The sequence below is a fragment of the Excalfactoria chinensis genome, chromosome Z, assembly GCF_039878825.1.
Source record: "Excalfactoria chinensis isolate bCotChi1 chromosome Z, bCotChi1.hap2, whole genome shotgun sequence".
Taxonomy (NCBI): domain Eukaryota; kingdom Metazoa; phylum Chordata; class Aves; order Galliformes; family Phasianidae; genus Excalfactoria; species Excalfactoria chinensis.
The window spans coordinates 44406564-44547471 of NC_092857.1; the positions used below are offsets into that span (position 1 = coordinate 44406564).

At 42.8% G+C, this 140908-nt stretch overlaps 2 protein-coding genes across 2 annotated transcripts; both read right to left on the bottom strand.

Moving 5' to 3' along the window:
* Positions 1-11705: 11705 nt before the first annotated feature.
* LOC140264161 (neuronal acetylcholine receptor subunit alpha-7-like) lies at positions 11706-76419 on the bottom strand. The gene is made up of 10 exons (XM_072359706.1): positions 75891-76419; positions 59127-59266; positions 39374-39418; positions 37895-38004; positions 35266-35345; positions 32713-32880; positions 30308-30502; positions 29034-29120; positions 18272-18381; positions 11706-12763 (listed from the first exon to the last, which is right to left on the bottom strand). The coding sequence occupies exons 1-10, from the start codon at positions 75967-75969 to the stop codon at positions 12242-12244; spliced, it is 1536 nt and encodes a 511-aa protein (XP_072215807.1). The 5' UTR covers positions 75970-76419; the 3' UTR covers positions 11706-12241.
* Positions 76420-89315: 12896 nt separating this feature from the next.
* SLC49A3 (solute carrier family 49 member 3) lies at positions 89316-106303 on the bottom strand. Its single transcript, XM_072359576.1, has 10 exons — positions 106003-106303; positions 101584-101742; positions 100431-100650; positions 96500-96576; positions 96246-96383; positions 95612-95728; positions 94503-94655; positions 93270-93427; positions 92459-92571; positions 89316-91423 (listed from the first exon to the last, which is right to left on the bottom strand). Exons 1-10 carry the CDS (start codon positions 106120-106122, stop codon positions 91269-91271), a joined length of 1410 nt encoding a protein of 469 aa, XP_072215677.1. The 5' UTR covers positions 106123-106303; the 3' UTR covers positions 89316-91268.
* Between the last annotated feature and the right edge of the window lie 34605 nt (positions 106304-140908).

A 140908-nucleotide genomic window follows, 5' to 3' on the forward strand; every position in this document is an offset into this window, starting at 1 on the left:
CGTTGTGCTTTTTCCCTTTTAAAATAATCTTCTATTTATTAAAGTTCAGTAACATGTCCATAATACTCCATTTTATTGATATTGCTTTTTTCCATAAAGCAAATATTTTAAAAGATACCTGATCAAATATAGTACTTAAGGTTCTATTTCTGCTCATTCTTGTATTTATTTTATTGCTTCTATTCCCTATACACTGAGAAATAATTGTGCAATTCAGATTAAGAAAATAACATTGTCCAGGGCTGTTTTGTCAAGCTGAAGATTAAAACATTTGCTAAAATGAAAACACATGCATTCCTTCTAAGCAAAATACTTCATGTTTTGCATGCAGTAAAATCTTGCATACAGTTGATTTTATTTTGACAGTAACGTTACAGTTCCTTTGACAGTCTTTACCGCTATGCTAGAGAGAGCATGTGCACAAATATTTGATTCTTCTGATTGTGTTTTCTGTGCAGAATGAGTTGCTGCCTTAAATTCAAATATTAAAATCTAGCTTGTTTGTTTCCTCTTCTTTTTACTCTGTCTCTCTCCTTTCAAATATGACTACCAATCTTGTTGCTTTGGCATTCTGCAGTCCCACCTCCTAGAGTTTCCTAAAGAAAAAGGAGAACGTTTTTCTCTTAAGCAGTGCACAAGGATTTCAGAGAGGTTCTCCTTCCCTGAGAACACAAATTCTGTCAATTTGCTTTTATGGAAAATGCCAGACCTTCAAAAACTAAGAGCTGCTAATATCTGAAAAAGCAATGCTTCTCTGGTAAAGAGAACTCATAAGCAAAGCTACATTATTATCTCTTAAGAAGACCCTGGAGACAAACTCTGCAAAGCACCTGCATATTCATTCACTGCAAGCCACATAAAGCCTTGTTTTTCATTCAGCATCTAACAGAATGAAAACTCATTAATTTCATCAAATTTAGGGGACGTAATGTTCCTTTAACCTTTTTATAATTGCTTCTTTATTAACTGTTCCTTTTTGTTTACATCAGAAATATTTGCACTTTGAAGAAAAGTAAGAGCACAAAATAATACTTGTCTTTTTCTTTCTTACTCCCTTCAGAACATCTCTCCTAATTTGTCAAGCCAAACAAAAATGCGTTTTTGATTTCCTTGATGGATTGTTTTGCACTTACAGTGACAGATGTAACACTGGTTTTAAAATCTTTTTATGTCTGCTTTCAATTTATCTCTTAGTATTAAACTGGTTTTATGCATGTCATTTCAAATCCTTTTTTATTGGTATCAGAAACTATGACAAAATTAGTCGCACAGTTTTAGTGACAACACTGAAGACAAAAGTTTGAGGTTACAGGAGAAAAATATGAGGACAATTGCTTGTCTTGCTTCTGCAGTGGTCTGTTTACATAGCAAACTGAACACTTGTGGGTATAGATGGGCGAAATTAGCGGTCCATTCAGATGGATAATTATGCAGAGAAAGGATTTAGAGCACACCTCTGCAGCTGCAGCAAGGACTGTTGTGGAATCTGTAAACAAATGCTTGTGTTTGATCTTGAAGCTTCAATATTGTCATCATTTTTACAGCCTGAGATGTTTTCTGGTATTACTATTTTATCTTTTTTGTTATTATTATTACAGCAAATAATGATGATATTCCAGCACTACCACTTCTGCACAAACAAACAAACAAACAAAAACAGTGGCTCCCATATTCTTGAAAACGGGAGAGTTGGAAATGTGAAATGCTATTTCTTTAATGTTTAGTAGGAACCTGTCAATACTGTAGCTGAAATTACCTGTGGAGGGCAAGCTACTGATAGTCTTTGTGTGATAGTTTTGTGTAATAGTCTTGCAGTGGTTTTATTTATTTATTTATTGCTGGCACATTGAAAGATGACTACAAACTAGATACAGAGTTATCTATGAATATGCCAAGGGAAGGATAAAGGTGTTTCAATTGGGTGAACATAGAAGCATGCATTCAAAATCTGGTACTGTATTTCTCTTTCATGAATTCGAGTAATTTCATATTGACTTTGCATTGGGGTTGACCTCATTCTATGAATTTAAGCAACACACTAAAATTAAGTTTTCATACATCATTATGTAGAAAAATGTTGTTTTCTAGGGTGAGCAATATTGGTGGTGTTGTTTAATCCCTGCATTCAAAGCCTTCTGGCAGAGTTGCAGAGAGGCACTTTATTCAAACTGTTTTCTTTAGTAATCTCTCATTGTACATCTTGCTTGTAGCTCATTTGAGTATTACTTCATAAAGCATTGTCTGCAAACAGCTAAACAGACCTAATTATATTACTTAATCTTTTCTTCATGTCAGAGAGTAGAAGAGGAATAAATAAGGCTGCTTTCTTTTGATGGTGGCAGATTATTAATTTGTCTCATTTGCATTGTGGGTTTTCATTTTTAGTGATACAACTTGAAGCAGATCCTGGGATTTCTAATTTCTTAATGGTAGGTGTTCTGTCTACAGAATATTTAGTAGATGTGTCGTGTTCCATACTCACGGCCAAGTATTCCAGAATGATGGTATGAGGAATACTGCTCCAGCTAGTCCTGAAGGGTATAGGGCAGATATAATACTTCGTTAATAGTTTTACAAAGTAAAGGTTCTTGGCTACCTGAGCACATTGCTAGCTCATGTTCAGCCAACCATCGAGTAGCACAACCAGGTTTCTGTTGCCAGGCAGCTTTCCAGCAACTGTACTGCTGCATAGGGTTATTGTGACCCAACTGCAGTGCCCAGCACTTAGCCTTGTTGAATGTCATAAGACTGGACATGACTCATAGCCTATCTAGATCGCTCTGCAAAGCCTTCCTACCATAAGCAATTCATCAATCCCACCCAACTGTGGTGGTTTCATATCAGTAAGTAGTTTAGCTTCATCACATCACTCTATCACTTCCCCTCCTCAACAGAACAGGGAGAGCAAATGCAATGGAAAAGGGCTCATGAGATAAGGACGGGGAAATCATTCACCAATAACAGCCAGAGGCAAAAAAAGACTCAGTGTAGAGAGATTAATGTGCTTTATTGCCAATTAATAACAGACAAGAGCAGCAAAAACTAAAATCAAACTAAAACCACCTTTCTCCTCCCCACCCTTTTGTACCTCATTCCCCGAAGCAGCATACCGGTACGCTACGCGCGGTCCCTACCGCTCATCCCCTGTCAGTCCGTGCTCTGTCCTGACTCCTTAGCGCAGCGTCCACCCTGCGGGCCGTGGCGGGGCGCTGCTGGAGCGGGTGCAGGGCGCCGCTGTGACACGGGGCTGCTGGGTGCTGTGAGCGCTGCCCTCTGCAGTCCCTTGTACCAAAACGTGGTCGCAGGGGCCCGGCACAGTATTGCCTGAGGCTTACTGAGAATGTACCGAATTCTCCCGTACAGATAACTGATAAAAATGTTACGGAAAAGTGGCCCCTATTCTTGAGCCCTCCGGCACACTGACAGTTGCTATCCATCAACTCTATTGAACTGCATTCATCACTATGGCTCCAAGTCCAGCCATACAGTCATTTTATCCAGTAAACTGTGCACCTGCTTAAGACATGAGCAGGTAGTTTCTTCAGGAGGATTCTGTGGGAAACTGGTGTCAAAGGCTTTACTAAAATCCAGGGAGTCAACATCTGAAGCCTTTCCCTCATCTGCTAAGCTGATCATCTAATCATAGGAGGAGATCAGTTTAATCACGCCGGACCTGCTTTACAAAAACACATGGTGCTTGGGGTGATCTGCTCTGTAACCTCCCTCTCTACTCAGGTCAAACTCCAAAGCCTGAGATTCCTGAGATCCTCCTTCCTGCCCGTCTTGTAGACTGGAGTCACATTTGCCAACTGAAACTTCTCCAGTAAGCCAGAACTGAGAGTGGTACTGTGAGCACTTCCAGCAGCACCACGGGCTGTCTCCACAACCTTATGAGTACTCAAATGAGGTAGTAGCTCACTTGCAGCTTCCCATTATGTGGGGATGAATGACCAAGATGCAAGCTGATTCTTGCCAGGCTTAGTGAACCTTTGGAAAGCTGCATTCTTTATATATAATTTGTTTAATCTAAGTATTCTCACATGCTGCACGTAACAGGCAACCACTATTTTTATATTGTTTCCCAAAGCAACAAGATTAGTATTTATGTTCCAAAGTGTAAAAAGAGGGAGGAAATATTCTGGGTTTTTGTTGTTGTTGTTGCTTTGTTTTTTCCTCAAGTGATGATGCATGTAAATGCAATATATGTGAAAGTCAAACCTGTAAAATATTTTTAACTGCTGCTTTTAGGAATATGAAAATATCAAAAGCTGATATGAATGTGGCACTGCCTGCAAAAAACTTACCAAGCTATGTGCAGTTGCAAACATCTTCCTGCAGATATTTTCTTCTGTCGAAGTCCATACACCTTCAGATCCTTTAAAGACAATCCTTGTTTTACATCGGTAATATGTAATATTTAAAGCTGGTAATTAACAAGAAAACATAATATGTATTTCATGTGTATATGTATATATTTGTAGCAAGTTTTTCCACTTGGATGGTGCTTTCCAGTGTTTTTAGAATACACTGAAAACATTCCACTCTGATGATTCAGAAGTCTTCAGAATGCATGAAAATTGCCTACTTAGTTGTTCAGGTTTGTAGGTTTTTCTTTAAAACATTTCTAATTAAGCCAAATGAATTATGCTTTGTAGCTTAAAGGGCAAATTGGATTTAACAATCACAGTTTGTTAAGCAGAAATAACAAGGAGTGGCTGCACCGCTTATTAGATTTGGCTTCTTCTACATAGGTATGAAACAGACCATTCTTGGATGCTTTCTTCAACCCATCTCCTGTCAAATCATGTACTGAATGACCTCTTATTCATAAATTACATGTTGTGTACTAACATATGTATTATCCACGGCTTTGCAAAAATAAATCCGTTCTCAGGGGCTAGTGGTTTTTTGTTTCCTGATTTCACAAAGAAACATTCCAAAGCAATACTCGGAAGCTGTTCATATTGAGTTCTCAATATCAAATTAGTTAAATCTTTTAATTTATTTATTTATTTATTTATTTATTTATTTATTTATTTATTTTTCCAAAAGCAGCTCTATTAATCCTCTAAAATCTGCTTAGATGGGACATTTAGAACAGCTGATAATGTGATAATGTTTACAGACACTCTGGAAAAGGGAGTTTAACACATCCAGTACAAGCTAAAGGCTGAAGAAACAAGAAGGCAAAAAATATTGTAGTTTATGCTTGAGGGTTTGGGGTTTTGCCACAGATTCCCAGCATAGGCTCAGTAAGTCATTTGATGTCTTGAAATCTTCATTTCTTTTCAGTAGAACAGTAATGAAATGCTTCCTGTTTATCTTCCTATATCTTGTTTATCTAATTTGAAGGCACTTCAGAATGACCATACAAAACCAAGCACACGGGAAACTAGTTTTGGTTGTTTTATCCGAATGCTTCTGAATACACAGATAATGACAACCCACAAATTTAGAAAGACACATGAATGTTTCCTCTATTTTTCTGAACAGCCTGATCTGCAGATCCCTCTGTGACCACTTAGTTGCTGCTTTCTACAAATCCAGTGCCTTGCTTCTCAATCCTACATCCATCAAAGCATGCACCAGTCCTTTTGTGAAGTTGGTGCCAACTTCATCTTTTGAACTAATTGTATTTACTTACATTACAGCACTGTTAGGGGGAAAAGCTTCATTTTTTTTTGTCTCCTGTTATTGCAATTGGCATTATTTTCTCTACTGTGTAATTAATTGTGTCTATTGCTATTGTTATTATTGTTGTTAATTATAACAATAGTCTTTAATAGCAATAAACTGGAGCCCTAGCACTATATAGGAGGGTGCACCTCTGAGAAAACAAGGAAGATAAAGGAGATGATATTTAAGACACGTTGTTTCTCCAGCCTTGAAACTAAAACTTAATAACAGACAGTACTAAGATCATTAAGTCAAAGTATTAAAATTTTAACAAGTTTCCTTATATTTAAAGTCTCACCTATGAATGCTAATGGCAAAATTAGGAACATACTGAGGAGAATAAACTTCTTTATGGAAGACACAATGAAAATCATGCTTAGAATGGTCAACATAAAATATTAATAAACACTCTTATCCAACTTTGGGCATTTAATTTGCATTTTAGTGGCATTCCTGGCCTACAATTCAGTGCAGAGGAACAGATGATGTGTAGAAATAAAAAGAAATAAAATAAAATAAAATGTCTTTTATAGTAATACCTTACATTGATTTTTGTGTGTGCGTGTGTATGCAGTTGTTCTTTTGCCAGATAGTTGAGAAAAGTAGATATCTGGTGTAGAACAGCAGAAGTAGAGCGAGCCATTTAATTAAGAGGCTATCAACCCAAATACTGCATGGAAATATTTCCTATGAGCGGGGGAAGAAAAAGAAAGAAAAGAATAGAAGAGCAGATTCTTTGGGGGGGGAAATGCTTGGAAGGATTCCAGTTTCTCTGTTTTCTCCCCCTTGCTCACTGTAAAGAGTTGAATACTTCAGCTATAATAACCTCCAAGTTACAGCCATAGCCAGCACCACCGCAATTTGAAAAAGCAGTGAAGTTGTTGTTTGGTATCAGCATGTTGTCAGAACTCTCTGGTATGGCAGCATCACATATCTTTTTGCCATTCTGTATCATGAAGGCTCACTGATAAAAAGAGTGATGACTGAGTCACTCTTTAATCAGCTCACTTCTGACAGAAATGTACTTGAGGTGATGCCAGTTTAACATAAAGAAATAGTAAATATTGATATATAAAAAGCCAAAGTTTCTCATATGCACAAGAAACAATTGCTGCACTTTGATTGTTAAAGCGAGGGACAACACCTGATCAAAACTCATGGTTAGTGCATGGAAGTTGTTGCATAAATCATTGCTTAGCAGTAAATTTGAATATCTTCAAAAAGGTGTTTTGACTAGTGAATATAAAATACTTCAAAGTAATCATAACAGATTTTTTATCTATGACAACATCTACTAAGTATGAACAAATGCAAGACAGCAGAAACGTTTGGGAGTAACAATACAAAAGCTACTTCAAGAAGTAAGACCTCTGATAAGTAATTGAAAACTACATCTGTGGTACAATGTCAATTTCACGGCTCCCCAGTTTAAGAAAGGGGAACTACTGAAGAGAGCCCAGCAGAGGGCCACAAAGATGGCCAGGGGCCTGGAGCGTCTCCTGTGTGAGGAAAGGCTGAGAGACCTGGGAATGTTCTGCTTGGAGAGGGCTGAGAGGAGATCTTAACAGTGCTTGTCAGCATCTACAGAGCAGCTGTCAAGTGGATGGAGCCAGGCTATTTTCAGTGGTGTGCAGTGGCAGAACAAGGGGCAATGGGCGCAAAATGGAGGACGAGATGTTCCATCTGAACACAAGGATAACATTATTTACTGAGAGGGCAGTGGAACAGGCTGCCCAGAGAGTCTGTGCAGTCTGCTTCTCTGGAGATACTCAGAACATGCCCAGATCCTTTCCTGTGCAACCTGCTGTAGAGAATCACCCAACCCTCCTGAGAATACAGGGGGTTGGACTGGATGACCTCCAGAGATTCCTTCCACCCCTATGATTCTGTGTTTCTGTAATTCAGTGATTAAGTGTGTATTACAAACTGTGCTGTTGATAGTCACTTTCAGATTGCTCCCCTAGTGATGTTAATGGCTAGAGGTGTAAAAGGTACCTGGCTACATGGAAATGACAGAACAGTTGGGTGGGGAAAACCGATTTGTCAGCTCCTCCTGCTCTGCTGTTTTTCGAGACACAGAGAGAAACCTGCAATGATCAGCTGCTCACAGCTCAGGTAAGCATCAGGAGAGATTTCAGTGCATGGCTAATTCAGTTTATAAAGCACCTGCTTTGGTGATATCTTTTTCCTTGGTAAGAAAAGCCTTCTTGCATTTGACAAAAGAGTATTCACAAAGAAAAATACATGAAAAGTGCAGTTAACTCCATTTCAACTCTCTTTTCAGATGAGTTCTTCCTACATTTTCCATGCTCCATCCAGAAGATTCTCTTCCATGGACCTACAGTTGGACTGGATGACCTCAGCAGCCTTTTCCAGCCTTGGCAATTGCTATGATTCCAAGGGAGGAGAGAATGGGAGCACACCTGTAGTGCCAGAGAGTGCACGGGGCATTCTGTGGTGCAGCAGTAAAAGCCCCAGTGCTGTGTTCAGGCAAGACAGTGAAACAGTTCCCACTGAATTCAGTCAGATGAATTCAGTGATGAGTGCTACACCTCTTCAGTTACATCAGTGGAAATCAAAGCTGCTTCAATGCAGTGCAGTTTCACCACTGCAGTTGTAACTGCTTGCTAAGTGTACAAACTGCTATGAGATTCACAAATACCAGGTTATGAAAGTGTTAACATCTCCTTCTAGCAAATACATGAAAATAAGAGCTAAGGGAATAAGTAATAAAAGCTGTTTTGCAGGAGAAGGATGCTATTTTGCCTAGTGGAAGAGAAGATATGTATTTTTGCTATGATGCCTCATCATAGAAATCTATTTAAGTAGATGATCTTTCTAATCACCTAAGTCTTCCAAATCCTTTTAGAAATGCTACCTTCTTTTCCCAGGCAGACACTTCTGAGCAGCCAATATGCAAACAAGTCAGATACAGTGAATCTTACACCACATTTTCCTCATAAACGCCTGCTGCTCTTTGCCTATGGACTATTACTGGCCTTGCTGTAATTTTGAAGCAGTTTAATTTGTTTCTGTTTTGTGATAGGTCTGAAATACTGTAATTTTACTTGACCTACTATTCAGTGTTTTCTATTTAGAACATGAAAAAAAAAAAATGTTGATTTTAGAACACCTTTAGGAAATAGAATTCTCATGCAGTTATTTTTTGAGACAAAAAACAAACAAACAAACAAAAAAACACCTCAAAACCAGTAACAACTTATGTGAGGTCCATAACCACTGTATAAGCTATGAAGAAAGAAGTGCATTCTAAGAGTAGAGAGATCCACTGCTGACATAACTAAATATAATCCCATTAGTTTCTGTGTGGTTGAGAGACATAGCCTGAGAGATCTGGTTTGATTACTTTGTTGTCATATTATGCTTGATATGGCTGCGTTACTCAACAGATCAGGTGAGGTGATCCTTCCCTCTTCTCATCATTGCTGAAGGCACATCTGGGGTATTGTGTTCAGTTCTGGGACCTGCAGTACAGGGGAGAGCTGTGCACACGAGAAAGAGTGAATATCAAGTTCTTGATATTCACTAACAGAAGCTGTACAGCCTTATTTCTCGTGATAGAAGGTATAACATAGCAGATTTTTCAGGGTGCTTACCAATATTCTAAGGTAGAAAACCACATTAGTTTATTTTTTTCAGATATACACATAAATATATGTATATAAGCCTGCGATAAGACAGCTAAGACATTTGAGGAAACCTGGTAGTTTATGGGTTGAAGTGAAAATTATGCACTAATGATATCTATTATTTTCTATGTTTCATGAATAGATTGGGGCAGATTCTCATCTTCTTATATTGAATACCTTCACACCAGAAATCTTCCACACCTTCTGTGAGAGAAACTGCAGAAGAACCTTGAGCAGGGTCCTGTCACCATGTTTCCTGTTTAGGTTAAGATGATCATCATCTTTTATGTTTCATTTGTGTAAGTGCCTGGACCTTGTCAGAAGTACTAAGGGTACTTTCTTGTCGCTACTTATCCAATTTTTCCTACTGTTAGAATTATGTAATACTTTGTCAGGTACACCGTGGCACTACCTAGCGATGCCATGAAGGGCTCTAGATCTCTATAAACAGGTGATGCATCAACTTCTCGAACTGCACTTCAGCCTTCAGGAAAATCTTAAACACACCGATACCCCATTGCTCTGTATGCACAGCAACTATTTGTTGCACCATTTTAAACTAGGTCATACTACACATTCTGTGCTGATAGACTCCAGAAGGTCAAGTGGCTGCTAGACATCAAAAAGATCTTCCTTACTTTCTCATCTGAACAAGTAAGCAGAAAGCAGTACCTGTCCAGTATAAGGATTTATAAACATCATACAACAGACAGAAATTTAATTTTAGGGTATTTTTTATATAGGTTGGCCATAGGCCAATGTTAGATAGTACTCTATAAACTGAGATTTTTATTTGCACTGGAGTTTACCAGATAAAAGTGATTAAAATTAATTTTCCACTGCTGTTTTCAGACAGCTTCTGACCTCTTTCTAATTCTAAGTTACACACATTCAGTTAGAAGTTGATTTATCCAACAAAACTGTGTTTCATGTAAGGAACTTGCTTTGCTTTAGAACACTAAGCTATTCTGACTGTGTGCTTTAACATTAGCTTTTATCTTTTTCTCCTGTCAGAGGAGATTACTTTCAAAAATGGAGATTTTCAAGAAAAATATCAGTGGTCCTCGAGCGAGCGTTCCAAAGGTCTTTTAGGATTCTGCATCATCAGCTGCAGAAGTAAATGAATATTTAGGCTTTTTATTTATCCATTGTCCCTGTGAGTAAAGCAGTAATTTACTTTGAGCGCTTCAGCTGCAGTACAGAGCAGAGCCTGATATGAGACTAACTCAAAACCCCAGACCAATACTGCAGTTCAGTTATTTCTGTTAGGCAAACTTCTCTTCAATTCCACTCTGCAAGGCCACTTTCATTAGTAGAAGCAGTAAGATGGACAGGAAGAAGAAGGAAAGATCATGGCCATTTTGTCCTGGCGGCCCAGGAAGAGCTGCTTAGAGAAATAAAGTTCTCCTGTGAAGGAGAACAAGATCTGAGAAATACAAAAAAAATTTTTAAAGAGGCTTTTACTGTAAGTCATTGTTACCCCTCTGAGCAGCATCCAGTACTAAAGAAATTGCAAGGATACAAAAGCTATGTAAAATGGAAACCAGGCCAGCTTCACTATCACCTTTTAAATGGAAATATTTACCCCTGATTTGCTTCCTTTTCTTCAACGTGGGTGGTGGGAGGGACCCTTCACACAGGCACAGAAGATGTTAATTTTGGAGAACCAACACTCAGAAGAAAAGGAAGATGAAAATCAGCAAAAGACAACAGTAAGTTGCTTTTTACTTCAGTGAAATTTCAGAAAAGTGCTGTTATCCCAGAGACAGAAGGTGTATACATCAGACCGTATCCTTCTGCAGGTCTGTGGGGATCAGGTGACGAATCAAAATCACACCAAGAAAGGTACAGCTGCCACTCAGAGTAGTGAGTGGAAGTATTAAGAGGAGCGCTATATTGCAGTTATCTTCCAGGCAAGTGACATACTAGCACTTTAAATAATAATAGTAATAATAGGTACTAAACATTGCTGTAAGGAAACTTAGCAAAAATAATAATAATAAAAATTAAATCTTTTACACGACCCTTTGAAAAGGGACAATAGGAAAAGAATTTGTAAAAAAAATGTTGTTTAAGAGAGGTGTAGATAATGGGGAATAAATGTGGAATCTGACCCCAAAGGGCATCAGAGGGAAATTTTCTATAGATAATACGAAGCTAACATTTTGCACGAATTACATGGATTTAATCACTCTAGGTTGGCAACTGTGACCCAGGAGATCAGAAATTCAGGTATTAAGGAGCAGTGGTGAGTGGCGTAGAAGGTACCACTAATGATTGTCATTGTGGAGAACAAATTTGCTTTCCATCCTCAACAGCCAACATTTCCTACACTAGAAGCAAACTAACAAAAGAAGTAATATGAGACACTGCACTATTAGGAGCTAACATCATAATGGTTTATTTTCTTATATGCAGTTATGCAGCATCATAAAACTGCAGAGAGATGCCTGTCAAATCTGAGAAGTAAATGTCACAGCCACATTAAACAAATAGGATAAAACATAAAGATACCAAAAACAACAAAATGCTGCTTCTAGTCATTAATCTATCATTTAAATTATTACAATACTTTAAAGTTCACAAAGATACAACAACACATTTACATTGGTGTTAATTTCTAATAAATACATTGTGGATTTGGATTCTTTTCTATTTTTTATAGCAGATGATAACATAATTATGTGTGGAAGTTTTCTAGGAAATAAGTAAGAGGTCAGTATGTATACTATTTAGTAACTACTATTACTAACATCAGAAATAATTATGTCCTGAAGTTAATTTTATCCCCTTCTGTGTATGTCAGCACATAAAAGTACACTTCTCTCTGTTTTGAGTTAAATTACCTAGCAATAGTACTGATGATATTCACTTTTAAGTTACTTTTCATCTCATTGTATTCATATCTGAAATCCTTATGTAAAGTCCTTTGAAACAGCTTCTATGAAGTTGGGAGCAGACATGAGTATAGTACATGTGCAAATTATGGCAAAAAGGGTAAATGCAACCAGGCATAATCTGTCTATGATGGCAGCTGCAAACTTCCACTCACTGCAGATCTCTTCACCCTCATCTTGCTTCCTGAAGCGCATTGCAATGAACTGAACTTCCTCCAATATCTTCACAATCACTGGGATGGTATCCATTAAAGCTTTTCTTTGAACATGCTCGTTATCTTCTTGCAAGGGGCAAATAATCTTTCCACTCTTGCTACCCAGATCATTGTTCTGGGGGCAGCATGGATTTTCCATTGTGTGGTAGTTATAAATCATGTTGCCGTTGCTGGGCTGGTGCCCAGGTAGGACATTCATCTCTGTATTTTTCAGGCTCGGATGATGCTTGGAATAGCTGTATTTACAAGAGAGGGGCTTTATATTTTCCCCGGGTTTTTTCATACGTAAAAACCAAGCACACCAATTCAGCAGAATGACACGGACCTGAAAGAAAGGGAAAATTGCATAAGGAAAGGGAAGCTTTGTCCATTTTAGCAGTTTTTGAAACATTTATTCACTATTACAGTCAATATATATTTTCTGCTGGAACGACAGCCCGCTTCACGAGCTATCTGCTTTCAAATGTAGTGGGTTTGTGTCTGTCTTCTCCCTGAGACAAACCCTTTATGGATACATCTTGAACAATCAGATGTTCAAAGTCCACTTAAGGTGCAAGGCATAAGGGATGTAAAATTTTACATTACAAAACTATTTTTGAAGTCCTACAGTTTGCAAATAATCCTGGACCCCTGCAAATGTGCATGACGCTGGCTGCATTCTTTTTCAACTGCTTCTCAGATAGCATGGAAGGACCAACACTTATGGACCTGAGGAACAAAGGTTTGGATTCTGCTGGAAAAAATAAATCCACAACAGTTTAATAGTTGTTTTTAGCATACTCCCCCACCCCTGTTGTTTAAATTCAAACAAACAACCTTGTTTTTTTCACTTGAGAAATCAAAATACTCCTGTGAAGAGTTCCACCTCATAATACATACTTGGCCTTCAGATGTCCTGCCTGAAACATGAGCCCACTGCAACTCTGTGGTTAACACATCACTTGCTGAGAAAGAATGCAAACTTCATCAGCAAATCTTGCAACTGTGAAGTCCTTCAAGGGTGTACATACATACATGTGTACATACATATTGCTTGCAAGGTGCTTGTGAGAGTCACTCCAGAAAGGCAGAAGGTCTCCTTTATGACTTTGTCATGGCTGCAAATCAGTCTGCTGTTCAGTGAAGAACAGAAGCAAGTGCTTGTTTCAGGGAGAGCAGAACTACCTCTCATTCTGCTCCAGTCACTTCAGCTGCACAGCAGTCAACACCACCCTTTACTTCTATGGTGGCTTCAGATACAGGTTGAGTCATCCCATGTCTGCACAGTGCGGATACAGGGATGTGAAAATTGCAGCTAACACTTTGAGCTGCAACTGTAATGACAAGCACAATTCCAGAAAAGAGAATGCATTAATTACCACAAGAGGGAATAACAATAATAAAGAGCCAAAGCAATGGTCAGTGAAAGATGTTCACAGTGAGAGTTCTTCTGGTTTGCAGACATGCCATTTTCTATGAGTCTTTCTGTATCTCTCCTCCTAATGAATCATTTATTCTTCATCCTGAAGGGCTACTTCCTGTTTCCAATTATTCTGCTTTTCTTGAGGGCTTTAAATCTTTCATTATTTCCTACACAGTCACCAAACAGTGAAACAGATAACTGTAATGCAGCAGCTTAAAAAAAATCCACACTGGCATTAATTAAACTTACTTAACTACAGTGTCATCTAACATACTGTGGACGCAAGGTGAAACATCATGGAGCAAAACAAGGTGTTCATGGGTAACAATATTTTAACCATGTTAAAATACTGGGCTAGGCAAACTTTCTGAGTCAAAAATGTTAATATGTCTGTTAGCTCTGGAAGGAGATGTTAGGTGAAAAACCTTTATTCCACAGGAACATACTTTTCAGTATGTTCAGACAAACTACAGAAGAGGGCACATGAGAACATAATGAGGTTCCACAAGGCCAGGTGCAGGGTGCGGTTGTGTCAGGACAATCCCAGGTATTTATACAAACTGGGGGAAGAACCCCTTGAGAGCAGCCCTGAAGAGAAGGACTTGGGGTCCTGGTGAACAAGAAGTTGCACATGAGTTAGCAGTGTGTGCTTGCAGCCAGGAAGGCCAACTGTGTTCTGGGCTGCTCTAAAAAAAGGGTGTCAAGCAGAGAGAGGGAGGTGATTGTCCCCCTCTACTCAGCTCTTGTGAGACTCCATCTGCAGTACTGCATCCAGGCCTGCAGCCCCCAGCACTAGAAGGATATAGAGCTCTTGGAACAATTCCAAAGCAGGGCAGCTAAGATGATCAGAGGGCTGGAGCACTTCTCCTATGAGGAAAGGTTGAGGGAACTGGGCTTGTTTAGCTTGGAGAAGAGAAGGCTGCAGGGAGACCTTATTGTGACCTTCCAGTACTTGAAGGGAGTGTATAAACAGGAGGGGGAAAGGCTGTTTACAAGGGTGGATAGTGATAGGACAAGGGGAAATGGTTTTAAACTGAGATGGGAGGATTAGCTTAGAGATTAGGAGGAAATTTTTCACACAGAGGGTGGTGAAGCACTGGAACAGGTTGCCCAAGGAGGCTGTGGATGCCCCATCCCTGGTGGTCTTCAAGACCAAGCTGGATGTGCTTCTGGGCAGCCTGGTCTGGTGGTTGGTGACCCTGCATATAGCAGGGGGTGGAATCTGGATGATCATTGTGGACCTTTTCAACCCAGATGCAGCACTATGGCTGTCAGAAAACAGCCCTGGTCGGATGTATATGCATTCTCATCTGCACAGTCATTTCTGGGTTTCTGTGAAGGAAGGACATAGGTGAGGCCACCTCAAAGTTAAACAGCCTATTGCTGTTGTGACCAATGGGGTCCTCCACTAAGCATGACACTGTTTGGCTTTAGATGTATTCTCAGTTCCAATCACAGAAAATCCAGAAAATTGATCTCCAGCTGCATACACTTCTTGTGAGGAGTGAAGTAAGCTCCTGAGCAAATTTATGCCTGCTGGTTCAATAGCATCAGCTGATTCAGATGTAATTATATCCAAGGAAAACCTGAAACTCAGTAAACTGGATTTAAGTTCAGCAAAAAGCTGGAGAGCTCCTGCCTTTCCCCACAGTCCCCTTTCTGCTCTCTGCTTGATCTTCCTGTATTTCTCATGTACAGTGCAGTATCTTTGGTTGTCAGCAGGGGTATATTGGTGGAGCAGTAACTCATGCATGTTATTATCTACTCTCAAATTGCCAATGAGCTGGACTCTCATTAGTGTGCTGCTCCCACAGTGAGTGGAGTAGCAGAGACAGCAGTTACCAGTTCTCAACCGACTAACAAAGAAATACCTAACAGAAATGCTAACATTCCTGTCTCCTCCCTTTTCTGGTCCAAAAGCCAAACATAGGGTTCTTGAGAGATGAGACACAAGCAGGGAAACAAAACTGCTCAATTGAGAAAAGTTTATAAATTAGGTGTGTAGGCAATGCAGTCAGTTAAACTCTCTAGTTTTGGTGTTGCTCCCACACAAACATAGTGACTTCTCCCGGAACTTTCCCCAGCAGCTACTTGCATTTGAACAGGAAGTAGAAATAATCCCATAACAACATACAGTCTGTGGAGAATAATTGGATGGTAAGGATACTTGCTGAGACTGGAACTGCAGAGAAAAAAAATCAGGTGAGTTATTTCCTAGATTCTGCAGATTGTTATCTTAAAATCCTGTATTTTATTGAGGAAAAAAAGTCTGTAAAGATGTATCTAAAATAAAAATGTAATCTGCCTGAAAATTGGTGCACAGGAAAAAATAAAAATAGAAAATGTTCTGTGAATCTTGATGACTGAGCCATGGCCTTTTATTTGGTGGAGGAAAAACACCCACGTTTGTGGCGTCAAACTCACCCCTACAAATCTGGCATTCACTTTTTTTTTCTTGAGATCCCACAGCCCTGTCAGCTTTCCTGGCCAACAGCTTTCACAGTCTACCATCTGACCTTCCCTATAGCCCCTTCTAGACTTTTTACTTCACTGTTGTGGTGGTGTTTTTTTGTTTGTTTGTTCTGTTTGGGGTTTTTTTGTGCTTTTTTTAATGTATGCCAGTTCAGGAGTCAGGGCACTGAGTCAGGTTCCTCAGGAGTGAGAACTCATTGTACTCGGTCTTTTCATCCAACAGACAGTGGACCTCAGCAGCTTTGTGGCAAGAATCCAGAGTATACATCCAGATCTTCTTTCTCTGCAGTTTTTATCTTTGCAATTTTAGATCCTGATGTTGACAAGCATGGACCAAAAGGTAGTCCCAAAACTTAGCAGCAGGTCACTGGTGGGTAAACGAGTCCTAGACAATATACTTCAATGCATAAGTCTAAAACCACCTGCCCCTTTCCTCTTGCCTTTCCCCTCTGTTCCCACTGGCCTTTACATAATGCCACCAATTTCCTGTCATGGGTGTTCCTACTCACCCTCTTGGCCTGAGGGGATCTTCTGCTCTACTGAGACAGAGCAAGAACTGGCTTGCTGGATCTATGATTGTATTTAGTGTGAGCCATTGAGTCTAGGCTCCTCAAGAAGCAGAAGAAATGGTAGAATTCCTTGTGGGAGCTACTACGCTGCTGCATATTTGTCCATGTATTCACGTGCTCTAGTCTTGAAATTAAGAAGTAATTTTTAGTAAGCTTAACAGGTATTGGTCTTCCTTCTTATTTTATTTTTTTTATTTTTAATTTTGCTCTGATGCTGCAGTTTATTTTTAGAGAAGCTAAATTAGAAAGCATTTCTGTTCTCAGGCTGACGTTGGTAATCATGTGAAGTTTAACATCATGTCAGGGTAATTGTCTTGTGTGACAACTGTGGCGAATGAGATACTACAGAACACTGTAGAAACAGACGCTTGTGAAGCCAGGATATGCAGATGACTATTTGTATCTGCTTATACCTTCATTGCTTTTTTTTTTTTTTTTTTTTTTTTTAACAGCAAAGCATATTCTATAAGCATATCCTGCTTATTCTAAACCCTTTCTTCGTAAATGGAGAGAGAAAAAAGCATTGTTTTAACTTGAAAATATAAAGTAAATGCATCTCCCTGAAAGACATCTGGGAGAGGTGCCAGACCTCACTGGAGTAACAGTCTTCTGCTGTGGAGAAAAGAGTGTCCACGTGTTAACTGCACTGAGAAGTAATCAGACAGAAGTAGACAAAATTGATTTTCCTCCCAGACCAGTGGATGCAGCCTCAGCAGATGGCAGTTTCTGAGTCAGTGATGTCAGTGCAGTCAGACTGAGCCCAACAGTATTGCCTTTCTGCTGATGGTGCATTAGGAACCAGCTCCATGCTGTGAGAAGTGTAGCCAGGTTCAGTATTAAGCACAGAGGCAATGAAGTTCCTGGTTTTCCAGTGTCTCTGGGAGCCGGCTAATAACTGGTACACTTGTAAGATGGGATAAACAAATATGCTTCCCCTCTTTCCTTTTTTTCTAGGAGATCATGGCTCTGCCATTAAATACAAAAGATACTGCTGCTCCCTTCTCTGTAAGGGAACAGAGCAGACAAACTGCCCAGCAGAGTCTAGTAAATGTTTGTGAGGCGTCTGCTGGATAAGAAATTAAAGATGTTGCCCACAGGGCCAGACCTTGCAAAGCAAGTGCAGAAAAAGCTTACTCTGCAATGTATCAACCAACCCCTGCTTAAGGTTTGAATAGAAAACCCAAACAACAGTTGCTATCTCTAAGAGAAACTCCCATTTAGTATGTTTGTTCTCTCTCTCTAGTATCAAATGTTGCAGCCTAAAACATACTGTGCATAGCTGACACACTTGAGGTTAATGGGGAATAACTTCTGTCCCTTGTCAGCCTGCCACAACTTTCATGTCTTTTTTTTCAAATGCTGTTCAATATTTAATACCAAATCTACTCACCCATCTGGGCATCTTTCCTGCTTGTGGGTCATGATGGTGAAATTGCAGAACCAGCACCGTTACGACCACAGACAGACCAACAATGACCATGATGCTAGCAAAATACTGAGCTGCAAGTAGAAAGAGGATTTGGTCAGGAGAGGAGAAAAACAAAAGGCAAATAACATTCCTTGTCCTGGAGCTACATTTAAGAAGTGCTGAATCTCATCCAAACATTCTCTTCTCTGATATTCCACACCTGGTGTCAGTGAACCCCCAGAAAGGGTGGTTGTGGCACCACCAACTTCTGCTCCCTCATCTTGTTGCTGCCCAGAAGGGTGCACTACTCAGCACCCTCCTCAGTCCTTAAGGCTGCCCCTCTTGGTTTCTGTGAGAACACCCTTGCTGGGGTGCTAAATTTAAACCTACTGCACAGGAAAGAATTCAAGATCTTAAACCCCAGAACTGAGATGTGAAACTGTATCTCCTTGATGCATCTCATCCCCTGCCTGCATCCTCTCATGTCAGAGGTGGGGTTGGTGCACCAGGGTGTGCAGAACAATTATCCATAGGCCTAATGGCATTTTGAAGGCAGTTGTTGAAGACAGCTGAAACAAAATACCAAGGACTGTTATGTCTAGCTGTTAGAAAGAGGTGTAGGAAACCAGTGTGAACTGCAGCCTCCACCATCTCAACTTGGCTCACAGAAAATGTCAGTAATCTAATAAAGACTTCAAGGCAAATTTTGTTTTTGTCCATCTTCATTTCTTAATACTGTTCCTCTTTGCCTCAGCAGCAAAAATCTTATTCATCATCTTCTACATAATAATGAGATTCTTCCCCAAAACCAACACTACAATTGCTTCAAGAGAAAGACTTGGCTCTCCATGATACAGCACAATTAACAGCTGAATTAGCAGGATGCTCCTGTGGGTAATGTGAACTGAGAGGTTGCTGTTGCACCTACTTATGAAAGAACACAGCCAATAGCCAGGTAGAAGCACTGCAAACCATGAAGTCAGGCTTGAGAGATGCTGGCTGATCTGACTCCTGCATGCTCCATGCAAGAGAAACCTAGAAGTGCTGATATCACTGGTCTAACTACTGCTATAAATCACTAAATGCTGCAGGTAAATTCCATGCACATTAGTGTCTTCAATTAGACTTTCAGGCCTGAAATGTTCAATTTAGAAGGCTTTGGTTTGTATTTTTTATAGAACCTTACATACTTTGTTGCATATGTTATATAATTTGTTGAAGTATTATATACTTTGTTGAATCTGAAAAGAGCTTTGTATTACCTCACACTCCTAAGATTCCAGGCAATGGGAACTCACAGTTCTCTGAGTGTAGTAACTTGGGAACTGAGGTCAGAAAATTCTGTAGATATCTTCGAGAAAGCAGGGGAAACAGTTCTTTCAGGAACAGACTGGGATCTGCAGCATTCCCTGTAGACAGCAGCCTTCTCTCACCCTATCCTAGTCCCACACAAGCAGGAATCAGCGAACTCTATTCCTAGATCTTCACTGAACTGAGTACTGCCACAGAAAATTGGAGATGCTCATCCATGACATGTAGTGCAGGAAAAAAGCAGTGTCATAGCAACTGAGCCACAGTCCAGGCACTAGACATTTTTCCCCCAATATTTTAGGATCCATCCATAAGCATACAGCAGTTATGTACATAGGGCTTTGAAGCCACTGGTCTCAGAAAGTCCTGTTCCCAAGTGTGTCTGTTGGAGGTAAATGTGAATCTGATTTCACACATGCACACACACACGCACACACACACCAAAAAAACAAAACAAAACAAAACAAAAAAACCAAACTCATCCCATTTCATTTATACAGCAGAAGGGAAATGTTCAGCATCTCTCACTGAGCATCCTTTTGAATTCTGTTTAGGAGTTCCTGGTTGCTGAGGTCTTCCCTCACATATAAAGGCCACCTGGGAGGCTTTAACAAATCACTTCACTGTGTGCAGTGTCAGCTCTCAGATTAAGAAAAAACAGTCCCAGACCAGTGTGTGTCTGAAAGAGTATGGGATCTGACGCTGCATGCCAGCTGCACACCTGGGAAGCTTCTGACCCAGTACAAAAGGCAGCTGGCTTTTTTATTTACTCTCTCTGCCCTTTACAGCTGCCATAGTCCAGGAGAAGTGAGAAGACTTGTTTTCAGTCCCATGTGTACATCATGTACACAGTGACATTCCACAGGAATCCCGAGGTCTGCTCTGGACACCATTAAATGCTCTTTGTACAGTTTCAAAGCTGTTCTCTTCAGCCACCTGGTGTGAAAAGAAGAGTTGTTCCAGATTCTCGATTGACCCCTCTCAAACATGAAATATGTGCTCTTCTGCAGCTGACTTTCTTCCTTTTGCCAAAGGAGACATGATGTAACATGCTACCTGGACAGCTGTTTTAACATCTGGAGTTGTCAGTCTCTGTCTCATCACTGTCAGAAGTAGATCAGGTGCTGCTGTCATAGCAAATACAGATCTCATACAGCACAGAGATCCAGAAGCTCTTCAAAAAAATAAAAATAAAAATAAAAATAATCAGTGACAACTACTTGTTCCTGCAGACATGCTCTGACATTGCCTAGATCAAAATAATGGCACTGACTTGCAGTTCAGAAATAAAGGAGCTTCCAGCACCATTTATGGACCTTTTGTGACATTATCCTATGGCAGAGAAGCAACGTGGTTTATTTTAGAAATGATTTGTACCATCAGCTGCTTGATTGGAACCGGATAAATTTTAAGGGATGATTAGGAACAGGATAAATAAAACAGAAACCCTGAGGGGCAGTATGATTCCAGATGGATGCTTTGCTTTATTGATTTTATCACTGAACACTAACTGAGAAAGCAGTATATTATCCAGATTTATTTACACAGCTAATCATAGGAAAAGCAGAGCTTTTCCATTGTGACCAACTGCAGTGTTGCTGATACTGTGGTATAGTGGGGGATGAAGGTGAGTGTCATGATCAAGTATTTATAATTGTGAGACTGGGTACTTCCCACTGCTGTTCCTTCTTTTCTGGAAGCATCACTTTTTGCATCTGACATTCCGGACTGTGTCAGAGCTGCTCTAAATCAAGTCATTTCAATCATTTTGTTCTGAGGGCCTTTGGTGAACACTCATGAAATGACAGAAATGACCCAGTGCATTCTCAGTATGAGATATACACTGTTGTTCCCTCAGAAAATGCTCCAGGTTCATGAACTGAATCTGTGGAGAGTGCAGGAAGCCTCATATTCCCGCACAAGGAATTCCAGCTATCCTTTTTTCCTATGGCAGGAAGCAGGTCTCGTGCTGGGCAGACACCATCACACTCTGCAGCAGGTAATAGTTGCTCATCAGCAGTTTCTCTAAGAGCAGGGGGGAGAACAGGAGGTTGAGGACAGACTCCCTTAGTGTCCTACTTTTGTAAACAGATAGCAAAGAGACAAGGAAGATAAATTATCTGAAACTGGAATACACTGTGCATTCCATTAAGTCTCACCAGTAGAAGAAAGCAAAAAAACATTGCCACAGTCCAGCTGGTCTTTCACAGACATAAAATGTACTTAAAGACGGAGAATTCAGGGTTAGATCTTGTGTTTCCTTTTTGGTTATGGCAGCTGCAGGAGCATGGGGAAGTATTTTTAATCTGTTCTCAACCCAAAGGCTATTGAAGTATAGAACCAGATGTTTGAGAAATACTTTTTTTTCTGTTTTAAATGAAGTGCATCCAAAATACTTAACTTTGGGAAAAGCACCATAGAACGCTGTAAAGAACTGACTGCTTTCTGTTGGATGGAAGATTCTGAGAGAAAAGCCACCATCAGCAAATCTCCCATCAGGACCATGAAAGGGAGGGGAGAAAAACACTCAAAAAAAACCCACCAAAAAACAAAGACATAGAAAAATAAAATGTCAGCAACTGAGGACATGCAAGCAGATGACAGAAAATGTGATGAATTAATCTTATTTTCTCTTTTTAGTAAGAAACACTGATGTCTTATGCTCACAGCTTAAAACAATCTGTAACTCCTGGAGGTGGCAAAAGCACCACATTGCTTCCTTGTCTTAGCAATTTACCATCTCCTTTGCTATATGACTAACTGCAAGAAATCACCTCAAGCATCTGCTGTGAACATATAGTGTACGACCTTCATTTGTATTATAATAACATAATGAACAGCAAGGAGGGGAGAAGACTGAAGACAAATCAGTGTAGTAGACCCCTGAGCAGCAAATTAAGTTTTGTGGATTTAGAATAAGCAAGCAGATGAAGGAGACAGAGGAGAATACAGTGATGTTACTTAGACTGAAGCTAACTGGAGTTTTGTTTTTGTTTCTTTTTTTGTGTAGTATTTGATAAATCCAGGCAATGTGTCATGCATCATGACCACAGGAAATGACCATTCCTTTCATCCACCCCCCACACACACACTGTCCACTTTCAACCAGCCTCTCTGCACAAACAGCACAAATGCACTTTCTGCAATGTGATTCCTATTCTGGAGAGTGCTGGAAAGAAATAATCATAAAATCACGGAATCATTAAGGCTGGAAAGAAAGCACTAGGATCATCTAATCTAACCATCTGCACACCCCCACCATGCCCACTGACCACATTCCCCAGTGCCACATCCACACAGCTCTTGAACACCTCCAGGGACAGTGATTTTACCACCAACCTGGGCAGCACCACTCTTTCTGAGGAGAAATGCTTCCTAACACTTTTCTGAGGTTTGCAGTGTTTTGAAGATATTGAGAAAAAAAAAAAAAATCTGAAATTACTGAGGACCTCTGTTTAAGAGGATGCCATGAATTCCCAGAGATGAAAGGTCTTAATGGGAAAAATAAACTACTTGACTGGTTTCAGGAGTCTGAACACTTCGTTTGAGAATTTGGCTTTTGGACAATATCTGATCTGAGTTCTGCAGACTGCTGGCTGGGCTGGAAGAGGGCAGCCAGCTCACGGCTTACTGCAGCTTTGGTTTCAAGCTGATGCCACCCATTAGCTGTTTCTCCGCATGACTGTACTCTGCCACCTGGGGTCTGACCTCAGAGTCTGGTGGTTTTTTGTGAGCTTTGTACTGACAGGAGGGTAAGCAGCCATGTGAGCAAAAAGAGGGACACCAGCACAGTAAAACAGGTGGGTGCCAAGTGGGTGTAGATGGGTGAAGGAGATACTTTCTGAAGTAGGTGATTTATGTGATGATGGAAGAAGCCAGTGTCACAGAGGAAGAGGGTTGCTTTTTAGTGGGAAATACATCTTAATGAAGCAAGCCAGAGATATGGAGGCTGTAAGTAGGGAGTCATAGTCCTATTTAAAAAAGAGAATTCAGGCATATGTGTACCGCCTGAAGAAGAAATTGATCCTTTCCTCAGATATGGTCATAAAATACTATCAAAAATGGACTTGATTATCCAGCCCTATTAACTGGCATATCATGGTCTTTAAAGACTTTTAAGACAAATAAACAGAGAAACATCACAAAAAGTTTACATCCAAAAGCTTCAAATGTAGTTCTTGAAGAAATTACCTAATCCTTGAGTTTCAGCAAACAGGTCCTGACTTTGTATGGAAGTTTTAATTGAAATAAAAGTATCTGCTTAATTTCGGCTTGGTCACTGAACTGGAAAATAAGCACAGTGCAATGCACATCCATCCCTTCTTATATAATGCACTAGGCTAGATGCCATGGTCATCAGTGGAAAAGGTTGGAAGATGTGCGAAATTCTCTTGAGATGACTGGCTTTTATCAAGTGAGACACATCTGTACACAAATGCATAGGTTTTTAGTAGCAGAAAGAGCAATTGTCATACCTGAGCTGTACCCCACAGGCTTCAGGATTTTAGCCAGTGACCAGTGCACTTGGGGCACTAATTTCAAGTGTGCATCATATCTGGAGCTCTCTACATTTGTTTACATAATCCTTCCTCAAGTAATGAAATCCATCTCTCTATGTATCTAGATTCTTTTAAAAATATTTCGAGAGGAATTAAGAGCAAGTCAAAGCATGTGTGCGGCCAGACACAGTGCCCATGAGGAATGATGAACCTATACCAGGGAGGGTAAGTTTAGGACACAGCTACTGCTGTATAGTTGCTGTATAGTCATGGTCTGTAAGTCTTTTAAGAAGCTATACTCCAGAGCTTTCAGTGCCAGGAGGGAGCTCCAGGGTACCGAATTGAAACAAGCCTTGTGCATACAATCTACTTGTGTTGGACTCTGGCCAAACCATTGTGTTTGTAGATGCCATGGGACTTTGCTGCTTTTAATCCAAAAGGCTGAGCTGGTTTCTGTTGCTATGGGTAGCAAATTTTTTATTATTTTTTTTTTATTTTTAAAGGAACAGAGTCATCCTAGCTCTTGTTCCCAAAGTTGGCGTCACAGATGAATTTGGAGAAGGGCAGTGTTTGAGCTTTGAATGATATTGGTACCTTACTTGGCATATATACATGCTGCTGAAAACTGGGTTTTGGAAATAGCTTTTGCCCCTAAGCATGAAGGCTATTTTGGAAAAGGATGAAAGCAGCTGTGCATGCAAACCCCAGAGACAGCTGGGAAAGAGCAGAGTTCAAATGTCATCAGCCATCTACTTAGCTGGAACACCTCTGTCAGAGAAAGGGTCTGTCTTGTGGAAAAGAAAGCTCCAGCACACCTCACTCTGCAGTGCAGTGGAGCATCAGGGTCCAGATTTTGGAGGATTCTAAGCAGGCTGCTGCTGATTCCTATCTCAGCTTTTGTCACCTGCTCTTGGCAGAAAATAAGTCAGTTTATTTTTAATGTGCATTAACACATTATCAATTAACTGTTTAGAAATGTGAGGCCATTGTGAGGGGAAGTTGCAAATGATGGATTAAGAGAGCCTCTGGGCAGCTTTACACACTGACAGAGAATGCAAAAGGGCACACCAAGGAAGCAGAGAGACGCTTGGCAGAGTGGCAGAAAAAAGCAAATATCTTGCCCTTGTGATTATTTAGGCTGAGTGGTGCTTTGTTTATCCTAACTGTAAGCTGAGGACAAGGTAATATGGCCTCAGCTAAAAAGAATCATTATATAATTTCCACATTTCCTTGCAAATATACCAGACCCTAGAAGTGAATTATTTTCTAGGTGTCAAATTAGAGCAGTATTTCTTTTCCTCAACAGAGGCACTCTGAACAGCATCTGCAAGAATTTCTTACATTACTACCTATCATTAGTTAGCTAGTTAAAGCTGAGGTCAAACAACGGAGAAAAATAAGATGGATAGCATTTCTTTGGTCAAGTGTTTTTACAGTAGTGAAAGTCAGAAGCATTCAGCTATGTCCAGGCAGCAGTAGAATCAAGGTTTATACAAAAACAAAATGTAAGAATACAATGCAGATTATTTTTTTCCAGGTGTGTGGAGTCATCTTTTCAGTGTCTCCTCCTACATGCATGAATACCAGAAACAGTGACTTTTCTGTAGACAAGCAGTGAATTCTTCTTCTTCAAGATCAAATTATTTGCATCCTTTTCAAGCATTCTCTGAGTTCTGTATCTGCAATTTGATAATAATTATGCTGATTCCACAGGAACTGACCAAATTGTCCAAACAACCCTCACATTTATCCCTAGAGGGCTTATAGCCAAACCAAAAACAGCACTGAAGAAACATGATCGTTATGTGGTAAATACAATTTAGAAATTAAATGTCCCTGTTGTTATCTACTACAAAACCACTATGCACTGTTGGAGTGGGGATAGGATTTTCAGATCTCAGGATCATGCTATTTGACTCAGCCCAGTTTAGTTCTTGCTGCATAAAGGGTATTTGGGTACAGAGGCCAGAAGGGTGAACAGTCTTTCCTTGTTTGTTTGGAGTGGAGCTAAAAGTGGGGCTTTAAACCTGGAATACTATGGAATGGAGGAACCCACACTTCATTTGAGAAGTCATAGGAGGAAAATAGTGCAGAGTGGCCAGAATATGTAAGATGAAAAATGGAAACATGGTGAAACTGCTTGGAAAGTCTTACCTCCACAGTAGATGCACAAATGCATGAAGGGGAATAGATCATGTAAGAGAAAGCTCAGAAGGATAAAACAATACTAGAAAATAGCAAGAGGTTACTGGAAAGCAGCCTTCAACTGTAATAAAGGCTCCTGCAATTACTCAGAGAAATAAGGAAATGCATCAGAAGACCAGCATGGAACTCATGATGGCACTCTAGTGCAAAAGGTCAACATACCTTGCAGGGCAAGGAGCAGGGACAGGCTGCAAAGGCCAGATATGGAATCAGTATTTGGGCATTCACATCTGGTGTTAGGAATGCTAAAGATAAGCAGCTGAAGCTGATAAGGGAGTCAAGAGCATCAGGAAGACTTTCTACCATTACACAAGCAGTAATAAAATGGATTATGTCAACAAAGCACCGGGCTCAGTGAGGCCCTCTGAAAAGGGGTTGCATCGCTACAGCTGTTTCAGGCTGGAGCACTGAGGTACCTGATAACACCACGTTGCTTTCAGGAAAGGGATGGCAGGGACAGGTTCTTCACAAAAGTGTCTAGCAAGATGGTGAGAGCAGGCATAAACTGAAACAATATGCTCAGACTTCTCTCTCCTGAGTGCAGCTGCACAGTGGAATAGGTTGCCCAGAAAGGCCGCGGTGTCATCTCTGTCTTTGGAGGCTCCAAAACACAACTAGAAAAACCTGCACAGCCTCATCTAACCCCAGACTTGAACACGCTCAAAGCAAGGCGTGGACTAGCAACATCACATAGTCCTTTCCAATCTGAATTGTCCTGTCACCCTATGAAATAAGAAGCTTCTGTTGCATAGGAATGGCAATCTTTGAGATCATCATGCTTGAGTGAACTCCAGTATGTCAACATTAGTTTTCTTTTGGGCTATAACAAGGAAGAGTCAGATAACTGTAGACATGGGACTGTTTTAGGAGTCCCTTACCTGGATACCTGAAGTCGCTCTCCAGGATGTTACAAAACATTTATGTACTAGGATTATTCTTTTACTGTGTTCCACAATACAAAATTTGTCCAATGAACAGATGAAAGAAACAGACTGTGTTTGACCTATGTGACAAATTTAAGAGGTGCATTTCCAATACACTTGGTATGCTCTAAATTATTTAGGTATTTTTAAAAAAACTTACAGCAATACAAGCTACCAACAAGGCTTATTTTGTATACGAGCTGTGAGAAGAGATTTCTTTATCATCTCCTAGATTCTGTGCTCTAAAAGGGATAAAAAGGTGTGAGTGATCCTAATAATTGAGGTAACATTCACATGGAGCAAGGGATTTGACCAAATGGATATCCCCACCACCACTACCATTACCCTCACCTCCTATCATTATGTGATGCTTCTTATGTCTATGCTGGATTAAGTAGTAATTAGCCTACTATTCTAGCACCTACATCCATAGTAATGCATACATTTCTATAGCTTTTTTTCACATATACCTTATTTTCTCTGGTAGGGAATTGTAACATTAGAAATTGTAACATTAGAAAACTAGTGCACAGAGCTGCATCCCTTCACTATCTCTCAGTGTCTTCTATCCACCTTTGTGGATTCCTGGGTATACATAAAGACAAGGGTTTTGTTAGATTTTTTGGAAGCTCCTGTGTGACTCAGTGGCTAGAATCTCACTCAGTAAGATGCTCAAGTTATTTGTAAGCTTTCAGGAACTCTTTCCTGTGGGTATTATTACCCTTACTCTCCCTTTGTCACCTTGTTTCCCGACATGTAGGTCTGTGTTTTTCCTCCATGAAGTTAAATATTAAGATGTCTGAGTAAATATTCTTTTGCTTTTTTATGATACAACTTGTGCTAGGCTTTAATTTTACAATCAAGAATCATAGAATGGCTTGGGTTGGAAGGGACCCAAAAGGATCATCAAGTTCCAACCCTCCTGCCACAGGCAAGGCCACCAGCCTCCAGAAATGCATCTTCTGTCAGCACCTAGATATATTGTTGGACATTTCATTTATTTCAGTTGCCTGGAATGTGCACTTTAGTCATGATTTGCATGAATATATTGACCTTAGCTCAAGAGATGACGTTTTAATAGTTTCTGAGTTTTCATGTGCTGTTCACACTTCTTTGTTTTACAAACCAGAAAAGGTTTGTTTTCCCTACCCTGTTGAGGTCAGGAAATGATGTTTTACCCACTTTCCACTGGGGAAACTGAAGCTTCATGTGCTTGAGACAGAGGATTATCCTATGAAAACAAAAATAAAGATGACCATATGTTCTAACCAAACTGTTCTCATGATAGAAATGACTCAAATGGCCATGTGAGAGGGGGAGGAGGGAGCAGGAAAAATTTCTCTTCAGCCATCTGCAAAGACATCTTCCAAAGCTTTCTGTTGGCATAGCTTCATCTAAAGAGCTGTCAGGTTAACGCAGTGAACACCAATTCAATGAACCCAGAGCTAAGGCTGAGTACTGTTCCAGCATCTCACTTGTTCCTATGCACTGGCTGTGCTGTCCTTTGTGATTTGCCTACCCAAACCTCCAAGCTACACAGATTTGGTGTCTCTTTAATTATTACAATTACCAGACTATCTGATATTTCCAGAGTCACTTTGTATCCCTTCTGCCAGGATTTGGGTTTGTCGCTGTTGTTTGATTTTTTTTCTGCATCCACACAAATAGTAAAACCCAAATGGAGGTTTATTCCTAACACTGCTGAAACCCAAAACTATAGTAAAAAAGAGTCAGAGCTCCAACAGGCTTTGAACAGCTCTTAAGAAACATTGTACTTTTTGCACAGAGCAGAGAAAATCAACCTACCTATTAGTGGGACTGAATCAGAAGTTGCAGGCATGATCTCAGCCACAAGCAGCATGAATACAGTCAGGGAAAGCAGAACAGTGATACCTGCAGGGAGTGAACATGGAGAGGAAAGATGAGGAACATGATTGCTACAGCCCCTCCTTTGATATCTTTGCTGTTAAATATAACTTTGTCCTCCTCTAAAGCTAAGCCAAATCCACAAATTCGTGCTTGACAGGGCAGGTGAGAACTTCTACGTAGTGAGAGCATCTTTGGATATATCTTTATCTTTTCTCTTTCCATTTCTCAATTGCACCCAAACCTTTGCTTCTCTCCAAGTAAGGGACACTGTTTACTGCTCAGTGAAATGGAACTTGCAAAATGGATAAAATATACTGTTCTTGCCAAACAGAGCTTACACAAAGCCCAGACAACCGTTCAAGATGAAGAGAGACTTGTTTTGACTATTACATGTTATATAAAGCTCTCTATAGAGCTGTAGCCTGTTACAAAAGTAACTCTGTGTTATCTTGTTCTCTCTGGAAAGCCTGCTTGCAAAATCTAACTGCCCTGTGCTGAGAAACTGCCTTGTATTTCATGTGTTTAATGCAAGAATGTTACACTCTCTTTTTGTGCTTTAAGTCAAATAATTCTTCTCCTTGCTTGCACCCCATTTTTCACAGTCAGCAGTCACATCCCCCATAGCCCATGTTTTGCTTCTTGAAATTCTGTCTGTTCAGTGCTCTGATGTTTCTGCAAACCATGTGCTTCCAGTACTACTTCATTGTCTTTATTGTGATCAGATTTGTGCACAACTGATGATTTCAACTTTCTCTTGGAAGCACCCCTCCTGCCTATATTAATACGCACGACAGAAAATCTCATTTACCTCTTCCTTGGCTGCCATTACTTTGCATTCATGGGGAACTCATAGCTTGGAGGTTTGAGAGCTAAACTTGAAAGGTGAAAATTCAACCCTCAGCCATTTCTCATGACCCTTCACTGTTTGTTTCTTACTATGTCCTATCCAAAAAAGGGAGTTAATCAGCTGTGAAATGCACTGAGATGTGCTGAGGAACAGCATGACACTACTGCTTCTTCTGCCAGTGACAAGTTCTGCTTCATCCCATTCACTGTGTGAATGCTATACACAATCACTTTCTTCTGTTTCTGCAACTAAACAAGTGCTTCTGTTGCTTCTCCAGGGAGATCCTTATTAATCAAAAACTGTGAGGTATTATCTGCCATTTTATGGAAGTACACAAGGAATAAGTGAATTATTTAGCACTTACCTAAAGAAATCTTCTCTCCTGAATCAGCAGGCAAAAGGAAAACAAGCAGTGCCAAGCCAGATATGAGAACACAAGGAATCAGTAGGTTCAAGCCATAGTAGAGAGTACGTCGGCGCATGGTGATGGTGTATGTCACATCTGGGTATGGTTCTTTACAACATTCATAGTACAACTCATTCCTCTTTCCTGGGACACCTGCAGAGAGGGAGGAGATCAGAACAGTGGGCAGTGGCACAGGACTGCCCAACACTCACTTGGAAGGGGCCAAACCCCAACCGTTTAAAAGCATTGGCATTTTTGCCAAGATAAGCTCTCATTGGCACTGAACGGACCTCAAGAGATAGTCTCCCACTCTGCCATAAGCAGATCGAGCCCGTGCTACCACCCTGTTGCTTCTGTGTTTTCTCCCTTAGGATTTAGACAAGTGATGGGATGAGGAAAAAGAAACAAGATATCTCCTGTGCTGGCTACAAACTGCTTCTTTCCTCAAATTGCAGCTAGTGTGGGGTAAAGGCCAGTTGGCATGACCTTCAGACATACAAGGCCCAAACCCAGCAGGGATCTTGTCTGGCTCCTAAAGCTGTAAGCAGGAAGGAGAAAGCATTCCCCCACCTCTCCATGGGGTCCCTGACTGTTCCATGCATCCTGTCGCAACTGAGAAGGGAGAAAAAAAAGATACCTAAATCATCTGCAAGGTGAAAGTCATCTTCTAACACGAGTAGCCAATAACACACATTTGACTGAATAGATTTAATGAGACCAGGGACAATATGATTCAGCTAAACGTTGTTTGAAAGCTTAAATGCATCATTACAGGGTTAAATCAGCCAAGGCTGTCTCTTAAGATCTCACTGTCTTCAGGAACATCTGAAATGACAGTGCAAGTTGCCTGCTGTTCCTAATCCACCTTCTGTGTTTTCTAGTATTTATGCTCATACTTTCTGGATCATTACAACTTGGTTCAGCCAATGAAGCTCATCTGATCCAGTTCAAAACCAGCCTCAGCAACCCAGCCTCAAAACAGGAAAATCTGCAAACAGAGATCAGAATCTAGCACAGCTAAACCTAACTTTGGGCTTCCCACACCTAGGGAATGATTGCTAACTTTTGATGTCATGCACGCTAGCCCATACATCAGACAGGACAAATGTCATCAGTTTTCAAAAGCAGTCAAATCAAGATTATATTCTACCACATATTAAGGTTAAGATACGTCATTGTGCAATACAGCTATACCATAGGGTTGGCAATGGTGACCTACTTGCAGTAAACTGTCCAAGAGTCTGTATGGCAAGAACTGCAGCAGGACAGATGTCATGGCCAGCTGGAAGAGCTTAGCACCTTGTATGTTTCATGCCACCACTGCTTACCTCTTTCTCTGTGTTACTGTACACATGACAGAAGGTACAGTGATATGTAAATGTTGACAGAAGAGTAGCAAGTCTTCATAAAGGGTATGACTGTGGGTTAGCTGGGTATTACCTAACACTTTCACCAAATGAGCTGATTAAGGACCAGTTCTGTCCAATGGCAAGTAAAAGAGACCAGTCACTTTGTCAGATATGAGTATTTACTGAACAAAAATGACCACTGTATCAAAGCACTGGAAGGTTAGAAATGCTTTGGAATGAACTGACTTCAGGAGGAAAGGTCCTTCATTGCTCCTGAATACTGATTATGTTTCTTATTTTATTCTCAGCTGTCCTGGGTTAGTTATTTCCTTGATCAAATATCTGCATTAGAAAATAAAATGGCTGCAGGCTACCATTAAAGCAGTCTAAACTCTGTCCATTTCCATAGCATGGCTTCTGATTTACACCTACTTAAACGAGTTCAAAATAACTCACTAGGAGCTAGCTAAAAGTAACTAATTCTAGACATAAGTTTTTCTTTTATAAATACAACTTGAAACACAGAATAGGAGACATACTAAGCTGCAGCTATTTCCAGATATTACAAACTGTTAGACACTTTGATGGTTTTCAGGGTGAACAGGATAATCTCTGTAAAAGCTGATTCTGGTTTTGCTGAAATTCCATTTTTTACACCAACCAATTCTTGACTGATGTGTTTGAGTAGATGTGACAGCAGTGTTCAGTGTGTATACATAAGACACATCTAAGTACAGTTCTGACAAACTGCTCAGATGCATCAGCAGCACTAGATTTCATTTATGCACTTAAATTTAGGCAACTGATTCAGAACACAGTGTTTTCAGACACATTTCAAAGAATGCGTTTGAAGTTGTTTTTCATCTGTGATTTTCTTTCTTTCATGCTGCCTTCTATGTGAAAACCTTTCATATCTTTATTTCAAACATCACGATAGAATTAGTAATTTCTATGTATTTGGATTCTGCTTTTGAAAATTCGAATACTGAAAAAAAATTAGGCAAGTCAAATTACCCACTAAGTCCCACTCTCCATTTGAGATGTAGTTGGAAATATCGGCCTCAAGCATCTGCAGGTCAATCAGCCAACCACTGTGAGTCCAAGAGCCAAACTTCAAATCACACTTCTGCACATCAAAAGGGAACCAGCGAACATCAATGTAACATGTGCTCTTCAAAATGCCTGTGGATAAAAATCAACAAGAATCAAATGTGTGCAGGGTTCTCCTCCACCCTTAAATTTTAAGCAGACTGTGAGCAACTTTCTTCTCCAAAAGATTGTATGACATAGTCATGGTGTAAGAAAACAGCAAGCACAGGTGGAAGATGCTAGCCTAAGTGCCTTCCTGGGACACTGGTCAAGATCCCTCCCTCCCTTCTTCACTGCATCCTTGAGGTAGGTTGTCCAGAACACTGTGACCACATGAGAGCTGCTTTCCTTGTCTCTTTATTTGGCTGGCCCAAGGACCACATCCAGATTTTACACTGCATGTGTCTAATCCACTGTCTTTATTTCATATTAAGTAATGGAAGATGCTAGGATTTGTTGCATACTGTTGCATACTGTAAAACTGTTTGATTTCACTTTATTTATCTACTTATTCAGCTGAGAGAAGAGACAAAACTAGGGAATACTCCAAACTTTATTCTTGAGGCCCCAAGATGCAGTTGCAGGATTTTCCCAGCTGCCCAGGAGAAAAGAGAGCTTAGAGCAAGGGGAAGATGAGCTATCTACACAGCCCATATCACAAGCAGCTGGTGGCAAAGCAGAGGTCATCCCTACAAACCTTCACTTCCACGGGCCTGAGGCTATGCAGCTTTCAGTTTAGGTCTCCAGCTTCCCTGAGCAGGCTGGATCAAAGGCATTGTGCGATGGAGAAGCAGCTTCTGATTTGATAGAAAGTTACCCCCCCTGCTACACTGAGACAACCTTCTTGCAGATATTGTTTCTGCGGGCTCCATAAAATACCAGCTTATGTGAATCCTAGCTCTGAGTCACCTGACCAATTTGCTATTGCTGTAAGTGCTCAGGTTGTGCCTTTTGAAGAAAAAATCCCCCAAACTGAGATCACGTATTATTTTCTTTCCATTGCTGTAAAAGCTGGGGGAACTGTGGATTAATTGTGCAGTGTGTGTGCTTCCCTGCACAAAAACTAATGCTCTGTAGCAGCTGGATTCCCTCCATTTGCTCTGTTACCTTCTGATAGATCTGCCTCCCACTGTCATGGTCATTTTTGGGTTGCACATTTTTATTTTTTTTTTCTTTCTCCCAGATTCTCCTGAATCTTGGCTCTGCTAGCTTCCTTCACAACAGACAGCTGTCCCCTCCTTGTCCACTCTCTCTGTTCCTCCACTGAGCCATGTGTAGCAGAGCTTGTTTCTCTAATGGAGAGAATCAGTGAGCACAGCCTGCTTGCAGAGTCATGGGAAATAAAACTTTAATGAAGCCTTGGAAACACCATCTTTTTGCCTCTTCTGTGTTTTCCAATGTCCTGATTAATCTAGCTGCTTCTGTGAGTACTTGTTGCATTGAGTAGGCTGATTATCAACATTTGCTTTCTAAAATGGATTGGGCAAAGCAGTTTAGCAGCAGTTAAACTCATATAAGAAATTATTTTCTGTGATTTGCATGAGACTTTTCCTTTACTCCTTACTCTCTCTTTTCTATTTCCAATTCTTCACCTTGTGAAGTAGCTCACTGCAGATGTATTCTGCATGTGTGGCATATCTTCTGCTCTCTTAGTTGAAAATAAACTAATAGATCTGCCTATAAATGCACGTTCTCCATTGCCTACCTGTACCAAACCAGGAGGGACAGGGAAGGCTCTGTTTTGGTGCATGGCTCATTTTATTCCTGTCAACTGTTGCTCTCTGACGAGCAAACATGCCCATGGGTCTGTCCATGAAAAAAAAACAAATGATGGCTCCTATGGATGTGCTTGGCATCAGTATTCCAGCACTATGGCACAAAGACTGGACATTTCTTGTCCATCAGAGGCTGCGATGAGGGGGATAGCTTGTGTGTTTGCTATAAGTTCTGGCTGCTTGGATGCTGAATCAGCATTACAAATGGCCCTATGGACACTGAATCAGCAACAGCGATGGAAAGTAAAATGTCTTTTGGGTTTGGCTCAGCAGGAATGGTCTCAGTTCATCTTTCCACCTGGAGATGGAGGTTCAGCCTCACAGGGTGAAATGCACTGCAGAGAGATTGCTGGTCTTGGTTACATCCTATGGTCACATTTCTCTTCAGTCTCAAGAAAAGACTAATTGGTTTGCATAAAAAACTTTCCTCTGTGAATATATGATGAGGTACCCAACACTTTGCTTTAGATAATACCCCAGATTAGCCTCTGAATGATCAAACTACTCAGCAGATTTATGAAGTGGAAATATGCTACCAGTCATGGAGCTAAATTACTTAGTGGATCTGTCTCATAATTAAGTTATATATTTTGCAAAATTGCAGTGGACTGCATCTAAATGCCTTGATTTCATTTATGAGTGAAAACTGTTTGTAATTATTCAAAGCCGTACATTGAGCAAACAAACACAGTCTGCATCCTACCTGGAGGAATATATTGACAGGATCCAGAGTAATTCACCAGCACATTTGTGTGAAATGTTGCATCGAATCTTTCATCCGCACTACAGCACAGCACAAACAAAACAAAGGAAAGAAAAAGCAAGCTGATGTTTAAGATGTTGCAACTTCCAACAGAAAAAATAATAATAATAATAATAAAAATAAAAATAAAAAATATTTTGTGAGAATTTGGTGCACAGAATATCTGAATTAAAGTCTGGCTTATGCCTGGGCAAAGAGCTCAGTACCTTGTTTTCTAATAGACACACCTGGCTTGCACCCAGACATGCTGATTGTTTTCTGTAATGTCCTCAGAGAAGCAAGAGGCAGGGCTGTTAGATGTTTTGGGGCAAAGGCAGAAAGGAAAGGAGCAGAAGTATTACAGTTTTTGAAGTTCTAATGCAGTTTCAAAGTTTGAGTTGTTGGCAGGATGAGGCTTTTCTAGGGCTGCTGTCAAAAGCAGGCAGCACACAGTGTAACTCAAGTAATTTTTTACCTAAATATCTGTTGTAAAAGCAAGGATGCCCTGAGGCAATATTTCTTCTGTCTCTTTGGATGCATAGGGGCCAAAAGTTTGCTTTGGGCAATGGAAGAAGGTGTTGGAGAGAATCTGTTTCAGATTTGGGGCATGTAGGAGGGTATTGATCAAGACTTTAAGAGCAGAAACCTGGTGAAAGGGACCAAGAAAGGATAATTCATTTAGGATTTCAGTGATTCCGAGAAAAAGAAGGGAATAATGATCCAAGCAAGAATGCTGTTCAGAGAAGGTGGTATGCTGGACTGTTCCGGTTTAAATACAGAAGAATTCCCATGTTGGTCCCTTGCCTATCATAGCTACTTGCAGGTCCATGTCTCACACACCATGTCTTGCCACCAATCATGGAAAATTTCAGTCTCCATTCATCCTTTGGCCTTCTCCTTGTTCATGTCTGAGAAAGATGGACACAGTGCCAGAAAGCTGAAAGTAACTTTCTGGCATGGGTGTTCCTAAAAAAAGGGCAAACAACTACTGAAGAGGACCACAAACCTAACATTTCTGCAACCTGCTCTCATGTCAAAGCACCCTTTGACAGAACAATGTCCTCTGCATCAGGATCTTCTGCATCAGGGCTTGAAAATCAAGGACTGAATGCTGGAAACATGGGAGCAGGAATGGCTGACTCAGGAAGAACATAAAAACCAGCAGAAATCAATGGGGGTAAAAGTGAAAAGACAAGTGTGCAAAATGAGTGAGAATACAAAAGGCCACAAGTAAGACTTTCATTAATAGAAGAAAACAAGGAAAAGACAAAAGGTGAGACAGACTCACTGCTTGCTGTGAAAGGAAAGGAAACAACAGAGTACAGGGAGATGCATTACCCTGTACCTTCTGTGCTTCACTCTTCAGGGATTGTGGTTCACCAAAACTAACTTTCCCACAGTGGTCAGAGTCCAAGGCAGAAGAGGAAAGAAAAGCATTAAAGTAGAAAAGTCAGGCTCCAGTTGGCAGCACTGATGAAATTTACTCTTGAGTACTGAAGGTGGCCTAAATGCTCTCTGAAGCATTAACAATTATTTGTGAGAGTTTGGAGACTGCAGGAAAGGGCTCAGTGAATTAGAGAAGTTCAAAGAGAAATCTGATGTATTTTTTCTTTTTTTACTAAAAAAGGTGAAATTATAGACACATCATCCTAACTTCAAAAATAATGAGGTAAAAAAAGTTGGCATGGATTTGTCAAGGGCCAACTGCATGAAATCAACCTAATTTTCTTACTGAATAATTCAATAAGAGGAAGTAGAAGATATATCTGAACTTCAGAAAGCCCTCCCTGAGACATATTCTTATAAACAAACTAGAATAATGTGGACCAGATAATATGAATCATTTTTTGGAGACTGGAAATTAATAAAGAGACTGTAAGTAGTAAAGCTGTAGAAATGAATAGCACCTAAACAATTTTCAGGTCACTCCAAACCTCCTTCAGATGTCTTATAGTAGGTGCTTGGAAGGGAAAACAGCAGAAACCAGATGGAAATTTAAACCAGATAACTAGAAAGGATTATGTTTAAAACCAACAGAGAAGGACGGGTCAGTGAAAAAATAAGACATTAAAGCAAAAGCAGAACCCCTTCCTCCTAGAAGGCAATAAAGAAAGGTCTCTGTAGAGAACTTCCACTCAATCCAACAGTGCAGAAGTGCTGACTAGAGTGCTGGAGTCCATAATGGAAAAGAAAAAAAGGATTCTATGGGGTTTAAAGGAGCTAAGGAATGATGAAAGGGTATTTATAAAATGTGGGTAATGGAGAATATGCAAAGAAATGGATTATTTACTTCAAGCAGGAAGATTATGGCACAAGCAATTTTCCAGCAGATGTATGGTATTTTTATGGAGAGTATGGATTGTTTTCACATTCACTGGGAAAAGAGGAAAAAGACATCTACAAAACTACAGAAAGCATGACTTAGAGTGACTACTAGAAAATCTATTAACTTGCATTTGTTTGCTTTTATTTTTGTTATTTTTTTCAAGAGTAGCAGACAAAACTGTGGAATATCAGTGCAGCATTGTTGTTCACCAGCATCTAGTGCTCTAGTTCCAGGCTCCCACTGCCTATTGCACACCTTGCTTACCTGTTATAGAGAAGAATATCAGGTACCCAAATCTGGTCGGATGGAAATCGCAAGTTCTGCACACCCGGGTATTCATACTGATCCCAAGACAAGTAAATATCAACCCAGTACTGTTGGAAAATACATACATCAGATTATACAAGCTGGTAAAAGTCTTTTAAGTTATTTTAGAATATTATGGGAGCAGAATGGATATTATCAGTAGTGATAGCAGTGGAATGATAATAGTTTAATGCTAGGCTTTAATTATTAAGAAAGGTTGGCATATAGAGAGAGGAATTTGCAGGTTGATGACTCAGTGTTGCTAGCTGCTGTATTTAATTTAGTGCCAAGCCACTCCACTCTGAGACATGAAGCCAGGCATCTCAGACAATTTTGGCTCAGGCACAACTTTTATGCTGAAAGTAACTTACAGAAAAACCCTATGGTAGGGCTGCAAGAGTGTTACTGGTTCTATAGCTGAAGACACTCACTGTGAAGAACAAGATACATGCAGGCTCTGCTGTGTTGATAACATAATCCCATATGTTGGTTTGGTTTAGTTATTGCAATTGGAAAAACTCATTCAAATCCCAGCAGATATCATCTGTAGAATAAACAACCTATTTAGTTTCACCCATTAACTTGACATAGTATTTAGCTGCTCAAGTCAAAGCAGAATTAGCTCAATCATTCAAGTCTCCCACAGGTTTTTCCCTGCAGAGCGGCATCTTTGCTGAACACAAGCCATTAACGAGATCAGTTTATGCTCCATAAAAATAGATCATATCTCTCACCACACACAGCCAGCAGAAGATGTGGTAGGAAGTTCCCTGCACCAAAGCCCTAAGTGAAGATAAGTTTTGCATATCCTGCATGACCAGTTCAGGTCACTCTTCAGTAGGAGCAATTTGCAGGAGAGGGAGGAAGATCAAATTTTTAAAGTAGAAGGGAAGGCAGGGTTCCAAGGAAGCTGTCCCACCAATGAGTTTGGGCACTGCAGATGGCACGCCAATCAACAGCTGAATGTAGTTCTCTGCATTTGGGGTGCATGCTAGAGTGTCCTGCACTTTCAAGGGATACCCTAGTTCCCAATTATAGACAGACATGAAGATTTCTCCATAAGCCATGAGAGCGGGACAGCCAGGTCTAATGAGGTGCCTGGCTCCTTCACTACAAGTGCCAAGCTCTACTGTTGGAAGGGAACTGAGCCTCTTGAAGAGTCTCCAGCTATGGTGGGAGCCTTGCTTTGGGCTCTCTGTTACAAGATTGTTATGCTCATTGGCCTAACAGTGTGGTTACTATTACTTCCCAATGTTTGCTCAGAGTGTGAATGCAGTCTCCTGTTGTTTTCACTGCTAATAGGAGCACTAGAAAAATGTCAGAGAACACATACAGACAAGTTAAAAGGCAGTAATCTTGCTTTCCAGCTAAGAAATCACATTCGGTAATTTGCTATTAGGAAGGTTTTTATATTCTTTATTCACACACGTTACTTACCATCTGCAGCCAAGCATTTGTAATCAACACCTGATTCTTCTCATCCTTAGAGAAGGAAAAGAGAGGAAAAAAAATGAGACTCATGGATTACAGGTGGAAGATCTCCTTTCAAAATCCACATTGGGTTAAATAAACATGAACTTTTTGGAGTAGCTTGTGAGCTCAGTGCAAAATTATTCAACTGCATAACATGACTGAGACAATAATGGCTCTTCTCTACCTTTAGAAACTACAGACCATACAGACCATAACTGATCAACATCAGAAGTTAAGAAAACAGGCAGTGGCTGCTTACTAAATACATACAATTTTCCTTTTGTCTAGTAGGGCAAAACAAGATATTTCTGGTAAAATACAACATGTGGTAACTTGAGTGAGTTTATATCACATTTACTGCCTCTGCAAAACAGTCTAAGTGCTCTTTCTTTGGAGTCCTGTCAGTCTATTGCTTAGCTCAGGCTGAATTGGAAGGACTGGCTAGTGGAAATGCTAGTACATGAGAGCAAGCCACAGACATCTGAAAGGGAACTCATGAGGTGCCCACACAGAGCATGAGATCTGTATGTTCAGACACCAGCATGTAGAGGCTACAGGGAAGCAGCTCTGACTCATGACAGAAATGAAGTAGCCTCCTTAGGGGGCTACAGGTTGCCCACCTTGCTGCAGCCAGCCTGCAGGTATAGGATCCTATGGTCTCATCACCACAGCAGATATGGAGAAGCAGGGCTGCCAAGTTCCTGTAGTGTAGAAATTCAGATCCACACCTCTACTTTGCTCAGATCTAGATACCCCCACAGGTGCCCTGCACTTACCAAGAGCTGAGAATGAGATACACAGTATTGTTGGTCCACAGTATGCCCAGTTGTTTCCAGCTTGGATTCAGCTGGATCCTCAAGCTTGGGTTTGATGCTGTAGCTTGAGTATAAGCCTGACTGATGCAACCATTTTCCAAGGAAACCACATTCCTGGCCAAAAGGCATACCAGAAAGCAGTGTTTTTCCCCTCTGCTTCATCTCAGCTCTCTTGGGCAAGCATTGGAAGGCCAAGAGCTATGGCCTGGCCCAGGTGACTCCAATGCTTTCAATGTGCTATCCCAGTCTGTCACACCCTACAGTGCACTAACTTGTTTCCCCTTTCTACAGTTAATAATCATAGATTATGCTGAGTTGGAAGGAAACTGCAAGGATCACAGAGTCCAACCCCACTGACCCCACGCAGGACCACCCAAAATCCAAACCCTATGTCTGAGTGTGGTGTCTAAATGTTCCTTGAACTCCCTTAGCTCAGGGCTGTGCCTACTGCCTTGGGCATCCTGTTTCATTCCCACCACCTTCTGGCACAGACCTTTTTCCCTGACCTCCACCCACCCCTCCCCTGCTGCAGCTCCATGCTGTTCTCTTGGGCCCTGTCACTGTCACACACAGCAGAGCTCAGCATTGCCCTCTGCTCCCTGTGAGGAGCTGCAGCTGCCATGAGGGCTCCCCTCAGCTCCTCTGCTCTGTGCTGAGTCCATCCAGGGATCGAAGCTGCTTTTCATATATCCTGCCCTCTAGATCCTTCATCACCTTTTGTAACCCTCCTTTGGACACTCTCTTACAAGTTTAGGTCCTTTTTGTTCTGTGGCATCCAGTGCTGGAGGTGAGGCCACACAGTAGAAAGCAGAGGGGGCAGCCCTTCCCCCCATCCGGTTGCAGGGCTGGTCCTGCTGCACCATAGGGTGCAGAATCTGGCACTTGCTCTACTTAAAATTTATACAGTTGTTTATTGCCCAGCCCTCTAATTTGTCAAAATCTCTCCGCAAGGCCTCTCTACCCTCAAAAGAGTTAATGTCATCTCTAAACTTCCTTACTATACCTTACAGTCCCATACCCAAGTCATTGGATTAAAGAGAACTGACCCTAAAATTGAGTCCTGTTGAGCCCCATTAGTGACTGGTAGCCAGCTTGACGTAATTGCATTTACTACAATTCTTTGAGCCCAATCTGCCAGCCAATCGTTCACCCACTCCTTTTTGCCTACCTTTACCTTGGGCATTTTTCTCAGAAGGATAGTGTAAGAAGCAGTATCAAAAGCTTTGCTGAAATCCAAAAAGTTTACATCAGCTGGCTTTCCCTGGTCAACTGAGTGAGTAACTTTGTTGTAAAAGGAGATTAAGTTCATTAAACAGGATGCTGGAAATGTGAAGTATGCTTTGGGTTCCTGAGATACTACTCCTCTTCAAGTTGTGCCCAGGCAGCTTCAGTTTGGATATTAGGAAAGATATCTTCTGTGGAAGAGTGGTCAAGCACTGGAATGAGCTGCCCACAGAAGTGGTTGAGCCACCATCCCCGGAGGTGCTCAAGAAACATTTAGACGTGATACCAAGGGTTTAGTGGGGAAATACTAGTGGCGCACAAATGGTTCAACTAGATGACCTTATATGTCTTTTCCAACCTTGGTGATTCTATGATTCTATAAATTTATTTGTATTCAATTTTCTGTTTGTTTTTGTTTCTCCTGCTCTTCCAAAGCCAAGATATCAAACACAGAACTTACACAGAGACCAGAGAAATTAGCTGCATTACAAGGAAGACATGGAAATCTCTAATGGAAAGAGAGATGTTCCAGCATTAGCAAAGCTGCTGTGAAACTGCAGGAAATCACCAGTGGGATGCAATAGGAAACACTCATGATCACGGTTCAGTAAGAACAGACAGACAGAGAACTTCACCAAGATGCAAGATGATGTGGTGGCCTAGTCAACTGCTAAAGGAAATCTATTGGTTTTGGTTTTCATTTAATTGAGTCCAAAAATGTCTGGTCTCCATAATCATAAGGTAAACCACAGTCCTTAAGCAGCCTGGGGATTTTGGATCATGCTGATACTTAACTATAATATTTTGGCAATACCTAGTGGTTAACACAGGCAGTGAAACCACCTTATTCACTTTAGAAAAAAATACGTCTGCTAACATCAAGCTACTTTCTGTCCTTCTTTCCCACTCCTGCCCCAGAGATGCAAAGAAACTAGTGAAGAAGCATCAGAAAAGATGCAAGCTACTCAGAAGCAGACCGTCTCACATTAAGCTGCATCTATAGATGTGTTTTCTCCAGTGACACCTCTGAGTTTACCTCCTGTGTGTCCCACACATAAGCCATTTTGTGGCTGCAGGCTTGCAAGGCACATGGAGAAGCCTTTTTCTGTTTTTCTCTGGGGCAAAAGATACTCGATTACCGGCACTGCTGAATCCCTGGCATAAACTTATTTGTTTGAATCATGTTTCCCTACCCTCTTACTTGTCCTGTTGGAAATGCAGAAACATCCCATCCTAGAGAGGATGAAATAATTGATCTGTAGGACATCCAAAGGCTTTGGCACCGTGGGCAGAGATATCTTCTGCCAGATGTCCCAGGAAAAGGAAACTTCAAACATGACACAGGCCTTTGCCATAATCATCCATGCACAACTGTACATCACCTCCGCTGCCAATCCCCTTGCCTCTCCTTGAGATCACTCTAACCTGCTTCTGCTGCTGAAAGATATCACACACAAATCAGCTTAGGTTTTTATATCCTGTTGTACTGGTAATAAATTGATTCAGCAGAGCTATTTGTTTTGACAGATGCTGGAAACAACAGCAACTCAAGAACAATGAGGATATGTCCAAAGATTCTCAGAGGATCTTTTTTCTTGACTGATACCCTCTTAGACATTCCTGTGTCTTCTGGGCATGGTGAATATAATCATAGAATCATAGAATCATAGAATTACCCAGGTTGGAAAAGACCTTGAAGATCATCAAGTCCAACCGCAGCCTAACCAGTACCCCATCTCTAAAAACCCACTGCTAAATCATATCCCTGAGTACCACATCCAAACAGCTCTTAAACACATCCAGGGATGGCGATTCAACCACCTCTCTGGGGAGCCTATTCCAGTACCTAACCACCCTTTCTGTAAAGAAGTTCTTCCTAATATCCAACTTAAACTTGCCCTGGCACAACTTGAGGCCATTTCCCCTCGTCCTGTCACTTGTCACTAGTGAGAAGAGAACTGCCCCACTCACTGTAAGAACCTTTCAGGTACTGGAAGAGGGCAATAAAGTCTCCCCTCAGCTTCCTTTTCCCCAGACTAAACAGCCCCAGCTTCCTTAGCCTCTCCTTGTAGGGCTGATTCTCCAAGCCCTTCACGAGCCTCGTTGCCCTTCTCTGGACCTGCTCCAGTACTTCCATATCTTTCTTGTGCTGAGGTGCCCAAAACTGGACACAGTACTCGAGGTGAGGCCTCACCAATGCCAAGTACAGGGGCAGGATGACTTCCTTAGTCCTGCTCACCACACCATTCTTGATACAAGCCAGGATGCCATTGGCCCTCTTGGCCACCCGGGCACACTGTCGGCTCATGTTCAGCCGTGCATCAATCAGTACCCCCAGGTCCATTTCCTCCACACAGTCCTCCAGCCACTCCGCCCCAAGCCTATAGCGCTGCCTGGGGTTGTTGTGGCCGAAGTGCAGGACTCGGCATTTGGCCTTGTTAAACCTCATCCCATTGGCTTCAGCCCACCTCTCCAGCCTGTCTAGATCCCTCTGTAGGGCCTCGCTACCCCCAGGCAGATCCACACTCCCAGCAAATTTAGTGTCATCTGCGAACTTACTGAGGGTGCACTCAATGCCCTCATCCAGGTCATCAATAAAGATATTTGTGTGTGCCCCCGGTGGCGCAGTGGTATAAAGTGCTGCTTGCAACACTGGAGGCCTGGGGTTCGAATCCCCTCTGTGGCGCAAGTGGTAGAAATGCTGCTCTGCTACACAGAGAGGCTTGAATTCCGGGAGTTGGACTCGATGATCTCTAAGGTCCCTTCCAACTCGCACAATACTGTGATACTGTGATATTGAAGAGGACAGGCCCCAGCACCGATCTCTGGGGAACACCACTCCTGACCAGTTGCTAGCTGGATTTAACTCCATTTACCACCACTCTCTGAGCCCGGCCCTCCAGCCAGCTCCTTACCCAGCCGAGAGTGTACCCATCCAAGCCACGGGCTGACAGCTTCTGCAGGAGAATACTGTGGGAGACAGTGTCAAAGGCTTTGCTGAAGTCTAGGTAGACCACATCAACAGCCTTTCGCTCATCCAGCAGATGGGTCACTAGATCATAGAAGGAGATCAGCTTGGTCAAACAGGACCTGCCCTTCATGAACCCATGCTGGCTAGGCCTGATCACCCGGCCATCCCTCACACGCTTCATGATCTCCCTCAAGACTATCTGTTCCATAACCTTCCCTGGAACCGAGGTCAGGCTAACAGGCCTGTAGTTCCCCGGATCCTCCTTACAACCTTTCTTGTAAATGGGAGTCACATTGGCAAGCCTCCAGTCTTCTGGGATCTCACCAGTCAACAATAATGATTGTCTGAGTTGCTTATTAATACCTAGCTATATTTTGTGTGGCTAATGAATCAATAATTGCTTTATAATTCCAACTGCCAGTGCATGAAATCAACCAGGGGTCAGGAAACTAGAATGACTGAGTGGAAATCTGTTGGAGGATTCAAGCTAAGGGATTAAAAGGAAATCTATAGGCAGTAGAAGCAGGGACACATGGCCTGGGAAGAGTTTAAGTATGCTGTCTAGATGCAAATGAACCTGGAAAAGGATGTGGAAAAACAATGAAAATGGATATTAGCCAGAAAAAAAGTTCAAGGAGTATGTGTCCCCTTTGAAAACTGAGAAAGGAGAACTGGCAACAACAGATATGGAGGAAGATGAGGTACTCAGCAGGTTCTTTGCCTCAGTCTTCACTGGCAAACAGGCTTCCCACGTGTCTCACGTCCCTGAACCTCTAAGCAGGGTCTGGATGAGCCCTCCCACTGAAAGTGAAGAGTAAGTTCAAGGTCATATGATAAAGCTGAATATGTACAAGTCTGTGTGGTCCAATGACATGCATCCCAGGGTCCTGAAGGAACAGGATGATGTAGTTGCCAAGCCATTCTCCATTATATTCAAAAAGCCATGGCTGTCAGGCAAACCAGAGAGTGGAAAAAGGGAAACATCACAAAGACCCGAGGGACTACAGGCTAGAGATCCTCATGCCTGTGGCTGGGAAGATCATGGAGCAGATCCTGCTGGAAGATATGTTAAGGCACATATGAGACAATGAGATGATTCGTGACAGCCTGACCAATTTAAGCAAGGCAACATGTCATGCCTGACCAACCTGGTTGCCTTCTACAAGGGAGTTAATGCACTGATGTACAAAGGAAGGGCAACAGATATCATCTAGCTGGACTTCTGCAGGGCTTTGGATATCCTGAACTAACTCTAAACTGGGGTTGGAGCAACCCCTGATATGTGTACAGACTTGAAGAAGAGCTCCATGTGAGCAGTAGAGAAGGACTTGGGGGTCCTCATGGGTGAAAAGCTGGCCAACAGTGTACACTTGCAGACTGAAAGGCCAACTGCATCTTGGGCTGCATTATAAGACAGGTGGCTGGAAAGGAGAAGCAGGGAGTTGTCTCCCTCTGCTGGCTGTGTTCTTATGAGGCCCCATCTAGAGCAATGAAAACAAACTTGGGTCCCCCAGCATATCAAAGTGCTGAGGTGGTACTGGAGGGTGGATCTATTGGGCAGCAACCCTGCCCATGGTGGGGGGGAGCTGGAACTGGATGAGCTTTAAAGTCCCTTCCAATACAAGTCATTCTATGATTCTTTGATTTTAAATTCTATTCTGCATACATCCTCCTTGAAAAGTCTTTCTGTATACTTCTAAGACAAAGCTGAGCAGAGTGATCAAAATGATAGGCTGTTGCAACCAGGAGGCTCTTTTCCCTAACCTGTGTAATATGAAAGATTTTCCCCATGTATGTTACAGCACACCACGAGGAGGGGAAGAGCAGATCTTGCCTTTTGTGTTGGTTGCCTGAAAGCCACAGAGGATGCAGTAATATGCAGTGGATCTGAAAGGCTTGAAAATTTCATCCATGTGGAGACATCTCTGTTAAGAAGCTTTTAACTTTTGACTTTGATTCACAAGGAAATTCTTTTACCTGATATTGCAAGTTTTTACTTAATAGATTCCATATCTCCAAAGAAAATCATCTAGAGTTGACTTCTGTATTTTACAGAACTGTTTGTTGCCCTACTTGCTCACCTGCCACACTTTCATGAGGTCCTTATTCAGATGATGATGACTTTGGTAAGTAGCTTTGACTTCAAGCAGTTCATTATCCACTGCATATCATATTGGTATTTCGGTTAGCCTTAAACGCATTATCTTGGGTACATTTTGCCTACTTCTCATAAGGCTACTGTGACAATTATGTTTGTCCTACTTGTCAGGTTTATTTTATAGTCAAAGAGAAACTTGCCTACTAGAGTTTGTGCATGTTTATCTTGAATATAACTGTGTCCTGCATGGTCTTCTTTTCTTGCTTTTTGATAATTACAGTCAGGAAGAGTCTAACCAGAGCTTTGGATTACTTATGTCTCTTTCAGCCTTGGGGGAGACAAGTGTCACTTCAGGCTGTTTCCATGGCCATTCAGAATCTACTCTCAACCTTGCCTTCAGGCTTCTGCGTTTTCAAAGGCTTTATGGAAAGCAAATCCCAGAAAATACTGTATGTGTGTTCAGCAAAAGATGCGAACTCACAGGTCCTTCTTATCACAGGGCAGAACAAAAAGGTTTCTAAACAAGCATCCAAGTTTGCAAAAATAAATAAATAAATAAATAAAATTTAAAAATTTTAAAAATGCAGCAGCCTGTTCCAAAGGAGCACAAGGGCATCATTTTACACTGGGCAGACATATATTGAAATTCAGTTTCCCACTTGTCCAGATGTAGCCCTCTTGCTAAGACCCTTCTAGGAAAGGACTTTGAGGAGCCAGGCCATGCAAAGAGTACACCCTCAGGCTGCCCAGGAGGTGAGGGCTGTGGAACTCCATGTCCATACCTCAGCACAAGGGGCTCTTAGGGAGAAGGTGTTTATTGAGCTTTCTGGGATGGTTACCCAGCCTTTCCAGAGCTCTGGAAGAATCAGGAGCTGTGGACTGTGTACACATCTGAGATACTTAAGTAAGGGAGGGACTATGTTATTCTACTACAAAGATACTTCCAGATAATCATGAAAGTTCATATTCCTTATATTGCCTCAGGTGGTCACTGTCAGGTACTGTCTGGCCTAGATAAAAGCTAATTCTCGAACTTGGGAAGCACTGGAAACAGCTCTTTCATATGTGTCGTGTATTTGTGCAAAGGAATTTAAGATAAGTCATGAAAGTTCCTTTTCTCCCAGGAGGAAACTTGAATAACCCAGCAGTTTGCCTTTTTCTGTGCATGGTCCATGCCTCACTTGGCACTGTCAGACCTGGAGATGACCTTCTGTTTCTGACAGTCTCCCAGCACTCGGCTCTCCTACAGCAAAGAAATGAAAGCAGCCCTGCCAAGATCCCAGGTGAGGCAGGAGATGACAAGCCCCCAGAGATGCCTTCCAGTACTCCTCTGGGTATTCTCCTGGGCTGCAAATGCTTATTTGAGGCAAATCAGTTTGCTCCTGGTATTTAAAAAATACTTGAAAAATGAGTTCTGTGGTCACTGGCCAGTACAGCATTGTCCTGTAAATCCCTCCTTTCTTTATCTGGGTCATATTTCCTGTCTTCAGCTGCAGCCCAGTTGGTCCTCTGTTCTGGACATCTGATTATTCCTTCAGCCTCAGAGGTTTGTGTTGGAACACGTGCTAGGACATGTGAATGTTTTAGTTTGGTTTTGTTTTCACTGCTGTCAACTCAAAGCTTACAGTATGTGTAAGTTTTCTTTTCTTTTGCACCAGTGCCTGTCAGTAAACTCTCCCTCAGACCAGCATCCAGACAAAATATGATTGCCCTCAGCCATACTATTATCTAGGTCATAACACATGGACACCTGGTTCAGTAGTCACATCATACTGATGTGTCATCTCCGTAACAAGGCCTTTGTTAAAAGGTGACTGACTGACATCATTAATCCTTGCCCTCTCACAGAGCACAATGATTCTACCATTGATTTATTGCAAGATATTGAACAGAAAAATCCCAAATTGAACAGATAATTCTTAAAGGTGGCAGAAGTCTTTATTTTTTAAATACTGCTTATGTTCCTGAATTTGTAGGAGGAATCTGGCCAAGAAAGAATTCCACTGACTTGGGGAGTTGGGAAGTTTTTTAGCAGAGGTATTATTCTCTACCCCAGATTTTGATCAAGACAATCAAAAGTGTGTGTGCCTCCGGTGGCGCAGTGGTATAAGTTGCTGCTTGCAACACCAGAGGCCCGGGGTTCGAATCCCCCCTGTGGCGTAAGTGGCAGAAATGCTGCTCTGCTACACAGAGGCCTCGAATCCCGGGAGTTGGACTCGATGATCTCTAAGGTCCCTTCCAACTCGCACGATACTGTGATACTGTGTGATACTGTGAAAAGGAAATGGGATGGCTTTCAAAAGCTTGTAGGCTCTGCCTTTATCTGCAGCTGGCATCCCTTTAGACTGCTGAAATACCCATCTGCCCAAAACCTTGAGATGATTAATCAAAACAGTTTTAATGCATTGAATGCATGAAAACACTCAAAATCTGCCAGCTTGAGGAAAATGCACATTCCCCTCAAAACACTCCTTTGTAACACAGTCACCATCTTTAGCTCTGCATTTCCACCAGGGATGAGTGAGAGCCTGCATTCTTTCCTCATGTCTGCACCAGCAGAGGTGACTCTACTGTTGTCACCACTGCTGAAATGCACCACCCATTGCCTCACTGTGCTCACATCCACTGTCTGATCTCCATAAACATTCAGCCAGTGTCAGCAAATGTCAATGGCTGCCTTTTTTTTCCACATAAGGAATTCAGTGTCACACCTTTGCTTCATCTGCACTCCCATGTCAGACATCATTTTGTCAGACAGCAACAAAATGTAAATGAATATCTGCAGGTTACAAGAGGGTTCAGCTTCTACTGATATACCACCAACATCCGCCTCTGATGTAACAGGCCAACATAATAAAATAGGAGGCATTACCTTTAGAGCAGCCCTTGTATTTAAGAGCTCATATTTGAACACTCCCTCCCTCCTTCTTTTCTAATTTTATTGCTGCGGGCTTTTACTTCTATGAAAGATCAGATGTTATTTCTTGTAACTATATTTCACCAAAGGCTGAGACAGATTTCTGTCTCTCTTCACTGGTTTCTCCTTGAGGCAACAGCTTTCCTGATCCCTTCTACTGCCTTAGCAAGGAACATGTCCTTCCCCTGTGTCATGGTTTTGACCCTGGAGCAACCAGCCCAGACTGCCTTTGGCCTTTGAACTGGGTGGCAGTGTGGAGCTGTACAGTCTTGTGGCCTCTAACCATGCTTCTGCTGTTTGTTTTTTTCCCCTGAAGAAGAGGTGTGTGATACTTGTCTCAGAAGGGAGTAAACACTGAGGAGCTGTGGCTCACACTGTTGGTGACTGAAGCCCACAGACCCGTGCAATACTGGCTTTCTTTCCCATTGTTACAAATCCATACTGCTGCTGTGGTGAAGAAAGGCCATGTAATGCAAACGTGCTTGCATCATACACACAGAATGGCCTTCAGCTACAGACTGTGGCTGTAGGTGCATCCCTTGGGAAACTTAATTTTTTCTTCAATGTAGCCACTCAGCAGTGCCTGAAGACCAGAACAATTGGGAAGAGTGCCATGCAATAGTCTCCAACATTGTTTTTGACTGTGTTTGGTCTCAAACCCTTCAGCAGAGACCTGCACATTCCAGGGACCACATCCCCATGCCAGGAGGAGCTTTGTTTCACTGTTTCACAGATGTTTCCACAGGGGTCTGTACTGGGATCAATGATCTTTAACACCTTCATCACTGATGTTGACAGTGGGAGCAAGTGCACCCTCAGCGAGTTTGTGGATGATACAAAGCTGTGTGGTGCAGTCAACATACCTTAGGGATGGGATGCCAACCAGAGAGATCCAAACAAGCTTGAGCAGCGGACTCAGGAGAACTTTATGAGATTCAGCAAACCCAAATGCAAGGTCTGTACCTGAATTGTGGCAACCCACACCGGCAGTACAAGCTGGGGAATGTAAGGATGGAGCACAGGCAGCTGGACATGAGTCAACCATGTGCCAACTATATCCTGGACTGAATCAAAAATGGCATGGATAGCAGGTTAAGGGAGGCAATCCTGCCCCTAACTGCTCTGTGCTGGTGAGGGCTCACCTACAGTACTGCATCCAGATGTGGAGTCTTCAGTATAGGAGAGATATGGACTTGTTGGAACACATCCAGAGGGCCACAAAAATGATCCAATGAATGGATACCTCTCCTATAAGGACAGGCTGAGACAGCTGGGGCTCTTTAGCCAGGACAAGAGAAGTCTTCAGGAAGAACCAATAGCAGCTTTTCAGTATCTGAAGGGGGCTATAAGAAGGAAGAGGACAGACTATTTCGCAGGGTCTGTAATGACAGGACAAGGGGAAATTGTTTCAAACTAAAAGAGATGAGTTTTATTTTGGCCATAAGGAAGAAGTTTTTTATAGCAAGGGTGGTGAGGCATTGTCTCCATCTCTGGAGACATTCAAGCTCAGGCTGGATGGAGCTCTGAGCACCAGATTGAGCTGAGAGTGTCCCTGTTCACTGCAGAGCAGTTGGTCTACATAACTTTTAAGGGTCCTTTCCCAATCAAACAATTCCACGATTTTTTCTCCTTCAGAAGCCCCAAGAATCCCAAGAGGACAACAGGTCTCATGTGTCTTTCCAGCACAAAATTGCTCTCTAATTGACAGCTTGGACGAACTGACATGTATGCCCAGCTCCTGGGGGTGTTATGTCACTGCCTAAAAGCAGCCACTGAAATCCCAAGCCATTCACATACAGCATGTAGGTGTTTTGCGTATCCTCCAGGGTGGGTTTCTCATCCTGGAATAGCCTTCCACATATTTTGTGCTCTGTTGGCATATGTTCCAATAAACAGAACTAGACAGGAATTGTTATTCCAAGCTATTCATTATTCATTGCCTTTTTCATCATTTGAAGTCACAGGGAAAGCAGCAAGAGAAGGGCAGAGAAAGGTCCCCAGTAGGCCAGTCCTGAATACTCATCAAGGTCTCACTCCCAGGCTGCATGTAAGGTTGCCTTTACATTTTCTTCCTCTATTTACATGCTGCTATGACAGTCATAAGCCTGTTCTGAAATATAAGTAAGCACTTAAAGCCTTTGGTCAGGGAAGGGAAATGGGGAGAAAAGGTTTTTACATAGGATCAGTGACAGTCTCTCTGGAGTTAGAAAATACAGTGTTAAATTACAAGCCTATCAAACACTGGAACACTAAGAAACACTGAGTCCATGGACATGACGACAGCCTTGGTTAAAATTCCTTATTGTAAACTGTTTCTTTGGAAAGGTGACTATTTTCATTGCCCCCATTGCATGACAGTTTCCACAGCCCGTGGTGAAGCATAGCCAGGAGAAGTCTGATTTCTGTGGACCCTGCTGTCCTTACAGAAGGGAGATGTGGAAAGTGCCATAAATCAAGCAGCTAGTTGCTTCTGCAGAGGATGAGTTTATTTCCCTGTGACTGCTATCTATTTCAGTAATAATCAGGCAAATTTCAAGCCAAATAAATGTTGATCCTTAGCAGCTTGTAGACTCACAATCACAAGCGCTAAGGGACACTTTAAAATCCTTGTTGGCTCAAATTATTTACAGAAGATTAGAGAGTACCCAATGGCTAAATATTGAAATTCCCACCTCTTCAAACAGAATAGCACAGGTTTTTTCACCAGACGGGCAGAAGACTGTTTAGTTACTGTGAAACAGCTGGATCAACATCACAGAAAAACCCACAAGGAAATCTGTCGGTATCTTGTTACACCAAGCAGAGCTTGTAGACCCATGCTGAAAAACAGAGCAATTGTGCAATGGAACTGCTGCTTACAAGATGAGCTCCATCCACTGGCTTTGCACTGAGCTAGGCAGAAGGCAATGAAAAAAGCACTAAGGCAAAAGGCAGGCTATTAAGCCTTCGTGATAATACTTAAAGCAAGCATGTGGGCAAAGACCTATCAGACAGGATGCCGTAATTCCCACGGTGCCAAACTTCACTATGCTAGCAAATTCAAATGTATAATTGGCTTAGTAAGACTAGCATTTTGAAAATGCCTGGCACTTAGAAGGCAGCCAAAATACTCATTCTTGACTCAATTAGCCCTGGCATTCCCATTGTTGAGACTTCATCCATGTTAATAAATAGCACGATTTATTTAAGTTTTCTTCTCAGAGTTCAAAATTAGCCACAGTAAGTGAGCTATATGACTGGGATTTAACTTTAATGAATCTATTGGTCTATCAATGTTTCTGTAATTTTCCCGCTTGGAATTTTAATGTCTATTTTTCATGACGCTAATTACAGATTTTCATCTTTTATAATGATGTCCAAATCTCTTTCTCAGTAACACCAATTGCTTCAGTCTCCCTGCGGTGGCAGGGAGAATTTAGCAAATTAGTAAATTTACTCCTGCAAAATGAGAACGTAACTTCTGGTGGAGACAAATCTTTATGGAAAAAGATGTTGTTTTGCAATGTGGGTCTGTGCAAGGATAAATGATAAATACAGCTCAGAAGGGCTATGTAGGAAGCCCACAAATAAATGGAAGGGCATTAATAGGACAGAAGATGAAAAAAGGAAGAAAGGAAGGAAGGAAGGGAGGGAGGGAGGGAAGGGAAGGGAAGGGAAGGGAAGGGAAGGGAAGGGAAGGGAAGGGAAGGGAAGGGAAGGGAAGGGAAGGGAAGGGAAGGGAAGGGAAGGGAAGGGAAGGGAAGGGAAGGGAAGGGAAGGGAAGGGAAGGGAAGGGAAGGGAAGGGAAGGGAAGGGAAGGGAAGGGAAGGGAAGGGAAGGGAAGGGAAGGGAAGGGAAGGGAAGGGAAGGGAAGGGAAGGGAAGGGAAGGGAAGGGAAGGGAAGGGAAGGGAAGGGAAGGGAAGGGAAGGGAAGGGAAGGGAAGGGAAGGGAAGGGAAGGGAAGGGAAGGGAAGGGAAGGGAAGGGAAGGGAAGGGAAGGGAAGGGAAGGGAAGGGAAGGGAAGGGAAGGGAAGGGAAGGGAAGGGAAGGGAAGGGAAGGGAAGGGAAGGGAAGGGAAGGGAAGGGAAGGGAAGGGAAGGGAAGGGAAGGGAAGGGAAGGGAAGGGAAGGGAAGGGAAGGGAAGGGAAGGGAAGGGAAGGGAAGGGAAGGGAAGGGAAGGGAAGGGAAGGGAAGGGAAGGGAAGGGAAGGGAAGGGAAGGGAAGGGAAGGGAAGGGAAGGGAAGGGAAGGGAAGGGAAGGGAAGGGAAGGGAAGGGAAGGGAAGGGAAGGGAAGGGAAGGGAAGGGAAGGGAAGGGAAGGGAAGGGAAGGGAAGGGAAGGGAAGGGAAGGGAAGGGAAGGGAAGGGAAGGGAAGGGAAGGGAAGGGAAGGGAAGGGAAGGAAAGGAAAGGAAAGGAAAGGAAAGGAAAGGAAAGGAAAGGAAAGGAAAGGAAAGGAAAGGAAAGGAAAGGAAAGGAAAGGAAAGGAAAGGAAAGGAAAGGAAAGGAAAGGAAAGGAAAGGAAAGGAAAGGAAAGGAAAGGAAAGGAAAGAAGGGCTGAAAGATTTTTTCTCCATACTGTTTACTGATGCTTTTTAAATAAACAAAATACAGAACATCTATTTAATAATCCTTTTCTTATTACATCTCTGATTACATCCCTGTCTGTTATGTGTTCTTTGCTTCAGTCTTGAGAGGACACATTTATGCTGTTGAAGTTATCTATCCTGAAAAGATCTGTACAGGATGTACTATCAGGATTATGGTTTAATCCAGTGAATGCTGATGCTATATTGGGAATAATATGTCAATGGCTGCTTATGTGTACTGGCGTATTTATATTTATTTCGTTGAATCACTTGTGAGTTGATCTGGGTTTGCTGTGCAGATATTTGACCACATGACTGCACCAGGATGTGCAGTGAAAAGGGATGATCTAGTTGCTGTAAAGACAATTTAGGAATGGAGAGGAGAACTAGAGATGGAAACATAACCCTTCAAGTCTCTAGTTGTTCAATTCACCTACAGAACCAGCATAGCTAGCTGCCATCTTCCTCAGCTCTGTGGGCAGGATTACTACCATGAGTTCCACAAGCACCCACAGCCACTCGGCACTTCCCTACTCCTGCTCACCACACCATTCCTGATACAAGCCAGGATGCCATTGATCTTTTTGGCCACCTGGGCACACTGCTGGCTCATAATCAGCCGACATTATTACTGATGTTATAGCTGGCCTTATTAACTCCCTGCCCTTTTACCTCTACCTGGTGGTAAAATCCACTGACAGGCAGCCTTTCACTTCAGCAGTTTTCATGCAAAGAGAGAAAGCTCCAGCGAAGAGCTCATTCTACACCAACCAGCCCTTTGGGGGCTGAATTCAAAGGTCTTACTATGTGAGGTGCAGATTGCCTTGAAACTGAACTGGCAGATTAGGGTACCTCTGACATGAAGAGCTGCTTGCAAAGGAGAATTGTTGTTATACCAATCTCCTAAAACAACCTAACCAACTAAACCATCCAAACAACAACAACAATAAATAACAATAACAACAAACCAACAAAACAGAGTGAACTAAATCTTGAATCTGGCAGTTTAATACACTTCTGGTAGAGAAGGTTAAAACTATTGGGCTACTAAGCTAGTTTAAAACCACTGTTTGTAGTAGTAATAATTGCACCTGTGTGCTCAGAGAAGGTATGAACAAACTTTTCCCATAATTTCCTTCCCCAAGAAATGCACAGTATGCACAGTTCTGGCTTTCAGGAGACAATCTGAATATTTACTCTTTACTGCTTAACTAAATTATTCTGCGATCTTGTCTTGCTGCTTTCCAGATTAACCAGGAGCTTTGAAGCGGCATCAAAATCTGCAGCTTACGTAGGATTGTTTGCAAGCCCGTGATCAGGTTTGGGATGATCCTGCAGTCTGTAGAACATGCTTTCTTTCTACGTGCTGTTCAGTCAAATCAAAACAATGCACAGTAAATTTTCCATACATAGTGTTCATTTAGAATTAGTAGCTACAAACAAAGCAATAGATTTTTTTGCTTCTGGAAGTGCCAACTGACTCTTCAGTGGCTGGTGGGGTTTTTTCTCAGTACTTCCATTCCTTTCCACTGGTGATTGCACACCCTTCTTCTTACTGCCAATCTTTCAGAAAGAGGAGAAAGTTGCAACAAAAGCATTAACAACCATATGGCACTACATACTTGGGCAGCCTGGCAAATGCTGGGGAGGTTTTCTGAATCAGTGGCAAGTGGAAGAGTGAACATGCAGCAGAAAGACAGTGGAGCACTCCACCACATGGGAGGAGATGCACGATAAGGTGGCTCTGAAGAAGATAACCAAGCTGCGCGCTCCCTCTTTCTCACATGAGGCCAAAGAATGTGCTTAGCTGTGTATTGCCTCTGAAGAGCATTAACATTGTTATAGGAAATTTGGAGGTGTGTTTGATTTTAGAAAGGGCTTTTGGGGCATTTATTATCTCTGTAGCACTGTGCAGCCACTTTGAAGCACTCTTTCTAAAATTAGGCTCTTTATTTTGAATTTATTTATTTATTTATTGTCAGTGATACTTGCTTCAGTTTCATTCATCATATATTTCTGTTAGTTGACTGTTGGGTTTCTTTTTTTTTGACGGTACTTTTAAACTTGCACTTTGAGGAAATGTGTCCTAGAAAGCTAATCAAAAAAGCTTTTGCTCTGGATAATGAAGGGCAGTGAAGAAGCTGTTGTGATAGCATTGATGTACTGAGATGAAGATAATGGTAAACAGTATCACAGGAAGAAAGAAAAGTCAAAAACTTTTTGTGTGTTTTTTGTTTGTTTGTTTGTTTGTTTTTTTAAGATGTCTCACCATGCTCTGATGTAAAGGATGTAGATCCCCTCAGAACAGGTTCCCTGCAGGTGCCAGCAGAAGCAATCAAAACCACCATTCATGATGACAAATATTTCCTACCTAACAGGCCCCAGTGAAAAAGCATGCAATTTCTTCTCTGAAAAAAATGTCTCATCTCTTGACTTGTCCAGCCTGACTGATGGGCTGGACTTCTAGACAAAGCAAGAGGAGTCTTGTTCCAGGTAGTCCTGGATGTGCTCTGCCCTTGCTTGGGCTGCCAGGGCTCAGCAGGGCTTACCAGTGCCCTCTGGGAGGGTTCACCAGCCAAATCCACCAGCGGTGCCAGGAATAGGCCTGACACCCTAGGGAATGTGGAAGCCCCAAGCAAGAGTAATCCCTGGACATGGCAACCCAGGCCTTGTGAAAAAGTCTTTCACTTGCATTTGCTTATGTGAAAAGCAGAGAACATGTTCTCCAAAGTTTTGAGTATGACAGCTGGCTTTGGCCTCTTGTCTGAGTGAGACATCCCTTGGTTGGCCTTTCGATGCATGCAGCTGAAGAGGTTACAGATCCTTTGTACCTTGCTTGCTGCTCTTTACATCACAACCCACTTCTTAAACGTTTCTTTCAGCAGCTGGATCATCCAGATGCTGCAATCTGTTCTGCCAGCAGTGGAGGCTGAGCAGCAGCATTCACACTGAGAACTTGCTTCCTGATAGGTATATTCATGTACCACTTCCCATATTGGGCACTGGACACCATAGGAACAGTGCTTTATGTATTTTTAAGCTGACTGGTTCAGCCACTAGTTGATGTTACATTGGCCCTTCTACCCTTCTGTTGCAGAAACTTGAGTGCCAGCCACATTGTCAATGACATCTTGGACAATGTTTCCACTGCTGGAGGTAGCACATGGTGCTGCTCTCAGGATAGCCAAGAGGAGAAATGATCACCTAAAATGCCCCGTGTGAAGAAGGGAAGAATATTTCTCCCTTAGCCCCAAATTAAAACACTTCCTACACCCAACCAAAGAGTAGTCCAGGGCCCATCTGTTCCCATACAGGTGTTCCCATGCAACTTCTGATAAGCGCCTTATGCTCAACTCATATTGTCTGTGACGTGGATTCTTCTGCTACTGTATGGTGTGAATGAGGATATTTTTGTCCATATACAAAGGACTGGAGGAGACAGACACCTTTTTCACATTGTGGGAGACAGACACCTTTTCCACACTGTGTAGGAGGCAAATTTCAGATTGCTCTACATTACTGAGATTACAGGTTGCAAGATCATGAGCCTGGGACAAGTTACTGATGCTCTCAGCTAAAGAACTTACAGCATCTGTAGTGTGTGCAGAGAAAGAGGGAAGCAAAGCTGTGTTTCTATGTATGCATGACCATCTAGATGACCCCTTTCCTACTGTAGACAATGAAAAAGCAATAGAGGAATTAAATTGGTTGCAACGGGCATTGATATAACACAGATAGAGTGCTTAAAGAAATGTAGCTTGCTGAAAGGATGTATTTCACGTGTGCATGTGAAACCCAGCTGAAAAAAGGTTTTATGTAACTCTTCCCTCTGACTGACTGACTGACTTTGAAAATGTACAGTCACAGCCTGAAGGCTGAAAAGTCCCCCCTGCTACCCCTAACCTTCAAATTACCACATGAAAACACTGTTGGAAAAAGAATGTTTGAAGCAAGATCTTTGGAGCTAAGATGCCTCTACTAGACCTGGAATAGCTCACTGAAATTTACATGAAAGTAGCTGGAGGATTTATCTGCTCTTTCGTTCATGAAGAGGCTTGTGAGCTCTTGCCATGAATGAGTGACTTCAGCTAAAGGTACTGATCTCTCTCTTCCAGCTCAGTGCATTTGCTAATGTGCCAAAAGAGAAAGCAGCTTAACCTGCCTGAGTGGCTGCTGCCTGCAGCAGGAGGACTACAACTGGTTGGTCCTGGCACTGGTGCTGCATGATGCTGGGGGGCCAGAGCACCAGGGGCCTGCTTGCCCCTCAAGAGGGAGTGCCTGGTGAGCTGCACATTTTCAAAAAGGTTGTGGATACTTAAAAAAGTCAAGTTTGAGACCTCTCACAAATTAGTCTGCAAATGTGCAATATTTGGAAGTTTTTCTCTCTCCAGCAGTGACAGTGCATAGAAACCATTCAATATGGCTATGGAAATAATAAGAAGGGAGGAGTGCTAATTTCTTCATATGTTTGTTACTTTAACAAGCTGAAAGTGGTCAAAACTGCCCTCTTGATTGTTTTGTTTTCCATGCATGTGAAATAAATTCTATCTAGCATATTCTGTGATACAGAATCCTCCAGACTTGAAATGTATGTTGCAGAGAGATCAGTAAAGACAATTAGAGGGCCGTGCCTCAAGCTTTTGCTTTTACACATTTCTAACCTTGTCTCAAGGCAGAATCTTTCAAATGTAGTGCATGATAAAGATGTAATGGGAGAAGAGGTCAATGCCATTATAATGTCTAAAGATTGCAGTGATGTTGGGTTTTAACATTACACATGGTCTTTAATGATTGCATCCTGCAAGGCTCTGAGAAGAACATATTTATAATTTGCAATGACACATGGCTTCTAAACTATTGCATTCTTTTTTTCTCTTTAAAATAAATGAAAAACTATATAATCTTCTTGTGGCTTCTGTTGTATCAGAGATTGTTGTGCTTCTAGGAGGATGTTCACTCTTTCAAAGTGTCAAAACATGTACTCCAGCACTCAGGGAGAATGCTCAGCCAAAGCCAACCTGCTCCCACCTTTACAGCCTGATTAAGAGGAAATATTTGGTACCTACATGAGAGGTCTGATTAGTTAGGCTAAATGGGTGCCACAGAACAGAACAGCCAGCAACTTACCACATCAATTATCTGCAGCAAAGAAAGCTGAAGCTCAACTACAATGGGCTGGGAGTCATTCATGACTGGGCGCTCCAGACGATTGTAGTTTCTCAATAGATCTCTGTACAGGCGTCTCTGGCTTTCACCCTGCTGAGAGACTGGGGGAAAAGAAAGAAGGTCACTGTCACTCAGGCTGGTCATGCTGTCCCCATCATTTGTCTGTTTAGCAACAAATACTTATTAATGCGTCAGCAATTTGAAAGCATTTCCCAAAAGTTCCCACAACTCTAGTATAGATGTGACAGACACATCTTTTCTGCACATGTGACTGATAAAGTTCTAAAGACAATAACTATTAATGCCCTAGCAATTTAACAACACTCAGGAACTACTTAAACAGTCTTTTGGGCTCAGAGTAAAAGTCCTCCACATTTGGGCTCCCCTCCTGATGATGGTCAGTGGCTCCAGAACTATCAGACAGCTTGCTGGAAGGCAATAAGAGAGTTTTATTTATTTATTTATTTATTTATTTATTTACTTGCTCTTAATATTATTGCAGGTGTTGGTGCTCTGGCCGGTGTCAGCCTGAGTATTAACAAGAGATGCATCAGAAAGAGTAAGTGACATGGGCTGCAGCTCCCTGAGGACAAATCACTCCTGTCAACATGAGTATGCATTTCCTGATCTGTGGAAAACCAATCCTTGAGAAGGAACCTACACTCTGAATTGTTATTATTTTGGACTGAAGCATTTTTACTCCACTGCAGATCCTGTTCTCTGTGTGTGTGATTCTTAAACTCTTGACCAGAGCTCTTCACATTGAGACCAGGACTCCTCCAACAGTAGTTAATTTGCATGCCTTTTTGACAATCCAAGTAAACACTAAGAGCCGGCTTTCCTCTTTCCCAGCTTTTTACTGTGCTCAGCAAGCCCTGTAAGCCTGGAATGGGCATCTCTCAAATATAGCAGCCAGATCTTTTAAAACTAGTAATATTGCTCAATTTATCTGTTGAATTCATGTTCCCTTTGGTTTTCTTGATACTAAACGGAGTTTTTGTGGCTTATAAACATGGCAGTGCCTGGTGAATGAGGATGAGAATTATTTCTGTTTTATTTGGTGAGCTGCACTGACGTATCACTTTTATGGACACTCTCTTCCCTTGAATAATACATTACATTGTCATGCGGTATGAGGGGACGAGGGGTTAGGGCTGCTCCAACAGCCCTTGCTGACATATTGGATGCCATGTTTTAACATCTGCAGTAAGCAGTTCTGGACATAGTTTCTCTGCTTCACCAGCTTAAGCAAGCTTTCCTGCAAGGCATTAATTTAGGTCCTCAGTATTTACTTTCCAGTGCCTCAGCACACCCCAGTTCATTTGTAAGACCCGTCTGTTAAGAAGGACAACAGGGAAAACAATAACACAACATCCAATGGATAGAGGCTCCATAATTTGAGCAAATTTGTTGTGCTTTCACTTACCCAGCATTCTACCCTAGCTTTCTTTTCCATGTTCCTGTGCTTTAGGAAAGGGATAACTGTCTGCACCTCTGCTCTCATCCTGAGTGCTTATGTAATGGTTGTCTCCAGCTTTCGTTTTAAACTGTCTACCTCAGCTTTTGTAACAGAGAAGTGCCTTCACCAGCCTCTGGTAGTCAGCTAGGCTGTTGAGAGCCCTGATACCATCACTGCTGTGATACATTAAAAGAGCTTGTTCAGAGAGGTCTGACTGGGAGAGACATGAGCATAACCTTGAATATTCCAGGAAAACATCTTCACACTGTGAGCTCAGCTAACAGCACTTTACTGCATATTACTGCTCTTCTTATACCTGGTTTGCCATCCTATCCTCAACTCTCCCCTCTGCAAAGAGGTCCTGTTACTTTCCTACATCTTGCACCCAAAATTGTTAAGGTACCCTTAGCTGATTTATACATAGCCTGTCTGAACTGGCACCAATAGCCACGTGTTTGTGTGCTCCCAGTTAAGTGAGCAAAATTACAGAGATTGAAAAGCAGTGGATGTCTTGGGGTTTCTTGGGAGATAGATATGGCAGTTGCTGGCATTACAAAGATCTGGTAAGTACAATCAGTATACCATTTCTCTGCTGCATTTGCTTTGGAGGAGGAAATGAGGTGGGTGGCAAGTTAGACCTGTGTTTTCCATAGACATTTCCTTTAAATTGTAATTTTCAAATACTTAACTTCCCCTATTCCAGAGAGACTGCTGCTTTTTCCCCCCTTCTAATGTTTGTGCTAATGCATTGTGACACTACATCTCTGTGTGCTAAGTGGAGTGTTTGCTGGAGATGGGGAAGTCTGGATACCTCTGGATACCTGACTACCCCTCAGACACAGAAATCTGATCAAAAGCAGCGTGGCTGTGAGCTCTCTGGTCCCTAATACATTGTTTCATCTTTTCAATTAGGCTGGAAGTTGGGTGTCAAAACTTAACGTTGCCAGGTCTGTTTTCCAAAGTCCGCTCCAAAGCAGACTTGCTTGGCTGTGTGTGTTACAAGAGAAGTACAACTAATTGGCATGGACATTAAGATGTAGGATCTTTGATTAAAAAAGCCGCCCACTTTGAGTAAAAAATGTCACCCTGCTTCAGTCAGTATTCCCTGTGTTGCTGAATTATATAGGAAACAATAGGAAATCATTCTCAGTGAACATAGAAGTAGCAATGGTAACAGTCTGAAATAGAAGAATTACTATTTTTTTTAAAATAGCTTTTTAATTTTTTTTTCTTTTTTTCTTTTTTTTTTCTTTTATAATGATCAAATTTGATTTCCAAGTTCTCTTTCTGGTGGAGGGAATAACAAGTACTGGGGACTTGGAGAAGATATGTACTAGATATTGAAGGGCTCTATTCTGTGGAAAGGGCACCAAAGTTGAATATATATGGGACAGGAATTGAAAACAAACAAGCAAAATATACATATATATATATATCTGGGAACAGAACATGATTTCCAGCAAGAAATGTTGTAAGCTTCTAGAACAGAAGCTATTTCACGTCAGTGTCCTCATCAGGGCTGCTGGATTTCTCTCTTGAAAATATGCTTTAAACAAAAAGCTGCTGGGCTGGAGTTATTAAGTGAAATGCAATTGCTAAAGGCAGGCAGAATTTTGGAGTAGGCTGTGACTCAGCTTTACACTCTGTGTAACCTAAATTGGTTCCCTAAGCTGCTCCTGCAATTTGCAGACATTTGGCAGGCACAAGACAATTAACCCATTCAGGGATAAAGTCCCCTTATGGTTTTGTGAAGAGCTTAATGTAGAGTAGGTGTATTCATTGACCGTGTTAATGTATTCTGTTACCTCTCTGAATCTCCTCTCCTACAGCAGCCCATGCAAAGTCTGCAACACACCCACACTGTAATGTTCACCAGTTGATAACTGTGACACATAAGCAGCTATAGAATTTTTCTGGGAATATATATTTCATTACAATGAAATTGCACCTTTCTTTTTAGGATGGAGTTGCTGAGAACCACTCTGCAAGGTAACTTGCCCAGGAACTATTTCTCTATCGCAGTATGTTGCTATCTTCTCTAGCAAGAAATGCAATAAAACATGTGTCCCTACAAATGTATTACTGCAAGATCAGGGATATCCCCCATGGGGAGCAGTGTGGTGGCTTTCATGCTGGATCAGGGAGTCCTATGATGTAAATCAAAAAAACAAGATGGTGGCTTCTCTGTGGCCTTATTTCTGAAATGCCTACAACAGCTGTCCTTCTCCTCCATTCACCTACAGCATGCTTGCCTTAAGTTATTTCTGGAAGAAATTTAAAAACAGGCACCTTGCTACCAGTTCACAGTCTGGGCTCTGTCTTTCTTTGCACACACACAGTTTGCAAATAGGATTTCAGCACTGCTAAATAGAGGAGTCGCAATGCCCCAGACAGGTTAGGCAGAGTCAGTAGGAAGGAAACATGAAATATTTGGTTATCAAATAAACATCTGCAAAGCTTTAGTAGCTAAGCTCCAGAGATCTTCTCAAAGCAAGTCTAGAAACAAGTTAATAACTGCATCCAGGAATCTGGATAAGTGTGGCTTAACAGCTATAAGGAGAGAGGCAGAGAGGCATCTCTGATGAGATTTGCACAGATGGTGTCTCATACTGACTATGAGCCACCATGGCACCTATAAAGGGTTCTGAATTCTCTAAGATACTGAGATAAGATCATGCTGGTGTTGGCTGATGTCAGCTCCAAGTCAGCAACTGGACATACATACACTTGAGCACTAAATGTCTTGCTGATGGTGATGGCAAGAATAGCTGCCTCAGTAGGCATGTGTGCTTTGTGGTGACATAAGATGGGCTGACCTGAGTGTGATTCAGGTATCTGTGCTTTCCACAAAACTGAAATTAAATGTTTAAATGACCACCAACCTCTAGGAAGGAAAACAAGAAAAATACATTAACCTGATCAAAACTAGTGAAGCCACTACCACCCTGTGTGCTGCGTGTGGTTCGATGGGCTGCACTGGCATCCCCCACTAACAGTTTGCTTGTCCTACTGAGAAAACACAAGGCTCCTGACAAGTGGCTATGACCACAGACCTCATCTACCCTGTCTGTCTGCCAGGTTCCTCTGGACTTGGCTTTCTTCTTCTGTGCTGGAGTGGCATCCTGACTTCCTTCTGCACCAACATGCATTCCTGGTGTGCAGAATGTCTTGTTGTGCAGAGCAACTAAATAATGAAATATTAATAGGACGGTAGACGGAAGTACAGGGATTTCCAAGCTGTTCTGAGCCATCCTATTTAAGTTTATTGATCATTCCTACTCTTGTTAATGTTGTTCCCTGGATTTATTTTGACAATCTTTTGATTACATATTTTTTTTGTCTGCATTGAGCCAGCTTCTGGCTGAACTCTTTCTGACTATTGCTCATTTCTCTTGGCACAGCCCTGAGCTACTGCTTTATTCATGTGGGACTATGGAAGCTATTTGTACCTAAATCTTTTCCAGTTCAAACGTCCTATTCTTCCTATGCCATTTTTACTGACACATCTGCATGCCAACACATTTCTGAGTTACAAAGCATGCCTTTATCTTATCTTTTTGAAAAACCATTCCAAGAAGCATTTTCATAAGCACAGCTGCTAAAATCAACAGCATATTCCTGGATGATTACGTGTTCAAACATTTTGTCCCCTACTGCTTCAGAAAAGGTCCCAAACTGCAGAAATACTGTGCTTGTGGTATTTATTTACTCTTCTTATATTTTCTGCAGGTATTTCACAATTTTATTATTATTATTATTTTAGTATTTTCCTCTTTGTGTAATGTTCTTTTGCCACATTTCATTTTTTCTTGGGGGATGAGGGGAGTGTTTCTGTTAGTTTTGGTTTTTACTGTTTTACAAAAGAAAACTGATGGAGTTCTGGACTTTATGACAACCAGTGTTGTTACACTGGTAGTTATTTTTCTATTTAATTGTATCGTGATTACCTAATTCGTGAGTGTGACTGGAACATTTACGCAGCAAAAGCCATTAGGAAAACCCTTGAACAGCAGAGTTAGCTCCCGGAACTTTCAAGTATTTTCCTAACAAACTGCAGATTCTTCCAGAGCATTTCAGTTTTTATTTTCTTTTTTGTTTATCACTGTGTGCTTTCAGGGATTTTAGCTATTCCTGCAGGAATGCAAACAGAATTATCACTGGATGATACAAAGTACATACAACTATAAATTATGAGGGAAGTAACAGGAGTGGATTAAAAGCAGGTTATTTCACAGGTGACTTCACTGACATTAATAATTGGAATGGCAACAACACTTAAATGTAGTATAGTTACACTGCTTTGGTAACAATTTAAAAGCACTTGCCTTATTTTGTATATTTTCCTAATTTCTGAGAACGTAAAGCATGTTGTTACCATATGTCACTTAATCCCCAGAGACACAGATGTGTCCCATCCGCTTTTGTTCTTATGTGCAGCATTTTTGCTTTTATCTGTGGCTGCAGAAGCATTATTTCTTTCAATGCCCTTTGATTTAAAATGCACACCATCACACCTTCAGGGAAGAGTACTTGCACGCAAGACAACGGAATCGTATCAGCTGCCTCAGCCCCATGTGTGTGTGTGAGCACTGTGTATTTGAATACATCCTTCATTTAAAACTTCTTTTTAATCTGCTTCCCTTCTGGGTAATCTTTGACTCTTATCTTCAGCTTTCACTATGCAGATTATTTTTGTATCTTACATTGAAAATTTATTAGATACCCAGAGGAATGTGAGAAATGTTTTCTGAGGCAAAAAGGACCTGTTCTTCCTGACACTGGCCACTTCTGTTCCTTTCTACCAAATAAAGAGCTCCCAGCAGAGAAGGGTATTAAAGGGTATGTGAGGAAAGGTTTCAACTCAAAGACTTCAGGCACATGACAACAAGCTAAAAAGAGTATATAGGCCATTATATAATGAAAGGACAGGATTATTTTTTCAGTGGTCCTGATGTCTTGGTGCAGATGTTTTAAAGAGATATGTGTGTAAGATGAAAAGACATGCATTAAGATATTAACAGTGGAATACCTCTCAAATGTTTGCTAGTTATTAGAACTATCTCATTGCTCCAGATTAGAAACATAACTGGATGCAGGCACACAGGATAAAAAAAAAAAAAAAAGAAAAAAAGAAACACTGAATTTTTACTGAGATGCTAGTTTTCACCATCTCCATGCAATAACATGGAGATAACTACAATAACAGAAGTGGGTAGCACACAAGGAGGGGGATGGGCAAAGGTCAGGGGTGGGAATCCACCCTCCACCCTCCCCCGTGAAACACGTTAGAGGAGTTGTGGTTGTGTGGAGATGACTCCTGCCAGCCATCCCAGGATCTGTGGGGAGAAGCAGTGACGGAGGCCCATGGAAAGACATAAAATCATATGGCAAAAATGAAGCACAGGGGACACAGTCACCAGCAGACTGGAGTGGGAATTCTCCACCCACACTGGTTTGCAGGGCAGCTTGTCACAACCTTTCACCTCTGCACATATCAGCACCCATAAACGAGTAGCCAAGGGATAGCCCTCCTCATGAAGGGCTTATGAACTTCACTGAGAGCTGCTAATAAAACAAGGAGAACTCAATCCAAGCCCACTAAACAACATTGCAACAGACCAGAGCCACTGCAGTGCGTTTGGGCACACTAAGTGGTTCATTTCCACAGGACAGTTGACAACATTTTCAGTCTGATCTGTCTCCTGCATCTTCCAAAGCAATTTCACACTATCACCAGTGCCGAAGAACCTTCACAACATGGCAGTGATTTTAAGGCAAGGCCACTCCCTCACCTCTGACCTGTGAAAAAGGTACTGATTTCTCCATCTCGTAGAGGTAAGTTTGTGACTAACAAAAGGAAGAACAATGCTTGTTTTTTGTCTTTGCTTTCTTCACATCTTGGGGACATTTCCCTTCTTGAGTGGTCATCTCATCTTTCCCTTCCTTCTATTTACAGTATTTTCTATTTATAATATTTTCAGAGTAGAAAATGGAAACTGGACAGTAGTGTTGCACAGCAAACTGAACATGTCATTGCAGCCTTCAGCACTGCTGTTATCTGCATTGAATTTAGGAAAAAAATAATCTGCCTTCTTCTCTGTCATCTTCTGAGCCTTTACCAGACTTGTTGATCTGCTTTGATACCTGCAATCATTATTACACCTCTGTCCAACTAGGTTTTCTCAGATTCAGGAAATTAATTATGAACTTCTGCTCTGTCAATCAGGAAACTGTACTTGCAAATAAGACAAAGCACCAAAGAGACTGAGGATGCAAAAGGCATAATAACTGCTGTATCCTCTTCCTATGTTGTTCAGGCCTTGTCTGTGGCCTGTGAGCAAGTTGGCTGCAATGTATGAGAGGAATAGGCAGGGCACTGATGGACAACGTAAGACCTGGAAATGTAAAGAAAGTTGCAAGCTTCTCTTTCTTGTGTCAGAAACACGAATGATAGATGACAAGAAACCTGTTGTCAGAGCCCTGCAAAAGGGAGTTGAGTTTTGCTGCTGAGAATTTTGACAGCATCTTGAACAGCAGATCATTTTTCATTCTTGTCCGTGCTCCATACTTTAACTGGGAAATAGGAAAACACATCTGCCCAAGCTTTGGTGATCCAGGTCTTCAAACACAAAGTTGTAAATACAGGCACAAAAATTCCCAACAGGGAGTCTGAATTTATTCCTGTTGAAGACTCTTGATTAGGGAAGTGGCTAACTCTTATCAAATTAGGCCTGTGATGAACAAAACAATGATCTGTAGAGATCTGATCTGATCTAGGACATATAAAATCATAAAAAGTTGTTTAGTTTGGGTGATTCAGACAGATTTGATTTTGGGCATACCAAGTGGCAGAACTCAGTCTGTATCATGAAGCATGCAGCTGCTTTCCATATTCTGAATGTCACCAGGTCTCAGTGACATATTTGTTTGCTAGCACTGATTTCTGTTTTCAGGATGGTAAATGCATTTTTTTGTTTGTTTGTTTTTCTCATGTCCTGGTTTTGTTGGAATCAGTGGGAATATTAAATACATGGCTTTCACTGCTGTTGTCTGGCAGTCAAAACTGCATTGGCTGATAGACTCAGATCCCAACTAAGAGGAAGAAAGATTTTTACATGAAAATGAGGTACTCCTAGGCAATGATGAACTGGGGAGCTTGGTTTTGGCATGATTTTACTCTGTTCAATCAACAGCCTGGGTAACTTCAATCTAAAGCTCCTGTGGCAGGAGGGTTAGAACCTGATGATCCTTGGGGTCATTTCCAGCCCAAACCCTAACATGATTCTATGAATTATTTCAGTGCAAATGAGAAAAAATGTGCATGGCCATGTGGTGCGTGGCCATCATCTTGTGATATCAGACACCTTCAGATCTTGTGTCGCTTGGGTCTCTGAGAGACCAAACCTAGCCTGAAAAGCAAAAAGTGGTCCCATGTTGCCTTGCATTCAGACTTCCCGAGTCTGCTAGAGCATTTAAACCCAAAGGTGAAATGATTTGCCCAGCTTGGAGGAGGTCCTCTGGGGTTGAATGGCACCTTCCCTTACTCACACGTTTTCCCAGTTCATCTAACTTTTCTTAATCATTCTGACCTCCCACCAGCATTTTTGGCAACATGCAGGCAGAAGTTAATCTAACAGTTTGAATGACTAAATTAGTGAAAGCTGGGAAGCCAGTAACTCTGAAGAATACAAAATGTTCCTGCAGAATATGCTACAGTGTAGCAGTTGGGCTACATTAGAAAAACATGTCTTTTGCTTCGGGCTCTTGAAATGGTCATCAGTATGCAGAGTTGAAGGGTAGGAGAGGAGAAAGCCTCATTCCATACAGAAAAATAAACACTGAATCTGGGAAGTCTGCTGGAATAATCTACATGTACATCCCATTTGCACAAAGACTTCAAGTAGTTTTGTATGCGTAACAAAGTTCTTTAGACTGGAGTTGTCTCTAATTAGCATGTGAGGAACATGAGCTTTGTATTGTAATATCAACTAGAAGGTCTCAGTGGATGTCAGAACTCTGTCAGTAGACTTTGAGCAGATACTGGGTGGGAAAGTGTTACAAACTAAAATGGACAAGAGATGTGAGGAGAAATGAATATGCAACAACAACCACAAGCACTAATATCAAATCTGTGAGAAGTCTAGGAAGGTAACCTGGACTGAGGAAGGAAATAATACAATTCACAAGAAGTTTGTGAGGATCTTGTAGCTTACGAGCATGGCTAACACTTCTTTTAGGGCTGGGGTAGGCTAATTAAAATTTTCTGGATATCACAGAATTGTGGAGTCAAAGAATCATAGAATGGCTTAGATTGGAAGGGATCTTAAAGATAATCTAATTCCAACTGCACTCCATGGGCAAGGGTGCCATCGACCATATGAGGCTGCCCAAGGCCCCATCCAACCTGGCCTTGAACAGCTTCAGGAATGGGATACCCACAGCTTTTCTGTGCAGTTGGTGTACTTGACTTCAGCAAGGCATCTGACGCTGTCTCCTACAGCATCCTTGTGAAATTTAGAAAATGTGGGATAGATGAGTGGACAGTGAGTGATGTGGATTGAGAACTGGCTTGCTGGCATTGCTCAGAGTGTTGTCATCAGCAGTGCAGAGTCTGATTGGAGGCCTGTAACTAGCAGTGTTCTCCAGAGGTCAGTTCTGGGTCTGGTCTTGTTCAGCATTTTCTTCAGTGACCTGGATAAAGGGATAGAGTTCATTCTCAGCAAGTTTGCTGACAATACAAAGCTGGGAGGATTGGATGACATACCTGAAAGCTGTGCTACCATTTAACAAAACCTTGACAGACAGAGTTGGGCAGAGAGGAATCTAATAAAGTTTAACAAGAGCGAGTGTAGGGTCTTGCAACTGGGGAGAAATAACCACATCCATCAGTATGGGTTAGGGGCTGACCTGCTGGAGAGGAGCTCTGCAGAGAAGAACCTGCATGTTCTGGCAGATAACAGGTTGGCCATGAGGCAGCAGTGTGCCTTTGTGGCCAAGAAGGCCCATGGTATCCTGGGGTGCATTAAAAAGAATGTGTCCATCAAGTCAAAAAGAGGTGATCCTTCCTCTCTATTCTGCCCTGATGACACCACATTTAAAGGACTACTGTGTCCTGTTCTGGGCTCCCCAGTTTAGAAAAGACAGGAATCTCTTAGAAGGAGTCCAATGGAGAATCACAAAGATGACAAAGGTACTGGAGCACCTCCCTTATGAGGAAAGGCTGAGTAACATGAGACTGTTCAGGCTGAGGAAAAGATGACTGAGAGGGAATCTGATAAATGTTTATAAATATCTAACAGGAGTTGGGAGGCAAACCATTGAGGCCATGCTCTTCTTGGTGGTGTGTAGTGACAGCACAAAGAGCAATGGTCTAAGCCTTTAGCACAGGAAGTTCCTCAATAACATGTGGAAGAACTTCTTTATAGTAAGGATGATGCATTACTGGGACAGCTTGCTCAGGGAGGTTTTGGATTCTCCTATGGAGATATTCAAGACCCATCTGCATACCTACCTGTGTGACCTGCTGTAAAGTACCTGATTTAGCAGGGGAATTGGATTTGATCCTGTAAGGTCCCTTCCAAACCCTGCAATTCTGTGATTCTATTGTTATGTTATAATGGAGCCAGACTCTCTTACAAGGTGCTTGGGTTCATCACCAACTAGAAAGAAATCACATCCATTTCATTTCCAAGACATCAGTGCAGTCTTTTTCCTCTGAAAGATGCTCAACATAAGAGAGACCATGGTTTTTTGGAGATCTTCCCAGATTGATCACACCAGAATTAATCCCACTGAGCTGTTCCTGCTCCAAGAAGGGGTACTGGACAGAGAAAACTCCACAGATCCCTTTCAGCTGAATTACTCTACAAGTTTATGATCCCAAAGTCTACCACTCCAGAGACCAAATTCTCATCTATTCCAGCAGCCACAAATAAATATTTTCCAGTTTACAAACCAATTTTTTTATCTTGGAGTGGTGAAAATCAAAGCGATCCAGGTTCAGGGAACACAGTGTACAATCTTGTCAACCCAACCTGAAAATCATAGCTTTAGGTTGATTCTGTTGACAAACCTCCTGTCTGCCATTATACCTCAAGATATCATAGTATCATAGTATCATGCAAGTTGGAAGGGACCTTAGAGATCATCGAGTCCAACCTCGGAATTCGAGCCCCTCTGTGTAGCAGAGCAGCGCTTCTACCACTTGCACCACAGGGGGGATTCGAACCCGGGTCCTCCGGTGCTGCAAGCAGCACTTTATACCACTGCGCCACCGGGGGCACATATTTTTATATTGGTCAAAGAAAGGGATCAGAGTCCCTCTTGTCCTGGATGACAGTACAAGTATTTGATAAACAACGCTCTTTCTTTGAGCTATAGAATCATAGAATTACCCAGGTTGGAAAAGACCTTGAAGATCATCAAGTCCAACCGCAGCCTAACCAGTACCCCATCTCTAAAAAAAACCAAAAACAAAACAAAACAAAACAAAACAAAACAAAACAAAACTCTGCTAAATCATATCCCTGAGTACCACATCCAAACGGCTCTTAAACACATCCAGGGATGGCGATTCAACCACCTCCCTGGGGAGCCTATTCCATTACCTAACCACCCTTTCTGTAAAGAAGTTCTTCCTAATATCCAACCTGAACTTGCCCTGGCTCAACTTAAGGCCATTTCCCCTCATCCTATCACTTGTCACTAGTGAGAAGAGACCTGCCCCACTCTCATTGTAAGAACCTTTCAGGAACTGGAAGAGCGCAATAAGGTCTCCCCTCAGCCTCCTTTTCCCCAGACTAAACAGCCCCAGCTTCCTTAGCCTCTCCTCGTAGGGCTGATTCTCCAAGCCCTTCACGAGCCTCGTTGCCCTTCTCTGGACCTGCTCCAGTACTTCCATATCATTCTTGTGCTGAGGTGCCCAAAATATCTGCTCAGGAGTGTGTCCCACACCAGCAATAAATTCCTGTCTACCTCACTCACTCTCTTGGGTGCTGCTGATCACCATTGCTAGCCCTACAAATCTAAAGTAGCTTTACTCCTTCCTTAATTATATTATGCAGACATTAGCTGTCTTTGAACAACCATACCAAGAGTGAAGCAAAGGTTCTGATCTACTTTAATCACACTCTAGAACTGGGAAAATTTTCACTCTCTCTCAATTACAATATATAGCTGAAATACTGCATTTAACCTTCGTTCACACCATACAGTGAAATCAAATGGCATTTCAATACTTCTGTTCCCTTGAAAATCACAGCCATCACGTTTATATCTCCTGCCTTGTGACTAATGTAACTCCTTTCTTAGACTCTGGGAAGAGTTATCTTCCTGCAGTGTGAGAAGGGATGCTGCTGCTTACTGTACCCACTGCACCATACAGACATTAAGTACCCCCATCTTCCTGTGCTTGGAAAAATTCCTGACAAAATTATCTAGTATTTTACTGCCACTGCTAACTCATCCTTTTCTATACCTCTGTTAAGAGAACAAAACAGAGAGAAACAAAAAAACTGGAGTCACCTTTAGAACCTGAATGCTGGGCACAGATTTCTGTTCTGAGACCACTGGATGTCCCCCTGTGCTGCACCATGGCAGAAGGCTCCAGAAGCACCATCCTGTCTGCAACTGTTGCAGACCATAATTCAGATTTGCCTAAAGCTCTGCTTATCTACTGTAAATGTGTTGATCTGTACCTCTTCTTCAGCATTCCTCATCACTGAGAAGAGCAACACCTACTGACGTAGTTGTGCCACAAGCAGTACATTCAGTCCTGTCTGAACCTATGTGTGTGTGTCATCTCTTTGCACACTCAGCATTCAGAGTGATCAGATTCATATAATTCCTATTTTAACTGCCAATTGCATTGTTGTCTTTTGTATAATATATGTACCAGTGGAGTGACACAACTCAAAGAGGATCAGCTTGGAAGAACTGGGCTAAACATGACATTTTAACCTTCAAATGAAGATTGTCAAAGACTACAGATTATCTGACTTGAATATCTGGCTCCGATCTGCAAACATTTATGAGATCAGAAGTTGAAGCCATTCCACTGATCCCCCAAATTGCCATGAAAATACAAGGTATTCTGTGAAGACATAGGACTTCTAGCATCTACTCAACAGTCTCTTTGGACTAAATGAATCTGATCTCCTCAGCTCACTGCAGTTCCACCAGTCCTATTCAATTAAGGTGCCCCAAAGTTTAGACTGCACAAATAAGCATTTAAATACCAGCCTTGATTCTTCCTGCTACAGAGATCTCTAAACTCCTGTCACTAGCTAGCTCACAGTAAAGAAACTGTAGCCTGGCAGCAGAATCTGGCCTTTTGGGACTGTCTTGACAATGATTTTACTGCTGCAGAAACAGCACCTGCTTGCACAGAAGTGAACCAAAACCAGTGTCCTAGTGAGGATTTGCTTCCACAGATCACTAGCTGTGTTCTGATGTGATCAGCACAGCTCTTCTAAGTCTGTAGAACTGTGAGAAAGCATGAAATGAATGTAACATAGGAATTCAATTCTATGGCAAGTGAGCCAAAGAAAAGCTGTTTTACTCAACTGGCGCAAAACAAGTCATGATGGATTATTTCATCATTTCTGTCCTTCAGCTGTTGAGCTTGTTTGCAGCATTCCCTGCCACGGGATGTGTCACATACCGCTTAGCCCTTCCATTCCCTCAGGACTGCAGAGGAGGAGCTCTGTCCTTACCTTGACATTACCTTGGCTGGATTTTTCAAAATCACATGGTCAGACTAAGGCCCTGATGTCAGCAGTTAAGTGGCCTTCCCTTAAAACAACAACAACAAAAGGATGTACATAAAATAGTAATTAGAATACGTGGGTTAGCTGAAGATTTTCAGCTTGATATTCAGCAAAGTGTGTGTTTAACTTGGATGTTTAAACCCAGCAGAGGACTGCTCTCTGCGCTGAAGGTAACACTTCCAGGGGAGGCTAGGTCTCAGTGTGGTCAATGGAATATATTTCCTGGGAGAACTCCGTTGCAAGTCTGCTTTACCCCAGCTCTCAGACGGCATCACGCATGAGGCAAGCAGTAGGTGTGGTTCTCATCCCCTCCTTCCCATCCTTCCCTGGAGCAGTGTTTTCCAGACATTCCTTTTGAGACTGCTATGTATCCACTGGATTCACAGAGTACTTCCATCCTACAGATGTTCTTTCAGACTCTGCATAGGCCTGGAAGGGACATCTGGCTATGAGAAAGGTAATTTGGGATCCAAGGAAGCTCATGACCAGTTTGTCTATCTTCACCAGGTCATATAGCCCAAAAAAAAGCATCACTAGCTCCAGGCACTTTGGGAAGAAGGGGTGCAATGACCTAACAAGAAGGGCACAACTGTCAGGGCTCCCAGCAGCAGAATAAAGCTGCTGAAGCAGAAAGTCATGGAAAGGACTGTGAAAACAAAACAAAAAAAGACTGGGTTCTATTGATTTTTGTTGCTTCTGTTGTTGCTGCATCTTGCCATTATTTTTCCTAGTCATTTTTACAACTATAGGCTGGCTCTCCGGAAGCTTTCAGTCATGAGAAACTACTACTACTGTGAATCTTGTTAATCAAACCAACAGTACCTGGGAGTGATGTTAATTATGACAGGCTTGCTGCAACTTCCATGCACTGAGCAGTCCTGTGGGAGTTCATCTAAAGTTCACTACTTAAAAGACTCTGCTACTGATATGCTAAGATCATCTCAATTCTTTTTTTTTCTTCTGCCCCAACTGCCCAATTGCCGTGGCTTTTCTTTTTCTTTAAGAAAACAGATACATCCATAGTGCAGAGAGTAAAAATGGCCCATCTTCATTAAAGGTTCATTTTATGCAGTATTAGCAGTTATCTGTAAAAGTACATACTTGTAAACTTATGGTAAAAGCACCTAATAAAAAATCCTCTCAATTATTTATAAAAGCAGTTGGAGTCTTCAAGTGCTACTCATGGAAACTGAACATCCTCCTTGGTGAATTAGTGATCACTCACTATTTGAAAGGACATATTTTGAGTGCCTGTAATAGGACTGAATATAAACAGAGCTAAATCAGTAACTAGCAGCCATCATTTGGATTTTAGCTCAGCTCTGAAGTAGCACAGAAATATCTTACAAAGGTAGCAAGTCCCTTAACTTAGCAAGGTGGAGGGACATTTTCTGAAATACCGCTGCTGCATCAGGCAGCTGAAATGTGGAACTGTAACAGTGAAATGCTGTTGTTTTGCAGACTCAGGTGAACCAGCGAGGAATTATCTGTAGTGCAACATCACATACAGGTAATTCTCCTGTGCTTCTGCACTTCTGAAGCATAGGAACTACATTCTCTGCTTTAAAAAGACAATCCCCTTTTCTCTATGCAGAAACCATGGACAGCATGACACGGTCTGACACACTGCAACACTCAGTTTTAAAATTCACATTTGTTCCAGGTATGCATGCTTCATATAAAAAGCTACTGAAGCATATTTTGTGTAGAGACCTGAGCATCTTTAAAAACTATGGATTTCAGCTTCCCTTTCCACTTCAAAAATCTTTAGCATTTGCAATCCTTTGTGTTTTGGAACACAGGTATTACTTGTAACATGCTGAAACTTCAATAGACAGGTTGGTCACAGGTGACACCTCAGCCTGCAGGAGCCCATTACTATTTTCATTAGATATTCCTAGTTTACGCCCATCACTGTCTGTTAAGATTCTTACTGAAACAAACTAAAAGGCAGAAGAGAAAAACATTAAATTACAAACAGTAAATTCATGTGCTTATGCAGCTGCAAGCCTTACCAAATCATGCTTGCAAAGTAAACAGTTAAATTTTTTCTCCTGATAGTATTTTCTTTGTAGAAAAACACTCCTCCAGCAACATACCTACGGGGTTCTCACAGCCATCCTCTACACCCTCAGTTTCTCATTCTCCACCAAAATAAATAAATAAATAAATAAATAAATAATCGTTGATAAAGATTTAAAGAGAAAGAACACCTCTGTCCTCAAATGCAATCATTTCAGTTTATTTCACAGTGTGTGAAAACAGCTCGGCTCTCATTAAGAAAAGCACAAGTCTTTCTTTCTTGAGAGAAGGTGCTCAGTATAAGATGCACAGACTTAGCCAAACTGATTACAAAACTCCCCTCAACTTCAATACTGGGTTCTGATGAAGTTTAAACTACACACAGATAAGAGACCTGTAAACAGAGTTGGGGTGGGTGTGACTGGTGTCTAGAGGGAAAATAATAAAGATGGACCACCACATATGAGCTTATCTTACCTTTAAAGAAAGACAGGAACAAGGATGCCCAGAGACACAGTCCAGAATAAAAATATCCCAAACACTTTTCAGTAAGCATTGTCCAAACTGACTGCCTATCCTTTCCTGAGCAGAGGGTAAAAGAAGATGAAGTCCAAGGGAGAGTCTGCAGTGACTGATGGATTTGGCAATTACAGTAATAAGGCACCAAACCAGCTTCCCACCAGGAGAGAGATGTGCATTTTCTTGTGTGCTTCTCCAGTCCCCAGAAACCAAATCAGCTCAGTGCTGGCTCAGTAAATCCAAACACAAAGGGGCTAGCTACTTAGCCCAGGACTGTGAGTCCCAGGCACTCTAAGTCTTTCCTTGATCAGAAGCAAATGACAGCGATCGTCATACACAGCTGTGTGTGTGCTGCACAGAGGGGGGGCACTGCTGCCAGGGAGATGCTTTCCACATCTCCACAGATTGTACCTAACTCGAGACAGCACGTCTGCAGTGTTTCCAGTGCTTGTGCTCGAGTGCCTCTAGAGCTGCTTCCTAGAAAAATGAGTTTGTGTTCCCCTCTGCTTTCTCTCAACTGCCTGTGTAACCTGAAGTACACACCTGTAGCATCATCTCCCTGAGATTTCTCTGCCCTCTCCCAGGAGAGGTAGCCCAGACACAGAAGCTGGGAACATCACCCTTGTCAGTCTCATGCCCTCCTCAGTGTACCCCTTCCTGTGAGCACTTCCACAAAAGGCAGATAGTTGTCCTCATTCCCCCTTCTCCACCTTCCCACTGCTGATAGCTTTGCAGCTGGAAATTTTGCAAACACCCTGGGCTCCCCAGCTCAGTTGCTCTGCCTCCCCACTCCACTCAATTCACTGGCCAGACAGAGGCAAGGCAAGAAAAAGGTGTGAATACAATTAATGACATTGAACTGTTTTTTTCATTGTTTTTACATCTTCTGCATAGTCACCTACTTGTCTTTCACTGAAAACAATGTCTGAACACGAAAATATCATGTAGTATTTAGGCAATTTTGCCAGCCTGTAGTCTGTGCTGGATTTCAACAGGCATTGTCTCTGTCCAGGGACAGAAGGGATGTCCTGAATTTTTCTGCCAGCTTTAGCCAATGGACTTTTCAGCTTGGTTTGAGAGTTCTTGCCACGTTTCCCTTCAAAACACAACCTCAATCCCCAGGGGCAATGAGTCCCTCCAGGGCACACACTCAGTCTCTGCTTGTGGCTGTCCAGCTTTGAGTTGTGTACCACTGGGACACAGGCAGAGGGGAAAGGGGCTACATCTTCTGTACTTACTGGTGGCTGGGTGAAAAGAACTGTAGCACCCACACATTTAGCTGTCTGTTAGCACTCTGCCCTCTTTTCTTCCACTAAGCAGAGCTCCTAGAGAAACTCCATACAGGAAGTATCTAGCAATACGGCTCTGTCTTTGAGTAGGATCTGACAGGGATATAGAGACCACCATCCAACACCGTAATGCAAATAGTACCATTTATGGGCTGGCAGAAGCCAGGCTAAAGCTGGAATTTTGCAGGACAACTCCTGCCAAGCCTGGATATCTCCTCAGGAATCAGAGTAGCTGCTTTTTGTTCACTCCAGTCACTTCTGTCATGCTGCACACGAGGTAGAAGACAAAAGTAATATGTGGGGATGGATGAGGTGTTAATTCTGTAATGACATCTGTTGCTATCAGACAGTACTCTTGCACAAGGGTGCTGAGATGCTGAGGAGCAAAAGGGTGCTTGATGCTGAGACATACAAAAAACCTTCACATTTTGTTAGGGCCACAAAATTGAGAGGATGGACAAAAAACAGATAGTTCAAAGATAATGAAGTATGCTCTGAAAAGCAGACATAGTAGATTAAACAAAATACTCTGATACGTTTCCAACAATAATCTTCACAATTTGCCCAGAAGTTCTTCTGAAATGAATCAAAACACACATTCCTAGGGTACACTTTGTCCAGAAAGAGAAGACAGACTGTTCACTAATGTATTAAAAAAAATAAATACAGAGAATCAAACTCTGGCCCCAGTGTGGCAAAGGGGGAATGAGGGAGTACATTGTTTGAAGGAAATGATTAAATAGGTAACTCCAATAAGAGAATTACAGTAGGGTAAAGAAACTTTTGCAATGGTATGAAGAATCAATCCTCAACCACATCAAGACAAGTAAAGAGATGCAGTCTGCAAGAAAATTGCTCTTACAACAGGTGAAAAAGCAGCATTAAGTGAGTCTTGAAGGCTTGCTAGTGCCACTCATGGGGAAGTTAATAGTATGGACTTCGAAGACTGTGGGGGAGGAGCAACACGCCAATACTGGAGAATATGCCATTAAGGATCAGATACCTTGAAACAGTAACAGAGAGTTGTGAGGATGCACACATGTATCCCTTTGTGAAATGGCATGGATAATAACATCTGATTAGAAAGGGTTGTAATTTGAGTGTATGTGAACAGAACTCACTAAACTGCACTGAGAAACCACAAAGTGATAATGCTATAGAGGAAGATAACCATTAGCTGCATTAAACGGTAACCAATCACAGACAAGACTTCTGACACAAGGAGTTGGCCTGAAAATAAGCAGAAAAGCAGCATGAAAAATTGTGATAAGAGAGCAGTAAAGAGAGAAGCAGCCATATCATTTGACAGTGCTAGAAGTAAAGCCTCTAGCACTGCACCCTATGCTATGATGAAGCAGCAGCCCCACCAGTGCCATAAGCAGCCTGTCCTGAAGGTTGAGGGCTGCCAGATGGGATGTGACATGTAGAACCAGCCCAGGTGTTTCTCCTACTGGGTTGGGCAGGCATAGATTACAGGGAGCAGCATGGGTGCACATGAAGCTTAAGCATCTACATCTGCTCTCTGAGCATAGAGGAACGGCTCACTTTCTGTAACTGAACATCTTTAGTCTAGGAGAAGGAGGACAGAAATGGTGCCACTCTGGTGCCAGGCATGTGCAGCTGCATGTTACAGCACAGCTAGCAAGGGGATGTTAATGGTGGCAATGATGCTAAGACAAAGGTTTAGTAAAGCACACTCTGAAGTCTTTCAGGGTAATAGTGAAGGCATCTTTGAATGCATGGCAGAGGACAAGTGTATTTGGAAAAGAGAGTAAAACATAAATGCAAGCCCTGAAATCAAGACAACGGTATATGCAGAAATGTTTATTCTTAAACACAGGAGTGCCTAGTCAGAGTGGATATTGATCCTTTCTGTGATTCACAGGTTATCTATCTGGATACACACCTCATTGCCATTTTCTCTCTGGCTGCATTTGTTTACACACTTGCAAATGAATTCAGATTCCTGTTATGCAGCAGGTAGGTGGGAATAGAAAGCAGAATAGTTGGGTGGACACTTCAGTTCCGGCTGCTCCAATCCATCATGTTGCTCCACTGCTCCTGTCCTCATCTCTATTCAGCCACAGACTTCTGCCCTCGCTAAAGAAATTTAAGATTTCCTCACAGGTCCTGTGTTTCCTTAATCCACATACAAGTTAGTTTCACTTAGCCCAGAGACACTGGGGTCCTGGTGCTGGATATCCTTACATCTGAATGTATCAATGTCCCTGTCAGAGATGTCTGTGAGTGGCTGCAGGAGGTTCTGATGCACCAGGACTTCTAACAAGATGTTAGGTTAGAGACATGAGAATTTGGAGTCGGTACAAGTGGCCCTTGGTGTACAAGGAAGCCAACCTGCTGCTTTGGGTTTATGTGGCAAGGTTTTGGTAGTGTACGGAGCTAAAGGGGTGGCCTTCCCCGTGAGAAGAGACATGGGACTGTCTCCAGACATAGCCAGTTCCATCCAGACCTAAAAAAGACCTGTCACTGGCTGGAACTGAACACCTCAGCAATCCTGATGGCACTTCTGTGATAACAAATTTAATTAACGGGGAAAAAATAAAATAAACTACTGCACAGCAGCTGTGGTGCAGGAGAGAGTTGTGAGATAAACAGCCCTGAAGAGAAGAAAGAGGGGAGGGAGTGCTTCTCACCAGAGAAGTGTCCCTGTGGCCTATGGAGGAGACTAGCAGGCTGTCCCTGTGCAGCCTGAGGAGGACTGTATTTGAACAGCCTTTGATGGACTCCACTTGTTGAAGATCTGTCCTGAAGGAAGCTGCAGACCATGGAAAGCCCATATATGAGCGGCTCCTGGCAGGAACTGTGGCCTGTGGGAGACCCATGCTGAAGCTGTCTATTCCTGATGGACCGTACTCCGTGGAGTCTGCTTTGCCTGCAGCAGTATTTGTTGAGCAATCTCCCTGTACTTATCTCATCCTATGTATTTTCTCTCCCACTCTTGCTGAGGAGGAGGCACAGCAGTGGCTTGGTGGGTACCAGGTGGTAAGCCAAGGGTAACCTACCCATCATACCTACCTTCCTGAAGGCAGCCTCAGGGCTGAGCACAAGGTGCTCCCCGTGAGACACCAAGCTTGCCAGTGTCTCTAGCTTCAGAAATCCATGTCTTCAACAATAAACACTCAGTGGTATCAACACAAGCTCAGTAGCTAAGTGTGTACTTACTCCCAGAATGCTGAGACTGTCCAGGAGCCACACTATGAGATCAGCTGTCCATACCAAAGCCACGCAGAGCCTTCCCAAGACCATCCAAAGAAGTGACACGATATGTTTCCAGTGAATCACGTGCAAACATAGTAATTAACATCTCTAGAAAAGGAAAACCTTGCCACACGGACACCAGTGATACATGTATCTAAAACTAAATGCAATGTGTTCATAAGCAGTTTTATCTAGTTTTATATAGTAGGCAATTACAGTACTACCATATTGGTAAACTATACAGAAAGATGTCAGACAAACACAAACAAAAGGCTGTAGGCAACACTCACAGACATGAAAGTCACTGCTGACCCTCTATTAAGTTCCATTGTAAAGCAAATCCAGAAAGTCATGTCAGTAAAACTAGGGATAACTAATTGCTTCCTATTAGCTCAGCCTCAATTATTTTACCCACTGTAGTTTCATGTTGCACTTCCTTCAATAATTTTTAAAGTAAACACAGGCCTAATTAGATTACTGTTTGTTGTAAACCACTTCATGATCAGAAACTTCAGAAACTTCCACCCTTCCCTGTGCTGAGCCTAATCCAGGGACTTCCTGACAATTTCCCATTACCCTTTGAGACATTTTCAAGTGTCCCATTTCTTAGTTCTAAGAAGTTCTGCTAGTATGGATAATCTGCAAGCTGCAAGGTGGAAGGCAAATGAACAGGCCAGATGAAGGGCTGATGAAGCTGCTGAAAGGCAGCCTTCCACGTAATCATTTTCAGAAGTCATAACTAGAAAACTGTAAAACTTGACTTATTACTTGCTTCCCTTGAGGCAAAAATCACTTGCTTTGACAGCCTGTGTTTAGTTTTAGTCACAATTGCGTACATGCAGCACCAGCTAAACACAAAATGCCTGTAAAGTGCAAGAGTCAGGACAGGGGAGGATGCTCGCTCTGCCTGTGGGCTAATGTACCAGATGGGTAGCTTTGTTTTTTTCCATAGGACTATTTAAAACCAAGTTTCAACATGTTGCAGGTCCTTCAGTTATGCAAGAATGCCACAGTAGGAGTAACCACACACTCTGGACAAAGCTCCTGCGCTGCTGTTTACAGCAACTCCTCAGGAGGGGAAAATCACCATGTTTAGGGGTCAGATCCAGAGACAGATGGAGACTAAATCTATTTCCACTGGGCTTCTGAGAAGGAAAACACACATACAAAAAAAAAAAACAAAAAACAAAAAACAAAAAACAAAACAAAACAAAACAAACAAAAAAAAAAAAACAAAAAAAAAAAAAACAAAAAAAAAAAAAAACAGGCAAAATCACATATTCAGCCCAATGGTGGAATGGATCATACCATGTTTCCAAACATCAGCATCTGGAGGGAAGGCACTACTCTGTAACATGACACATTGAGCAGTCTCAGTGCTGCTAATGAATTTTTGCTACTCCAAGAGAAAGATCCTCACCATTCATCCAGTGGAGTGTCCAGAAGCGTAACTTGCATCTCCTACCACTTCGAACAAAACCGTATTTCCTTCCTCACACATCATAACTGACCAAAAAAGTGCTTAATGCAGCGAACAATATAAATTTGCAGCAATCCCCTTCCAAAGAGGCTGGGAGATGCCTCCTGATGATGGCATGAATCGGTGGCTTATTTCAACACTTACTACAGGTATTTTGCCAGAGCAGTAAGTTGGCAAAAAGATACACTCTCAGTTATTCAGCTGACTGATTTCACTTGCTTTCATTATGTGCTTCTTCACCTATTCCTTTTTCTCAGTGATTACATATCCCAGGACAGAAGCAGCCTTGAGCAATCCATATTTTGGGGTCAGCTCCTGGGAAATTAGGGGTTGTGCTTGTGCATAATGATACCACATCTGGTCCTTGAGAACTTACCACTGGAAGTGTGGAAGTTGGAACAAACCTGGTCACAAACTCCATTATTTGAAGGCTCTCCTTCACCAAGTCGAGCAATATAGCAGCAACAATGTGAAGTGTCACATATGGTTACAAGCCAGAGCATGTGTTCTCCTTTGGGTAACCACAGCCTTGAATGTCATTCCAGTAAATTACGTTAGCTGAGCTACCACCCCTCCCCAGGGCAGCTTACTGACTCCTGTCTCAAGGTAAGACTGCTCAGTCCACATGGCTTGCAAACAGAATCAAAGCTACTTACTGGTTTCTTAATTACATGCCATTAGCTGTCAGATGACTTGTGCTTCTAGCCCCCTAAGAGACCCTGTGCGGCAGCTGGGGAGGGCAGGCAGGCTCTGCCTTAACTTGGGTGCCCAAGAAAAATGCAGTGCACAGTCTTGGCAGCATCCTGAGCTCGAAGTACCCCTACACCACCACAAGAGAGAAATACAGCATTATTGCCCTTCCATGTTTAGAGCAACATCTTCACTCTGTGCTCCAGGCACATCTGCCCCTGGTCCTGAAAATGAGTCTGTGGCTATTGGAAAAGGAGTAAAGTGCCTGGCAGGTATGAAGCACTTCTCCTCCCCGTGGGCTGAGCATTCTACCTGAAAGGCCTCGTTCTGTCTTTCCTCCACAAGGGAGAAGCAAGAACACCTGACCACGGCCGGCTGAGAGCTGTCTGAGCCCTCTCCTTTCTGCCCCTGCGCTATGGTTGCGGCAGCTCATTTAGCCTGAACCACAACAGGGCACTGTGGCAGCAGAGCTGACAGTATGTCCTTTGGAGGCCTGAGGAGCCGCTGACACTACTACGGATGAACTCTTCCCGTGCCTGTGAGCCTTTCTCTCTTCCCTCACAGCCTACGCCGCTCGATGCCAGACCGCAGCTGCGTACGAAAGCGTAACCCAATGGCAGCGAAGAAAGCCCCGCACAAAGGGCACAGCCACGCGCATGCGCAGTGCTCAAACCTCCCCTTCCCCCGCGCTAAGCCCACGCAGCGGGCAGAGCCATGCGCACGCGCACTACTCCTGGCCGCTAATCGAGTACAAACAGACGCATGCGCAGTGGCCGCTCTCCATCCTACGGACAGGGCCGAGCGCATGCGTACGCACAGTACGACTGACGTCATCCACGGCCGCCGGCGCAGGCAGCCTGTGATGCCTGTCTGCCCCCGCCTCACCATTCCTTCCTCGTCCCCTCCGCCGCCGCACCACCGCCCCCGTGCGGTCACGGGCTACCGATTGGCCAGCCGAGGAAGCGGCACTGCGCATGCGTGGGGACGGCGGGTGTAGTGGTGGCTCTGAGGGTGTTGGTGTCGCTGTCTTCAGCAAGCAGTTCAGGGCCCCTGAGATAGTTCTCGAAGTGACTGAAACTGCTCCCGGGCTCCTGATCGCTGCATGACTGACCCCAATGACCTCAGTTTGTGATATGAACCACAAATACCTGAAAAACCTGCTCTGAGGCTTCATGTACAGCACTTCCAGCCCTATGCAATGGAAGTATCCCCAGTGTTGTCCAGTCCTGTCGAAGGGCCCCAAAGCATTGCCAGAAACTGTTTCAAAGCCCTCAAAGACTGCTCCTTAGTGCTGTCATCAGTTTGTACAAAGCCTACTCAAAGACACTCAAAGACCTCCCTGTTGCCCTAAACACGTCTAATGGTCCTAAGGAATCCCAAACCTTGCTTCTGAGCTCCTGAAAGTCTTACCCTCTGCTAACCCACAAACCCTAACTTACCACAGACACCCCTTAATTCTTCCCCCAGGCCTCAAAATAACCACAGGTCCTTCCCAAGGAGGAACCAAATGACCCCAATATACTCTATGATGCCCCAAAGTCTTCAGACTCTGCTTCCAGGCCCCCAAAGACTTCCCCCAAACATCCAGAAGCCTTTCCCTTGAGCCCACAAAACAAAAAAAGTCCAAGTACCCACAAATACCACCCCTAAACCAGTTCAAGAGACACAAAACACCTTAAACTCTGTTTTGGAACAGCCCAGACTTCCCCAAAGCATGCCTAGGGGACCACAAACACAGTCCCAAAGCTTCCATCAAACTTCGCATATCCTTAAACCCCGTGTATAATTGCTGGCTCCAAGAGACCCCACAGCATTTTCAGGTTTCTCGGTGAACTCCAGATCTGTTCCAGAACCTCAGGCAGACCAGGCTTTAATTCACGACCCCCCAGAGACCAGCGCAAAACCCTTCCGCAGGGCTACAAACCCTGTTGAAAAAGCTCCCAGAAATGTTGCCAGATACACACCCAAGTGCCCCTAAAGACCCCAAACCCAAAAGACACGAAAGTGTGCCCCAAGAAAAGTTTAATCATCTCCTGAGATCTCTCCCAAACACCTGCAAACACAGCCCCAGCATCCCAAGTTGTCTCAGTGCTACTGGGGTCCTGAAACACCCTCGTAACCTGATTTGGGGCACCCATAGACCTCAAAGTCATCAGGGTCCACACTCCAATCAACTGCTACCAAAGAGCTACCAACCCTGCCTCAGAGTTCACCAAGCACACGCTAATCTGTCACAAGGGATCCCCACTGCTAACTCCTGTTCCTGAGCCCTCAGACACAGCTAAACCCTTCCCAAGGGACAATAAACATCCCCACGCCTGTTCCCATGCCCCAGATCAGCCAGCTCTGCTTCCAAGCCCTGAGAGACCTCCCCTACACCAGTACAAACCATACCCAGAAGCCTGAAAAGATCCCAAATCATGAACAAGTGTCTCCAGAGATGCTCAGTTCTGCTTTTGATAGCTGAAACCTGCCCTGTGACCCCAAAACACTCCTGAAACTCCACTTCCAGCATGCTCCAAGTATGCCTCAGGATCTCTGAAGATGAACAAAATCTGTCCAAAGCTCTCCATAGTCCCTTAATAGACCCAAACTCTGAACAAGGGTATTCAAAGAACATCTTAGGGAACAAAGGGGTCCAAGAGAGCTGGTTGCTCTTCAAGAAGGAAGTCCTAAGGGCGCAGGAGCAGGCGGTCCCCCTGAGCTGCAAAATGAGCCGGAGGGGAAGAAGACCGGGGTGGATGAATAGGGAGCTGTTCTTGAGGCTCCGAGAGAAAAAGAGAATCTACCGCCTGTGGAAGGAGGGACAGGCAACTGAGAATGAATTCAAGGAAGTTGTTAGGATGTGTAGAGGTGAAATCAGAAAGGCAAAAGCCCAGCTCAAATTTAACCTGGCCGCTGGGGTGAAAAGGAATAACAAACTCTTTTATAAGTACATTAACAGTAAGAGGAGGACAAAGGAGAATATCCACTCTTTACTGGATGAGGCTGGGAATGTGACCACTGAGGATAAGGAAAAGACGGAAGTTCTGAATGCCTTCTTTATGTCTGTCTTTAAAGGTCAGACCAGTTATCCTCAGGGTACTCCTCTCTCTGAACTGGTAGTCTCGGCTGGGGAGCATGCTAACACCCCTGTGATTCTGGAAGAAACGGTCAGAGACTTACTGCTCCAACTGGACTGCCACAAGTCCATGGGGCCGGATGAGATCCACCCGAGAGTGCTGAGGGAACTGGCAGAGGTGGTAGCCGAGCCGCTTTCCATCATCTATCAGCTCTCCTTGTTGACTGGTGAGGTCCCAGAAGACTGGAGGCTTGCCAACGTGACTCCCATTTACAAGAAAGGTTGTAAGGAGGATCCGGGGAACTACAGGCCTGTTAGCCTGACCTCGGTTCCAGGGAAGGTTATGGAACAGATAGTCTTGAGGGAGATCACGCGGCATGTGCGGGATGACGGGGGGTTAAGGCCTAGCCAGCATGGGTTCATGAAGGGCAGGTCCTGTTTGACCAAGCTGATCTCCTTCTATGATCTAGTGACCCATCTGCTGGATGAGGGAAAGGCTGTTGATGTGGTCTACCTAGACTTCAGTAAAGCCTTTGACACTGTCTCCCACAGTATTCTCCTGCAGAAGCTGTCAGCCCGTGGCTTGGATGGGTACACTCTCGGCTGGGTAAGGAGCTGGCTGGAGGGCCGGGCCCAGAGAGTGGTGGTAAATGGAGTTAAATCCAGCTGGCAACTGGTCACGAGTGGTGTTCCCCAGGGGTCGGTGCTGGGGCCTGTCCTCTTCAATATCTTTATTGATGACCTGGATGAGGGCATTGAGTGCACCCTCAGTAAGTTCGCAGATGACACTAAATTGGCTGGGAGTGTGGATCTGCCTGGGGGAAGCGAGGCCCTACAGAGGGATCTGGACAGGCTGGAGAGCTGGGCTGAAGCCAATGGGATGAGGTTCAACAAGACCAAATGCCGAGTCCTGCACTTCGGCCACAACAACCCCAGGCAGCGCTATAGGCTTGGGGCGGAGTGGCTGGAGGACTGTGTGGAGGAAATGGACCTGGGGGTACTGATTGATGCACAGCTGAACATGAGCCGACAGTGTGCTCGGATGGCCAAGAAGGCCAACGGCATCCTGGCTTGTATCAAGAATGGTGTAATGAGTAGGACTAAGGAAGTCATCCTGCCTCTGTACTCGGCATTGGTGAGGCCTCACCTCGAGTACTGTGTCCAGTTTTGGGCACCTCAGCACAAGAAAGATATGGAAGTACTGGAGCAGGTCCAGAGAAGGGCAACGAGGCTCGTGAAGGGCTTGGAGAATCAGCCCTATGAGGAGAGGCTAAGGAAGCTGGGGCTGTTTAGTCTGGGGAAAAGGAGGCTGAGGGGAGACCTTATTGCGCTCTTCCAGTTCCTTAAAGGTTCTTACAGTGAGAGTGGGGCAGGTCTCTTCTCACTAGTGTCAAGTGATAGGACGAGGGGAAATGGCCTTAAGTTGCGCCAGGGCAAGTTCAGGTTGGATATTAGGAAGAACTTCTTTACAGAAAGGGTAATTAGGTAATGGAATGGGCTCCCCAGGGAGGTGGTTGAATCGCCATCCTTGGATGTGTTTAAGAGCCGTTTGGATGTGGTACTCAGGGATATGATTTAGCAGAGGTTTTTTTTAGAGATGGGGTACTGGTTAGGCTGCGGTTGGACTTGATGATCTTCAAGGTCTTTTCCAACCTGGGTAATTCTATGATTCTATGACAAAAGTCAGTAAAAATCTCCCAGGCAGCTACTCCCATGCTTGATGTGTTCGTGAAGGATCCACCTTTTTAGGTGGAGAAGGTAAATGATTTGCAGCTCAGAAGCCCTGCAGGAGAATCTTTGCCTCCAGACTAACATTGGGTGTGTTCAGGATACCCATGAATTTTTGAGCTGGTTGGCAGCATTCTGTGCAACCAGAGGGCTCCTGGCATTCCTGTTCCCTGCAGAGAGCAACACTTTGGGGAAAGAGGATATATCTAGTTCTTCAGTGCTACAGACCGAGAGGTGCACTAACTATACTCTGGTCTATATCATAGGTGACCCAGTCCTGTAGGTGCTGGCTTCCTATGCTAGTGGGCAAATAGCTGTGGAGGCAGTGGGCTCTGTGCTGATATCCCCCATCAGAGGTGCTGTATGGCAGTACTGGTGACTAGCAGCTCACCTCATGGCAGCTCACCAGACCTCTCCACAGGGCTCTTATGTAGCTGTATAGAGTGTTTTTTGGATTTTTGTTGTTGTTGTTGTTGTTTGTTTGTTTTGTTTTGTTTCTGTACAACTCCTTTTGCCTTCCCCATACCTACAGCTAAATCTGGTCTCTACAAGACAGTGCAAGTGAGAACTGCTTGATCTTAACTGGGTGTAGCATCACTCACCCCTAGGCTCCTGGGAGCTTGAACTTCATTTGTCAAGCCCATGCAGTCCCAAGGGGAGACTGCATCAAGAGGACAGAGAGCTGGCTGTTCTGAGGAGCTGAAGGAAGCCTACAGCCATCTCCTACCTAGTAGAGTTGCTCTTGAGGCAGGTGGTAACAGTGCCTTGCAGAAAGTCTTTGGAATGACCTCCTCCAGGGTCTTCACATTTGGCTCCTGTGCAAGAAAAACATTTGTTGCAAGACAAGTGTTGTCTTAATCTCACCTGTGAGAAGGGTGGAAAGAATGTGTATCCCTGTCATAGTGGACTCCTTTAAGATCCAGAAATATCCAATGGGTGCAGTTGGCTAACCCACCAAATGACCTTCGTATCTTTGCCTTTTAGAAAACCAGGAAGTCCCTAGGCAGACCAGACCACTGCGAGGACTGACCATTTTCATAGGTTTTCTGCAGTACCAGGTCTCCAGTGATATCTACAACCAAGCCCTTTAATTAGAGTTACTGGAGTAACAGAAGGCTTGCTATGCAGTCAGAGCAGAACTTTGGCAGGAAGAAGACACATATCTATCAACCCAGCATGCCAGACTCATGCTTTAACATCACAACCCCTCTATCCTGAAGCTAAAGATTTCAGCTTCCCACTCCTCATAGGCTTTCCAGTGCCTGTGAGCAGCAGCTGAGTTATGCACCCTTAAGAAGGATGTGGAGCAGTAAGCTAACCTTAACCATGGTTAGACGTGGAGAGAAAGTTGACTGTCTCATTCTAAAGACTAAACATTAATTTAGCATAACCAGTACAAAAAAATGATAGTGCAAGCTGTGCACACACTACCTAGCTCCACTGTTAGCCACACCATAATGCCTTCACAGTATCTTCTGAGTGTGTGAGTGTGAGGAGCAGCTCACTTCACAGTACATCAGGAATGCAGAATAAGCTTTACACACCTGTATGTCTTATGGAGAAAAAAAATGTTGCCTTTCAAATCTCCCTTATATGATTGGATAAAGATAAGAGTACTTAACTCCTGTAAGGTAGATTCTGACTAGAACTACAGATTTTGAAGATGCTTGCTAGTAGTTACTTCTCTCTCTTAACCTGTCCTTGAGCATGTGGTTTTATGATAAAGGTAACTATAGTATCACCTCCAGCTGATTTCATACTGCTTTTTAAGAGATCTGAGATGCCACTTGACATCATGATTTCAAACACAACTTAATGCACAAATGCAAAGCACAGAAACCTTTGATTTCTCCTGTGTAACAGATGTGATACGCCCTTGCATCTGTAAAATAGTGAGAAAAGATGATTTTTTTCTTAATCTTTTATTAAATGACCCTTTATTAAAAAACATAAGCATTTGTTAATGTATAAATTTATAAAGTACCAAGTGCTTTTTGCTTCCCAGTACAGCAGGACTCAGAAGTGGTGGGCATATCTGGTGTTAATTCTATCTATTAGTTCCAGGGCTGCAAAAATTACCCACCAGTTATTGTCAAAGATGGCTAACTTCATTCCTCTGACACAGCCATGTTGTTCCTGCTTCACTTCAGTTTAAGACATCCTTCCTGCTCACCTTGACAGATATCAGTGCTTGCATGGGTCAGCAAGACTGGAGCTGTATAAGAATTAGCTGATTCCCTAGAAAGATGCAGGAATTTGTTTTATAAAGGGAAAGAATTCCATATCACAGAATCACTTGAGCTGGAAGGAACCTTTAAAGGTCATCCATCCCCGGCAATGAACAGGACATCTACAGCTAACCACATGCTAATGCAAAGAGAATTCATTCATTGAGAGAGCTCTTTTTTACATTGCTTCTTAGGGAAAGTGCATCCTTTGCCTTGTGATCATGCCCTAACCGGAGTAGAGAAAAACAGTCACTGTTTTCAGAGGTTGACAATTCTGAGATCCCCCTGCAAGCTGCATGCTATGAAGCATCCCCAAGTTCCACCATCTAATTTTTTTAGCACCAAAACATCCTAAGGTAGAAAGTTCTGAAGTTGTACATTAAGACCTGAACACCAAAGCAGGACACTGGACTGCTGTGCAAGTATTGTTGTACAATGAAAAGACCATTGTACCCACTGCAATTGTTAGTGTAACTGAACTCCAAAGGGATCTCTTGTGTTACTAGCAGTCTCTTCAAACACTGAAGAACAGCTGTCAGTTGCAGAGAGAAAATGAAGGTTTTTGACATTGTTTCTTACTTGATCTTCCTCAAAACAAACAAACAAAAAACAAAAACAAAAAAAACCCTGCCATCTGCAGGAACTTGTGCAGGTGCCATCCACTCTCTACATGGTCATCTTGCCAATTCTCTTGCCTGTTCTGCACCACCAAGCACTGACACACCATTCAGCAAAAAGTGATCTCATTTATGCATTCTCTCCCATGGGAAAGCACGTCTTAGCTTGGTGGGATACACAACCCTAATCACACCAGCAAGCTAGTCTTCTTGTGCAAAGTTTGAACCAATGGAATCGCAGGACAGATGGTGAAACAACAGGAGACCATTTAAAACAAACTTATCTCAAATGTTTCAGCATCTGGCTAGTGACCAGACAGAGCAAGGAAAACTGGCATACTTCATGCCTGCTGCTTGTTCATTTTTTCTCTAACAGTCAGCATGGCAGGCAAGGCTTTCCTTTTCCTGTTACTAAGAGAGGACTAAGTGTATTACTTGCAACAGATTTATACTGAAGATCATACACTTACATCTCCTCACTGCAACAGAATGAGGTAGCTCCTACCACACTATTGTGCCCCTAAAAGGCACAATTAGCTCCACACTTAACAGGAAGAATCATTATGTTGTATGAGAACCACAGATCCTGAAGGCAGTTTTTCTGGCATGTTTGTGATAGGAAGTGCTTCCACTCCTCTGAATGCTTCTCTTCTGATCCCAGTACACATGCAAAAATGGTGAAATATGATGCTCCTGTTCTGTCCTCTGCAACATTTCTTCAGCTTGAAGAAGTCAGCTAGAAATCCGTTACCTATGTAGATGTCCAGTTCCTCCTTGGTCTCTCTGGCAGCACAATGTGTACTACAGCCCATTACTACATTCACAAATAAATACCAGGCTGAGGGAAGCACAGCAAATGTGCCCCAATGACTGCTGTATCCCCAACTCTTCTGAAGTCCAAAGTGCTTGTTTTGCAGCAGGACCCATATCCCTGCCTGCAAGCTGAGCACATGCAGTCCTGAATCCTGCTCACAGGCCTGAGTCCTTCCCTAACTGGTCCCTTGGTATGCCCTTTTCAGCTGGATTAGGCTTCAGGAACATCATCTGATCCTGTATCTTCTGCCTTGACCATGTCACTACTGCTTGTCTCAGCATGGAGCCGCTTGTAGTCAGTGTGAAAGAAGATGACGTAGAAACAAGCCATGGCACTGCAGAGGCCTGCCACCAACAGGACTGGAGCTGCAAACAAGATACACTTTCAGACAGTGAACTGAATCCTCATTCTCCACTGCTGCAAAAATTTAGAGCAACTGCACGGTCCAGGTGATAATTTCCCTAAGGCTAGCCTGAGGACAGTGTACAGCTCAAGACTGGGGAACACTGGTTGGGTGAAAGCCAAATCCCACCTCACATAGCAAGGATTCTGAAAGATTATTTGAGTGAAATATGCCAGGACTCTAGTCCTGCATGGCCCCACAGGTTGGAGGTCTTACATCAGTGCATGCAGTGTGTTTGTGGGAATACATTTGCACGTATTTGTGTGTGCATGTGTGTGTACAACTGCGTGTTGGGGGCTGGTGAAGAAAACTGCAACACCCAATTCCAACTCCTACATCAGGCTGCCCAGGGCCCCATCCAACCTGGCCTTGAACAACACCAGGGTTGGGACACTGAAGGCTTCTCTGAGATTCACAACCTTGATGAAGCCAAATTGCTCTTTGGGGACAGTGAAGTCTTGTTCCCTGTCAGCAAGTAGAGCTGATTCTGGGGATTTCTGCTCAGCTGAAGATTTAAAAAAACAAACAAGCAAACAAAAAAACCTTGCTAGTCTCCGTGTTACGGTGTGACATTAGGAACTGATGTTAGTATTACATAAATGAGAGATCAAAACCAGGATTTAGCCTACAGTGCAAGCAAGTGCTCCACTTCATCTCATTTTCTGTCTTCTGCTGACTAGGAACAGCAGTGTGGAAAAAGTCAGAACAAAGCTGCACAGGCACATTACAAACCCTGTAACATCTGTGCATGCAGAAGCAAAGGAATTAACCTTCAGTAAGTGTGTCTGTAGTCTTGACCTGCCACACTGCATAGCAGCACAGGCTTTGTGTGCTACATGGATAGGATGTTCGCTAAGTGTAGCTATGTGGTTAAACTCAGATATAGGTGCAGTAGAAACTGGTCTTGCAGGGTCCTCAACAGTGAGACATGGGTGGGAGTGGGGGACATGCAGCGTGCAGCTGAGCATTCAGCATTGTTTCTTAAAGATGTACTTACTTGTCCAGTCCAGGGCTCCGTCCTGGTCAAGAGCACAGGTAGAAGATGGGTCCTTAGAAACACGGACAGTGAGGGCTTGCAGCAGAATCATAAAAATCACACCTTCAATCTGGCTGTGGAGAGAAGCCAGCATGCAGTGACTACCTCTTTCACCACCAACAAAGACAAGTCCAGCTTCCTCAATGCAAAGAAGCAATGCCCCTTTCTGGAACAGGGTCATTTTTGCAGAGAAAGCTGCAATCAGCTGTTCCTGACCTAGGCCCTTGGCTAACAGACTATGGTTCACAGGGTGGCCACACCAGCCCCAGGCACAGGGCTAACGCAGCAATCATTGCAAAGGTGGGAAGGTATTGAACTACAGCTGTCAAGGTGCTGAAGCTTAGTTGCTGGCCAGAGATTTGGAAATACCTCTCACTGCAGGGGTGAGGACAGGAAATAGATTTCAGCCTCCTCCTCATCACAGCTGGCTGGTAGCAGCAATGAAGTTCACAACCAGTGGGAGACAAGAACTTTCAAATCAAGTGTCTGCTGCCCCTCTCTGACTGGTGTTTCTTGCTGCTGCAGCTCCACCTGTCACACAAAAGTGGTACTGAGCCATGAATAACACTGCTTAGGGCTTAGTCATTCCTGCAGCAAAACAGTGCCAAAGCCTTTAGTGGAAGCTCATCAGCTCCACAGCTCAGCCAGCCACCTCATCCCTTGCACAAAGGCAACAGCATGGCTGACAGCGTGGCTCATTCTGCACTCATGAACCTGTGTGTGCACAGGAACCTGTGTTCAACTGTCAGCTGGATTTAACCTGCCTGCTTACCTTGCAACAAAAATTAGTCCTGTAGATGTGCCTTCTCCCACAGGATAGGAACACTCCACTGCCAGCTCCATGGCAACAGGATACATGGCAAAACCAAAGAAACCAAAGATTGAGCTGGCGATGGCCAGAGCAATGGCCTGATCTCTGAACCGAGAAGCCTGCAGACAGGAAAACAGCACAAAAATCTCACTGTCAGCTCTGCTGCATAGAAAGTCTTTGAACTCATAACGTGCAGGACGTCTCAAGCATTTGCTATCCACTAGCATTGCATTTCTTTACTCTTCAACTCTCTACAGTCAACAAGCTGCTACTCAGATCACATTTAGCTATTAAAGACAAGTAACAGAGAGAATCAGCAGAATTATGTGAAGAATGTGGACTTGATTTTCTGAACATGAACCCCAAGTGCACTAGCTTTATCTTCACCACCGAGTGAACCACACGCTGTCATCTTGACAAGCATTTCAGAACTGGTATTTGCAGTAATTACATGTGAGAATTCACTGGGGTACTACAGCTCTGTTTACACTTAAAACTATTCTTTATCATGTTAGATTCATGTTTACAACACTGGAATATTTAAAACACAAACAAACAACCAAAAAAAAAAAAAAAAAAAAAAAAGCCACAAAGAAAAAACCTGAATTATCCACAAACTCTGGTGATAAGCTCAGTGCCCAAAGCAGCCTCATTCCTAGGTCTGGTGGAAAAAAAAAAGCCTTTGTCTCACCACTAGAAAAGTTAAGAGCCCTGCAGGCAAAGTGCTGGTAACCCTGTTCCTTATTCATGCTTTAAATTCTCAGAAAAACAGCAGGTGTCTTGCAGAACAGTTCCAGAGGCCTGGATAGATCTTATGAAGTCCAAACTGTGTCTGGAATCAGAGTTCAAAACATCAGGGCACCAAGCACATTTGGATGGGTGGGTTTTATTTTACTGCTTTGAACTAGTAGTTTATCTGTATGGGATAAAGGTGAAGAAGAAAAGGAGGGGTAAGGGAGAAGTGATCCAATGTAAGGAAGTAAATTGCACCAATTCATTTATGTCCTGAAACTCTGTCAGGCTCCAAAGGTACTCTGTGAAGTCTCCAGGAAGGTGTTTTTCTGTTAAAAATCCTATCTTAGTAAAAGTTTAATAAATACTATGACATCAAATGAGCCTGTTTTGAGCTGATGATTTACTAGATGGCAACAGAAGTAAGCCCACAGGTGTGGTGCAATGCAAGGGAGAACTCACCACTGCAAAGATGATGCTGGCAAGGGCACTCAGACAGAAACAGATTTTAGTGGACTCTATGAAATTCCTTGTCCGGTCTACATACAGCCCTAGCAGGAAGGCACCCAACAAGCCACACACAGTGAACAGAGCACCGTCCAGGCCAGCAAATACCTGTGGGGCATAAAAATTAAGTAGCAGAGAGAACAGTGGTTAGGAATGAGGTTTTAATGTCACTGATCCACCTGGTTGCTGCTAGTGGGTCACTCTCTAAGGCAGAGCAGGTTTTCACTGCAGGGCTGTGGGCAGTAAATAACTGGGCCCAGAATCGATGCTGCTACACGTGTTTGGACAGCAGGGTGAGGGTGGTCTTGAGGTCTCAATGGATAACAAATTTTGGCATGCCTGGCAAGGAAGGCTGAATGTGTAGCAAAGCAGGTCAATGTACAGACATCTAATAGCTGGAGTTAAGAGTGTTTTAAGAGGACTCCACGGGGATACAAGCAGCGGGACTGAAGTACTGTCTGCCTAAGGGGAAACACAGGAACTGGTGCAGCCCCTTGCTATTGCAGGAAGACAGCAGGAGCAACCAGCTGTGCAAACCCTGTGCACAGCTGTGAAAGCTGCACCTAGCCAGCACCCTGAGAATAATGGAGAAACAGATGTCACAGTACCTATGATTTCCTACTGCTTTGGCTTCATGTAAGACTGCCTAAAGTAAAAAACAAAATTGCATCAGCCAGCCTTCAGTAGCCAGTTCACTCTCTGGCCCACATGAGCTTCCATACCTCTCTGGAAAAGGTGTCAGAAGGCTGCTTAAAAATCTGTGTTCTAGAGCAACTTCGGAAAATGCAGTACCCTAAATAGTCTTTGGGGAGAAAAGGTTTCTAAATTGCAAAGGGGAGACTAGATAGAGGCAGTAATAAAAACATAGATCATCCATTACACTGAAAGACTGACTGTGCTGGGCATTAATGTACTAATTAATGTACATTAAAGAGTACATGCAAATAAGGATAGGAGACAGTGCAGCATATTCAATTGTCTTCATTTTGTTCTGATTTGCTTATCAAGGAAATTGCTAGAATCATAGAAGATGTGGTCAGTGGGGAGGAAGGGAGAAAACTCACATTTGAGTAACCTTTTTCACAGAGGATTTGTTCTAGCAGAGCTGAAAAGCAGGTGAACATCCCAATTCCTCCTCCAAAGCACACTGTCAGGATGATATATGGCTTGTTTCTCAGGAGCTAGAAAAAGAAGGTAACATGCTTAAGTAAATGGAGAAGGAAAAAGGGCCAGGCTGTGACAACAGACTTGGAGGGTCAGATGCTCTGACCTCTTAGAAATGCTGAGGGCAACCCTGTGAACATCAGAGGAGTATGGAACTCCTTGTGAGTTCGGCCAGCAGCCAAGTGAAAAACAGAAGCCACGTAAGAAGGAGGAATCTCTTCAGTGCCCAAATTCTTCTCCATCTGTTAAAAGAAAGCTTAGACTGTGCAGTTCTCTTGGAGGAGACTGGTGTTCTTGTTTATACTGACTAAAGAGCAACCAGCCCATGGATGAATGGTCAGATAGCATCCCTCACAGCTTTGTTGTAAGAGGAATTCACTCCCTGAGGAAGAGAACCTTCCATGGCAGACTTGGTGGACCGAAATTCAGAGCCTGCTTTCTTAGCAGATTCCTCAGCACATCCCTGCCTGGCAAAGCTGCATCCCTCATTTCAACATCTCTGTGTTGGGTTCCTCTCTGTGCTACAGCACTTACCATTTTGAGCCCCATGAAGAAAGGCTGAGAAGTGGAGTTAGTTGCACTGGCTGAAGGAGGTGTTGGAGGAACCTTCTCACGAATCCCCACAGTGGCTAGAAGACAGGCCGTTAGGGCAGGAATGGCGTAAACACCTAGCTACACAACACAAAGCAAAGCAACGTTACATATCTTTCCAGCTCCACTGTTCCAAACACATAAGCCAGCTGGACCCCAACCAGCCCCAGTGGCTCATAAAACTAGATTTCATTTACCATCAATGGGATGTGCCTTCCTTCAGGAACTAGTGCAGGTGACAGAACGTTTGCTATAAGAATACCCAAGGGATTGGCTGAAAGAAAATAAAAATAAGTTTTTCATGCAAGCAGTCATATTTATTTATTAATCTCTACTACCACTCAGCACCAGAGTATCAGTGCCCAGAAAAGCAACAAGTATAGAGAGACCAATGGAGAAACCAGGAGATGAACATGTGAGAAGTTAACTGTGTGGTCTCACTGTTGTGACATTTTGTTCCCTCACCATCAGGAAATCCATTTATACATCCATTTTCCTAAAATATTTAAAGCTGGAAATTGATTTTCATATACAAATTATGGTGTCTGCACCCTCACAAGGATGTTCCAGTAAATGCTAATAGGAAGGGACTTCATGAAGACAAACCACTACATGTAATCTGTCCTGATATGACACAGCAGCAGCAACAAATACAGGAGAAATGTAAACAACCTCAGAATCCCACCTGAGTCTGGAGCTAGGAAGGAACATATCCTAACAATAGTTGGGACATTTTTGAATGCAATGTGATGCCTTTGTATGTCATTTCCACTGTGCCAGTGCTTCACTGGCACCAGAGTTTCCTTATTCACCTACACATTCCTGCAGTATAATCAGCCATTTGAACAGCCAGCCAGCCTTAAAACACCAGTTTTTCACAGTAAGTAGAAAACCAGCATCCTGTAGGCTCTTGCAGTTCAGGAGAAGGAGCTGAGCCACAGCTGGTTTACCTTACCCTTCTCCCTCAAGAGAAGTGTGCACATCAAAAAGTGGTAGGTACCAAGAAACTCCTGGCCACCTTCTGCCATGTGCACTGGATGTGTTTGTCAGTTTCATTCTCAGGAGCAGCAAACATGCCAGGATCTAGTAGCACTGTAGATGTATGAATATTTAGTCTGGAACAAAAATAAGTAATCAGCAAAATGTCTCCTTTAAAATAATGAGAATCCATACTGCTAGGGAACCAGCCAGAACAGCCTCATATTACATTTTGTGAAGACTGTCCAGTAAGCGCATAGCATGTACCCAGCACACACCTTCCACAAGTCCTGAGTAGGAGGGTATTAATCATGTGTGGGACATCCCAGAGCTCAACCACTGAATTACACAAATATTTTGTATAGAACAAAGGCAGTTCTGCCAAAGCATCATTAATATTGCTGTAGCACACAACAATTGCAGCTTTCCTGCTCTGTATTTGGAAAGTACTTGTTGATGTCATTGTCATGGTTTTGCAATGTTGTAATTTTGCTATCAGTATTCCACATCATAACATCATGTTAAGCATAGATAATTTTGATGAATCTGCTGCTCACAAAAGAAGACTGAATGTCCGAGGAAACACCACAGTCAGTCATATGACAAGGACTCTATATAATCTCACTTAGGTGCTGAACTCGCTCTCTTGGACCTTGCCAGCCAGGGGGGAGCCGTGTGGGAGCGTTCCAGCCGTTTCGCCTAGAGTTACAGTAGGCCTCTTGGTTTCGGGACTCACTCTCTCTTATTTTACTTGATTCGTTAGCCTTAATTCCAATTATATTTGTATTATATTGTGTTATTCTGTATTCTGATATAGTATTTAGTAAATAAGTGTGCCTCCTTAGATCGTTGCCACTGTATTTATTTTCCTTTTCCCTTTTTCCCTTTTCTTTTCTGGGCCAGCGGGCCGACTGCCCCTTTGTCATGGGTGCAGGTAGATTTTAGGTTAACCCACGACAGTCATCCAGGTGAAATATTATCCAAAGTAACTTTAAATGGAAAGTTAAAAAACAGTTCCCAAGGAGATGGATTAAAACTTCTGCATTTGGGTAAAACACAAACAGGAGAATTTCTCATGGTGTTCACAAGGATCCATTCTGAGCCCTGCACTGCTTCTACATGAGTAAGTGTGTGGGATTAATAAGAGGACTGAGAATGGTAAATATTGAAGAGCACCAATGAGTAATAGTGATCTCAGATACTCAGCTGGATCCTGTGTGGAGGACCTGTTTCTATCTGCACACAGAAACAGGAAATCCTGCTCACAGGTACTACCAGAAGCTATGAGGATACTGGCAGGGACAGATTCTGCATACAGCACTGATGCAAACAGTACTCCAACACTGAGCACTGCTCTAGCATTAACACCAGAAATGGATATCAATACACTGGAAGAAGCTGAGAGAAAAAGCTCCTGTGAACAACAGGCAGAAATGGAGATACATGTGAAAAGGAAAAGGGAAATGCACCCATAAAGTGACTGCACTGAAGAACCTCAGTCGTCCTAGGCAAAGCCAAGTTGAGATGACTGTCCCTAACTTCTTGCCAAACAGGTTCAACATAACTGAATGGCCAGGGAATAATGAGCTTGAGAAGTAACACGTAGTCATTTTCCAGTGAGGTAATTTAACCACTGAAGTAAAGGAACAGGCTGTGGCAGATGCTCCTTCTAGGCAATATTCAAACTCTTTTTAAAAATGAAATCCCAATTTTATACAGCAGGCAGTAATGGGTGTAACCAGATACCACTAATGGAAGCCTGCTATAGCAATATGCAGGCGTCGCAGCAGATAATTATCACAGCCCATTTAATACTCACACTGATATCTCAGCAAGACAGAGACTGAACAGATTCAAATCTTGAGTATCTACTATGCCTAGCTCTTCAGTTTTATTAATTCCCACAGTTAAGTCCACTCATTCCTGTAAGGTCTGAGATCACTACATCAATGGTATACTACTTAGCGCTCTGGATGCACTTGAAATAATCAAATTTCTAGATGCCGTGATCCTCCATCCCCAAAGCAAAGGACTGCAGTGCCCAGTGGTGTCCACCAGCACCTTCTGAACTTCTCCGGTAGTACTGGTATCACAATAAACACAGCAGAGCTCCTCCTCCAGAAAGGAAGGTGAAGATCTATCTCAGTCCTGGGAAAGAAGATGTTCAACACTGTTTTTCCTACTCTAGGGAGGGTGAGGCAAAAATAATTGCCTTGTTCTGACATCACAAATACCCGTCCTTCTAAATAAGCATTTATGGTCTGGGTTTACCAGCAGCACTGGGAAAGCTGTGTAGGTGTCCTTCTAAACTGGCTTTTTCCCCTGGCTTATCCCTTCTGACACAACCCTGTGGCAGCATGGGATCTTCCTCATACCTCCAGGTAATAAAGCTGGAACAAGCACGTCAGCCCAGTTTTTGGGCATGTCTCAAGGGAGAAGCCAGGGAAAATGTCACACAGAAGGAGGAAACATGTCTTTTAAGTACAGTATCCTAACTCTAGCAACAGATAAAGGAACCAAAAAAGGGATGAGGTCAGAGAAAGCAGATCTGGTACTTCCAGTTTCCCAGCTTTCAGAAACTTTTGCTTAGGGACTTTACAAGTGAGAAATGATTTCTGTGTGCGTAGTCCTGCTGCACTTAGCATATTTAGTGTGTTTGCACGGCCAGCCAAGTATATTTTACATGTGTACACATGTACATATATTAGGAACAAATGCTTGGCCTTGCTACTGGAAGAACCGGTGAACAAAATTGCTGCTGCAGCCTCATCTCCATCTAATTACAGAATTTGATTACTGTGACCACAAGCATAGCTTGCAAATTGAATACGCGCTCAACAAGTTGCACAGGTAAAGTCACTGCAGAGACTTGAAATTTAGTAATGCTGAGGGCTGTCCTCAGCAAAGATGGTCATCTTGTTATGGCAGAGGGGAAGGACGCTTTTAAACTCTGCACCTGGACATGTCTGAGGCCCATTTCCTGCCTGGTGGCATGAGAATGCCTGCCTGTCCTTTGACGTGCCTTGAAGGTATGACGCCTTTGGCCAGAGCTGTGTTTGCAAGGCTACCCTCAGCTGGCTGTCCCTGAAAGCAGTACAGATGCTAGCAGGTTCTGGAAGGTAACAAAGTCACTGTGTAGCTATCACTTACACATGGATGAGATCATATTCGCTGTTGCTCTCTGGTGATCCGGAAACCATAAAGCTGCCAACTTAGTTGGTGAAAAGATAACAAGAGGCTGAGCCAATGCACAGAGGCACTGCCCAACAAACAGGTACCAGTAATTCTGGGAGCCCAAGCTCATGAACTTCAGGACGCTGAACATCCGAATGATGCTACCCATCATATTCAGCCACGCACTCAGAATCACCTGCAAGCAGAAACAGCCATGGGTTGTGCGTTGTAACCTGAAGGACAAAACTTAATGCAGCAGCATAGCATAAGCAAAGTCGCAGATGAATTCTGGGAGATACTAGGCCGTTAATAACTGCTGCACAGAAAGCTGCTTGCAGACTGTCCCCACCCCTCTGGATCACTGCAGGATGTTCCTGATCCAAAGATAACCAATTTACCAGACTCCTTAAGGAGCAGCTTTGCCTAAGCTTTCATGCAGCTTAGGCAAGACAACAGACACTGTTGTGGAATTTAGTAGAAATCCAAAGTTCACTATTTTCACTCTGTTTTCAACTTTTTGCCATCACCCACCTATCCTGCTGCATTGACCCAATGACCGTGGAAATGAGTTTTCCAGCATAGAGGTCCTTATTGTGTTCTGTTCCGTTAGTGCTTGCTTCAGTGCCTGATCTCAAACCTCACAGCTTGTGGGAAGACCATGCTGAGATCCCAAGCTGGCTTTACACAGAGCACACTGTGAGCTGGCAGAAGTTTTTTATTCCCCCACTTGCTTGCTTGCACCTGGCCCTGCATTCCTTAAACTGCCCCTACAAGCACAATAGCTGTGTTAACAGGACTCCCTTGCAAACTCCTCCTGATCTCACTAAGTTCTTCACATAGTTGAATCATGATGTCTGTCCCTGTCAGCTAGCTAAAACAACAAAATCCCAAGCAGAAAAAGGAGAGGAGAAATACAACATTCATGATGACTTTTCCTGCTGTTCCCTCCTTCCAAGCTGGTGACAGCTACTGCTGAACTAGAACTTTCAACACAGCCATCCTCTGCCGCACTTGGCGAGACAAGATTCACAGTGTACATGCTGGTGCTTTGTGCAGCTAAATCCACAGAGAGGGTTCTCCACCACCTTTGGGTGAAGAGCCCTCAGGATAACAGAGCAGTTCAACTCACAGCACATCTGAGCCCCACGCTGTCAAGAACCCACGTTGCCACCAGACCAAAGGGGATTGAGATGAGCAGGTACACTATTGAGAGCCAGTTGACCATCTCCAGGGAAATGTGAAAGTAGGCAGCAGTCTGGTCAGCCACTGGAGCAAATGTCAGCCATAGCTGCAGAACAGAGAGCAAAAATGAGTAAGCATGATCATCATTACCAGAATAGATTTTTAGCATCCCTGCAATCTCATTACATTGGTAAGAGGCTAACAAGTTTCCTTCAAGCTATTCCAAAGGAGTCCAGCATCTGTCCTCCCTCCCACTTCTGCAGGACATTACTGGTGGGCTGCATGCCACTACCTCCCTGCCTGCACTGGTAGCAGCATGAGGGGCAGCTGAAGGCAGCACAGACCCAAACCTTCAGTAAGCAACAGCTAGAGAGGGCAGCATAAATAAATGCAACCCTGGGACTGCCAGAGCTCAAGGAACACTATGAATGTGTTAATGCATCACATATACAAACAGCCCTGCCAGATACAGTAGAAAAATGTTGGTTTTCATGAAATGCAAGCCATTAGCCAATGTCTACCCCCACACACACCAACAAATCAAGATTTCAGATGTAAAAAGCAAAAAAATTTGCAGAGTGGAAAGCACATGTAACCAAGTAAGGTGCAAGCATTTTGCCATGTTAATGACAACATCAGCTAGCATGGGCTGCCATATGGAGTGTTGTTCACTGTCAGGCAGACTGTATAGCTGTGCACAGTGTGGCAGCACCCCTGTAACACCTTTTCTGTACAGTCTGAAAAGGAGGAAACACAGGGATGGCTCACAAGAAGGGAGACCTCTTTCACAACAGACACAGCTCAGCAATCATCAGGCAGTCACTGCCTGCAGCAGCTCCCCAATCTCAACATGCTTTCCCATGCACCAGAACATGGTAGTGTGGCTGCTGTGAAAGTGATTGGATGTATGCCTGAGACATACAGTACTCCTGCTCCAAAGCCATACATCAGATTCCTCCTCTTTGAGCTAACAGATCATCAAAATGGACACAAAAGACTGGAAGCAAACAGCCTCTGGCCTCAGCTGATACCACCCATGCTGATGCAGCAGCCTAGGAAGGAAGGACAGAGGGAAGACCTCCAGACAGGTTGGATGTCAGTTTCAGCCTCTTACAGCCCATGAGAAGACAGAGCTGGACAGCAGCAGCTGTATGTGCATGCATATCTACAAGGGCCCTGCTGGAACAGACAGGAATGGGTGAGGAACATGTGTCCATAGCCCTGCAGCACACTTGTGTGGCTCTCCTTCCTCTCCAAGTGCCCCAAGTGGTGGTAGAAATCCTCCAGGAGAGCGATTCAGGAGCCAGCCAGCCACATGTGAGCCAGCTCTGCCTGTTGCTCCCTCCTCTTTCTTCTCTACCTTACTCAAGCTGACAAGCACAGAATAAGGCAGGAAGCACTCCCAGACTCATTTTGATGTGCATTTATCTGTCCCCAGTGCTAAGGCAAGAAGTTTCTTCTGCAAAGCAGTTTTCCACTCTTTGAACTCAGCATTAAGTAGGCAAAGAGAAAGGAGGTTTTTGCCTCAGCAATCAGTATTTCTGGAGTACTAGTGAACAGCAAAGCTTTAGGATAAACACCCATGCATTCAAAACCACAGTTTAACAAAACAAATACGAGAGCAACCACAAGCATAATAGTGTCACCTCTTACTCAAAAGTGTTGGCATGAGGCACCTGGGGAGCAATCACCTAAGCTTAGCCCAGATGCAGTCAGAAGTACCACACAGCCCAGGACTTCAGGCAGAAATTGCATGAAGTAGATGATGCCTACTGAAGGACTTGTTTTAAGCAACGCAAGGATTTCTTATGCTACATTTTCAGCTAGCAGTTTCCAGAACAGCAGTATTTAGGGAAATGAGAACCAACCTCTAGCAAGACAGCTTCACAGAGCAGTGAGAGACAGAGGCTCTTAAGCCCATGTCAGAAACAGAGGTTCAAGGAAGAGATAACTACTGTTTGGTGTAAAAGCCTTACTTATACCTCACCTACCCTGCTACCCTCTCTCACAGTGAAAGAATTTCATGTGATGATGTAGAGCAGAAGTAGTTTCCTTTTCATCATCACATGGTCAGGCCTGGCTTCACTCAATCAGAATTTTAAAACAGAATGAACAAAGAAACATTTATTTCTCTGCCTGTCCTTGTGGCATGACTGAGCGTGTTTTCCTGTACACAAGTTGCTCCTACATTGTCCTCATGACACCTACAATAATTCTCCTCTCTCAGAGCTGCCTGCTGTCTGTCACTTTCACTGACACCAGAGGCCACTAAAAAGGAAAGCTGCGTGTGTACCCAAGCAAGAGCAAAACACAGGGTGTCATCACAGAAGCTCTGTCCACCCCATGAGGTGACCTGCTCTCTCAGAATAAAAGAGCTCAGAAGTTGGATGAGCTCACCATTTGCATTTTGCAGACACACCAACACTGGAATACCCACCACAAAGTGCTGTACACAGCACCTGAGCAGGAAGTACGGATGCATCTCAACTTGCATGGCAGTTTTCATGCCACAGAACTGTAAGCTAATCTTTCCATCTGGAACTCTTAAACAGAAACCAACCAAGTTAATTTCATGGCCTTTCAACCCCTCCCTCTGTTTTGATGTGATTTTCACCTGCAACATTTATCAGAAACATCTGCATCAGAAATCATTTGGTTACAACTTTCTATGTCAACATACTTGGAAATTCCAGAGAAGTGCAGAATAAATACCAGAGGGTATTTATTAAGTACACAGTTTTTGAAGTGGGGAAGTTCTGGACCAAGTTACTACTGTGGTAAAATAAGGCTGCAGACAATCAGGAGGCTGGCACAAGTCATAGCAGACAGACAGTACCCTCCTTCCAGCAGCATGACCCAAGACATGGGTTCACTTAAAGGTGCATCTGAAAGACCATTTCAAGCATCTCTCCTGTTTCACTATTAACCACATGCAAAGTCCAAGTTCTTCCAGGAGGGCCTGTAGCAGCTTTGTACAGCATCCTTTCCCTGTGCTGACACTCATACTCCTAGCCAGGACATCCAGGCACCTGGACTAACAGTGGTGCTCTCCTGTTACACAATGCACTTGTGCTGCGCTGACCTAACTGCAAGCAAACAACAGACCTTCACAGTGCTTTTCTGCAGGACACATTTTTGCACCTCCTCTTCCTTAGCGGATATATAGATTTTGCCTTAAGAGGGTACCTGAGCTTTTTGGTTTTTCAGTATACAACCAGATTCTCACTGTATGTTTTCATTTCTCCACTACAGCACTTTTGCATTATGGCAGACACACTCTTCCTTCTCATCACTGAACATGCCTAACTTTGGCTGCCAGACAGCACGTGCTCGTGGCATAACAATCCACAAGCACGTAAATCTACACTGCCTGATAACTATCAACAATGCCCTCAATGAATTGGTGAGTGAATATTTGGGCATCCAACTTGGTTTGGGGAAACTGCAATATTTACCTTGATAACTATTTAATCTGCTCAACAAATAGGTGTGATCTAGTGTCCCTTCTTTAGGTCTTTCAGAATTATGATCTGTGGGCGTTTGGAAGTTCCTGCACCATTCTGTTTAATGTTGGAAAGGACCACTAGGATCCTCAGGTTCAGCTGTCAGCCTACCCCTACTGGCCACATCCCTCGGCGCCACATCCACACAGTTCCCAAACACCTTCAGGGACAGTGACTCCCCCCCCAGCCTGTGCCACTGCCTCACCACATTTCTGAGGAGAAATGTTCCCTCATGTCCACCCCGAACCTCCGCTGGCACACCTCAAGGCCATTCCCTTTCTTCCTTTTGCTGTTACCTGTGAGGCTGAACCCCACCTGACCACAACCTCCTTCCAGGCAGTTGCAGAGGGAGATGGGGTCTCCCCTGAGCTGCCTTTTCTCTAGCCTGAACAATCCCAGTTCCCATATCTGCTCACCATAAGTCTTATGCTCCAGAGCCCTCATGGCTTCGCTGTCCTTAGCTTGGTGCAAAATCACCTCTTTACCACTCTGTATTTGCAACAAACCCCAGCAGGAGATGCACTCGCTCCTCCTTCTGAGCATACAAGCCTACTGCCCCAGGTTAGCATGAAAGCCCAGCCAACTCGTGCTCCTGTACCCACGGGGAGTTTCAGCAGCACACTCCTTTAGCCTGAAGCCGTCCTTCACAGACTCGGTGTTCTCTGAGCCTCCCAGTGGGCCCCAAGAAGTCTCATCAGTACTTCCACCTGCACTCCATCCCAGCCTGGCTTCACCGCGGTGCTTTTCCTCGGGATCACACGCGCGTTGCCCTGCTCCCACGCACGCCGTTCTGCCGCGAATCCCACCGGTCAGAACGGCCTCCCCCGCGCCCGAGGGGGCTCGTACCGCCCAGCCCTGCTCACCATGGCGTTGGAGCAGTTCAGCAGGCACACCACGGCCAGAAGGAACCACCGCCGCCGGTACGTCTTGAGCCGGCAAGGGCCGTGCTCCGCCAGCAGGCCCACCGCCTCACCCCGCTCCATCACAGCTGGGACACGCTTCGCTTGGCTTGGCTCGGCTCGGCTCGGCCCAACTCGGCCCCGCCTTGCTCCGCGCCTCCTGGGGCGTTCCCGGGCCTTTGGCACCGGTTCCCGGGCGGCGGAGCGGGCGTGGCGCCGGAGAGTGACTGGCGGCGTTTGGGCGGTGGTGGGGTGGGACGGGACGTGGGTTCCCTTCTTGCCCTTGCTCTGATGGAAACAGCGGCGGCGGCCTTCGGTGCCGGACGTATGGTGACGAATGCGCGTTTGGTGTGTGCTGGCAGCAACTTCCCTGCTGGGGTGACCTGGCTCGGCGGTGCTAGCGGGGAGCTGGTGGGAGCGCAGAACGGGGAGCAAGAACTCGGATGGGGGGGAATTCTTGCAGAGTGTGAGGCACAAAGATTTCTCTCAGCCACGGGGATCACGGCTTGGCCCTTTTTTTGTACGCCTCACCTGTCATGCACCTCCTTATTCTTTGTTGGTGCTCAGCTTCTGCCTGGTATATCTCCATCAGCCTCTGTCTCCCCAATGCCACCCTCTCTTCCCCCCAGCCCAGCACATCCAGTACCCCTTTGCTATCCTGGTTTTTGTCCTCAGGAATGAGGCAGTCCGAGCCAGTTGTCACAGGCACGTCTCAGCTAAGCAGCTTCTTATTTTTAAGACACTTGTACTGAAGCTTCTTTGGTCTCAGATGTAGGAGTGTATGTGACATCCACTGGACATACCCAACTGCACAGTATGTGCACTGGGTGGTCTGCTAGAAAAAACAAATCAAAACAAAACAAAACAAACAAACAAACAAAAAAAGTTGCTATGCGAGAAAAAGGTTTATCAACAACTGAGTAGTTAAAGGCTCTGTACTGTGGTTATCAAATGGGTGTGGAATGATTTATGACAGGCTGGGAGAGGATTGTGCATCCAAAGCAGTTTTGCAGTACTGATCACTCACAAATTATGGGGTAATTCAGCTTGGAAAAGACCTCAGGAGGTGCCTGGTCCAACCTCCTGTTGAAACAGTCAGCCATGAGGTCAGACCAGGTTGCTCAGGGATCAGCCTGGTCTTGAAAAGTTCCATGGGAGGAGTGAACACAGCCTCTCAGGGCAACCCATTCTACTGCTGGGCTGTCCTCAGGAGGAAGAAATTTATGTGTAGTCTGAACTACTCTCTTTTCAACTTGTTCACTATCCTTTCCTCCTTTCACATAAAGCTGCAAGCAGACCAAGTACACTGCAATGATTCTCCCTGTGGATACAGGAAGGCTGGTTATATATACCAAAGTCTTCTTCTCCAGGCTGAATAAACTGCATTCCCTCAGCCCCTCCTCTTCAAGCAACTGATACAGAGTCTGGCCATCTCTGTGACTTTGCCGAGCTTGCTTGAGATTATTGATGTTTCTTTTGTTGACAGATCTGAAACTGAACACAGTACTACTCTACGCATGACCTGTTAAGTGTTAAGTAGTACAGAATAGTCTGTTCCTTCAAGCTGCTGCCTGTGTTCTTGGTCATATAGCCCAAGATGCTGTTGGCCTTTTCTGCTTCTAGGGCATGCTTCGGCCTCATGTCTACCAAGCTTCTCAGGGGAAGTCTTACCAAGGTTATCCTGTACTTTTACAGCGGAGATGGTCCCCAGTTAACCAGTTCATAGCCTGTAAAATTGCAGCAGGCTCTTCCTGCTCAGGGCTTTGCATCTTTGCATTCATCTTTGTGAGATTTCCTTGGCTACTTCTCCTGATGGTCAATGTCCCTCTGAAATAGAAGCCCAAGTATGTAGTGCAGATATATTGACTGTTACCCCCACTTTGGTGTCATCTACAAACTTGACAAGCAGTACTCCTTTGCCTCCTCCAGGTCACTTATAAATGTGCTAAACAGGAAATTTCCTAGGACAGATGCCATGGTACAGCCTTCCAATACAGGACAACCAATTAAAGCATGACTCTCTGGCCCAGTCCAACCCATCCAACTCTCATTCAGACTACAAAGTCCTGGATACATCCTAGTTTGAATACATTAGTGTTCTGGGACACATCATTAAATGTGTCGCTAAACTCATAGTAAATGATATCTGCTGTTCTTTGCTGTCCTAAAATCCCATTCCTTTAGCAGAATAAAGGCAGTCAGGAATATTTACAATGTACTGATTATCCTTGGTAAAACCATACTGACTATTTTCAGTTTTCTTCTTCTTTCTGTGTCTAGAGATATGACACGAGAATTTCATTTGTGTTTTTTTGTAGGGGCTGAAGTGAGGCTGAGCAGCCTGCAATTGTTGTCTGTTCTTTAGTGCTTTTTGAGTATAGGCACATTTGCTTTTTTCCAGTTGGCAGGAGTTTGATGGTCTTTCAAACAAGACAAAATGTGGCCTTGCTCCACAGCCAGCTCCACACATCCTTGGACACAATCCTTCTGACCACATAGGCTGGTATGAGTTAACTTTTCTCTAGCAATCCCTTGCACATCCACCGATTGTCTTCCTCGCCTCCTTGCAACCCAGGTTTTGAGGCATAAAAGACCTTGAAGATTAGTGTGAATGAGATGCTGATTTCCTCAAGTTTGTTTGTGCTCACTTTCACTAAATCACCCAGCTGTTCATTAACAACCCTGCGTTTTCCCTGTTCAACCTTTTACCACTAATTTACCAGCAGAAACTTTTCTTACTACTCTTGATGTGCAAATCTATGCTCTAGCTGAGCTTTATTTTTCTTGATGCCATCCCTATATGCCCAGACAATGTTTCTACATTTCCCCTTTATAGCACCCAATCCTGCTTCCATCTCCTGTGTTTTGTCTTGTTTTTCCATTGGAATTCAGCCATGATTACATACTTAGCCTAGGTGGTCTCCTTTCTTCTTCTGAGTACTGGGATGACCTGTTCTTGCCCTTGTCTTAGACTTAAGAGACCTCTTCCCTTCTTTAAAAAGTCACAGAGTGAAAATATGCTTCTTCCCATACTGTGCGTTGACGGAGATGGGAATAAAATGTCCTCAGCTGTAGGACTAAGGCAGATATTTTACAGGTGCATTTTTGACTTGAATAGTAATGTGTAATTTGCAATCTTCCTCATTTGTAATGAGTATTTGTAATATCCTCTTGCTGCACAGATATCTGATTTCTGCTGACACCACAGATTTTACGTGCTAGAGTGCTAATGTATTCTTCTAAGTCTTGAATCACATTCCTTACTCTCTGAGAAATAGAGTTGAAACTGGTACCTGCAAGTATAATTAAAGACCACGCAGACTCATTAAGAGCAAAGTGTATGCTGCGTGGGAGAGGAGATCAGGATTGCTCCAGCAGCTTTTATTCTGACATTTTGTTTACTATTCAAAATAGCAAGACTATATATACATATATATATATATGTATGTATTTAGCTCCACAAAAAACACAGTGACTAGTGCTTTTGTCATTACTGTTCTGTCTCCAGGCCTGATATTAAATAAGCATGGAATTTTGGATTTTGGCCAGTCTGGACCTTTTAATGCTAATCCTTCTGTCACCAGTCTGCATTTGTGCAATTCATGACAGAGAAGACTCATTGTGCATACCTGGAGGCATTCTACTTGTTTCCACAGTGCACACCAGGAGAGGTGCCTTTGAAGAAACTAGTGAAATCTCCATTTCAATACCATCACAGTGCCAGCCTTAAGACCTAATATGGAGTAGATCACATATAAGCAGATATATGAAAAAAACAAAAAACAAAAACAAAAACAAACAAACAAAAAAAAACACAAAAAACCAAAACAAGCAAAGCAAAACAAAACAAAAACCAGAGTGCTTGCTAGACACATGTAGTAAACCAGAGAGAGTGATTTTTCAGACTACAGGAAACTATTATATATGCAATTTCCATATGACTGGCAGGTATGGAAAGAAAGCTGGAATGCAGGAGTCACTTCATGGGTATGTTTGCGGACTGCTGAAACAGATGCTTTCTTCCAGACAGATTAGTTGCCTGCTTGGCATGGCAAAACAGAAGAGTCAAATCAGACAGGTACTGAAGGAGACCCATTCACATAAGAGAAGTGAATAAATTATTGTTACAACCACATAAAAATTGTTTGTGCTCTTTCAGCTCTATTAGTGCCTTTTAGGATGAAGGCTTCAAGGAGATAAATTGTATTTTATCTTTTCCAGCAAAATCCAACAAAGTGTTTCATCTTGAAGCAAAAGGCAATTTTGACAATTAGTGATACAGCCTTGTCTTTGTTCTTTGTCTTTAAAAGGATTTCTCACATTACCTTTTCAAGAAATTAGTCTGTGGATGGAACTGAGCTTTTTCTGCCAACGCCATTAGAAGTTTCCCCATCTGAAGCACACAGGTTTCCAGAGACGCCTCTGAGCTGTGTCCCTTCCCGAAGGGCTGCAGGCAATGCGTTCCCCAGTGCTGGCGGTGGTCCCCGTGCCCCGATCCCCACCGATGTGCCGCTCGTGCCTGGCAGAGGGGGCCGACACAATCACATCGCAACAGATCATTGTTCACATACCCAGAAAGGGGTGTTTGCTGTGCGTTGTAGTTCCTAGTTCTGTTCCTCTTCCCTTGTCCTTGCTTCCACAAGAGAAAACTAGCAGTGTTTTGATGATCTGTGCCTCTCTTCCATGTGTTCTGCTGTTTTAGTGCACTTTGCAGGGGTTTTGAAGGCTTAAAAATTTATTATTATTATTATTACTATTATTATTATTAGTGATAACTACGATTTCTCCCTTGTGATATTTGCCATGTGGCTGGATGAACTCTTTGCTTCATACTCTTTCAGCTGGATGCTTTCCCTGACAGATGGAATTCCCTACCCAAACACTGCTTGAAGCACCAAAGAAGGTATCACTGTGCATGATGCAGTCAATGACTGCAGACAAGTTCTTAGAACTCTTTTTTTCCTTTCCAGTAGTCAAATGTATTCTTCCTGCTTTACCCCACTATAGGGATAGAGAGACCAAACATAATATGCAGGGCAATTGAGGCTCCAGTAGCAGATCTCAGAGCAGTCAGTGAGAAGGATTTGTAGCACACTTCTTTCTTCTTTGCTTTGTCTCTGTCTCTGCTGGCCTGAGATCCTCAGAATATTGGTTCTCAGCCCCTGTGTCAGAGAACAGGACACTCAGCGTGTTCACATACACGCCCTGCAGCAGACACAGGCATGCAGGTTTAATTTACTGTTATCTTGCAGTGTTATTTTGTGCAATTCAAGACTTTATTAGATACTGCAGGCAGGAAGTGTTGTCTGAAAGCTTCAGAAAAATAATTGCCCTGTTTAAGGGTAGTTTCGGTTCTTCTTAAGTTTGTGAAATAGCTGTTGACAAGAAATGATTGTTAAACAGAAAGGAACAAGATGGGTCCTAAGCCAGACCAGAAGGTAGAGAAATGGATCAGTATACTTATCATGCATATCCCCAACAGTATTGGAAATGAGAGCTACTATGCATTCAGGAAAGAAGAACAGTTTCCTTAGTACTGCGCTAAAAGGTCCCACTCTTTGCCAAGGGAAAGGTCCGTCATCTGTATGAGTAACTTGAGTGGCCACTCACAGATGCTGGAGTGCTCCAGGAGATCCAGTTTTCTGCAGAGAAGGGGCCAAGCAGAACACTTGGGACATAGATCTTAGGGTGCTAGATGCCAGCATTATTTCCTGATGACTTCTATATCTGCTGGCCATCTTCAGTCATGGTGAATGGAAGGCTGTAAATCCCAGTGACTCTGATGTCTTTTAATGATGCCTTTATAATGTGAGGCCTTGCTGAGGGATCTAGATACACTGGAGCATTGGGCAACTGGCAGTAGCATGAAGTTCAGCAAGGGAAAGTGCTGAGTTCTGCATGTGGGACAGAACAGTGCCAAACACAGGCACAGATGAGGACGAGTGGCTGGAGATCAGCTCAGCAGGATGGCACGTGGGAATGCTGGTGACAGAAGCTCAGCATGAGCCAGTGCTGTATCTGGGCAGCCAAGGGGCAAACTGGATATTGGGGTACACCAAACACAGCACAGCCAGTTGGTCAAAAGAAGTGATTATGCTGTTATGTTTAGCATTGACACAGCTTCATCTTGAATATTGTGTGAGTTCTGGGCTCAACAATATAAAAAGTTGTTTAGGTCCTTGAACACATGCAGAGGTGGGCAGAAAAGCTGGTGACAGGGCTGAAGGCATGATGTCCTATGAGAAATGCTGGGGGCACTGGTCTGCTCAACCCTGGAGGAGGCTGAGGGCTGACCTCACTGCTCCCTACAGCACAATGAGAAAGGGGAGCCAGGCTCTGCCACTAGGAGCCAATGGCAGAATGGAAATGGCACATTAGGAAACATTTATTTACCATGAGGGTGGTCAGGTGTTGGAATAGGCTTCCTAGAGAAGTGGTTGAAGCTCCATGGCTGTCAGTGTTCAAGAGCTGTTTGGATAATGTTCTCATTAGTACACTTCAGCTTTTGGTTAGCCCAGAAGTGGTCACACAGTTGGACTTCATATCACTGTTGGTCCCTTACAAATGAACTATTCTATTCTATTCTGCTATAAATTTTCTAAAACTTGGTGCCTGGGAAGACAGACCACCAGTACTGTGCAAAGGGCAGGTAGCCGGAGCTCAGGTATTGTCTCTTTTGGCAACTACCCAGAAGCTCCAGGCCAGGGATGGGCTGGGCAGTTGGAACCTTGACTCCTTTTCCAAGCTCAGCACAGCCCACACTGACTCCAGACTCCCCATCCACTCAGTCAGGATGAGGTGCGCTCATGCAAGGTGCCCTGCATATTACAACAAGACCAAGAGAAGAGACAAATGTGGCAGAGTGGATGCTGGACAGAAACCTATGAGAGCTACAATTTCTCAGTACTTCTACTACAGCAGACCAGAAAGTAAAATCCAGATAGTTAATGCCGTTTTTCTTGGTGCATTTTTCAGTTTTAATCATTCTTGGCTCTTGTACTGGATCACAGTATTGCTCAGAAGATGTGTGGGGAATAGTCTAGTTCTTACTTTAAATCTGTTAGACTGGAATTGTATTTCACAAAGTACCTTTTTTTTTTTTTTTTTTTTTTTTTCCTATTCTCATGCTGAACTATGCACTTGCTTCCCGCCTTGCACAAAAACTCAGTTCTCACTTCAGTGCTTAATTATTTTAATGCATAATTCTAAAGGCAGGATGATTTTATAGAGATCTCCAGTGGTTATTATGTGGAATTCCTTTTACACCCCTGCAGAGTCACTGGTTACTCTTGCTCCAGTAGAGCTAATCTTACATCAGAAATAGACCATGCAGCAGTTGACTTGTTTTCTATTCCTTGCTGTCACAGACGCTAGCATGGATGTTTTTAATACTATGATTTTTTAAAATCAGAGTGCAGATAAAATCAGGCTGCAGATAATTTTGAATACTCCTAGGGAGTAATTGGCATATGTATAAATTATGACTCTTTTCGACATCTTGTGGCTTAAGGATGGGAAAAGGGAATCATCATCTGACTTAGCCTGATAGAGCATACACATTGCAAACCTTCTAAGTGATAGACCTGAAACTGCCAAGGCAGAAATGTAACTCACTTAAGTGTTATTCTGGCCTTTACAGTTGCTGAGGACGTACGTTATACTGTTACGGAACACCATCAGGAATTTTTCATAAAATGATCATGGGACAAAATTGAAAGGACACAGGCTAGTAAAGATGTAGAATTGTTTGCTTGTAAAACAAGTGCAAATTGCAATATCAAAGCCAATGCATCCAGTCATCCAGACTGATGTTGCAATATATGGTGCTGTCTCTTTACTCATATGAAGAAATAACTATACAAAAAACTGTATAGTAAAATTATATTGTATGAATGCTTTAAAATCCAGCTGTGTATTTGCACACAGAGCAAGACATCAGCTGAATTTTTAGGTAGACTCTCTGGATGACTGAAAGGTTGCCAGTAAACACCCATCTTTTTACTGTAAATGGATGAGTTTGTGCATTCATTTCTTAAGAGCTAGGTTGCTTATTTTTCACCAGTACATTCAGGAATGTGTAACACTATTGGGGAAAGGAGCGTACCCGTATCTTTATCACATCTGAAGTGCCATGCATCACAACAGAAGATCCTGCTGTCCCCTGAGCCACCAGGCTGTGACTGTGGAAGAGGTGTCTGGCTGCTGACAGTAAATCAACCTAATCTGTAGGGCTTTTTCTCGAGAGACAGCCAGTATCAGCTCCATAATATAACTATTTGCTCTGTTGAGTTACTGAACAGTTGACATGAGATAAGAAATTGAGTTACTCAAGATCAGCTTTAGGTTCAGCACTGAAGTCAGAAAAATCATGTGGGAGAAGGCTGTATCTTAAAGTGTACTTTCCCTCTAATTAGTTCCTTTTTCACTTGTCACCAATTAGGACAGAGATCATATCTACAGTGATGTACAAAGTACTGATATCTACCAGTGATCCATGGTACCCTGGTATCCTGCACATCACCATGGTGTGTTCATAAGATTTCTCTGTAGTCTACTGTTCTATGCTTATCACTTCTGACACTGGGGAAGTTTGTAAGTCCTGGGGCTGAGATTAAGACCTTGGCTGAAGGCTTTACGACCGCTGATGACTTTACGATCCTAACTCCCTAGAAGTTTGCAGCTAGGCCAATTACCGAAGTGACACCAAGGAGATGAGTGGTAAAATGGCAATTTATTGAAGCAAACACACACTTATATAAACTATGCCTTTTGTGTACGCCTACTACCTTGTACATGTCACCGATCCTTCCAGAAATGGGGAAGGGGCTGCTGCGTAACAGCTCGATATTCCCCGTATTTCGCCTAATACACAACATTGGCTTCTGTTACCTGTTTCCTAACACAAATAGGTACGTTTTTCTGCCTTGAACCCTGCTATAACTGCTGCAATCTGCATTTGCTAGTGTGAAAGCAAAGGCTTTCAAATAATGAGGTTCTCCTCTACATTTCAAACACCGTTGAAAAAGCAGAAAGCACTATTTCTTTCTCTCCAACTTAGCCATACATCTTTCTCTCATAATTTCATTTTCGAAAGGGGAGGTATCATACACAGGATTTGCTAATATCATTCTTAAAATCAAAGACATTCATGTGTTCAGACTTAGCTAATTTTCTTGTTTGTTTTCTGCCTATCATATAGCAAAGTTGGTAACCTGAAAAGCAGTAGTACAAAGTCCATTTTACTTTCCTACCTTTAAGTTCCACATCTATGTTCACACAGATAAAATACTTCATAGCTAAACAATCAGTGAAGTTCTTGTAGAGCTTTTCAAGCACATATTTAGGAAAAAGTTCATGCTCTTTTTGTTTTTGTTTTTTTTAAATTTAGGTCTAATTTGACAAACTAGCATGACAGCATGTTAACTAATTAGGAAAACACAAAACTAGGTAGAATAATATCACTAAACAGCTTGATAACATTCAGTAACAATCCAGAGCAATTATTTTGAAGTCAGTAATGAAAAAACAAATGCAATTACATATTATGATGTTGCGTAACTGCAAGGTAAACAAAAAAATACCACAGTTTAACTAATTTTACTAATAAGAAATATATGCCACACACACTAAAGAGGAGTTAACAGTCTAAAATACATTTGCATGTAACTATATGAGTTTGTTGTGTTGTTTTTTTTTTATAGTGCCAGTGTGTAAAGAAACACTATGTTAACATATTTGTTGTATGTTGCTGATATGTCCGAGACCTTAAAAAGGTTTGGAGAACATACTTGGTTGAGTCTGCCCAGCCTCCAGGATAAAAACACCTGATATAGGTGCTTTGGTTTTGACTAAGAGCTATAAGTTTTCTAGTGGTAATCTGCCTGCCTCCTGCTTGGAGCATTTTCTGTCTCTCTGTACTGACCCTGGAAGTCACGGTGTCTAAGAGCAGTCTGCTGCAGGGTTGCTGCTTCAGAAGCAGGGAAGAAGGCTCCTCAGATCTGCTGCTGCCACCACTCTGCAGGGTGTGCTGACAGGTTTGACTTGAATTGAAAGACCGAAGGCCAAGGCACAGTTCAAAACAGTATCTCTTCTTCTACAAGAAAGTACCCTATCTCTACCCAGTCCTTTTAGAAAGAGCTTTTAGTAAAGTAATTTATGGGCCTGGCAAGCAAGCAAGCAGAAAGTGTAAATGGAAAAATGGCTGTTATGAAACTGCTCTGTCCTGGGCAAACTGGGGAAAGAGCAATTTTCAGACAATAGCACATCTGGAATGAAAACATGTTACATAAAATGCTCTTTCAAGTGATGCAACAGTAATACAATGGGAATCAGCTTTTGGCCTATTTGTCAGACCCTAAGCATTCACCAATCAAGAAAAGCTAATGCCTGCTCTGCTTTGTTGTTTTTTGTTTTGTTTTTTCCATTACCCCATTCGTTACCCCATTAGTAGTTTGTTTAAAAGAAATTAAACATGGAATTTATCACTGCACCTGACCTTCAAGCTTTTAGGATTCCCTCAGTTAATATCAAAGTTTTTTTCCAGAAGACTGGAAATTCACTGCTGCATTTTTTGGATAGGTCTTATTAGTGAAGGATTAACATTCATATGCAGATGCAGTCATTCAGTGCCAGGAGAAGCAGATCTCATCACAGAGAGACCTGGACTTCAATAGGGAGGAAGTGGAAATCCCAGTCCCTGTTCATGACACAGTTTCTGTACTGCCCAGAATGTTTTCCCCTATGGGTCTTTATAACCAGATATAAACTTGACTTAAAGATGAGATGGGAATATTGTTGCTCTATGCACATCCCTAAATCACAGTGTTCAGGAATTTCACCTCTTCCTTCTATTTAATCTGACTCAGCAGCTGAATTATGTTTGTTCAATTTATGCGCAGCAAGAATGACTGATTAGGCCAATATTTTTCTAAGCATCCTTTTGAACAATATCTGCATAGAGGACAAAAAGATGTTTCTGTTACAAAAACGTTAGAGATCATCAGTCACGTTCAGATTATTTCTGCACATGATTTGTAAAACTGTTCCATGAAATAACATCAGAGCAGGAATGTATTTTTTCATATGAACAGTATCCTGAAAGGTTCCAAAAATGAGCTGAGACTTGTTTTGCTTTCTTCTGAGCCAAGCTGAATGGTTTGCCTCTGCTATGCAGCCAGTTTTTCCTTTTGGTAGTTCCACTGGTGGTTTGCTGTGGGTGGGAATGGGAGGATATTTTGAATGAGCTCCTGGCCCCACACAGCACCACTTAAAATCCAAACCCTATATCTGAGAGTCCCCTTGGCTCCTCTGCTCTGCTCTGAGCACACCGAGAGACCACAGCCACTCCTCACACATCGTGCCCTCTGGTCCCTAGCAATGAGGAGAAGAGCTTTCTACAGGGCTGCATCACATTAAAAGGCATCACTGGCTTTGGCTTGGGTTATTGGATCCAGCTTTATTTTAGCAGAAAGTTTAATCCAGAATATGTACAATATGCAGGATTCATTCTTTGGTGCTTTCTACAAGCTTCAGCATTGGTTCTGCTGCATTTTGTCACAGTTCATTGGAGCTGTGTTAAACCTTCATGAAGAAAAGCATATGCACATTTTTCCTCTTGGCTGTCCATTTGCTCCTCTGCTGTAGAGCTGTCACTATGGTGACACAAAGTTCTCCTCAGACACCAGCATGACTGAGAGAGCTTTATAGGCTGGCTTCCCAATCAGATTTTCATTCAGATGATAAACCCCTTCATATATCATCCCCTTCAGACTCTTCACTATCTTTGTAGCCCTCCTCTGGACACTCTCTAATAGTTCTTTTTGTGCTCTCTCTCAAAGTTCTTTTTGTGCTGTGGATCCCAAAACTACACTCATAGTGAGGCCACACATTTTTTATTGAAGCCACCTTCTATTGATGCCAGCTGAAGGCTTCATCTGTACAGGGGGGTTCCTACTATATACAGTGTCAGTAGGCAGCAGGTTTCTCAATAACAGCTTTTTCAGCATCAGGCATTTTTTGTCTTACTTCATGACAGTGTAAAACTACCCTTATCTCCAGCACTAGCTCCCTCGGAAGTGTCACCTGACAGCCATTTCTATCCCATCTCATGAGGTCTATGTTTCCTGGTCTACTATGCATTCAGTCTTGAACCACCCAAAGCAAGACAGGAAACCCACGGTGGCTTAGCTTCAGCGGTGCAGTTCTGCTGTGCCCCTGGTACTTCACTGTGTGCCTCACCATTTTCATTTTCCCTTCAGCTTTCTTTGTGCAAACTCCTAGTGAGTGGCATCAGCCTGGCAGGAGAAGCCCCACTGCTGGGATCTCATTAGGCCTGGTAGGTGGATGGAGAGTCCTGTCAGCCCAGCTGTGCCCTACTGGCTGGCAGGAAGACTGCCTCACCTCGGGGTATTGAGAGAGAAGTTTTAAAGTTTTCAAAAGTTTTAAAGCATTTATAGTCCTGAAAATAATTTGTTTGAAAGGAAATCGATAGCTCTCAGAGTATTGTACATGTATGTGTTCTTTCAAAAATGTACTTACAAAAATGTAAACTGGAAGACTGGTTTAGCAAAGTTTAAGAATTTGGATGGTGTGTATAGGCATCCCAAGGTGGCAGTGTTAGGCAGCCTTTCAGTTTTTTATTGTTAGACAGGGAAACCTTCTGTTCTGGGCAGACAGGCAGCAGAACTGCATTCATTTCATTATGCAAGACTCTGGATCCTTGTTTTACTCAGCAGCATCTGCCAGTAATGAAGAACAAAATGAATTAGTGCAATTAGTTCAGGGGTCTTGTGATACAAAATGGATGACACAAGCTTAAACCTGCAGAAACACTAACAATGAATTGCATTACTCATATTCTCAGTGGTCGCTTTTTTCCCTGTTACAGGGCCAAGGAAAATCAAATCGACCTTTAGGTAAGAGGCAGCAGAAAGGAACACATTACTCCAGCATCCCTTAAGGACAATTATAATACTGCCTTCCCCTGCAGGGCTGTTGCAGTGCTGAAGAACTATTGTGTCATTCCTAATTTATTGTTTACTTATGGCAAAATCCATATCATGTTTGTCCCAATTTCTGACCCAAAAATTCCTTGTTAAATGCATAGAAGAACCAAAGCCACTATTTTTAATAGGTTTGATAGCCTTAGTTGCCCAAATGTGTTTCAGTGCCACCTCTTTCTTATGCCAGGGTTTTTCCCCTTGCATTAGGGGGGAAAGCCCAAACACATATGGGGTCCTACATCCACTTTGAGCTCCCCAGAGCAGGAAAGGCGTTGACTCCATGGAAGAAGGTCACAGATATGACAGAAATGATTAGGGTGCTGTAACACTGTGCATACAAAATGAGTTCAGCATTCTTGAAGTGGGAAAACAGTAAGGATGGAGCCAAAAGTGCACTGCAACAGCAGCAAAGGCACCCACCAGAAACCAGAAGAGTCTCTTCTTTCCTGGGAGGATATTTGACCTAGGAAAAGAGAACCCTTGGAGATCCTCACCTTGGAGAAGATAAGGGGAAAAGATTATTTATTGCAAGGCACTTGAGAAAATCACCCTGGCCTCAGGTCTACCAAGTATAGTCATATTGTTCCTTCTTTTTCAAATTAGATTTATCCTGATTTCGGAAGTTAGGAAGAAACATTTAATGTGTTATATTTAATTCTGTTGGTGGTCAGGCACCATTGATGATAGAATCACAGAATTATAAAATAGCAGGTTGGAATAAGGTTGGAAGGTACCTTAAAGATCATCTAGTTCCAACTCTCTGTCATAGGCAGGACTGCCACTTACCACATCAGCCTGCACAGGGCTCTGTACAACCTATCCTTGGGCATCTCCAGGGACGGGGCATCAGCAGCTTTTCCAGGTGACCTGTTCCAACACATCACCACACCCTGAGTAAAGAATTTTTCACTAACATCTAACCTAAATTTCCCCTCTTTTGATTTAAAACCATTCCCACTTGTCCTATCACTATCAGACCACTATCAGATCCCTTAGCCTTTCTTCACAGGAGAGGTGCTCCAGCCATTTGATCATGTTCACTGCCCTTCTCTGGACCAGCACCAACTGCTCTGCATCCTTCCTGTACAGGGGGCCACCGCCTTGAACACAGTTCCCCAGATGGGGCCTCATGAGGGCAGAGGGGGAAAATCACTTGCCTTCCCCTGCTGGCTGCTCCTGTTTTGATGTAGTCCTGGATACTGTTGGCCTTCGGGGCTACAAGTATGCACTGCTGGCTCAAGTTCAGCTTTTCATCCATCAGGACTCCACAGCCCTTCTCCACTGGGCTGCTCTCAGTGTGATCTTCTCCAGATCTGTTCACATATCTGGGATTACCTCGACCTAAGTGCGGCACCTTTGCATTTTGCCTTGTCAAACCTCATTGTTCTTGTGTGCCACTTCTTGAGCCTGTACATGTCCCTTTGGGTGGCATCCTTTCTTTTGCATCAACTGCATCACTAATCTTGTTGTCATCTGCAAACTTGCTAAGGGTACACTCAGTCCCACTGTCTATGTTGTTGATAAAGATGTTGAAGAGCACCAGTTCCAGGAGGGACCCTTGGAAGACACTGCACATTGTTGGCTTCAACCTGGACATATAGCCACTTACAACAACCCTCTGGCTACAGATATCCAATCAATTCTTTATCTCTCTAATAGTCAAGCCTTCAAATAGATCTCTTTGCAGTGCAATAAGATGACATCAGTTGTCCTTCCTGAGTCCACTGTTGCTGTCACCTCAACATAGAAGGCTTTCAGATTGGTTAGGCAGGACCTTCCCTTGGTGAAGCTGTGCTAGCAGATTTTGGATCACCTCCTGTTCTCACATGTGCCTTACCATAGCTTCCAGGAGTATCTGCTCCATGACCTCCCCAGGAATAGATGTGAGTCTCACCAGGTTGTAGTTCCCCAGATCTTCCTTTCTGACTTTCTTAAAAATTGAAGTGGTTGTTTTCTTATTCTTTTTGCCTTCCCCTGACAGCCACAATTTTTCAAATACAGGGGAGAGCAGATTGGCAACCACATAAGCCAGTTCCCTCAGAACCCTGTGATGCATATCAAAAGGCCCCATAAAACTGTACACAGTCAGCTTCATGAAGTCTCAGACTTGCTCTGTTCTTACACTGGGAGGGATTTTGCTTTTTCAATCCCATTCTTAGAGGTTCAGGGACACAAGAGGAACGGGAACCTGACTGGCAAAGAAGAACAAGGCAAAGAACTCATAGAACATAAAATCATAGAATTACCCAGGTTGGAAAAGACCTTGAAGATCATCAAGTCCAACCACAGCCTAACCAGTACCCTATCTCTAAAAACCCTCTGCTAAATCATATCCCTGAGTACCACATCCAAACGGCTCTTAAACACATCCAGGGACGGCGATTCAACCACCTCCCTGGGGATCCTATTCCAGTACCTAACTACCCTTTCTGTAAAGAAGTTCTTCCTAATATCCAACCTGAACTTGCCCTGGCACAACTTGAGGCCATTTCCCTTCGTCCTGTCACTTGTCACTAGTGAGAAGAGACCTGCCCCACTCTCACTGTAAGAACCTTTCAGGTACTGGAAGAGCATGATAAGGTCTCCCCTCAGCCTCCTTTTCCCCAGACTAAACAGCCCCAGCTTCCTTAGCCTCTCCTCGTAGGGCTGATTCTCCAAGCCCTTCATGAGCCTCGTTGCCCTTCTCTGGACCTGCTCCAGTATCTCCGTATCTTTCTTGTGCTGAGGTGCCCAAAACTGGACACAGTACTCAAGGTAAGGCCTCACCAGTACCCCAGCCTTTTCCATGTCCAATGAGACCAGCTCTCTTTTTCATTTTATTGGAGGGAATACCCTCTCCTTTGCCTGTCTTTTCTGGACAGTATATCTAAAGAAACCCTTCTTGTTGTTTTTCACCTCCCTCACCAAGTTTAATTCCACCTTGGCTTTCTTGATTGCATCCCTGCACATCTGGACAGCACCCCTATAATCTTCAAGGCCACTCATCCCTGCTTCCAATGATTATACTTTCCTTTTTGCCCCTCAGTCTGATAGGCAGTCCTTGTTGAGCCATGCCAGTTTCCTGCCTTTTCTGCCTGATTTCTTAATCTGGGTGATGGACAGCTCTGGTGCTCTCAGAAAGGTATCCGTAAACTGCTGTCAGCTCTGTTCCATTCCTGTGTCCCCAAAGACAGTTTCCCAGGGGATCTCCTGGGATTCCTTAAACTGTCTGAAGTTTGCTTTCCTGAAGTCCTGGGACCTGACTCTGCTTTTTACCAGGCATGTATTCCTTGAGTTCATGAACTCAACCAGGGAATGATCTCTATAGCGCAGGCTGCCTCCAGTCTTAACCTCTTTAATGATCTCCTTTGCACTGGTGAGTACCAGTTCCAGTAACTCTGGTGGGTCTGTCCAATACCTGGACCAGGAATTTATCCCCAGTGTACTCCAGGGGTCTCTTGGACTGCTTGCAACTCACAGTGCTGTTTTCCCAGCAGAAGTCTGGGTTATTGAAATCCCCCATTAGGATGAGAGCGTGTGAGTTCAATGCTTCTTGAAGCTGAAGCAAGAAGGCCTTGTCAACAGGGTCCTCTTGATCAGGCAGCCTGTAGTAGACCCTGACAACAGAGTGCCCTTTATTGATCTGCTCCCTAATTTTGACTCACCAGCTCTCAACATGTTCGTGACTGTTTCTCAGAAACACCTCTTCACAGTCTATTCACTTTTTAACATAGAGTGCAACTTCCCTAATCCTCTGTAGAGAACCAACAAAAAACACTTTCTGGGGTGTGCTTGGTATGTCTCAAACACTTGCAGTGCAAGGCCGTCACCATGACAACCAGTCAAAGGCTGATATCAGCAAGTACAATTTCCCATCCTTTAACAGGTTAATTCTGCTTTGCTGTCAAACTAGCCTACCCTTCCCATATGAAAATTTTGGCTACAAATTTATTTTTGACAAACTTTTTTTTGCAAACTTACTTTTCTATGACCTTAGCACAGTGTACTGTAGGCCTAACAGGCATTAAAGATTTCCTGAGAGGGAACCTGGAATCATCTTCGTCTTTTTCTTGTCGGTCATCACTGCTGTTTATCCATCTGAGACTATTACCTCTAGCTGAGAACACATAACCCTTCATTCCTTCTCCAGTTATGTGAGCTGACACTGGAACTACTCAAAACAGGCCTTTGGAGTAGACAGGTGATAGTCTTCTTCCTGTTCATTTTTCTGACTCCTTGTTTCTCTGTATTCCTCAGTTTTCTCTTTTTTCTCTTAGTGTCTTGTAATTACAAAACCTATCTTGGCTTCTTAAAAGCTCTATGTCTTACATAGTTGTTAAGTCATAAAGTTGTTGAGTAGTTGCAAGACTTATTCTCATTCCTTAAGGTTGTATAGTTGAGCCAGGTGAGTTTAAGGTAGTTTCTAAGTATTATAGTGCCAGCATTCTGGGGATGATTGTAGTATGTAGATTGTATACCATTTTACTTTAATCTAACCAGGGGTATCTGCAAATCTGGACGCCCTCCTCCCCTCCCCTTTAAGGGCAAGACATGACACTCTCTTACCTTAGCCTGTACCTTCTAAAAGGCCAATAGCCCTCAAACATGGTATTCCAGTTGTGTGAATCATCCCAACATGTTTAAGATTACATTTTTTCAACTGCACCACAATTTCCAACTCCTTCTACCTATTTCCCATGCTTTGTGCATTTGTGTAGAGGCACTTCAGCTGGGCTATTGGCCATATTACCTTTTTAGAGGAGCACTGCCTCTAATGTTTTACCCTGTTGATTCTTAAAATGACAGTATTCCTTGACTGTTTTCTGTTACTCAGCAGTACATCCTCTTCCCCCATCAAATCTAGTTTAAAGCAATGGTGGTGGGCCCTAAAAGCTTGCTGCCTAGTATATTATTGCCCCTTATGGTACATTCTGTCCTTTCTCATGTCAGCATTCCCAGTTTACCAAAGGTGTGCCTTAGATGATAGAAGCCAAACTCCTGGGTGTGACATCATCCATGCAGCCATTCATTCAGCTGGCTGGTTTTCCTCCTTCTCAGCAGATCCCAGTCTCCAACCAGGAGGATTGAGGAGAACACTTCCATTTTGATCTCTTCAGCATACTCCAAGGGAATGTAAAGTCTTTCTTGATATTTTAAAGTTTACTAGGCAGTCTTGTGTGGCACAGCTTGAAAAACCATGATTGAAAAACCTCTGGCTTTTATTATACCTGGTATCCTCTTCCTGATATCCTGACTGTGAATCCCAGCAGGCAGCAGACTTCTCTAGAGATATTATATGGGCACCAGATGACCCTCAGTAGAGTCTCCAATTACTAAGACTCTTTGCTTTTTTTAATGACAGTGGCTGAGACTCAGGTTTTCAGTTGGACCTTCTTAACATGGTTGCCCCTTTTTGATTTTTCAACAACTACTCATACCATTTTCTCTTTCCATCTGCAGAGCTTCATAGCTATTGGTTAGGGAAGTTTCAGGAGCAAGGAAGTGGCTTCTCATTCTGCCCCAAGCAGAGACAAGGTTCTAGTCTCTCTCATTCTGCAGTGTTTGCCCTCTATCAGGTTGTATGCCTGCTTGTCTTCTTCCCCTTGCCGGAACCTTAGGTAGGGCTGTCAGTCAGCCAATGACAGTGCATAATACCAGGTTCAATCTCTCTCTCCAACTGCTGGAGACATCTCAGCCAGGTGACTTCCTCTTGCAGCCTGGTCAGCTTCTCAAAAAAATCATCAAGCTGGATGCACTTGCACCCATGACACCTCCCAGGTGCCCAGGTAGCCAAGAAGACCAGTGGCTTCCTGGTCTCCTTCAGAAATAGTTGTCCAGCAGAGCTGGGGAAGTAATTGTCCCTCTGTAGTCAGCCCTGAGGAGACCTCACCTCAAACATTGTATTTCATTTTGGATCTCTCACTACCGAAAGGGTGATGAGCTGCTCAAGCATGTGAAGAAAAGAGCAGTAAAGCTGGTGAAGGGACTAGAAATCAAGGTATATGGCTGAGGGAGCTGGGGCTGCTTCATCTGGAGAGGAGGAGGCTGAGGTGAGACCTCAGCCTCAAAGTAAATGAAAGGGAGTTGCAACAAGGGGGATATTGGTCTCTTTTCCCAGATGACAAGTGATAGGATATGAGGAAATGACCTCAAGCTGTGATAGAGAAAGTTTAGATTGGGTATTATGAAGAAGTTCTTAATGGAGAGGGTGGTTAAGTATTGAAACAGGTTGCCCTGGGAAGTAGGAAACAGTGTACAGTTGAAATCTAGATATGTGGCTTGGATTTAACAAGATCTCAATGTGCTGGGTGAAAAAAAGAAAAAAAGAAAAAAAAAAAAAAAAAGAAAAAAAGAAAAAGAGAAAAAGAAAAAAAAAAGAAAAACAAACAAACAAACAAAAAACAAAAACTGTGATGTTTTCCATTTAAGAAGCTGAAAATACAGCCTTTGTATTCCTCTGGTATCCAGATTCACAAGTGTGTCTGTTGTTTCCTCTTGTTTTCTGCCTCTCACACTAGAAATACCAAAAAATTGATGTCATTGCAGAGCTGTACTTGAGAATCTAAGAGCTCTTACATCTGAATTTGTACACGTCTGGAACACTTTTTCTGTCTGTAATATACACGTCTTCTTTTTTGTTTAATCTGTATGAAATAATCTTCTTGTTCCTTCTAAAGTGCATTCAGCTTCCCTTAGATCTGGTTGCTTCAAGAGCCAAGACTCCACCATTAACCTCTCTTATTGTTGTAGTCTAAATACAGTGCTGTACTGGTCACCATAGAAATACCCTGTCACTATGAGTCTTTCATGCATTTCTCATAATAAGAAAGCATTTCTCAATTTTCTTTTTAAATCTGAACTGCAGCAAGCTAACCCACACTTCTTGGCATGATCACACTGTATTAATCACAGTCATTGCTTTGTAGGAGACTGCAGTCTGGTTCGTTCCATGTTTGCAGTTTGGTCCCTGATTCTGAGGCTAACTCGGGCGGTGGGCAGGGAGAAAGGAGGATCAGCACTCAGACTTCTGCCCAGTCAGGGGCGCAGATGTCTGCAGAAGTCTTAGAAAATCATTCTGCAGGCTGCAAATCCACCCCCATGCTTTTGGAAACGTGGCACAGATGGAGCCGTGCTGTCAGGGGCATTGCATACTGGAGGAGTGGCTATGAACAAGAGCCTTGTCAGTGTTTAAACCCACTCTCTGGAGATTCATGGGGTTTGTGGGAGGAAGAGAACACCGGGAAGCACTGTGGCATGCCAGATCTGGGCTGGGTTCTGTCCCAGGCTGGTGTCTTCTGACTATGGATAGATGAGTGTCTTGGGAAACCCACGGTGCCAGTAGACTTCTTAGCACCTCTAGGGAGGCTGGAAGGGAAGAATTTTAATGAGGGAAGGACAGTTGGGAAAAGAAGTCAAAATGTGTTTTCTGCTTGCACAGGTGCCAGTGACAGTGCAGGGATCCAAAATGAACCAGAGCAGGTCAGATGGAAGTAAATTCTGCACTTCCATACTGTTTCTGGCAGAGATGTTTCTAAGGATCTCCTCTTCAGGGTATGGTGGCTCCTGCATGCTGCACCACTCCAAGACTATACATACTTCCAAATCGAGATATGCCTCAGATTTTGTCTTGTTTGTAGCAGAACTAGAAGTAGAATCACGTACTGTTTTGTGTTTAGTAGAGCCACAGCATTTTCAGTGTTTACCTGGTGTTAGATCTAGGGCTAATTGCTTCAGAGGCCAGTTACTGAGCTGTAGATCTCCCAGCCCCTGCAGATTTTTTTTTTTTTTCTTTTATTGCAATGTCTTTATAACTATTTTTTTTTAACACTGTATGCATTTTAGATACTGTGGTAATTGAGCTGGTATTATTGGCCAAAAAGGCCTTTTTAAATTATTATTATTTAATTTGTTTATTTATATATATATATTACAAATTTTCATATGGCTGCTTAGTCTGCCAATGCTGAAAGCACTTAGATGGGAATTGTATATTATAGCATGCAACATTTATCTGAATTGACCAGTGTTTAAATAAATGGACACAGATTAACTATTAGAGATTTACCTTCTGCAGTGGACCTAGTTCAAACCTGCATTACTCATCAGAATTCTATTTGCAGATCTCATCCCTCACTGGGACCAGTTCTGCCCTCTCCCAAGTGCTGCCAAGGGAATGGTCCTCCTCAAAGGATCTCTTGGAGGGCCATTTCAAAGTGAAGAGGCCAGAACAGCTGGCTATCTGTAGTCCAGTTCTTGTATGGTCCCAACATTGTCCTCAACAGCCCACTGAGTAGACTGCTCGCCTTGTTAGCATGGAGGTAAAAGTTTAACTCTCTCTTTATTTGTAGTGGGAATATCATGTGAATGTATTTACCATAGATAAAAAACTTTGGAGTTGCAAACCTGGTTGACAGTGGTGGCCGAACCTGTGTCACAGAGTGCTAGCTACAGAAACAGTATCATCCCTGTTAGCCTAGTTAAGTGCTGACCACAAGTTCTTTACCACCAGGGTGTTCCCCCCCATTCTTCCCCTTGCAAGGTTAGTGGTAAGGAGTAGCTCCCCAGAAAGATTAAAACAGTGTTAATAAGCCAGCATATGAAGTTTGAAGAAGGCAGAAAAATGTTCTGCTTAGAATCTAGCTTTTTAAGCAGGTGAATGTAATTATTGGTATTGCAGAATAACCTTCATTTTTGTTCAAATGGCCTAAGCATTCTACATTCTCAGAAAAACATGGTACTTATTCACACAAGCCCAAAAAAAGCTTCAGGGAAACTCAAATGGGAGTTTAAAGTTGAAAGTGGTTGTTATCTTAGTTTTGCTTCTCATTACAAATGAACTGAACAAACAAATAAATATCAATTGAAGATCAAAATATTTCAAAAGAGGCTTTAGGTATTGACTTAAGAAACCACAGCCTGATGCCTGACTTTCAGAGAGTGTGCATGCAATACTTCCTGTGCTGCACTGCTTCAAAACACTCTAGCCCACTAGTCACTGGTGAATAACATCATCTTTGGAGTTCACAGAAGAGATAAATACGTTCCTGCCCACGAATGGGGACCTCAGCAGACTAAGATTCACTAATCAGCACTACCTTTTTGTCAAGGAAAATGACATGCCTTCTAAATGTTATCAGTAGTTTTCATAGCGTGGGTGATCTGGCTGACTCATTAACCCCTGGGAGGGGACTGTTAATCAGTGGATGACTGCTACATGTGCCACCAAGCCATGATTCAGATTTGCTCCTTTATGGGAATGCCTGATCTAAAGAAACTGTATAGCTTACATTAAGCTGTAGCCTTCTTGTTTTGATCCATGTTTCCTGAGAAACACAGCTCATGTAAACAGTCCTTGTTCATTCTCTCCCTTCCCAAAATCTTTTCAATGCTTCCCAAGTCTACAGAACATTCCACAATAAGGTAGTGGCCTCAGCCTCCAGTCATCACAAAGTCTGTGGCAGCAGGTGGCTCGGTCAAGGAGATACCACCTTACTGGGGTCAAGGAGATACCATCCTACTGCAGCACTTGCGAGAGGTGGAGCTGCAGTCCTCAGCAAACCTGGAGCCAGGGCATGAGAGCCAGGACTTCACTGCTCTTTTGCTCCTAGGACTGGCCAGAGAGTGCTGGGAGGGTTATTTTAATTTTTTTTCCCCAGTGCCTTCATCTTTTCATTTGCCTACTTAGTTTGTCTCATGGATCCCAAGGTGCACATCTCGCAGCCTCCCTTCACTTTTGAACAGCCCATTCCTTTGTGCATGACTGTTCCTCTTAAATTCCTTCTAGTTAACAAATGCTTTTTATTTCCCCAAGAAGAATCTCAGATCCAACCTATAGAGTTCTTCACCTGGGTAAACATGACAAGGTTTTGGTAGCTGGGGGATGCTAGTGTTAGAAAAGACTAGTGGTGTTCCCCCTTCAGATACCGCCAGTTCCACAGGCTCCAAAAGGGACCTGCTGGGAGCCAAAGCTGAGGCCCTCAGCAATGCTTCTGGCACCTCCATGGTAACACATTCAAAAAAAGGTTAAAACTACTGTGGAACAGCAGCTGCGAGATAGGGGGTGACAAATGGAAGAGAAGTAGCCTTGCAGACACTGAGGTCATTGCAGGAGGAGGTGCAACCAACCTGTTGGCTGTATGGCTATATTCCACTTTATTAAGTGGGCTGAATGTCTGTTCTTAAGCTGTAATTTACACGTAAATTTCCAGAACTCCAGTATTCAAATCTGTCATTTGAGATAAGGTATTGTCAGCTGAGCGTGTCAGTATACCAGAACTTATTTTAGGACATGGTTTCTATTCTCTCTCAACCTGAGATTACTGATTTGTCATTTCTGTAGTGAGGCTCCTAACAGCTATGAGTAGAAACACCAATGCTTGTCTGCATAGTCATTGATAAGTAGTCACTGAAGCGGGAAGTCTTGTGGTTGTGGCAGCTTGTCCAAGTAGCCTAGGGTATGTGGTGGATGGTTGGAGCTAAATTTCTTTATTAGCTTGAAGACTCAGAGACACATGCATTAACTAGAACACCTTTTGCGAGTCAGCCTTGGAACTATGAGCAACAAAGCTGGTGAGGGGTCTGGAGCACAATTCATACTAGTAGTGGCCAAGAGAACTGCAATTGTATAGTCTGGAGGAGACTCAGAGGAGACCTTATTGCTCCTTAAAATTACCTGAAGAGAGGTCATAGCAAGATGGATGTCTGCCTCTTCTCCCAGGTAACTAGTGATAGGATGAGAAGGAATGGCCTCAAGTTGCACCACAGAATCATAGAATCACCAAGGTTGGAAAAGACCTAAAAGATCATCCAGTCCAACCGTTCACCTATTACCAATAGCTCTCCTCAACACAATATCCATGGGAGATTCAGGATGGATGTTAAGAAAAATTTATTTTCTGAAAGTGTGATCAGGTGCTAGAATGGGCTGCTTGGGGATATGGTTGAGTCACTGTCCCTGGAGGTGTTCAAGAAACATTTAGATATACTAAGGGACATGATTACTGGGGAAATATTGGTGGTAGGTGGATGGATGAACAAACTGATCTTGGAGGTGTTTTCAAACCTTAATGACAGTATGGTTCTATAGCTCTATTCAGCCCCTCATCTGGAGAAGTGTTTTGTGTTCTTCTGCATTGTTTAAAGTCTCACTCAGAGTTGAAAACTTACAAATTATTTTGTGTCATCCTTGTTGTCCTGTGGTTAGTACCCCAGCCATTTCTGAAGGAAGCCCACCATACAGTTTCCACAGGCAAGCCTTTTCTCTTCAAATCCTTATCTATCTGAAAAACTGCAAAGCCTGGTCTGGCAGTGACTTGGAGCACAAAACCTCGCAAAAATAGACATGTTCTTTCAAACTGAACTGCATGCATTGAAATAGATGTCCTTGAAAGACAATGAGTCTGAAAAACTTCAGCTTCTGTTCTGAAGCATAAAAAAAGCATATCTTGTTAAAGCAGATAACTTATACAACTGCTTGCCAGCATCCTAACATGTCTGCTGACATTCATGCTCGCATTCAAGATGACTAGCAAGTACTGACTTTCCACAACTGTTTCTGAGGCTGAAGAAGCCTCGAGGAGCACATATGTTGGATTTAATATATATGAGTAGTGGAGGGCAGGGACTGAGATGGAGAAAATTATTGCTGACTTAAAGTAGGAGCAGCTTAATGAAAGAAACACGCCCCCCATCCCCCTCCCCCTTGCTTCCCCCAGAAAATGCTCAAAACCCACCACATAGGAGCAAAAGGAGAAAAGAATTATTTTCTTCTTCCCACCAGCAAGCCTAGCCACCTCCTGGGAGGCAGGGCCTCATACATGTAGTGATTGCTCAGGAAGACAGATACCTTCATAATGATAGTCTCCTTAATTCCTCCAGCTTTTATTGAGCTTAACATCACATGATATGGGATATCCTGGCCAGTTAAGTTTTCTGTCATTGTCCCCTCCTGACCTCTTCTTCACTCTGACCTGCTGGCCCTTGGTGACTGCTGGGAAGCCAATGGCAATGCTGTGCCATGCTGCCTGGCTGTAGCCTCAGAACTGCTCAGTAACAGTACTGCTCTGGCCTCAAGCACAAGTACAGCATTGCATGGGCTGACACAAGGAGTGTGGCTCCAGCCCAGTTGGACCCTGTAAAATTTCCACCTCTTATTCCATATAATTTCATACCATCTTTCTACTTCAGTCTGTGAAAGACTTGTGTCACACTGCCTTTAGTATATTTATATCCTTTGATCATCATAATGTCCAACGTAACAGATTTATACATTCCCATCACCACTGCACCTTGACCAATATATAGATATTGTCTGCCTGTTTCATGGCTACACCCATTTCCCAAATATTCCATAAAAACTGTTGGTTTCTTAGGCCTCTCTTGTGGAGGTGGTCAGTCAGATCAGGAGAAGCAGCACACTGGATTGCTGGATGCCGTCTTAGCTTAGCTTGAATATTTGCTGCAGTCATCCAGTTCCCCATGGAGTTGACTCACTATTGGTTAGCAGTGTCTTCCTACAACATTCAACTTAGATTATAGACTAGTTTCACCAAAGGTTAAATCTCCTTGAGACACACAACTGATCTCCCCATCCTTCTGCATCACCCACCAAGTGCACAAAAGTCTTTAAGCAAAAACAATGCCATTAACAGGATAACAGGATTGCTTTTTTTTTTTTCCCAGGAGAAAAGCAACTCACTCTGCCTTCCCCAGCCACTTCCCTGCATACCCTCCTCCCACAGTGTGTTGTGGCCAGACATCATCAGGATGTTTAGTAGTTGCTCTGGAGTTGACTAGTTTAGTGGCTTCTTAAGAACCATAGAATTCCTCAGGTTGGAAAAGACCTTAAAGATCATCAAGTCCAACCACAATCTAACCATACTACTCTAACAACCCTCCACTAAATCATGTCCCTGAGCACTACATCCAAACAGTTTTTAAACACACCCAGTAATGGTGACTCAACCACCCCCCTGGGGAGCCCATTCCAGTGCTTAACAACCCTTTCCGTAAAGAAGTCTCTCCTGATATTGGCACAATCCAATGACCCAGCACCCAATGCCCCTCAACATAGATTATTATATGTCCAAACATTTCCAAAGACTTCCTGGTGATAGAGAATATCAAACATTCAGTCAGTGCTATGTTTCTTGGCCCAGGTGATTACAAGGTAGGAATGAAAGTCCCATAATCTAACTCAATTCTTGCTGAGGTACCACGATGCTTTTCAAGGTTCAAGATGGCATTTCAAGCAATGGCATAGTATAGTAGGAGTGCTTCCAGCCACCATGTAGCCACTTCCATCATAATGAGTATAGTATGTAGCACTTGCCCTGGTATGTTTATTGTAGTGATTAATTGTAGTGATTTATTGTTTACTCGTAGCACATTTCACGTTCATGGGTGACCTTTACAATGGCCTGAATTACCAGGTCAGTGCCTCAATCATGAGTCTGTCTGTATGTTGTATCTCTCCCTAGATGTCTTGAAGTTTTGTGGGCCCACTGACCCACAGACATCTCACCCCTACATTCCCAAACCAGGTCTACTTGACCAATTTCTATTTTTGCAGTCTGGTCTTCAAGCTGAATATTTTGATGTACTTCAGTGGTGTAATTCTTGGGCATGTGATCATCTACATGACTTACTTTGACATCAATGTTTTCTTCTTTGTCAGTGATGGCATGCCACAGAGCAGCAGCCCAGATGAGCCTCTTCACTGCCACTTGGTTCACTTCTACTGCTGCACCCATACCCACAGTGCATTTTCCACTATTGGTCTGTTGGTAGGTCATGCTACATTCAGGAAGACAAGCAAGTGCTGGCTCTGCATATCTATGTTTTGAGTCTGAGGCTGAAATGTCCTTGAGGAGCATAAATTTTGGATGCAGTACATGTGGGTGCGGTGGCAAGTGCAGCTTACAGAGGCTCTCGTTTCAACAAAAGTATTAAGTAAACCCAGCTTTCCCTGGTTTTAGGACATTGTATATGTATCAGTGAAAATATAGAGTGGACTACAAGCCTCCTCCAAAGCAAAACTTAAGCATGAGAAAAAAAGAGAAGAGCTAAGATGAAAGAAGATGACAAATATTTGAAATAATTTTGAGGAAGGGTAGTGTAACATATTTTTCAAGGTGTGCATTACTTAACAGGATGCTTGCCTGTTTTATAACATTTCCTGATAATGTTAAGGGAATGTGGACCTGATGTCCATGACTTAGGTGGGAACTACACTTCCAGTATATCGGGCAGAAAATCTATTCAATAATGTAAATGTGCTCAATAATTTAAACATAAAACCTGCAATTATTTTTGTTGCCTTGAGTAGTATCTCTGCAGGACTGACACCAACAAACAGACAGTACAGATGGCTCTGCCTAGGGCAAGGTTCTGCAAGTGGCATCAAACACATGGTAGTCTGGCTATGGGTGTATGCAGGTGAAATGGTGTCCATTCCTGCCTTCCAGCTGTCTGCCACGCTGCTCCAGCAGAGGTCATTTGTCCCTTAGCTGGGGTGGCTGAGTAGGATGCCTATTTAGTTCTGGCCTCAAATTTCTATCTGTAGTAACCTAAACTACAAAGCTGTTCAGTGGGTGGAAAATGTGTACTGCTCCCTCTAGTTGTGATTGGGTACCTATGTTAAGTACAGTTAGAGCTCTTTGTTAGGAGGACAACAATTTTTTTTTTTTATTTTTATTTTTGTTGTTGTTGTTGTTGTTATGCATGACCTTGAGCCATCCTTGTCTCCTAGATACAGACAGAACTGTTGTTTCTTATTATGTTCTTAAATGTCTGAAGTAATACTACCAAGCAGAGTAAGTATAAAAGGGAGCAAAAATGATACAAGCTTGAAAATCAGACTACAGTACCTGAAGTGTATTTGATACTTTTGAAAGCAACTCAGCAACTCATTTTATGCTCCTTTCATCCATCAGTTGTATAGTTTTCTTGGTAGATCAGGTGACAGATAAGACTGTCAATATGTGGTATTTCCCTGTGGTGGTCAGCTGTTTTCTGCTTTTTCCTGCTATTCATAGAAAGAAACATTTTGTGACTTAGGAGTAAATTGGAATACATTTTCAGGTCAGTCAAATGTTAAGCTGGTGTTATTTCTACCTCTTGTCTGAGTTCAGAAGAAAGTAATTTCTGATGCTCTTGCCAACCATTCTTCCTCTTAGGGAGGACAGTTACTCAATGCAGTGTCTTGAAGGCATTGCTGAAATACTGACTCCTGCTTTACTATTTCATCAAGCTTCCAAAATTTGAAGGAATGTCAGACACTGTGGTCATCATTTTTTAAAACTGCTGAGTCATAAAAGTTGAAGCACCTTCAAAGTGTGGCCTATACAAATATGGCATGCTGAAGGTAAGATATTCCATCCATTTGAGTATCATGCGTAAGCACCTAGGATCCTGCTATCTCCATCCTTGTTGAGAAGTTCCCAATTTACACTGTACATCCTATAGTGCCCTGATGGTTTACAGCCTTTTCCCTCATGCTAGCTCATTAGTACCTCAGAAAAACTTGGAAAACTTTTACCAGGTTAATGTGGTTCCCTCAGACAGGTTGAATTCCTCCTTCTCCTAATCTGTCTGGGATGCCAAGGAGAGAGGGAGGCAGTATAGACAGAGTGACACAAGAGATATGTGGAAACACTTTGGGTGTTCCTCAGTTGCTGATGTGTTGTTTCTTTCCTCAGGAGAGACTATCCTCTTTCTGCTGCATACATGGCAGCTAGACTCTACTTGACTCAGCAAGCAGACAATATTATTACTAAAATGTTAATCATCTCTCAACACAAAACAAAACATCCCGCTTGTGCTGAGGGTGAAGGTTTCCTCTTTCTCCCTGCCTTCTTTGTTAAGTCCCTCTAGACAATAAATATATGGAGAAGGCTCAAATTCTGTAGGACCATATGTTGCAAATATGTTCACGGGATGACAGAATTTTGTCTTAGTTACCTCCCACTTGTCCCTGTGTTTTCAGTTAATATTTCTCTTAAAGAAAAAGTGAAAAATGCTGTTTCCATCTGCCATGAAGTAGCAGATGATAGGGAGGTGGAGGAACCAGGCAAAGACTTATGACTAGGTTCTATGGTAAGAAAGAGCAGTACAGACCAAATACCCTAAGTGAATATTTACAAGAGATTTGCCTTGGTTTCAGATGTCTAAAACTACTCTTAGACAGTTCTCCTGCATGAATACCAGCTTCAAGACATATCCCAAATACATAGCTCCTTTAGGGGTGGCTTATATGCACCACTATGCATATCTTCTTTCATTTGGTCTCCATCTCCTTCCTACGTGAAGTAGTAAAGTGCAAACTATTCCAAGTAAACACCGCAGAGGCAGCAAAAGTGCTTTAGTTTTCTGTCGTGTGTGACCACCAATATCTAATCTGGTCCACCTCAGGACATAGCTCTCCGTGCTTGCAGGTGCCAATGTAACAAGAGAAAGCTGAATATTTTCATTTGAAAACTGTGCATTAAAAGATGTTATTAAAAAACTGGAAACCAGTTTGACTTGAAATTCAGAAATGGAGTACCATTCAGCAGGTCAAGAATATAAGTAAGAAGGTACAACTGAAATAAGATGATCAGATGATAGAGATAGAGAGAAAACTGTAGAATTAGAGTGGGGCTGTATAATCTGTTCCCTCTTCAGTGCAGTGATTCACCCTAGACCACGGGAAATTCCATTGAGACCTATCACACTAAATAGGAAAGCTAAAATTATACAGTTGCAAAAAAACAAATCAGAATGTAAAAATCAAACACAGCTGCTTCATTTTCAGGAAGAGATGAAGAACTTGAATGGGAGCTGCTAAAGATTATCTCTGTGGTTTACTATGAAATGTCTGGGAGTTAACTAGTTTGCACTGTTCACTGAAAATACTTTAATCCCAGAAGCGTGTGCAATTTGAAATCTACACAAAAGTAACTGGCTCGTATGTGAAGTTCACTTAAGGTGAAGTCTTGATGATGACTCTTTTGAGTCAGGACAATTTTAGCGGATATGCTGGAAGGTAGATTCACAGAAGTGAAAATAAGTCAAACTACACGTAAGCCTTCCAGGTTTTTGGTTGTTTATTTATCTCTTGGTTGGTTGCCCGCTTTTTGGTTTGTTGCATACGTTTTTTTGTTTGTTTGCTTGCTTGTTTGTTTGTTTGGCTTGTTTGCTTTTTCTTTGTTTGTTTTTCCCATGTAGCCTTCCACAGCTGATTAGCTGGATTTATGGACATACTCTTCTTGGCCATCCAAGATACTACACACCTTCTCTGCATTTTCATAGTTGGACACTTGGAACATGTTTACTGAAGTATCTCAGAACTTTCAGCTACCTTTTCACATGTTTCCCTCATGTAGAGTAATTCCATTCTCCCATAGCCATCTTAGGTCATATTTGCTATATTTCTAAGCCCTTCCTCACATTTCTTTCTTCAAGTATGACATTTGATCAATAGAACCAACAATGTGGAAAACCTGTGTTACTGACTCATAGACTGTGAAATGAGGTTTACTTTTTACATGAGTACATCATGGTGTCTCTACTCACAAGATAAAATGTTGCTTATCAGAAATTGTAGGCTTTAGAGGGTCCTGTCCTTGGGTCCTATATTACCCTGCTGTCAACCCCACTGCATCAGAGTTCCACCACAGTTCAGGACCATGGGCTCTTCTCAGTGACAAAGGTAACTGGCTGGAGCCTGTTTCTCATGCTTCACATAGCCTAGACACTTGTTTGCCTCGCAGCTAGCTCCAGGAGCTCATCGAGGCTACTGAGGGCAGCTCCAGCCTGAAATTCACATAGACAAGATTAACGTTTCCACATGGGTGACCTGTGTGGACTTGTTCTCCCTCCCCCCTCCCTTTTTCTCATCTTCTTTAATGGAATGATCTTTGTTGTCCAATGAAGGAATGTATTTAATCACTTGGGACATTTCCAGATGATGGAATATTAGGAGCGATGTACTGCTTTGTCCTCCACTAATGGTGGTGCATTCCAGCTGGAGTGCTGTCTGAGCACATGCTGTACATAACTCTACTGAAACATATAATACACTGCATGCCTGCTTGCACTCTCACTGATCTCCAAGATCCCTGATATTCCATTCAGTCAAATGAGTATCCTAAAGAGATACCTGAGTGTGTCTCTTGTCACTCTGTCCTCAGTGGACAATTCTTTTAGAACTGATGCCTGAAATTTCAGGCAAGATCCATAGAAATGCTAGTCATAAGTGAATAAGAGGTGACTGATAACTACAGCTGACTAAGATAAGTAATTAAATATAAAACTCTAAGCACTTTTATTATAAACATACAATTTACATGGTATGCTTTGTGTAGAGGAATATTTTTTTCCTATCACAATAAGTCTACAGCAGAAAAAAAATAATCTTAAAAACATATGCAAGCAATATATTTGAATTGAAGACAGATGAACCTTCTTCTTTCCCTGGGTAATTTTAAAAATATGATCTGTCTGCTGATAAGCGGATTTTATTCCTGACTAATAATAATAATAATAATAAAAAGGAATGAAAAATGGAAATCAGTGGAGCTCTGTGTTAGGTTGGTTTTGCTCAGCAGTTTTAGCCAATGTCCAAGATATTTTGGCTTGGAGAAACCATGAAAACTGATCATATACAGAAAAATAGTTGGAGTAGCACATTGATCTGTAGTTTCCCAAGTCTTCTCCTTTTCTTAAAAACGTGAATGAAGTTTCCCTATTTTCCAATCATGGGAATCTTCATTGAACAGCCATGATTTTTAATATGATGGAGAATAGTTTGGCAGTTATATCAACTAGTTCACTTAGGGCCCTGGGATGCATGCCACTGGTTCCCTTAGACTTCTACAAGTTCTATTTCATTGGATGGCCTCAGAGTTGCTTTTTGTAGAAGGAATTTTGCTCCACCAGCCCCTTCCTAGGGGTTCAGGGGTGTGAGAGGTAGGGAAAGCCTGACTGTCACTGAAAACTGAGGAAATAAAATGCAGTGAATACCTCAGCCTTTTCCATGTCTATTGTAGCCAGTCCTCCCTTCTCAGTTATTAGAAGGAGTATCACAGTATCGTGCGAGTTGGAAGGGACCTTAGAGATCATTGAGTCCAACTCCTGGAATTCAAGCCTTCTGTGTAGCAGAGCAGCACTTGTACCACTTGTGTCACAGGGGGGATTTGAACCCGGGCCTCCGGTGTTGCAAGCGGCGCTTTCCTTAGCCTGTCTCTTTTGAGCAAAGTACCTGTAGAATCCCTTCTTTTTATTCTTTGCGTGCCTTGCCAAGTTCAGTTCGATCTGTGCATTGGCTTTCCTGGTACAATCCCAGAGTTTCAAGTTTCATTGAATTTTGCATCTCAGCATCATATCAAAGGTTCAATTTAAATTCAAAGAAATAAATCCCCAAGGGAAAGGGCATCGTGTACTACATTCCAATAGTCTGAAGACTTTCTGTTTAAGGGACCTTTACTCCCACAGTTCATGAGCGGCACATGCAGTTAGGATCATTTCTGAAGATTTTTGAGACCTTTTCCCAAATGTTCACATTCCCTTACAGTCTGCTCCTCTTCCTAGTATTTACTTCTTTCTACAACTGCTTCTTTGCTTTTGATTTTGTACAGGTTGTCTAGGAGTGCATCTGAAACTGAACTGCTGGAATTAACATGGTGGTACTAGGGTTTATGCATGTGAAGGCAATGAAGAACCTTACCAGTGTTCTGTGTATGTGTGTACTAGGATGATAGCGGCCAAATGATAACTGATGATCATTAAAAATGTAATTTCCTCTGCTGAACTGAACCAGTCATGAGGTAGCTTCCTCCCTGGTTTTAATGCAATAACTACAGCTGAGAGTTGGAGGGTCACCACAATGCCCTGCACTATGCAGTTGGTTGCAGATAGCCTTTCTCCTGCTGGAGAAGCTACACATTCGGAGAGGGAACAGTTCAGATGCAGAACTCCTAGGAACTGTGTTTGATGTGTATTTGTTTGTTTTTCAGTTTTTCAACCTCATCATTTGACAGTAAAAATATAGCCAAAATCATTTGTGTTTAAAAAATAAACCTCTGAAGGGAAATGAGCTGCATGCATGTTAGTGGTAACAAACATATTTTCTGAATCAATAGATGTCTTCTTGATTCCATTCTTTAATCTAATGCTAACTTTTGAGGGGATCTGAGATATTTTGGTGAGGAAGAATACATAATCAGAAGCTTCTAGTTGCTCGTTAACAGTTGCTGACATGCTCTGCCACTAGTCTTAATCTCTCACTTAACCAGTGGGAATACTTGCAAACCTACAACTCTGTTAAGTGGTTAGTTAAAATCGTGTATTTAATCCTTTCCAAATGAATCAGTTTGTCTTCTGCAGTGGAGTGCACTTGGCTTAATGAACCTGATTTATTTGAATTTGGCAATTGAGAGAAAATCAGGACCTCTTCTGCAATTGGAGATGAAGGAATTTAAAAGCCAAATGATGGAGAGGACTGTAGAGCTCAGATGTGTTGGAATGACTGACAGTATAGTTAAATATCTCTCCTGAGTTTAAATCCCTTGGTGCCTTCTGGTATCCTTCTATCATCAAAAATGCTGCAGATCAGAACAGGGATAAAACTATCCAGCTAGAGGCTGTGAAAACATGCCTTGTCAATTCTACAGCAGTGACAAGAAGGAAAAAGGTTCAACTCACTAAAAAAAAGCCATAAAGTTAGAAGATTACTTAAAGAAACAGAAGCATCTTACTGCTCTATACATGAAAGAGGTTACGTAACAGTTACAGAGTAAAAAACAGGTATGGATTGCATTTAAATTAAATTTATAACAGGATATTAATTAAATAATAATTCAGATAATGTCTGAATTTGTGGAGAAGCAAACTTTCAAGTTCCCTCTGATTTACAGCTCCCCAGCACAAGATTCGTATGGTAGATCTCCTTGTTTACTGTCATGTTTCTGGGACAGCATGTGTCCCAGAATGGATCTGTTTTAACAAATAGAATCTCTGGGTTTTTACATCAGTTAGAGTACAGCATCTGTATGGTGAAAGCAGATCTTGTTAAAGGTGCTTTCCTGAAGAAAGGCAAGATGTTGATATAGGTTGGTTTGCTTAGCAATTGGGATTAGTATATTAGTTTAGGAACCAATATATTAGTTTAGGAAAAGGAATCCCTAAGTGAGAGCTCTAAAACTTTCAACTTTAGTGGGTGAGCAGTCTTGATTTTCCTCAACAATTTTGCACTGGGGACTTAACAGAATACATTTATCTTCTGCCTCAATGATTTTGTCTCATGAGAAGAACTGGAATCACAATAGAACACTTTTTTCTTTTGCCTCAAAACATGCAAGGACACTTTCCTCAGGTTCCACATACACTGTTTTTAAAAAGTGGCTCACTATGGCCTAATAAGCAATGGAAATCTTCCACAATGGGGAAAAGTGAATGAAAGTGAGTCAAAAGGTTCAGTGAAGAAGCTGATGGTGAAGAAAGGGGAAGAAGTAGGTGGGCACTTGGCCACCCTAAATACCACTGAACATGCCCACAGAAACATTAGCACATGAAAGAGTGAATATATATGCCAACGTACTGTGTATGTATTTCTTAACTGTGTAAATGTAGAACCTGAACTCTGGGAGCGCGCTTGCTTGTCAAGTCACCTGATGCATGCTGTGAGGAATAAAGGAATGACACTTTCTAACACCACATTGAAGTTAGAGAGTTTTCTTCCCAGATTTTGGATGATAGTATTTACACGTCCTGTGAAGAAATGTCCTGAAAAGAAACAAAGGCCTGTTGAGGCAAGTCTCTGGAAAAGTTGTGCCAAAGAAAGAAATCTGCATGCCTAAAGAAGCTTACATGGTGCAGATATTGTGCATCATATCCTCCAGTGATCACACACC

What these genes read in the sequence shown, in the direction of transcription:
- LOC140264161 (XM_072359706.1), bottom strand. Translation starts at nt 75,969, where the DNA reads ATGCTTACTGAAAAGTGTTTGGGATATTTTTATTCTGGACTGTGTCTC. An exon ending in CTGTCAATATATTCCTCCAG is followed by an intron (nt 32,881 to 35,265) that starts GTAGGATGCAGA and finishes TTTTATCCACAG; the next exon opens with GCATTTTGAAGAGCACATGT. An exon ending in AGGAGAGAAGATTTCTTTAG is followed by an intron (nt 29,121 to 30,307) that starts GTAAGTGCTAAA and finishes CACTCCCTGCAG; the next exon opens with GTATCACTGTTCTGCTTTCC.
- SLC49A3 (XM_072359576.1), bottom strand. Translation starts at nt 106,122, where the DNA reads ATGGAGCGGGGTGAGGCGGTGGGCCTGCTGGCGGAGCACGGCCCTTGC. An exon ending in TGAACTGCTCCAACGCCATG is followed by an intron (nt 101,743 to 106,002) that starts GTGAGCAGGGCT and finishes TCTGTTCTGCAG; the next exon opens with CTATGGCTGACATTTGCTCC. An exon ending in GGACTAATTTTTGTTGCAAG is followed by an intron (nt 92,572 to 93,269) that starts GTAAGCAGGCAG and finishes TTCTCTCCACAG; the next exon opens with CCAGATTGAAGGTGTGATTT.